The sequence below is a fragment of the Dermacentor variabilis genome, chromosome 4 (genome assembly GCF_050947875.1).
Source record: "Dermacentor variabilis isolate Ectoservices chromosome 4, ASM5094787v1, whole genome shotgun sequence".
In the NCBI taxonomy this organism is placed as follows: domain Eukaryota; kingdom Metazoa; phylum Arthropoda; class Arachnida; order Ixodida; family Ixodidae; genus Dermacentor; species Dermacentor variabilis.
Window position 1 is genome coordinate 45,832,910 of NC_134571.1, and position 110,974 is coordinate 45,943,883.

Consider the following 110,974-nt stretch of genomic DNA (forward strand, 5'->3'; position numbering starts at 1 on the left):
TCAAAGGGTCTCTTCCTTATACCTACAGGCAAGGAATTCTAAAATGATACTGATGAGGACTTAGCTTTAGAATTGCCGTAATTAGTCCTGTTTTTATGTAAGGGAAAGTTCTTTAATTTTGCAAAGCGAGTTGATACATTAGGAAACTGATTAGTGTGTATAAAGGAATTGGAAGCCTTCCATTCACATATTTATATATAAGAATGCCGAGAAAATATCTGTTTGGTTTTTGAACCGGTAATATACCATGTGAGTAGAGTAAGGAAGACGCATTGGACATGAAGCTGATGAAGGTTATTATTCTTATTGCCTGATTCTGGAGGTGCTGAATGATTGATAAGTGAGCAACGTGCGTGTTTTCCCACGATGAGGTGCAATAGACAATGTTGCTCTGAAAGAAAGCGTAATAAAGAGACAAAAACATTTCAAAACGAAAACGAAAGAAAAGACGAAGTTTTAGTAAAATTCGAATGGAATATGCTGCTTTTCGCGTGAGCAGTGAGAAAGGCAAGTTAAACTTTAAATGTTCATATACCTTGATCCCAAGAAGCGTTGCACTAGAGGTAGCATGAATTCGAGTATCACCCACATAGACAAAGGGATTGTTAGGAATAATTCGGCTAGTTGACGAAAATATGGTGAAGCTAGATTTTTTGGCATGTATATTTAATTTATTATTTTTGAACCATTCAACAACACTTATCAAATCTGTATTTAATTTAAACAACATTGAGTCGACATCTTTATCCGTTGTTATTACAGTGGTATCATCCACATTAAGTATACAGGAAGAATGTACAAGACTTAGCGGAAGATCATTGACGTAAATCAGAAAGAAAAGAGGACCCAGGATTGACCCCTGCGGAGCATCTATGTTGATGGTTCGGGGATTAGAATAGGTACCATACACATGTGGTTTTTGCTCACGATCATGCAAATAACTACGAATTAGTTCTAATGAGGGTCCAGATACACCGATTGACTCCAGTTTCTGCAATAAAATGTCATGCATAATCGGATCCAAAGCTTTTGAAAGGTCAATAAATACACCTCCAACGAAATTACCGGTGTCAATGGCAGATTTTATTTTATCTGTTAGCGATATTATACACAGTTCACTTGAGTATTCTGGTCTGAAACCATACTGGTTATTGGAAAGAATACCAAACTTGTCTAGATAAGCTCTTAAACGTCCTGGAAAAAATTTGCTATGACTTTACTTAAAAATAAAAGATTTGCTATAGGACGGTAATTAGAGATTAATCGCTTGTCTCGTTTCCTAAACAGAAGAATAATATTTGCTGCAATTATTTGCTGAATGTTTTTTTACTCACGAGCTGCAAAAAAGCGAGATCTATGGCCTATTGAGACTGGCCGCGAACAAACGTAGTAATTTTTGAATTTAGACAGGATAGATTATTATCAAGAGTCCACCTAAATCAGCTTTAAAACCCCAAGACACATGGTGAGAATTAAAGTCACAAGCGGCTATGGCTTTTCTGGAGGAAGCTAATGCGCTGTTTATAGACCAGGCATCCTGTACTCCTGCTGGGAAATATAGATTAACTAACGTAAAAGGGGAGCAGTCTGGGAGTATTATGTCTAATGCTAAAATTTCGCACTCAGTAGACATAGCTTGATATGATGTAGTGGCGTTGTGACTAAATTTAGTTGAAATCAAGAGAGCAACGCCACCACCTCTGGCAGGTCGATCTGAATGAAATAACAGGTAATTTTTAGGACAAAACCACTAGAAAGCCAGGTTTCTTGCAAGACAATTAGGTCTGAGGAGAATTGAGAAGAAATATACTATAAATATGTAGTAGCAGAAACAATCGAACGGCAGTTCCACTTTAATATATTTAGAGAGCCCATGTTGATGATATAACGGCAGCGGAAACTGTTTCATCCAAAATATTCTCTTTCAGAAAGCCTTTCTTGGAGAGGGTCTCTTTTACATATTTTTTAGCTTTTGACTTCAGGGAAATATTGGGGGAGGAGATCGTATCCGTTTCAGACTGTTAAGTTCCATGTCTACATCCTAGAACTCTTCATAATTATCCGTTAGTGGTTCTGTTTCCGTGTGCTCTAAATGAATAGAAGGTCCTGCACAAGACGAGTCAGCTAACGGATTGCTTTGCTTCTGAGCTAGATTTAGAACATTAGAAACTCAGGATGCATGAACCTGGGTAGAGGCAGCGCTAATGAACTGTGCCAGCCGACTAGACAGCATTTGTGGCAAGGACTCAAAATAGTTGTCGCAAGATGTTCCATAGCCTTTTCCGTAGCTTTCTCTACTGCTTATGCTATGGCCTTGGATACAGAAACATCTACGCCAGCAGTGTGACGAGCTTTTACGCCTGCGTAGCCCTAGGCTCTTCCTTGAACCTCAATCGCAGCTTCCCCACGTGAGCATCGTCTGCGTTCCACCACTTCGAGCATTCTTAATTCTTGTTCCTTCGCAGGACAATTCGAATAGACTGCAGCGTGAGCTTCATTACACGGACAGCATTTATCTTCCTGATATTTACAGTCTGTGTTGTCGTGATTTTCGCCGCAAAGTCGGCATCGAGCAACTGACCTGCAGCCTTTGATGCTGTGCCCGTATATAACGCCAACATTCCAAGCGCTGTTGTGGTCGTGGAGAAAGTGGCTATACTCTATTTATCAGGGACCATGCCTTGATTTCAGATGCATGGACTGTTCCCGCAAATGTAACAATCACCCATTCCGTAGGTGACTTTGTGTTGTAAATAATTCGGCTACATCGGTATACAGAAACAGCTCCCGCGACTGAAAACAATCCTAACACTTCTGAAGGGTTCAGGCTCACGTCTACCCCGCGAACTAAGCCTTTCGAGCAAGCAAGGTGCGCTGGAATGAACGGGCCCGCCGAATTCGCTGAAAACTCAGAACAGTTGAGGAGGTCTGGAACGCACTCCTGGTATGATGAACAGCACAGAATACCACCGCGACCAAATTTATGGACCTCGGTAATCTGAAATTCGGAAGTCCCCTCCCGAAGCTCCACCTGAATGGTTTTCGTGTTCATCAGCTGCATGAATTCTGCAGTAGTAAGCACTAAGGCCACAGGGACATTATTGATGCTACTCCGTAAAAATGTGTCTATCGTCTACCCTCGGGCAGGGATAGAAGCTAGCCAAGGGGAATGCCCTTGACCGGGAGAAGCAAGAGACATCAGGTTAGTCTGCCTGCCTTAAACTCGAGACACACTAAATGAAAAAGTAAAAAAAGAGGATATACAAGTCAAAAGAAGAACGAAAATGCGAAACGAACATTATAATATTGCCGCCCGATACTAGACCGCACCGCCGACGGGCAACTTTGATTGTAAGCAGTTCGACTTCTTTCAAAGGCCACCAACAGAAAAGCACTCTTTCGATTTTTTAGGAATAAAAAGGTCGTTCCGGCACAAATAATCGTCGACTCAGTGGTTCCAACACGAAGGAATCAGCAAAATTACTGGAAAATATTGTTAAAGCCCTAAGATATCGGTTTAAGTCTACTTTGCCTTATATCACGCTACGCCGCCTATTGATGGGGAAGAATTCGAAGGAGTTACAGTTTAGGGGCTTAAAAATGCACTAAGCCTGCTACCTAATTCAATGCCAGGCCTCAATGGCGTTACTACGGCAATAATGAAAGCTTTATTTAAGATATCGCCTCACGCAGTACTTACTATGGTAAACCATCTTATTAAATATTCATGGATTGCTCCGGAATGGAGACTTGCAAAAGAAATCCCATTATTAAAAAAGCAGGGTGCCGGTTACGTTTTATAGGTAACATTAGAACAATATCTCTTACTTCCAACCTAGTAAAACTCATCGAAAGAATCTTACACGACTGCATAAATAACTGGCTGATAGAGAACATGATTTTCAGCCCATGCCAAATTGACTTGAGACGTGGGTGTTCGATTTAGTGTGCCCATGTCTACCTAGAACGTCGTATTCAACTGGCTCGATGTCGGAAAAAATATGCAGCCTTAGTCACTTTGGATATCACTAAACCGTACGTAATCCTAATAAATGCGCTTCAGATCGAATGCAGGTTTGCCAAGTTATCTTGTTGCGTGGGTTTATAATTTTTTAAACAATAAGGATTTTTTCTGCTCTCAACGTGGATTGTCTTCATTAACAAATAAAAAGTCAAGAGGTCTACCACAAGGACCAGCCCTATGATAATTGCTGTTTGATGTTTTTATGAGTGCTGTACATTTGCAACAGCAAGTGCCTGTGTATGTATATACGCCGATGACATATCATTTTTTGCTGCATCGGTAGATTTACGTGCTTTGTGCAAAACTCTAGTCTTTTATGAACCGCCTTGAAATGTGGCTTGGCGGTGTTAGCCTCTCTCTTAATATCAGCAAAAGCGCCGTCCTAGTTTTCTTTCAAAGCGTTCCTGTGCAAATTTCGGTTCTTTATCGACAAGACAGTATTCCACAGGTGAATTCACTTAAGTATTTGGGTGTAATGTACACCGAAAAGCTTAATTGGAGTCCGCATATTGAGCATATTACCTCAAAGGGAGTAGGTACATTAGGAATGCTGCGTAGACTCAGCCGCAGTCGATCAGCATTGCGTCGGGATGTTCTCATTATGATCTATTGCATGTATGTTCGCTCGACAATAGAGTTCGGCTGCGTTTTGTCTTCTGGCGGACTTGCATACAAAATTCGGCCTCTGGTTCTATTAGAAAGAGAGGCATCACGTATATGTCTAGGGCTTCATAAATTTGTCGCTAACGATATCTTACATCAAGAAGCACGCCTGCCTTCTCTTCTCGTGCTATTTCAAATCCTGACAGTACAAGTCTAAAACATATGCATCAACACAGAGAAGATCACAATATGTTTTTGTTAATGAACCGGCCTAATTTTTTAACTATCAGTGGTGTAGCTCACGTTGCCCTCAAGTTGTTTTCGCACAAAAGTTATTGGACCCATTAAATGTTGACCTATGCCGATGTGGTCTTACTAAATTCCTCAGTTTCAGTTGCTAAAATTGAATTTGATGACATTTGATACTAAACATCTTCCCTATGAATATCTGAATATTAATTTGTAAGAGCACCTTGCACACCTGGAAACAAAGTCCGTTATAGCAATTGATGCTTCCGTCTGTGAAGAAAAGGCAGGTGCGGGCATTGTATCACCATATTTAAATTAGTCCTTTGCGATTCGGCTACCTGACTTCACGGCTATCTTTCAGGAGGAATTATTGGCAACTGTCTTAGCTTTATGCAAATTACCATAATCTCTGTCATCAGCCATAATCTTAACCGATTGCCTGTCTGTTTGTTCTTCACTAACCACACTTAAATTGTCAGATTTATTAGAAACTTTCTATTCTCTTCTCCCCAAACACTTAGCCTCGTTCGTTTAGTGTGGATGCCAGGCCACGAAAGTCTAGCCTTAAATGAATATGCAGATGCACTCGCAGTAGCAGCACACGATGGTCCTATAATACCCATTTTATTTACGTCATCTTTAATCACTGCGGCGTGATTCAGACAATATACTACTGCACGCAAGTGCGCGCAATCATCATTGGCAACATCTGATTTCCTGCATCTCTGTTTTCCTTGGAACAGCAGATGGCGCTCCTCTAGAAAAATTAAAGTAACGATTCCAAGACTACGGTACCGAGTCCCTCCACTGAACTTTTACCTCCACAGGTCTGGGGCAGCTTGCGCGAACATTTAATAAAGAAAGTAATAACGAATTTAAGAACGTCTTCTTAACTGTTCCATAGACAACGCCTAGTCCGCACATGAACGCGTTATGAAATTCGTTATTATTGTCGTTATTAAATGTTCGTGCAAGCCACCTCTGTGCCTTGATTCAATGAGAGTGAATGAGAGTGAATGAGAATGAGCTGCTGTGCCGTTGCGCTGAACAGCAGTTCCTCCGACTGTTCAGTCGTTGCTTTTCTTGTTCCCTGTACATTTCTTTAACTGGTGGCGCGCCTAACCTTTAGTGTTGTAGAATTTCTGAGTATGTGGTCTGCATGTTTCAGTAGTTGTGCTCGTCCGTGTGTTGAGGTGCCTAAATAAATTGTGCTTAGAGGGGTTGGCAAGGCACCCGAACAAATGCGCGTCGATTTCTAGCGGGAGCCAAGCACATTGGGCTGGGTTACAGTATATGTTCAAGAAGAGCCCACCTCTTCTTTCTTTTGCACTTCTTTCTGCGGGATGAAATTTCAGTTTACTCCTTGATTTGATCCTATGAGGTCACTAGCATGCGAAAGTAAAAATAATACTAACAAACGTAGGCCTCAGGAGCTAGATCACCTGATATATACAATAAAGCTGGCGGCACAGGGCCTCCAGCGCACTCAAGGGGATCAAAGTTGGAACAGAGGTCCGTGGGTTGGGGTATCAATGAGCTCCCGACCCACGGACTGGTCCGTGCGGTTCCTTTGGCGTTCCCCTTGGCTTTTGTTGTTCTGGAGGCGCCGCCCAAAGTATACTAAATAATGACATGCGGTTCACACTTAGTACTTTCACCACTTTCGCAAATCCTCACTTCCCTTGCGGTCTGGCTGTAGACGCTGGCTTTCACTGGCAGCTCGATTTTGACCGAGACGGCTGGTCTTGTTCTTTCAGACCGTACAGTCTTCTGCATCTTTAGCTATACCACGCGACCATCGACCGCACAATCAGTCAGCGCCTTACATGCAGCAGCGATAATCTGCGTGACCGGCAGCATAGCACGCGGACACTGCACTCTCCAGTGCGAGCGTCGCATGCTACGCTGTTTTATTCAGAACAACGCATTCATTGCCAAAGCACAACTTTCGTGATGTTGCTATCCGTGACTACGCTCATACTGGAGAGTGTTCAGTGCACGTGCGCGTGATACTGAATGCCAGCCTCGCAGATTATCGCCTTCGGTTTATGTGGACGAGGGACGACATGATCTTTGCACGCAAAACGGAATCTTCCCGTGTGCCGGGAACTTTATGGGCCGCTGGCGTGGATAAGACGGGATAAGTAGTTGCTTATGTCATATTTTTTTTTATGCGAAAGCATCAAATGGCCCCTTGAGCGAAAAAGCCGGCGTTTGTAGCAGCGAAAGAGCACCTAAATTTGGCTGCGTTGATACGTTACGTCACGTCACGAACGCTCCTCGACAGAGCAGAGCTACGTTAAAGAAAAAAAAAGAAAAGGAATAAATCGACGGTGAATTCTCATCACCAAAGTTTCTCAACCCCTATTGTGAACTTAGTTTTTGTAAGCTTCCGTTGTTTCTAGTTTCCCCACTTTTCTTTCACCAACCTTCCAATCGCCTCTTACTAACGTGTATTGCGGAAATTTTTATGTTCCCCCTGCACTCGCTGAACCCGAAGGCTTCAAGGAGGCCAGTGATTTGCAAATCGGCCGCGGGGCAGATATCTTCACATTCTAAAACATCAAGCTCCATGGTTTCCCTAGCTTTAACGCAGCAAGCACATGTTTCTTCTTCGTTGTTGTATCTCGCTTTATAAGTGTGTTTTCTAAGGCATCCTGATCTCGCGTCGAAAAGTAAAGAGTTTCCCTTTTAGTTATAATAAATAGTTTCTTTCCTGATTTCGTTTTTTTCCTCTTAAGTAGTTACTCATGGCAGGTTTCTCTTCCATTGCCGCCACCCATGAGATTATCTCAGAGTATCTGATTCTCAACTTGACGTTCTTTGCTACTCTGTTGCTCACCATACAGGCCGCATACTTGCTGGTAAGCTTCCGAGTTCTTTTCCTCCGCTGTGAATCAATGTTATTCCTGTACAAATACCTGAACACTCTCGATTTGAAAATTATAGCCGCGCTAACACATGTAACCACAAAAGAACAAGGACGATCCACCGTTTCTTTTTTTGGGGGGGGGGGACAGCATCTGAATATCTAATTGAAACATCCACCATCGTATGGATGTACTTGTTTCCTTTATTCGACGCTGGGTTAATGGGGCCTGCAATGTCCACTGCAGTCCTTTGAAACAGTTGCTCGATAATAGGCACAGTCCCTAGAGGTACCTTTGATACCATCCCTTTTGGCGTGGTTCTTTGAAATGTGTCACAAGATCGCACAAACCGTCTAATGTCACTTTGCATGCACGGCCAAATTAATTCTTCTGATACTTCTGGCTAGTTGTTTTCCCTACTCCTTGATGATCAGCCATAATAGTTTCGTGCGCCAGATTGAGGACTGCCCTTCGTAAACTCTAAGGCACTACTAACTGTCTCGTTTCTCTTCCATCGTGGGCCCTCACTATTCAATACTAATTCTCCAACCTTCTCGAACTTTTGCATGACCCGGCTCTTCCTACTTTGAATCCATTTTCTAAAATTTCAGAACAATGTCGCAAGGTACTGTACGCTTCTTGCATTTTCCCCATTTCGGTCGCGATTATGTCCATCATCATCATCATCATCATCATCATCATCATCATCATCATCAAAGCATGCGGTGAATAACACTGGAGAGATTGTCTTTCCTTGCTTGACTCCTTTCTTTATAGGTATCTTCCTGCTCTTCTTGTGAATAAGGGTAGCTGTGGAATCTTTGTAGATATTTGTTTTTTGTAGATACTCCTGCCACACAACGATAATCGTCCTCTGCCTTGATGAGTTTCCTTTCTTGAAAACGCCGCGCCCGCTACTTTCCTGTCGGGAATGCTATCATGCTGATAACGTGCATGCCGTTCGTTACTGGAAAGTACCGTACTCGCAGTGTTAAAGAAAGGAAGCGCATCAAGGCAGATGACGGTTATCATTCTGTGGCAGAAGGGGCACTCCAAAGGGTGTAAACTTTTCTTAGAGTGCAAGCCTCTTTTACTCCTTGATTGCGTAGTGCCTCTATGACTGCCGGTATCTCTACTGAATCCATAGCCGTGTCCATAGCTGTATCTGAAGTGTTCTTTACAGAGACATCTTTCCTGTCTTTGTTCCTCGTGCTTTTCTCCACTGCAGATATGGTACACAGCTTCCCTGGTAAGCGTATCCGAACTTTCATTGTATTTGCCAACGACTTCGGTGGATTCATGTTCTGTCCTACTTGCGATTCTTGCAGTGGGGAAACTCCAGAGGGGATCTGGATCTCCCACTCTTCTGATCCCTGGCACATTGCCAACAATGACATCGTAAAGCGGTTCTTTGACACACTGGGCTTCAATCCGTCTGTGATAAGGCGTCAAAAGCAATACTCGCCCCATAGGCATTCGCTGTACCGTTCCATCCGCCAATCGGACTGGCGTTCATGTGCCTGCAATGTCTGTTTCCGGTACCATGGATTGTCTTACAAGAACAATGTTGGACCCAGTGTCTCTGAGTACAGACACTTTTCGTCCATGCAGCATTCCCTCTATCACAGGTCTCGAGGTTTCTGTGTCTTCCGACCTCGGAGGCGTCGTAACAGCGCTTGCATTGTTCCTGGACGCATTTCTATTCAATTGGCTTCGTACTGTCGACATCAATGAGACTTTCGCTTGCAACAATGTAATTGCCATATGATTATATAAAATATAAATAGTTTTGTGTTCATCCCCTCCTCCCCCCCACCCCCACACACACGTTAACAACGTCTGTGGGGGCGATCGTTTATACGCTGTAGCGTCGGGACGCTTACAGTACAGGTTATGTCCATCGCGGAAATCTTCGCCACCCGCGGTCTGTGGTCCGTCGTCGCTGGTTTCCGGCGTCACCGGCGCCCCCGCTGACGTGACGAAGGCACAATCGCCAGGGAGCTGTCACGCTCCAACAGTGTGGGACTCGTGCCAGCTGGCGCTCCTGGTGCGCACCGCCTCAGCTGAGGTCCTACGGGACGCCGTCGCGCGTCTACGTTCGCGAGCGTGAACGCTGACGTGTTTCGGCGGGTGGGTCCGGGCCAACGGTAGTTCCGGAGCCGGTGGTCAGCTGCTGGCCGAGCCTGGTACTGGGGCGGGACCTCGCTGGATCGCCACGGTATTGGGGCAGAACCCAGAGTGGCGTATTTCGGTCGTCTCCTCCCAGAACGCTGCGCCCCGGCCACCACGTCCTTCCATGCGCGCGCCCATCTCCAAGATGGCGTCTCCGCGCGCTTCCTTCACTTCTTCCCTTTTCCAATGTATTCTTGTCTTGTTCTTATTCTTGTTCCCTAGTGAAGTGGCGCAACACACTCTGGGGGATCGGCCATGAATCGGGTGGCGAAGGAACTGTTAGCATATTTTTAATAGTTTAGGGGGAAATGAAATAAGTATCTTGCAAATGGGATTTAAAGTGTCTGCTGTTACAGGTATGAATAATCAATTATCTATATATTTTTGGAATTTTGTGAACATGATAAGTATTTAGAATAATGCTAACATGCAATTCGTTTTGTCTCACGCAGAAAGATGCAGAGGGCTTCACAAACGTTCCTGTGCTATAACGCAGTACATAAGCCCCAAAGAAAACAGTTACAGCAAGAGTCAAATTCAAGTCAATATTTTTGAAGGGTTCCTCTTTATTTACTTGCACTTGTCGCTCCGGAGACCCTAATATATAATAAATAAAGATGGTTCGAGAATTTTGTTTAAATATGGTGTGAGAATTTTTGTGTGTTGTGCACCTCGCAAAAAGTAGGTGAAATAATTTGCTGAGCTTTCTTGTCTTCGGCTATTTTGAGCTGTCATTGTGCCGAGATTTGGCGGGTCATTCTCTGAACACCTGGCAACCACTGCAATGTCCACATTTCTTTAATCTGCAACAACAATTCGGGTTAAGTATACCAGTATTATTATCATTCGGGGCCTCGACACTAAGACATAGTCACAGAAAAGTTTTTCCCGCAGTATTTGATTATTTAACTAAAACAAAACAATTGCCCTGCTAATTATGATATCCTTATTCTAGATATCAAATGCGCATTCATTTCTACTAAATTGGTTTCTCTAAATTCCTTATTAACATTAATTTCTTCTTGATTGTACCTCCTTCTAACATTCACTTGTAAGTTAGTCTGACTGTTCGCTCGCATACTAGATAGCTATTGCATCATCTCCTTTTATTATATTTCTTTTGTTTTGCATTCATCGTTTTCAAATAAGGATTTTCTTTAGCTGCCTCCTGCCACCCGATTCTTGGCCTATCGCCCTTAGTGGGTGCGAGCCATGACAGAGGTTCGTCATCCCCATTATCATCATTTCCGGTTATGTCCGGTCTGTGATACGTCACTTGTGCCCCGGAAGACGAGAAGAAATCTGGTCAGAGCTCGGAGTAGGACAGAGTACCACAACGAGCTTATTAAATTCTTCTACATGTCTAGAAGGGTCTTTCCACCCCCTCACCCCAAGTTGAATAGGGCGCAAGCCGTTTCGCTTAGGCTTCTGCAGACCAGTACGTATCCGTGTCTGTCCGTTCTCCACGAGGCTTACCCGGACGTGTATCGCGACGACGCCTGCCCCTCCTGCGGCCAGACCTCCACTCTAGCGCACATGCTGTGGGAGTGTGGGTCGACATACCCCAAGTTCATCAAGGAGGAGTGGGACTCGCTTTTGCGTAGCCCCGCTCTAGAAAAGCAAATCCTGGCCGTCCAGCGTGCCCGCGACTGGGCCGGTGGGCTAGACCTGCCGGTCCCGACGTGGGACTAGCCGGGTGTGCGACGAGTTCGCGTCCTCGCCGGACCTACAATAAAGTTTATTCACTCACTCACTCACTCACACGGCAAATCTAATGTCATTTACAACGAATGACATTCGCTGATAATGCCATTTGTTTGCTGTCACACGGTAAAACGTAATGACATTCGTCGAAAATGACATTTACAAACGAATGAGTTCGCCAAACTCATTCGCATTCGTTTGGAACTGAATGTGTATCCTCGACACCACGAGTGTACCAGTGTTTCGCAAACAGTACATGCTTCTTTTTTTGTTTTAACAAAAATCACTATTATTCAATCAATTTCATTACCTAATTATTGCTTTAACGACATTGAAGTCCACAACGTGCGTAAATACAGAAAACTACTCTCAGTCCAGTGACCAGAGAGCCGTCTTTAGCTTTCGCTGCAGCAGTCGTGTTGGTTCGCAACGGAGCATCGGCCGCGGCCGCTTAAATTGACTTGGCGTAAAAGCGTGCGCGTGTTTTCCTGTGGCACGCGCCAAGAATGAGGATATTTGAAGCCCGCATGCACATCAGAACGGCGATGACATGCAACTGCCCTTCTCGTACCACTTTAGCAGATGTAGCGGACGCGCCTATCGTTCTGTTCGCCCTGTTGCTTTGGCTTGGCTTGGCTCGACTCGACTTCGTTGGCAATGTCGACAAGTTAGCGATCGAACGCTACGGTTTGAAAGCAATGATCACATATTTTAGTGGTATTTAGCATATTGGAAAATAATTATTGGACAAAAGTGGGTTTGAGGCGTGTCTTTTTTTTACTATCGTCATTGTCATCATCTTCAAATGACATTAGTTTTCGCCGTGTGACAGCGCGCTGTGATAATGCCATTAATCGCAACAAATGTCATTTGTTGGAAATGACATTAGATTTGCCGTGTGACAGGGACATAATAAGATGGTATGTTTGTTGCTCTATGTTTTATTTTTGGGGATCGCCACAAAGTGATGCCGAAGCTGCTTGAAGCTGGGTCTGGAAGGACAGAGGCCGCCGTTATTCGAAGACCAGTTATTCTGGTCTTCAGTTAGAGACCAGTTATTCGAAGAACGTGAGTAATGCACGTTCTCGCGCAGCTAGGAAAACTCATTCCATTGCTAGTCCAGCGTGTGTCGTTGTCCCTTTCTGTCACTACGTTGTGCTGGAGACCACTTGTGCTAAGGTAAACGCATGTTTGGGCTGCAGTGACTTACTCGCTTTGCTACAGCTGTAGCTATGGGTCAGTGGATGCGATATTTTGCTGATGAGCGTCCTGCAGAAAACCAATTTCCCGCCCGCGGCGGCCGCATTCAGAGACGCGCGTTCGCAGTGCTTTTTGGTAGGTGTTATCCGTTTCGTGCGCTGTAGAGTTACGGCATATGCTACCAAACGTAGCCGGGCTGTGCGTCTGACAGAACTTCATCACGTGAGTTCCAAGCAACCGTGCACTGAGGGAATGATGTGCCGTACCTTGCAGTAGAACCAGTTGTCCCTGCACTATTAAAAAAATCCGTAAATTTATCTGCATATATATATATATATATATATATATATATATATATATATATATATATATATATATATATATATATATATATATATATCGTAACCGAACAAACGATGACACCAATGATAACACAGGGGAAATTACTTGTAGTTACTAACTGAATTAAATAAATGATAAATTAGTGGAATTGAAAGTGGATGAAAAAAAATAACTTGCCTCAGGTAGGGAACGATCCCACGTCTTCGCATTACGTGTGCGATGCTCTACCAGTTAAGCTGCCACGGCGCCGTTGCCCCTTCCACTTTCTGGAGTATTCCTGAGCTTGCGTTTAGGGAAGTGTAGTCATGACGCACTGGCGCTCCGCGGAACGAGGCCACGCTGTTCACCGTGTTCAAACCAACGACAGACGACCTTGTACGTCGAATTCTTTTCTTGAATGAAGTTATTCCTACGGGGCCAGTGCGCTACTCTAGTAGCGGCTTTAGTCAACACAGGTTTATAAAAATAAACTATTCATTAAGGGGCGAACTTGCGCCCAGAGCTAAAGAAGATCACTCTGTCGCCTGCGCAGCGAAGGCAGACCAAAAACGTCCTCTGCCGCGAGCCACTGTCCTCTAACACAGTTTGCGGCCTCTCTTGTTGAAACCAATGCCCCTAAATAAATTGATGCTGGTGATGATGATAGCGATCTAAAGAAAGGAAAAGCGCTTGAATACATAAAGCAATGGTAGCGCCATCCTTTGAAGATGGCCGCCGTCCTCCTCCCCTGCGCTTTCCATCGACGCTCGACCCTCCCAATGGCCGAACGCCGTCACGCGCTTCTTTTCTTCCTTGCGTTTGCTTCCGTCGGGATAGCGGAGCCATTACTGTCTATTGAGAGCGGCGTACGCAGACGCAATGAGAGGCTTTACACAGACGCCACGTTTCGCGCCTCCTTTGTGCTTTAGTAGCGTAGTTCCGTGTTCGCGAGACCGTCTTGCTCTGCCGTCAGATGTACCACACGTGAACCTGACCGCAAGCGGCGCTTCCGGATTCCATCTGCGAAGCGACACGCGGCTCAGAGGAAGGTCCGGCTTCAAAGAATCAGCCGGGCTGATTTCAACCCAACGCGATGGTCCCGACTGCAGTGTGAGGTAAGCGAGCGATTCTTCGCTCATCACTAATCTCGTATGCTGCCACTAGTTGTATGCGGATTCGTTAGTTTTTCGCTCTCTTAAGTGCCGCATGTTCGCACAGCGTTTATCTGCAACTTTCGTGGCCGATTTCAATCAAGTCGCCGTCATATGCACGGGCTTTTTGTCGACTGCATCACATTACATGGCGTAGCCTTCGTTTGGCCTCATGGTACGCGAACAGCAACCTTTTTGGGCGTATCGCTGTACGTTACGCAACAGTGACGGTGCGTCGACCGTACCTTGTAAGCGATCTGCGACGCCGAGAAAGACTGCCGACTGCTGATATAGCTTCGCGTTTTATGTTCTCGACGCTTACTTAGCATTGAAGAGAGACGCGCGGGCCCGTATCTTCAAAAGCGATCTGCGAAAGTGGCCGAGGGCGGCGTTGCTGAGATGCTGCCGAAACGCTGCGTTCTCGCCGTTGCGTTAGCGCTGAAACGAGAGAGGCAGCGCGAATGAGCCAACCGAGCCAGCCAAGTGCAACGGCATTCAGACGTCCTCTCTTGATGTTTGGGCAGCCAGCCACAATATACCGTAAAAAAATTCGGATCGAAATACGGCCTCAAAAGCGCGAACGACACGTAGCGACAGCGTTTCATTCGGAGAGCGTCTCCAAGTTAGGCTCCGCGCAGCGAGAGCCAACGTCGGTGCAGGCGGAGCAGAGAGGAGATGGCGCTACCTTTACTTTATTTAGGGGCATAGGTATGTGAAACCGATGCCCCTAGATTAGGTGAAACCACACGCGGTCATTTCCCATTGGTGTGTTTCCCATTGGGAGCTCGTGTGCACGCAGGCTGGCCGGCATGGCGCACTCCGCGCGTCTTGAAGGACGCTGGTGGCGATTCGCTTTTTGTTGCAACGCTTGCGGTGTCCAACGCGATCTGTGTGGTACTGGAGTGCAGGCTACGTGGCACTGACCCGCCTCCCAATGCGCATCGTTCCGATGCGCGAGAAAACAATGCACAGCGTACGTGTTGCAGATGAGATAATTTGCCTCACGGACGTCTTGCTGGGTGCTTCTATTTATCTCTCATAATAAGGTTTCATGCGCACATGTACGCGCTCCGTGGGGTTGCGTTGCCTTGAATGCTTGTGTCCAGCAGACTTGACTTCATATGTAAGGTCACTCCCCCGTATTCAGAAATACATCTTAACTTGAAGCCCACGCTTGACTTGATGTCAGTGACGCCTGGCGTGAATGTGCCTATAGGATGCTAATTGCGTTTACTTCGGCGCGTTGACGACTGGCGTCAATTAAATCAAGTCAAGCATTAGCTTCAAGTTAAGGTGCATTTCCGAATACGGGGGTAAGTCGGTGAGCTACTTCATAGGGACCAAAATATTGACAAAGTTTTTAGGACAGCCCACGACGTCGTGTGGATATCAAAGTGTGGATACAAAGTGTGGATATGGACGACAAAGTGTGGATATGGACGACGTCGTCCATATCCACACTTTGTCGTCCGGTTCATATAGCGTTTCGCGATGTCGTTAGTTCTAGTGCCTTGCGTCTACGTTGTTGGCGACATATTCGGTATCTTGTCAACTGGCGCGCTTCCTCGGTTCTCTGTAGGAACTCATCTAAATCCGGAGGGTAATCATCGTCATCTATCGGCAGCATAGCATCCAGTGTTGTGGTGACTACATGGCGGTATACAAGCTGGAATGGTGTGACTCTGGTTGTCTCTTGTACGGCCGTGTGATAGGCAAAGGCGACGTAGGGTAAAATTTTATCCCACATCTTATGCCCAACATCGACATGCATAGAGATCATGTCCTCGAGAATTCGATTCAGGCGTTCAGTTAGACCATTGCTTTGAGGATGATAGGCGGTAGTTTTCCTATGGTCACTATGAGTCATCCTCATCAAGCATTGCATAAGTTGCGTTGTAAAGGCTGTTCCGCGATCAGTAATGACGACGGTTGGAGCGCCATGCCAGAGGACTATGTTTTATTTACGAAGAACTTCGCAACTTCAGCTGCCGTTCCGTGGTGCAGCTGGGAGCCTGTTTCAGCGTATCTGGTTTAGCAATCTGTAGGCACCATGATCCACTTTTTCTCTAGTGAAGATATAGGGCATGGTCCAAGAAGGTCCTTTCCAACTTGTTAAAATGGTGCTTTGGGCGGATCTGCTGTAGAAGGCCTGCCGGTTTCACAGATGGTGATTTTCGCCTTTGACATTCGCGGCAAGTCTTCACATAATGTTGGACTGAAGCTAACAATTTAGGCCAATAATAATTTAAACTAATTCTGGCATACGTTCGACTCACGCCCAAATGTCCTGAAGTCGGTTCATGGTGACGTGCTTGTAAAATTTCTTGGCGCATAGCTGTAGGCACTACAAGCAAAAACGTTTCGCGGTTTGGAAGTTTCTCTTATATAGAACATTTCCTCTGAGGCAGAACGCTGAGAGGCGTCTGGAAAAAATACGGGGTATTTGGATGTTGAATCCTTCGAGGTGTTTAATAAGTGGTAGTAATTCTTCAGTTGTTTCGACAATATCTAGGTCCGGAAAGTCGTCCTATGCCTGTGTTAGGGCTGCGTCTACTGGTATACGTGACAAGCAGTCGGCATCGGTGTGCTTTCTTCCAGATCTGTATACTGTTGCGTTTCGCCTGCGACACGTGGTTTTGCCGGCGCGACTGCGGCGGGGCGGCAGACATTTTGGCCCGATCGTCGTCGCCGCAACACTCATCGCCAGGTGTCTCCAGGCGCGACTGCGGCGATGCGACCGCCTAGGGATCATCCTCGCATTCCAGTCATTGTGCCCGAAACAGGCGATGCCAAAGCAGGGATCTCATTCCAGTCATTGTGCCCGAAACAGGCGATGCCAAAGCAGGGATCTCGTTCCAGTCATTGTGCCCGAAACAGGCGATGCCAAAGCAGGGACCATCCTCTCATTACAGTCATTGTGTCCGACCGGCAGCGCCACGACAGGGTGCTACGAGATCGTGCTCGACATGGTGCTACGGCATCGCTACGACAGTGTGCGTCACCATTAGCCCATTGTACATTCACGTGCTCGTCTTTTGAGGGGTTCCTTCTTGCCCTCAACTGCGAGAGTATAAAAACAGCTGCCCCCGGACGCCAAAAAAGAGGGCTCCGATTTCTTCTGTTGAGTGAAGTGCTCTCCCGTCTCTCTACTACGGTCAAACCTGACCGCCAACTCTTTGCGATGTTAAAATAAACAAGTTGTTTCGTTGTTACCAGTCGACTCATGCTTTGCCGGGACCTTCGGATGCTTCCAGTTGTACCCCAGGCCGCCAGGCCAACGCTACCCTTGAGGCTTGCGACCCAGGTACAACCACGGGCGTCAGCGCCGAGTTCCCATCCGATCGCGCCAGCGTCGCGATCCGAAACATCTGGTTGGCAGCGGTGAGATCGCCTCCGACGTCAAACAACTGTCTGCCAGCGGAGAGATCGCGACAACGGAGGCCAGCAGCGAAGAGATGCAGTTGACGGTATGCTGAGCAGCTCAACGACGATCCGGGAGCAGTGCAACGAGCCCTGTGTGATGACTGGTTGCCTGCAGCGGAACGACTGCGCGGAATTCCTGCCTGCGAGGTTTGGTGAGTGCGGGACTTTCTTCTTCTGAGCTTTGCCAGGCTTTTTGTTAGTGTTAGAAACAGAGCTGGTAATTGTGGTTGTCGTTGCTGCCGGGTTAGTTGCGGCAAGACAATAATAGGCAGTAGAGAAAGCAGCATTCAGAGCAGCCATGGATTTGAAGTCGTTGCGCAAACCGAAATTGTTGGAGCTTGCAAGAGAGTTGGGTCTGGATGTCTCAGACAAACTAAGAAAACCTGAACTGCTAAAGGCTATTCTTGAGTTAGAGGCTGAGGATGACGAGCTGTCGGAATGCCTTGAGACTATTGAAGAGAGGGAGACTGCAAAAAGACAGGAGCGCGAACTTAAAGAACAAAAAGAGCAACAAGAGCGTGACCGTCAACACGCTTTGGAAATGAAGCGTCTTGAGGTAGAGATGGAACGCGCTCGTAATGGAAGTCAGGCACACGGTGCAGGAGAACGCGTATTGTTCAAAATGACGGACCTGATGCGGCCGTTTAAGCTTGGAGAGGACATTGGTTTGTTCCTGGTTAACTTTGAGCGAACGTGCGAGAAGCAGGGGTTCTCTCGGGAAACGTGGCCACAGCGCTTGCTCACTTTGTTACCCGGCGAGGCGGCCGACGTAGTCGCTCGCTTGGATAGAGAGGAAGCAGAGGATTTCGACAAAGTAAAATCGAGTCTGCTAAAAAAGTACCGGCTGTCTGCGGAGGCGTTCCGTCGGAAGTTTCGGGAAAATGAGAAAGGCAGAAGTGAGTCATATACAGAGTTTGCGTATAGGCTTATGTCGAACATGCAGGAGTGGCTCAAAGAAGAGAAAGCGTTTGGTGACCACGATAAAGTTCTGCAGTGCTTCGGGCTAGAACAGTTTTATAGTCGGTTACCGGAGAACGTGCGATACTGGGTCTTGGATAGGCCAGACGTGAGTACGGTGGCTAGAGCCGCTGAGCTAGCCGAGGAGTTTGTGACGCGTCGAGCTCGCGGAGCTAAGGACGGTCAAAAGGGTGAATTTGGCTCCAAGTCTGAGAGGCCAAGGTTCACGCCCATGAGATTTAAGGGGGACACGCGTAGTGAGGATGCGAGTGAAAGCAATCCGACCAAACGTAAAGAGACGGCAGCCGAAGCCGAACGCAGAAAGCGGTTCGAGATGAGGCGAGCGGGCGTTTGTTATACGTGCCAGAAGCCGGGTCACTTTTCGGCGCAGTGTCCGGAAACAACACCAAAAGTTGTGTTTTTTTCAATAGGCAGCACGGACGAGAACATGAAGCTTCTCGAGCCTTACATGCGAGACCTCCTCGTGAACGGGAAAGAGTGCCGAGTGCTTCGCGATTCCGCAGCTACGATGGATGTAGTTCACCCATCTTACGTAGAACCCCATATGTTCACGGGCGAGTGCGCGTGGATCAAGCAAGCCGTGGAAGCTCATAGCGTGTGTCTGCCAGTAGCAAAGGTGCTTATTGAAGGACCTTTCGGAGCGCTTGAGACAGAGGCGGCAGTGTCATCTATGCTGCCACCCCAGTACCCGTACCTATTTTCAAACAGGTCCGATCACCTCCTGCGCGAGAAGGGGCTTTTGTTTGGTGAAGCTAGTGTTCAGGCCTTAACCAGATCGAAGGTTCAGGAGCTCGCTGCAAAGGCGGTAGTTGCGGGGCCGACGTTATCAAACAACGAAAAAGGGTCAGAGGCGCAGCAAGCTGATATTCCGAGCACGCCCGAACTGAATAAACTTGAGTCTGTAACGTTAAAGGCGCCAGATACTGGAGAGGAAACGCCCGACACGGGAAAGTTAGAAGAGCTATCTACAGATTTGCTTATCGCGCCTACGTCAGACGGACTTGATAGGTTGCTAAAAGTCAGCCGGTCGGCTTTGATAGCCGAGCAAAAAAAGGATGGCAGCCTGGAAAACGTGCGCTGCAATGTCAAAGAAGGTATCGCCAGGAAAAATGCGCGTTTTGTGGAAAGAGGTGGAGTCCTGTACCGGAAGTATCTAGACCGAAGAGGAGTGGAGTTCGATCAGCTGGTCGTGCCTCAATGCTATCGTCAGGATCTGTTGCGCTTGTCACACGGGGGTTCGTGGTCCGGACACCTAGGAGTTAAGAAAACTAAGGACCGTCTCTTGCAAGAGTACTATTGGCCAGGGTGTTTTCGGGACGCAGACCATTTCGTGAGGACATGTGACACTTGTCAGCGGGTGGGCAAACCAGGGGACAAATCAAGGGCGCCGTTGAAATTGGTACCTATCATAACGGAGCCTTTTAGACGGCTCGTTATTGATACAGTGGGACCTCTGCCGGTAACAGCCACGGGGTACAGACACATTTTGACTGTGATCTGCCCAGCGACAAAGTTCCCTGAAGCAGTGCCGCTTAAAGAACTCAGCTCAGTTGAGATAGTTAATGCACTACTGTCCATATTTGCGCGAGTTGGTTTTCCTGCGGAAATCCAATCAGATCAGGGCACAGTGTTTACTAGCGCTTTGACGACAACTTTTCTCGAAAGGTGTGGGGTAAAGCTGCTACACAGCTCAGTGTACCACCCACAGTCGAATTCCGTTGAGAAGCTCCACTCCGTCATGAAGCGCGTGTTGAGAGCGTTGTGTTTTGAACATCGAACTGACTGGGAGCTGTGTCTGCCTGGGGTGATGTTTGCTTTAAGGACCGCGCCGCATGCGGCTACGGGGTTTTCGCCAGCTGAACTGGTGTACGGTCGCTCGCTTCGATCTCCGCTTCGCATGCTTCGAGAATCGTGGGAAGGTAGGGGCGACGACCCAGTCGTGGTGGAGTACGTGCTTAAGCTCCTCGAACGCTTAAGAAGGGCACAGGAGTTGTCAGGTGAAGCAATGGCAAAGGCCCAGCAGAGGGCCAAGGTTTATTATGATCGGACAGCCAGGGCCCGTCGTTTTGAGGTTGGCGATGAGGTCATGATATTGCGCACATCGCTAAACAACAAACTAGACGTGCAGTGGGAGGGCCCAGCACGAATTGTTCAGAAACTGTCGGACGTTAACTACGTGGTAAGTCTGCCAGGAAAGCGGAAAGCACAGCAAGTTTACCACTGTAATCTGCTCAAACCTTATAGACAAAGGGAAGCAGTGGTGTGCATGATGGTAAACGTTCCTGAAGAGCTTCCGGTCGAGCTTCCGGGACTAAGCTCAGTGACGAACAGGGAAGACACCGGTCAAGTCATTAGTGACCTTATCAGTAAAGCACCGCTGTCGCCTGAGCAGAAAACCGAACTACACCAGCTATTACAAGAGTTTCAAGGTCTGTTCTCTGAGAGGCCTGGTAGGACTTCGGTACTTACTCATGATATAGAACTTACCTCCCCAGAGCCAGTACGATCCAAGGCGTATCGGGTGTCACCCCGCCAGAGCGATATTATGGAGGCTGAGGTAAAGAAAATGCTACAGCTCGGTGTTATTGAGGCAGGTGAGAGTGATTATACCTCCCCTTTGATTTTAGTTGAGGTACCGGGCAAGGAACCTCGTCCTTGCGTCGACTACCGCAGGCTTAATTCCATCACTAAGGATCAAATTTATCCGATCCCTAACATCGAGGAGCGCCTTGAGAAAGTTAGTAGCGCTGAGTTTATTTCCACCCTAGATCTTGTCAGGGGTTATTGGCAGGTTCCACTTACAGAAGAGGCTAGTAGGTATGCGGCGTTCATTTCACCAATGGGAACATTCCGTCGTAAAGTGTTGAGTTTTGGTTTGAAGAACGCGCCATACTGTTTTTCAAGTCTCATGGATAAAGTGTTGCGGGGACAGCAAGAATTCGCTTTACCGTATCTAGACGACGTAGCGATATTCTCCGCATCCTGGTCTGAGCATATGACACACTTGCGGGCAGTGCTAACCCGCCTGCGCGAAGCAGGCTTGACAGTCAAGGCTCCTAAGTGCCAGTTAGCACAGGCCGAGGTTGTCTACCTCGGTCACGTGATTGGTCAGGGTCGTCGCCGCCCCTCTGAAATAAAAGTGGCCGCTGTGCGAGACTTTCCGCAACCGCGCACCAAGACCGATGTTCGGTCGTTCTTGGGTGTCGCCGGCTACTATCAGAGGTACATCCCTAGGTACTCTGATATCGCGGCTCCCCTGACGGATGCTCTAAGAAAGACAGAGCCTCAAACAGTCGTCTGGGACGAGACCAAGGAAAGAGCTTTTAGCGCCCTAAAGAGTGCCCTAACAAGCCAGCCTGTGCTACGATCGCCAGACTATACAAAAGGGTTCATTGTTCAGTGCGATGCTAGTGAGCGAGGCATGGGCGTTGTACTGTGCCAACGGGAAAATGGAGAAGTAGAACACCCCGTCCTGTATGCTAGTCGTAAGCTGACCAGTCGTGAGCAGGCGTATAGCGCCACCGAGAAAGAGTGTGCATGTCTCGTGTGGGCCGTTCAGAAATTGTCATGCTATCTAGCCGGCTCGAGGTTTATCATTGAGACGGATCACTGCCCTCTCCAATGGCTGCAGACCATCTCTCCCAAAAATGGCCGCCTCCTGCGCTGGAGCCTCGCTTTACAACAATATTCCTTTGAGGTGCGTTACAAAAAGGGGAGTCTCAACGGTAACGCCGATGGCTTAAGTCGAAGCCCCTAACGTAGGAATCAGCCTCAAAATTGTTTGTTACTGATGTTTTTCTTCCTGAGGCAGGATTTTTTTTTAACATATTGCTTTTGTTTAGTGTTTCAAAGTGATGATATGCTTTCTAGTGCAATTTTTCAATTTGTGGACGCGTTCTGAGTGATGCTAGACTACTGTAAGGAACTAGGCAGTGGTATAAAAAGGGGAAAGAGCCTGGCAGGGCTTAGTGAGGGTTGTGCCGTGCTTGCTGACTGAGCGGTTGAGTTTCAGCGTAGTTCTAACGCTTGCCGGGAACGAGAACAAAAATGTGAACTCTCCCGAAGTCACTTTGCAGTGTCCCGTGCGAACCTGAACGAGAGAACGAGGCCTTCTCTGTGCGCTGCGCTCAAGAAACGTCGAGGGACGCCCGACTTCGGTTATGTGCATCATCGAGCGACATCCCTCCGGACAGCGGATGCAGTCCCCTGTCCATCGGGATCTCCTTCTCCCGGCGGGGCGGTCTGTTGCGTTTCGCCTGCGACACGTGGTTTTGCCGGCGCGACTGCGGCGGGGCGGCAGACATTTTGGCCCGATCGTCGTCGCCGCAACACTCATCGCCAGGTGTCTCCAGGCGCGACTGCGGCGATGCGACCGCCTAGGGATCATCCTCGCATTCCAGTCATTGTGCCCGAAACAGGCGATGCCAAAGCAGGGATCTCATTCCAGTCATTGTGCCCGAAACAGGCGATGCCAAAGCAGGGATCTCGTTCCAGTCATTGTGCCCGAAACAGGCGATGCCAAAGCAGGGACCATCCTCTCATTACAGTCATTGTGTCCGACCGGCAGCGCCACGACAGGGTGCTACGAGATCGTGCTCGACATGGTGCTACGGCATCGCTACGACAGTGTGCGTCACCATTAGCCCATTGTACATTCACGTGCTCGTCTTTTGAGGGGTTCCTTCTTGCCCTCAACTGCGAGAGTATAAAAACAGCTGCCCCCGGACGCCAAAAAAGAGGGCTCCGATTTCTTCTGTTGAGTGAAGTGCTCTCCCGTCTCTCTACTACGGTCAAACCTGACCGCCAACTCTTTGCGATGTTAAAATAAACAAGTTGTTTCGTTGTTACCAGTCGACTCATGCTTTGCCGGGACCTTCGGATGCTTCCAGTTGTACCCCAGGCCGCCAGGCCAACGCTACCCTTGAGGCTTGCGACCCAGGTACAACCACGGGCGTCAGCGCCGAGTTCCCAACAGATCGTACCAGCAGTCAGATCCAAACAATACTCATACTCTTGTAGTCATACTCTTGTAGTAGGAGGCTACACCTTGCTAATCTTCCAGATGGGCCTTTGAGGTTCGCCAGTCAGCAAAGCGAATGGTGATAGCTGACTGCCTTGAATGGCCTGCGATATAAATACGGACGAAATTTACTTATGGCCCAGATCACAGCGAGGCATTCTTTTTCGGTTGCTGAATAGTTGGCCTCTGCTTCCGATAATATTCCGGCTAGCGTAGGCTGTAGCCTTTTCTTCGCCATTTTGCCACTGGACCAGGATGGCACCGAGATCGAAATTGCCGGCGTCCGTGTGTATTTCTGTGTCAGCTGTCTCGTCAAAATGAGCAAGAATTGGAGGCACTTGCAGGCGTTTTCTTAAATCATTAAACGCGCTTTGTTGCTCGCTTTGCCACACGAAGGGTACATCTTCTCTTGTGAGTTTTCTTAGAGGCTCTGCAATTTTTGAAAAATTCTTGTCGAATCGTTAATAGTAAACGCATATACCCAAAAAGCGTCGTACTGACTTTGTCTGTGGGCGTCAAGAACTTTGCGATGGCCGCTGTTTTTTAGGGATCTGAACGAACAGATTGAGCGCTGATCACACGTCCAAGTAATCGAAGTTCTTCAAACACGAACTGACACTTCTCCGGTTTAATTGTTAGGTTCGCCGAACGGATGGCCTCTAACACTAACCGCAGTCGCTCTATGTGTTGCTCGAACGTAGCGGAAAAGATGACCACATCACTCAGATATTCTTAGCAAGATTGCCATTTTAAAGCGGGAAGTACAGTATCCATCATGCGCTGAAACGTTGCCGGTACAGAACAGAGACTAAATGGGAGAGCTTTAAGTATATAGAGTGCATCCGGTGTTACAAATGATGTCTTCTCGCGGTCTCCCTCATCCACTTCAATTTGCCAATATCCGCTTTTCAGATCCAGGTAGGAGAAAAATTTTTCACGCCTTAGCCGATCTAACGTGTCATCGATGCGTGGGAGCGGGTATACATCCCGTTTAGTCCCACTGTTCAATTTACGGTAGTCTACACAGAACCTCACTGTTGTGTCTTTTTCTTAACAAGCACTACGGGAGATGCCCACAAACTGTTGGACGGCTGGATGACATCGTCTTCGAGCATTTCGTGTACTTGGTTCTTGATAATCTCTCATTCCTTCGGCGAGACTCGATACGGATGCTGGCATACCGGCCTGGCTGCCTCGTCTTTTATTATAATCCTGTGCTTTGCAGTAGTCGTTCGCCGCACTTTTGAAGAACTAGAGAAACACTCAGCAAAATCCTGTGTCAGGCTGTGTAACTGTTGCTTTTGAAGCACTGAAAGGTTCGGATTAACGGTAATCACTTCGAGGACGTCGCGGGTCGTTGACACAACCACTGATGCTAGCTCGAGGCCGCCCACTTCTGTCGTTTCAGAAAACTAATTGAAGAACGCGATAGTTCCCTTCGCCATGTGCTGAAACTCGTTCCCAAAATTTGTGAGAAGGATATCTGCGCACCCGTTACGGAGGTGAACGAGTCCTCGTGCCACACACACGCTCCTGTTATACTTCTGTTATACCGTTATACTATCTGCTATACCTTGGTAGTCGTTGAATGTGTCATCTTTGACGAGAACTATTACACTGCTGCGCGGTGGTGCAGTTACATCGTCATCGACGACTCGCAGTGGAGTGATAAATGGTTCTGATTCTTCCCAGGTTATAGCTTGTTCGGTTGAGAATGATATGCTTTACTTCTGTAAGTTGATAACGGCGCCATTAGCCTTCAGAAAATCTATTCCAAGTATAACATCCCTCGAGCATTTCGAAAGTACTACGAAGTCACCAACGTATGTAAATCCTCGTATCTGGACTCTTGCGGTGTACCTGCCGAGAGGCATAATAAGGTGACTAAGTGCTGTGCGTATCTGAGGTCCATTCCACTCCGTCAAAACTTTTTTTAGCTTCTTCGCCAGTTCATAGCTTATCACCGAATAATCCGCCCCTGTATCAATTAACGCATTCATCTCGTACCCTTAAATAAGCAAATGTAAATCTGAAGCTATTTTTTCATTACGGCACTTCTTTACCTGGAGCCAATCGTTGATGTCACCTTGGTATCGCGGTGAAGGATCTTCGCAAGTGTGATTGTTTGCGGCCTCGCCTCCATAGGTCTCTCGCTTCAGTTTTCCGGCTTTGGGCTGGGCGAACGATGCCTGGCTGTGCTTGAAGAGGCACGTTGGCTTGGCGATCGATAACGCATAAGGTATATATGGCGACCGCGGTTTGTGATCGCGAGGTGTGCTGAAATTGTCACGTGTACATAAGTATTCTTCGACGTCGGATGGTCTTTCGCCGTTTCGGGGGCATGACGCATTCAAACGAAATCCTCTGAGACCGGCTTGACGGTAAGGGAAAATCGGTACAGATTCACTTTTCCGGGGCCTTGTTTCAGCCATAGGGGGCGCATTCCGGGCTATCGGCACGTATTTACTTGGCCTCGCGATGGGCGCACTGTGAACTATGGACACACTGTGAACTATCGGTGCACTTTCGCCTGAGCATGTCGGAGTACGATGGCCTTGGTCGTGCTGGTGGTGGCTCACACTGTGGTTCCCGTATAACTTGCCTCACTTCGCTTCTGACGATATCGACAATAGACGGTTCCAGAGGAGCTTCGTGAGACTGCACCTTGCGTAGCTCTTCCCTGACTACAAACCTGACGCGTTCCAGCGGTGTGTGAAGATTATTCTCAGTGCACACAGAAAAGACATTTGCAGACATGCAGCTTAGGTCGCGGTTGTATTGCCGGGCTTTCTGCATGCTGAAGCGTTATTTCAATCGTTGTTGCTTCTGATTGAAACTCGGCAACGGTGCGTGGTGGATTGCGAACCAGACCTGCGAAAAGCCCTTGCTTTAGTCCATTCATGTGATGACGCACCTTTGTCTTCCCTCATGTTGGGGTCAGCGGGCTTGAAAAGGCGGGACTTGTCCTCCATGTACATGGCCACGCTTTCATTCGTGCGCTGATTTCATGCCCGAAGAGCAGTTTCTGCCTTCTCCCTGCGATCGTTGTTACCATACGTAGCCAGCAGCTGCCACCGAAACTCTTGCCAAGGCGACAGGGAAGCCTCGTGGTTCTCGTACAGAGTCGAGCGAAAACGAAATTTTTCGATCGTCCGCGTCGTTGTCAAGGGTAATCTGAATAAGCTCTTTTTTTTTTCTAAGAATGAAATAGAGCTGGTTAAGTAACATTTTATTTCGTCTTATAAAACAATAAAATGAATTTTTTGCAACTAGTGCTCGAGTACTAGTGACAGAATTTAACTGAGGAGTGATATTCCAAGGGAGTCTCTAATCATGGCCTGCATTTACCTCGCTTTCTCAATTATTAAGGCTCTGTTCGCGATGATATTGACGCCTTATAGGATCTAGAGCTTTACTCTATCACTTTAGCTTGACTTAATATTTGCCTTTAGTGTCCCTTTAAAGTCGTCGTCTTCATGTTTTTTTGTGCCGTGCTTCTTGTGTCATTACAAACGACAAGTCCATCACACACACATGCAGTTGCGGTCGAACTGCCCCTTCGCGCCATTTTGCTACAATTCGACTTGCCTGCTCCCGGCTGCGCCATTTGCGCAAACTGCGCAGAAGTGAGGATTTTTTCTTTAGTTTTCACGCCAATGCTGTGTTTTCGGTAGGGTTATATGCAACTACAGTCAACAACCGATTTTTTGGGCGTCCGATAATTCGGGAGCCTTCGCGACACCGCCACGGTTCACCATAGAGTCAATCTATAAGAACGTCTGAAATTTCGGACGCGAAATACCGTCGCCATCTGATTTTCTGGACTTCTCGCCATGGCTGCAGGTCCGAAACGGCATTGGATGGATGGATGGATAGGGCTGAATCTTTTTAATCGGCGCCAAGCCTTGGCTGGTAATATATTCCGTACATAGTGGAGGGTGAAATTTCACTCTTGCATTGATTTAGCCACCAATCAGATAACCTCCGTTTGGTTATTTCTACCTGCTTAAACTCTATTTTCCCTCCACTGTCCCTAAACCCCAATGCTTTGAAAAAATCCGCCCCATTGCTGTGAACTAGGGTGAAGCCTCTTGCAGAAAAGTATCAGGCGTTCAGCCGTTTCCTCTTCCTCTCCATATGCCCCGCATAACGTGTCTATCCTTTGGTACTTGACTCGGTACGACTTAGTCCGCAATATTCCTGTCCTGGCTTCAAACAACAAAGTGCTTCCCCTACAATTATCGTATGTATTTTCCTTGGCAGTTTGTTTCTTGAAGGTTCTGTATGTTCCCAGTGCTGCTTCGTATGCATCCCTGTTTTCTACAGACCCCTCTCTGTTTCTTTAACCGTTTTCTTAACTGATGTTTCTTTGGCTTGTTCCCTGCTGTTGTCCAAATATTTGCGTGACAATTTTCTGGTTCGAGTCCTTCATTTTGTGTCAACATTCCTAATGTACAACTGAAAACATTCCTTGCCCACTGCTTTCCCGCCATTTCTCTCAATCGCTCCTCAAATTCGATCTTGCTGCTAGCTTCCCTGCCCTCGAATGATGCCCACCCCCCCTTCTATGTCATCCTGCACCCCCTGATCTGGTGTATTTCCGTGTGCTCCTAAAGCAAGCCTACCTACCGCTCGTTGCTTAATTTCCAACCTTGCCCGTACCTTTGATCTCATGCACAGGACCACATTGCCTAAAGTCAGAATAAGGACCATCACCCCATTCCAGATCCCTCTCACCACCTCGTACTTATTGTAATAGTGCGCTATTTTTCATTACAGCTGCGTTCCCGCTACCTTTAGTCGTTACATATTTTTCATGTTCGAATAGGTACTCAGCCCCATTGTTTATCCACAGGCCAAGATATTTGTCCTTATTCACTACCTCCAGTGTAACCTCCTGTATCCTATGCTCGCCACCTTGACTATGATTAAAAATCGTGACTGCCGATTTTTCGTTACTAAACTTTAAACCTAACCTATCTCCATCTTTACCGCAGATTTCCAACAATCCCAGCAAATCTTCTTTGTTGTCTGCCATAAGTACAATGTTGTCCACATACATCAGTCTGGGCAATGACTGGTCAATCCATTCTCCTTGCTTGAAAAAAGAAAGGCTGAAGCCAAGTCCACTCTTCTCTAATTTGGTCTCTAGTCCTTGTAGATACAACATGAACAACGAAGATGACAGAGGGCACCCCTGCCTAAGCCCCCGCTTTATTCTCTATAGGCTCAGATACCTTTTCTTTACCATTTTATAAGCACTTTGTTACCTTTATATCTTTTAAAAGATTAGTTACTCCATCTTCCACATCTAATGGGCCCAGTGTGTCCCACGAGTCCTCTTGGATTACACTGTCATAGGCTCTCTTGATATCCAGAAATGCTAGCCATGGGGGCCTGTGTTCCTTTTCTGCTATATCGAATCACTGCGTCAATGAGAACAGATTCTCCTCTAACCTCCTTTGTTTCCGAAAAGAATTTCGTAGTTCCCCCAGCACCTCCTTGCCATCCACCCATGCCTGCAGTCTGTCCTTTACAATCTGCATCACCACCCTGTAAATCACTGACGTTATGGGACGGTAGTCGTTTGTCGGCTTTGTCCCCCGCTTCCTTATATATCATGTACATCCTACTTAGTCTCCACCCACCGGGGGCTTTACCGTCCATTATCATTGTGTTCATTACATCTCTTAATGTTTGCTTGAAATTGGGTCCAACGACTTTATTAGCATAATTGGGATGCCATCAGGTCTTGTCGACGTGCTGCTATACGGACCCTATTGTCTGCCCTTTCCCAATCGCTTTGTTCTAGTAGAGCCACTGCACTAACCGGTCTATCGCCGTCTGATAGAGTACATCCATCATTTTGTTGTTCTCTAAAATTTTCTGTCATCATTGTTCTTATATGTTCTATTGCCTCATCTCCTTCTAACCGAACACCTTGAGCTGTGACTATACACTGCTGCTCTAGGCTAGTCTTATTACTCAACGAGTTGAGAGGGTTACAAATTTGTTAGGTGCTTTTGTATCCGTTTTGTTTACTTCTTACAACCATTGGGTCCCCTTTCTTCTAATCTTCTCACTGATCAAAAGGGGTGCTTCCCTTCTACAGTTTAAGAAGTCCCAGTTTCCGTCTACATCAGCTTCTATATTTCTCAATGGCCTTCTTAACCTCCTCATCCCCCCAGCTCTAGGGTCTCCGTCTTCTTTTCCCTCTCGGCCTGACTCGTACCTTAGCAAGCTCTAGCTGAAATAGCCCTGCTAAATTTGCGTATGTCCATTCTGTTTTAGTATCGTCAGTAATTGCTTCCTTAATTTGTTGGTTACTATTTCCAGCTACATTTCTGAGTAAAAAATCCCATCTGATTGTTCATTTCGCCTCTTTCCTACTTTCATTTCACTTCTAAAAGTCACCTTGATGCGCCTGTGATTACTACCCAGACTTCTGGAGCCATATTCATCTGTGTTAATTACTTCTAGCCTATCGTACATCCTATGTGACATTGAAGTATAATCTATCGTCGACTGCAGGCTCCCTACATCCCATGTTATGTGCCCTTCATATTTCCCAGCACTGTTACCTACAACTAAGTCATGCCTTTCACACATATTCAGCAGCATGTTGCCTGTCGAGTCTGCGTACCCGTCGATATCTGCTATGTGTGCATTCATATGTACTAGTATAAATATCTCGCAGCCTCGTCCTAGCTGATTAATCTCAAATTGCTATGCATTCTACCATCTTTTTGTTTTCCTCTTTGCCATTTGCTCCTGTCCACATGTATACAAACCCAAGGAGTGTGTGCTCCCCTGCCACTTTCCCTTTTAGCCATAAATGTTTGTTGCATTCCTGTTTGACCATTTGCGAATTCATACTTGTATAAACGAACGCCCCAGTTGCACCCCCTTTCTGCTGGTCTATGTTCTATTGCAATGTTCCCATGCATAGCCAGAATTATAGGGTGGTTGCTCTATGTCCCTGTGTCTGTCCAAACCCGTGTACCACCAGCTCCTCCTGCCTTAGCTGCTCATCTATCTCCTCCCACTTCAGCCTATTCCTGCCACCTTGCATGTTAGTTTACCCTATGTCTGAATTACCTTGGCACTGGTGCATACGTCTATTTCTTCTCCTACAGCCTCTACGTTTCCTGAATCTTGGGGCCTCTCCGGCTCCGTCTTTGTATACACTGGTGGCCTCCGGGCTCTGGGTTCTCCCAAAAAAGCCGTTGCTTGGTGGCCCAGTTTACCTCCATTACGCCGTACCCAAGTCGTCGGCTGAGACCCCTGATGACCCGGTTAGGCTCAACCACACTCCATTTCATCCCGCTAGACTGCCCCTGGACATCAGAGATTGTGCAAGTCGTCACATGCACCTTCACAGAGGCCTCTCTGAGTTTACGCAACCCAACCTCTGTCTCGAGTTTCTGGCGCCTTGCCTTATGAGGAAGCTTTAGCTCGGGCCCAACGCCGACGCAGCCTATTCAATTACATGTAAAACGCAGAAACGCTTTTCTGAGATAACTCCTGAATCGCTTTTAATGAAATTTGCTGCATTTGAGAGAGAAAGTTAAATTATATTGACTTCTGAAAGCGGAATTTCGATTTAGGGTCTGAATTTTGAGAAAAGCATCTTCAAATATTGGAAAGTTCGAAAAAGATAGATGGACGAAGCTTATAAATTAATAGCTCTGCATCAAAAAGATATATCGTGGTTCTGTAATAAACGGTATGCATTAGATCATTCAAAGCAGACAAATTCTTTATGTCAGTTAGTATGTTATGTGAATTTGTTACGCTGTGTACAAGGGTTCTGCAAAATCAATATTTCCATATTACTGAATTTTTTATTTATGTGTAACATATCAATTTTGTCTGCTTTAGATGTCATATCAGATGCAATTCACAGAATTGGGATATGTTTCCTTGCTGAGTTAGATAGTTGTTAACCTGACAGTTTCGTTTTCTGAAAATTTTCAATCCTTGCAAACTTTTAATAAACAATTGACAATCTAAATCAAAAATTAAAAAGCAACAGTCACTAGATTTTTTTTAAAAAGCAACAAACCTCGTCAAATATCGTGCAGTGGTTGCCGAGAAAAACGAATTCTTCTTTTACATGCATTTAGATAGGAGCACCCGAGCTAAAGCTTCCTCTTGAGCACATCCTTGAGACCAGCATCGATAACGACAAGGTTTTAGTCCTCCGTGTTGTCCCATACCACCCCCTAAGTTCACCTACTGCGGCCGCATGAACCGAGCTACAGTCTAGCCCTGCTTGGTACTGCACCAGAGTTTTGACCATTGCGTCAACCATGCGTGTACCTCTACTTTCACCCGCTTGTCTGCATTCACTCTTCTAAAGACGCCCTCCTCAACCTTTGCTACGTTGGAGTCTTCCACCACAAGAACCCGTATTCGCTCAACTCGTTCTCCTCCAGTCTCTGATTGCTGTCCTCCGGCTCGCGCTAGCTGGCTTTCCACTCACCGTACTCCACTATCACGTGACAACGGGCTCGCTGCCACTCGCCCCGCCTCATCCGAAGCCTGCTGCGCTACACCACTGTATCGTTATGGAGCCCGCGTGCTGCCGCCAGCTCCCATGTGCGGCTCTACGGACCTTAGGTGTCTCTTCCTACCTGTCCCTTTATTCTCATTACGTGCCTGTGCCTGAGACTCGGCGTTTGTCTTGCCCTCCGCTCCGAACCGGGGTTACGCGCCGACTGCGCAATTAGCGCCACGACCCGCTCTTCTACCTAGGTTCGCTTTTCCAGTTCATCTTTAAGCTCGCCAGTTATTCGCTCTAGCAGGTTGGCCTCAGCCCCTTCCCTCTAAAGCAACTCGCCGACCCGAGTTTCGAACTCAGTCCTCCGCTCTCTCTCCACCTTCAGCTCCCCTTTAGGCTCCTCAACCCTTGTAGCTATGACTTTTGCGAGTGGTTATAGCTCTAGCGAGGAATGCCGGGAGAGCACTGGCTTTCTCGCACCGCTAGTAGAATGTGCAAAAGTCGCACCTACCAGAACAGCTCTGACGGAACAGTTCGGCACAGCTCACTGAACGACAGAGAACTGGCTTCCCCTCTCCAAAAGAACCACCGTTCACTTTTACTGAACAACGACTTACTCGCTATTTAAAAAGAGCGGCTCAAAAGATCAGGCTCGGTCCGGAGTGACGCATCCCTACATTGCAGTATGATCAGGCAATAATGCTCTTTCCACTGCCGACGTTAACTGAGTTTTTGAATGTGACCCACGCAAGTGTATGCAAGTTAGCATTGCTGAACAAAAATGGATCGACATCTCATAGCTACATTTATCTTCACTGCAGCACGCAGCTCAATCTTTAGTATTCTCAGTACGTTGCAGCAGCTGCTCCTTACAACACAGTGTTCTCATGTATTATAGCCTGGACTTGCTTGAAAGAGGACCATATGAATGAAACGTATGGTACAGATTATAATTGTGATTAATGATGCTCCCAGCGAGGCATAGCTAAGCAAATACGCTTTCAAGCTATATGATGTAAACAGTGCTCTCTTCATTATGGGCCAATGTGGAGGACAAGCTATCAGGTTGGACAGAGGTCAGCTCATAGTGTCGTAAATGTCCTTAGGTGACTGCGCATGCCGGTTGAAGCATGTGCCTAATCATACCATATTGAGAAAGGTGTGCGAACTGTAGGTTGCTTGTGGGCAGAAAGGGCATTGTGCTGCTGATAGGCAGGAGTGGGCGCTGTTCACGAAAAACACTGCCATCTGAAGCGGCTACAGTGTTTTAGCACGTCCGCTAATTCGTTTTTTGCAGCTGCTGCAGTACTATTTGAAAGAACTGCTTATGGAAGTTGTCCGCAGTACCAATAATCTGAGGATTTCGAATAGCATGAAGATATCAAGCGTACGGAAGTACAAGTATGATGAACGGGCATTTGTCAAGGTCGAGTGCTCATATTCAGCTTAGAAACTTAAACTTATTCTGTCCATGAAGAGGCACAATCTTGAGCACAAAAACGTCAAGCTTATTGTTATGTTAGTATGGTTTTATATCTTCTGGACACATTTGCAGGTGGACATGATTCAATACTTTCATTGTTACCTCCGTAAATTATGCAATGAGCAGCTCTATAATGATAAAGGTTCTTATTTTATTTTTGGCACTCCCCCTTTTTTGCATCGTGGTCACGCCTGCCCTGCTAAGCTAGTGCGTTACACCAATATTTTGAGTGATTTTGTATTTAATAAGTGTCTTTATTTCTTTGCTTTTTACATTTCCTGTTTTCCTTGGTTCTCATTCCCAGGTGAGCTTGTCATGCCCGACCGTTAGTGCGGCGATGAGCCACTGTGACTCCATTGAGGAATGGACTGAAGTTATCCTTGTTCTAGCTTTCATCAGATTTGTGCTGGATCTGCAATCGAACGTGTTCTTTAGTGGCCGCGTTAACAACGTCCCTCCGGAACTGCAACAAGCCTACCAAACTGATAAAAACATCCTCTTTTCCGCCTTGACATCTGAACTCGTTCTAGCTTCGATGCCTGTTTTTAATTCGGAGGATCACCCTTGGATACACACAGCATTGCTTATGATCTGTTTAGGAAGCTCAGCCTGGTACTCATCCATAGTCGTCAAACTCTACGATTTCGGCGTTCCAGAATGGCCACAGGTACGTATTTTCGCAGCGAGTTTGTGCGTATAATTTTGTGAAGGATTAGTACACATGTGTCACGAATAAATGTTATCATGTGGAGGAAAATGACTGGTCATTCCAATATGCAGCATGATAAAAAAGTCATATTTATTCTTTTTCTAGTTCGCGATTACGTGCTTGCAGCTGGGCAAATTCTCGACGTGGAAGCAGAGGCGGGCGCCACGGACACTTGATATGCCGGAAAATATTGCTCGCCACGGGACTTATAAACTGACATCGTAGCTGCTCCTGCTTCCATTGAAATACTTAACTAAGATACGTTAATACCGTCACGCTTGAATATTTCTAATAAAACTGTCTGTGTGTTGCAGACTGCTAACAGGGGAGCTGTGCACTTTGGCGGTTTAGTGAGAAATAGGAGGTTGTGTGGATATTGATGTTGTAGCAGATATGTGTCAGGCTTACACCAGTGTTATTGAAAAGAAAGAAAAGTTTAATCATGCGCAATACAGAGAGGTCAGCCTGAGGTACATTCCCCTAGCCAGCTACTCTGCGTGGGGGAAGGTGAAGAGGGAAGAAAGAGGCGCATGATGGGTGACGATGATGAGAGGAAGAGAATGTAAGATATGTAGCAAACAATTTGGTCTACTCAAATTTTACAGTCCAGGCCCATACGTTTTAAAAAATAATGCTTAGACGACCTTAAAACTTGATTTAACGTCTGTCCAAGGGCCTAAAATAAGTTCATCTAGCAATGGTAGGCTGTTGAGGCGTGTAAGATCATTGCTAACTTTTGTCACTCTTCCACACACTGGATGTAGTCGCACTGCACATGACCCTAGTCTCACTCACATTACACAACTTACATTCTCGAGACTCAGTGCGTTGGATGAGGTGCATGTATCTGCACGTAAATGCCACCCCTAGTTTTTAGCTGTGCAGGAGACTGGCACAGCTGCGTTTTTGGTGGTAGCCTAAATTTCATGGTAGAGTTCAATCTTTCGAGTCGCCTGTGGCGATTATGCGGATTGTCCCAGTGCTCTTCTGTTGCTTTTCGGATGACACTTGAGAAAGGTAGTTGGCATCCACTCTCAAAAAAATAAAACAATTGCAAACAATGGCTCTGGTTCTTCGAGTTTCTTCTTCGCTTCGGCATCGGCCAGTTCATTGCCGTATACACCACAGTCAGTGGGAATCCATTGAGATCTAAGGTGGAGGTTGCTCTCTTACGCTAGAGTGCATAGCACAGTAGTTTCAAGAGCCAACAATCTGCAAGAGCTTTCTTTCAATACAACTCTAAGTGGCTGCAGAGCCGATTTCGCATCACTGAAGACTATCTATACTTGAGGAGGCTGTTGGGAATTATAGTAAACTGGTTCGCTGATTGCCACTAGTTCCGTGGATGTTGGTGTCGTCTTATTACGTCGACGAAGCTGTTGAATGATGATGCGCTGGCATGACGAAAGCCACACCTGACACATTCGATTAGAACAATCCGTCTGTATACGAATTCACCGAGGAGCCATATTCTTTCTACACATATTCGAGTGCTAGATGTGCGAGGCCCATGGTAGTGACTCGCGATTTTTTGTTTTTCAATTCCGGGAATATAGAGACGTACCTTTTGGACATTACCCAGGGGGCTTTACGTGGAAGGCTAGCAGGGACAGAGTATGATGGTATGGCAGATTCTAGGCATTAACCGGCTCTCAAAATGGTGGAGTTCGGCCGTATGTCGGGAAGTGTCGATGACAGGTGGCGTCATCATTGGCACAGCAGCTACAGGAATACTTGAATAGGTTCGCGAAAGAGTTAGTAGACAGACAGGTAAAGAGGTGATGCGAAATGCATTGGCGTTCCAGTTACTTTCTTAACAAAAAATCATTTTATGCATTGAAGCACAAAAGTAACGGGAATGCCAATGCACTTCTCCACAAAGATCGGGAATGAATGTCTCGAAACTGGTGTCATCCTGAGAATTCGTTCCAAGTGAATGTGCTGTGCAAACTCTACGGTTAGAATTTGTAAATTGCAATATGGACCATAAGGTAATTAGTTAAAAACTTAATTGGTTAATTTTTTAATTCGCCGGTTATGCATTTCATTTTTTTCTGCAAGTAATGTCCGCCTTTTCAACTAGTCTAGTTCATGAACTAGAAGTGTACTATCTGCCTCAGACAACCTTTCTAAAATTTTGAAAGTGTTCTCTAAAACACCCAGTTATAGGTGTATGGGTACATATATATATATACGAGTTTGTTGGTTTCTTATGATATGACTAATAAAAATCTGGCCCTCGGTTTCCTTTCTTCTCATTCATAAAACAATATATATATATATATATATATATATATATATATATATATATATATATATATATATATATATATATATATATATGCTCACATACGGGCTTTTATAAATATGAAAATATTTTATGGAAACGTAATCACATATTGACAAAATTTACCTGCTGTTTTCTATTACAGATGGTCACTCGTTTATTTTACGTGCATCTGTTCCATGACGTGTTCAGCGTCTTCCTTATTATATCTGGCGCCGCAAAAGAAGCCTATGACATACTGGCCGACGACACCCCGTTCTCACGGTGGATGCTCACTGAACGCAAGTGAACTTGGATATTTCTGCTTTCATAGCTTGTTTGCAAACTCTCTTTGAGTCTCATAATGTAAGAATTGAAGAGAAAGAAATATAAGTGTGCCCGTACAGGGATGACGATCGTCGGTGGCAGCAAATAGACGAGTGCTTCTAGCGAGCTGTTTGCTTTAATGAGGTGATGAGAGGGGTCATTCCTGAGCACTCCACCACACTATTGAAACCTTCAGGCACCCCAAGCCGTCGCAGTGATGTGTGCGTCACACGGAGCTGTATTAGTTTATGTTCAGCGCCACAATTCTCTTGCGTGAGACCATATGGCCTTCGCATCGACGTATTTTGGCAGTGGTGAAGGTTCACCAAAAGACGCCATCAACCCCCGAATACACCAAATACAGGCAAAAGGGGCAAAAAAAGCTATTCACATAAAAGAAAAAGATCAGTTGTGCTGATTCCATATCAATTTCTGTGTCATTACTTAGAGATTCTTCTCTCCATTGCATTGATGTAATATAATTTGTCGCATACTTTTGTCATGTAATTCTTCATTTATCATTTATTGTTCTCGTACACGCGTAGAGTTCGTATAAAAAACAGTTAGCCAACAAACACAAAAGTGCCACCTGTGCAAAGAATGCAATGAAATACAGTTTGCAGAACTCGGAGGTCAGTGTATGGGTATCCTATAACCAGTATTGTCCCTGCGTAGTCTTATAAATGTTGCAGTAAGTTCAAACAAAAACAAAAACACTCCAAGCAGCTGCGATCCCATGCATGCTTTATATATGTGACCTATCTTCCTTACATTCCACTCGCTGCATCGTTCCTCCTTTGTGGATGCCACTTAGTGTTCACGTGTTGGTATTCATAGGCTGCCCAAGTTTTCTTTTATTTATAGCACTACTGAATGTTTCCGTGAGTTTGTGTTTTAAGCTACCCATGCTTCTTGCTTTCGTTCTTGTTTTTTTACTTGAGTGAATGTAGGCCCGACAATACGCACAAGCTCTCGAAGCGCATTGGTGTCGCAGGGCAACGAGAGAGAAGATGCTCATCCCAGGCTGATTTGGCAATCGTAGACCGAGGAGCGTTGCTGAAGGGTTCGCTCCATTGTTACCTCACTGATGAATTCAGCTACTGTAGCTGGAGGCCTTCGCATCACCCCAACAAACAGCTGCTCTTTCACTGTACACATCAGCAGGCAGACCTTCTTCGCTTGTGTCATGCCAGGGTCAGCACGCTTGAAAAGCCGCTACATGTCCTCTACGAACATGGCTACGCTTTCATTCGGCTTTTGAACCCTACTCTAATTGGCTCGCACTGCTCGCTTTTTTCTTGCGGGACTGCTGTACGTATTGCATATCTGCCTTTGAAATTCTTGCCAGGTAGTGACGGATGGCTTCGTGGTTAGGGAACCATGTTCGGGTAGAGTCGTCTAGGGCGAAGTACACGTTCCTTAACTTTTTCTGTTCATCCCAATAATTGATGTCGGCCACACGATTGAAGTCATCGAGCCAGTCTTCCACCTCCTCAAAAGGCTCACCGTGGAACGGCCACGGCCAGCGCGGTGTGTGGAGAACCAGCGATGCAGGAGGCTGCCCCGTACCATATGTCTCCTGTGTCTGGCTTGCGGTTGTGTTCGACATCCTCAACAGATCTTGCAAGCCGTATTCCAGAGGCAGTCTTTGAAGCCGTCTGCTTTTGCGTAGGCTGTCCAGTTCCTCGGGGTCAGAGTACATAGACGCGTACCCAGCACCCCCATCAGTTTGTCACAGACAAAACCACAAAAAGAGTTCGGTCGACGCTACAGATCTTTTATGAAGCTGTGTGGCACCTTCGTCGTCGTCTTCTTTTGTCAGCAACCCAGCATGCCTAGCATGTTGCACTGAATTGCACCGAGCGGCTGTCAGTTGTGTCAAAGTTGTGGCAATAAGTACAGGGTGTCTACCAACCAGGAAAACCGAGAAAACCGGGAATTGTCAGGGATTTTGAGTAGGCTGGAGAAATTCGGGGAAAACTCAGGGAATTTGTGCCTCTATCAGGAAGGGTGTCTACTAACCGGGAAAACGGAATTTTCAGGGGTTTTCAATAGTCTGGAAAAACTCAGGGAAAACTCAGGGAATTTGTGCTTCTATCAGGGAAAATTAGCTGTAATTTTCTTTAAAGGGAAAGGAAGTCGCAGTAAAGCTAGCTCAAGTAAAAGCAGTTGCCAGTGTTCAGTCAACGACCGACTTTCCGCACGCCCGATAATTCGGACGGCTTCGCGGCACCACCTCGTACCTCATAGAGCCTATGTATAGTAACGTCTGAAATTTCGGATGCAAGAACCCTTCACCATCCGATTTTCCGGACCTTTTGCCGTCATGGCAGGTCCAAAACAGCATTAGTAAAACCACCACCACCGCCGCCGTTTTGATTACCTCGTCGCTCCTCGAACCGGCGCTCTCGCACGCAGATCCGCTGGCAGCCGTAGCGACCACCGCAGCAACGCTAGGCCTAGCTGCTTCTGCGTTTGCTATTAAGCTTCTGGCCATTCTGTGCCGTGTTTTTCGTTGAAAGAATTCGCCGCTGCCAGCAATCGCACCGACTCCGCCTTTGTGGTACTCGCGATTGCCTTCGAAGCTCGAAAAGCACGACGCGTTGTATAATGCCGGTTGCCGAAAGTCAGCTTTGCCTCACTACAGCATTATTATGTGGTGAAGCGTGCGTAAATTATTGCGGTGAAGCTCAACAAGCGTGGAAAGGCTCGCATGTCACGGGACACAGTATGTATTCCTAAATAAACACGCGTGCACGCGCTGCCTCATGTCACAGGATGAGCACCGATGTGCCTAATAAGTGTACTGGCAGGCCTTCAGAGCTTTTTCTGATGTGCTGCGGCAGTAAAAGGCATGCAGTGGCGTACCAACTATTTCTAGAGAGTGTGTGTGTGGGGGGGGGGGGAGGGGGGGAGTGGCAAACCGCAGACGGTCTGACCTTTTGCTCTCTGTCTGTGTGTGTATATATATGTATATATCGCCAATTACTATTAAAATAAGTGAAATAGCCTGGAAATGCTTCTGTTATAAGTATATTTAACCGACAGAGACCTATTTATCAATCACATGGTGAACCATAGGGGCCCGAAAAATGAGCTGAGTTTGCATTTATCTCTGCAGCTATATAACATTTCAAGATGATACAGGGGCAAAAGGCAATGAGTGCACCCACAGTTGTCTCGGATTGCACCCAGTAGCAGCAGAACAGCGGACATAAAAAGGCACATTTGCTACAAAGAATTTAAATAATTCAGCAAAGAATTGTACTTGCTGTTTAAGTCTACAACATAAATGTAACGCTAGTTTAGGTAATAGTACTGTCGATGTTATAGGCGACGACGTACAATCAACATAAATTACATGCAATATTGGCGCACACACAAAAAAAAATGGAAAAATGGACAATGGACATCCAGCGAAGCTGTCAAAACCACAACCACAACTGCTGAGGCGGGTATGCAATTCTTTAATGCTTTATAACGCCCCCCCCCCCACCCTTCCCACAGACTCAGTTGCCACTAGACTTGATATCTGTTGAATTCACAGTTATTCCAGGGCAATGGGATAAATTCTTTGTTTTCCAAACACATTCATAAAGCTCCGAATAGCTTACATGTGTAATATACTAAAAATATAATTAGTTCGCTATCTTTGAAGTTTGCCTACATATTGGTGATAACGAGTCCTTTGATCAACATCCGAGTCCTTTGATCCTTTGGTGATAACGAGTCCTTTGATTTGATCAACATACATTTACCATCGCACATAAACTTGGCGTATTGTTCCCCTTATGTTCGCACAATTTTATCTCAATTGTTATTGTAATTATGCAAACTTAGTAGTCTGAGTCTTACACCGCTCGTAAAACAGACTAATAAGGCTATGGACCACTTGCATACCTATTCTACTTGAAAATGCGCATTTAACCCACCCATTTCGAGCATTGCCTACACCTTATTCATACGATGCCCCTAATTTCGCCTAGAAATAAACGAGATGCATTGTTTAGCTCACTGAGAACACCGGAGAAACAAACTGCGAAACTCGTAATATCCCCTTCAGTCTCAGCATCATATTTGCGAACGCAACTTATTTTTGCCATTACTGTATAGTGCTTACAAGGAATAGACATTGAACATTAGGCTTTGAGTAAATTGCACATTCTGCTCTCTTAAAGTACACCCATTCCACTTCTCAGTGAAATGTAGCGCTTCAAATGACCGCTTTTACGAAGGTATTGCCCTCTTTGACGTCCCTTCAAAGAGGGTAATGCCTTTGTGAAAGTGAAGGGAGGGGTTTCGGTAGTAATCGCAAAAGATTATTTCTTCGCTTGTTGTAATGCTTGGGCCCAATAATTAATCTTTGCCAGTAATTTGAGCGGGTGATTCAATATATTTATTGAAGAAACGTAGCACGACTCACTGTACAATTAATGAATATTAGTTACTATGTATTTACGATGGGTCACCATAAAATTCAGATGCATTTCCTCGCCTTGACTTCCCTTCTATATGGAGTCTCCAGCACCTTGGGATAAAATTGCTAGAAATAGCTCATCTTGGAAAATATTTGCTTCTGTATGCATCTCGTTTTTATTCGTATATGAGAGTGTCTGACTATGAGTTTTACGCATTGTTTCCAATATATATTTTTTTCGCTGTGTATTTTACTAACTCCTCCCTTCTGTTTTCTTTTTGAATAAAAAAAAACACTACCCCTTACTATTCAAGCTGGATTAAGTAGTATTTTTTAATTTTTAGCATTCTTACTAGAGAGTGACACCATCGGGTGACATTTTGTCAGCCCGTCTCTTGACATAAAACAAAATTCTGCGTCGCTCAGGGAATTTGGCAAAGGCACTCAGGGAAGACCTGGAAAACGCAGGGAATTTGGAAATGTGAACTTAGTAGGCACCCTGGTCAGGGAAAATTAGCTGTAACATTAATGAAAGGGTCGAAAGTCGCGGTAATGCTGCCTCAAGTAACCGACAGGAATCGTAATGACTCGTCTTTGACGCCCTGTCGTCGGCTGGAGGGGTTGGCAGTGTACAGTCAACGACCGACTTTCCGGATTACCGATAATTTGGACGACTTCGCGTCACGAACACCACCCCTAGAGTCAATGTACCAGAACGTCTGAAATTTCGGATGCAAGAACTCTTCGCCGTCTGATTTTCCAGACGTTCTGCCGTGACCACAGGTCCGAAATGGTATTAATCAAAGCCACCGCCGCTGCCATTTTGATTACCTCGCTGCCTCGAACCGCGCTCTCACACGCAGATCCGCTGGCAGCCGTAGCCGCCACTGCGGTAACGCTAGGCCTAACTGCTTCGAAGTTCGCTATGAAGCTTTTTGTCGTTGGGTGCTGTGTTTTCTATTGAAAGAATTCACTGCTGTCAGCAGTGCCACCGACTCCGCCTTTCTGGTCCTCACGGTTGGCTTAGAAGCTTGGAAAGCACGGTGCGTTGCATAATGCCGGTTACCGAAAGTCAGCTTCGCCTCTGCACAGAAATCTTACTTGGTGAAGCATTCCCAAAAGTATTGCAGTGAAGCATAACAAACGATTACCATGGGACACAGTATGTTTTCCTTAATTATACACGCGTGCACCCGGTATTTCCTGTCACAGTACGAGCACCGATATGCCTAATACGTGTACCAACCAGGCCTTCAGAGCGTTTTCGAATGTGTCTGTGGTGGTTTGAGCACAAGGGTAGTAAATGACATGCATTTATTTTTTCCAACTGGCCGATTTTTCGGACGTTTTCGCGGCCCCTAGGGAGTTCGAAAAATCGGACTCGGACTGTGCAAATGACCAAGAATGCTTCAAATGGTCCGCGGGGCGAGCGAGTGGCGAAAGGAGAAGAACAGAAACGACCTACGCATCGAGGAATGAACGGGAAATGAAGCGTGCTGCGGCTGTATTGAAGGACCTTGAGCTCAAAAGGCAAAGTGTTGGCTAATGCCGAGATGCAGGTGGCCCTCATTCAAACCACAATAAACTCTTTAACGCAGTGAAACACAAAACTGACGTGTGAGAGTATGTAGGGCAGTTGATGTTGACTTAGGTGCTGTTGAGAGAGAATCTCAATTGATAGAAATAGCTCATATTCGAAAAGATTTGCTTCTGTATGCATCTTCTTTTTATTCGTACTTGAGAATATCCGACTCGATTTGCAATTGTTTTCGAAAACATTGCTGTCCACTTTACTAACCCCTCCCTTCTATTCTTTTTTTTTTCAATAACACAAGCACTACTCCTTAGTATTCAAATTAGATTAAGTCCATTTTTTACATTTTTTCATGTGCTTGCTAGAGAGTGAGAACATCGGGCGATATGGTTTCAGCCCGTCTTGACATAAAACATAGTTCTGCATCCCTCAGGGAATTTTACAAGGGCACTCAGGGAAAACCTGAAAAACTCAGGGAATTTTGAAATGTCAATTTGCTAGACACCCTGTATGTATATATATACACACACATATACATTAACGAGGACTGCCCTTAAGGCTGGGCTTCCTTAGGCTGCATTTTCGTCAACTGCGCCATTGTAATGAACCAGACAGCCATTACCCAATGTCTGAGCAAAGCGGCTGTTCCGTGCTCTTGCCCTATGCGCACAGTTCTGACGGGATAATCGTCGGCGAGATATGCCACCAGTGTGAAATGTCCAGTGCCGCACGCCGGAAGAGCAGGGACACTATTCCAAACTATGACGTGTATCCAAGCTATGATATGACATGTACACACTGATTACGCATGATTCGACCAAACAAAAGAAAAACAGTTATTTCTGATTCGACGCCTTCCCGCCTTTCCGCCCTCGGCTATTGGTCAAAAGTTTTCGGGCTCCATCCACTTCACCTGCCGATCACGCGACGTCACAAAAGCGCAAGAACTCACAGCGCCCATGTGATGTGTACTCGTTAGAGATGCATTAATATGCCAAACAAAACTGAAGTTTCTTCTGAATAGCCACAGGCTGCCCCGTTCTCAAAGGAATAAAAGATGACTGCCGCCGATCGCTCAGGCACTGGCTACTCGCACCTGCTAGATAGCATGGGTTTATTTTTGTATAATAAAAGTTTTTGCGTGGCCGTTTAACGTTTTCGAGCACTTTCGGCGCATTTACGACCTTCTGCCAACTCTTCTTTGCTGAGGATCCATTTTAGTGTCTTTATTAAGCTTCGGTTGCATGCTGCCACGATTTTCGACTAGCCACCGCAAGCAAAATAAGGGAAAGCGGACCAATTGCTGGCGACGGCGCCACCTTCTTCATCCGTTTATCTATTTTCAGTGCGCTGGCTCAGCCCCATCGACACCCGCTCCGCTTCAGCGTGCTCCTCGCCTCCTGGCAGCCAATTACAAACGAAAAACTACTCAATGTAGGCAATGGGTTTCGTTTTCAAAGCAAAGAAAATTGAGCTCCTCTAAACTAAGAGGCCTTTGATTGGTCTGTTCAGACAACGCCTCGGGTGACCGCATGAAGCTTGCGTCGGCGGTCATGCAAACTTGACGCCAGGGGAATGGAATAAAAGCGTACTGAAATAGTTTTACGTTATAGGGCCCCTGTTCGTGCACTAGGTGGCTCATCAATGACGACTTCAGTCCCCGTACTTTAAACTTTCAGCGTGGCTGAGTGTGTAGACGAAGTGCACTTGGCCCCGGGCACTTGCACAGCGAGCACGAGAAGAGACTAGAAAGAAGTGACAGTAAAACAGGCGTTCTGGCGGATGACCAGCTCTCGTTATACTATACATATATATATATATATATATATATATATATATATATACGTATTTTTAATGCCCAAAGGCACTACAGAAAGGAGTAACAAAGCAAAATAATATGCAGACAGCTATGTAAAGAAATAATGTTGAGTGATAGCGTGGAAACGTACTGTTTTGAATGAAGATGTATCCGCGATCTGAGGGATGGAAGCAGGATATTTGTTCACGGTGCAGAGCCTGCTTGCAGCAGTATTACGTGGCAATGAACAAGTGTGAATGACTTGCAGCTTTCTTTAAAAAATGCTCATAATTCTTTCTTCTTTTCTTTCAGTCCACACCTTCTTCGTGAGCTGTCAGTTGCTCCTCCTAGTGTTTGGATCGCACCGCTGGTACGATCTGTTGGGAACTCGGCGCTGACGCCCGTGGTTGTACCTGGGTCGCAAGCCCCAAGGGTAGCGTTGGCCTGGCGGCCTGGGGTACAACTGGAAGCATCCGAAGGTCCCGGCAAAGCATGAGTCGACTGGTAACAACAAAACAACTTGTTTATTTTAACATCGCAAAGAGTTGGCGGTCAGGTTGACCGAAGTAGAGAGACGGGAGAGCACTTTACTCAACAGAAGAAATCGGAGCCCTCTTTCTTGGCGTCCGGGGGCAGCTGTTTTTATACTCTCGCAGTTGAGGGCAAGAAGGAACCCCTCAAAAGACGAGCACGTGAATGTACAATGGGCTAATGGTGACGCACACTGTCGTAGCGCTGCCGTAGCACCATGTCGAGCACGATCTCGTAGCACCCTGTCGAGCACGATCTCGTAGCACCCTGTTGTAGCGCTGCCGGTCGGGCACAATGACTGTAATGAGAGGATGATCCCTGCTTTGGCATCGCCTGTTTCGGGCACAATGACTGGAATGAGAGGATGATCCCTGCTTTGGCATCGCCTGTTTCGGGCACAATGACTGGAATGAGAGGATGATCCCTGCTTTGGCATCGCCTGTTTCGGGCACAATGACTGGAATGAGAGGGTGATCCTTTGCGGTCGCATCGCCGCAGTCGCGCCTGGAAACACCTGCCGATGAGTGTTGCGGCGACGACGATCGGGCCAAAATGTCTGCCGCCCCGCCGCAGTCGCGCCGGCAAAACCACGTGTCGCAGGCGAAACGCAACACTAGGAACTTACGCCGTATTCCAGGTGGCTAGCTGTGCGCAGAGGTACACAGCTTTGGTGTAGCCATGTAAGTCACTCCTACGGGGCCAGTGCAATTCCTACTCTACTCTATACTCTGTATATATATATATATATATATATATATATATATATATATATATATATATATATTGTTACGCGCGAAGGAGACCGTTTACAACCCTGACGAATGAAGGGGACCGTTTACTTTAGGTCGCGAAGGTGAGCGCAAGAGCGGTCAGCTGGTTTATCAACTGAGCGTCGTTCTCTTCTTTCTTCTTCCACTCGGGACCGCAAGCACGTTCACTGGTCTTCGTTTTCTTCATGCGTAACATTCCTCTCGTCGCAGACGAAGCCCGCCGGGCGAGTCAATCCATGTGTCTTGACGTGAACAATTTCAAGCGGGCGACATGGACCACTTGTGTCTTGGCAGCTCTTCTACCACTCGCCGTGAGGCGAGCTATGTTATACGTGACTTCGGTGAGTCTGCTAATAATCACAAACGGTCCATCGTAGGTGGCCAAAAGCTTTTGGCATAACCCGCGTTTCCGTACTGGAGTCCACAGCCAGACTAAATCACCAGGGCGATAGGTTACCGGACGGTGGCGAATGTCGTAGCGTACGTTTGATCTGTCCTGCGATGCCAAAGTGCGCAAACGAGCAATACGACGAGCTTCTTCGGCGAGGCAGAGAGTCTCGGCGACAGTGGAATTTTCGTGACTGCAGAAGGGGAAAACAGTGTCGATTGTGTACCGGGGTGGCCGTGCGTACAGCAGGAAGAAAGGGCTATAGCCGGTGGTCTCGTGCTTGGCGGTGTTGAATGCGTACGTGATAAAAGGCAGTACGTCATCCCAGTTCTTGTGGTCGGATGAAACGTACAGAGATAGCATGTTTACAATTGTTCGGTTGGTACGCTCCGTAAGCCCATTCGTCTGTGGATGGTATGGTGTCGAGTGACGCAAGTGGGAATCACACAAACGAAGCAGCTCCTCTACGACGTCCGCTGTGAATTGTCGTCCACGGTCGCTGATGATCACGCGGGGCGGACCATGTCGCAGGATCACATATTGCAGCAGGAATGTTGAAACGTCAGTGGCAGTTGCGGAGGGCACGGCCGCCGTCTCGCAGTAGCGTGTGAGGTAGTCGACGCAAACAACTATCCAGCGGTTTCCCTTGGCTGATTTGGGAAATGGGCCTACGAAGTCAATGCCCACTTGTTGGAAAGGCGTGCTTGGAGGCGGGATCGGCTGCAGAAGACCTGCCGGAGCAGTAGATGGCCGTTTGTGGCGCTGACACTGCATGCAGCTGGCCACATACGTCTCAACAGATTGTCGCATTCCAGGCCAATAAAAGCGTTCCTGAATCCGGTAAAGCGTCCTCGCCGAACCCAGATGGCCAGACGTAGGGTCGTCGTGCATAGCACGCAGAATCGCTGTGCGAAGGCTCTCCGGCACCACTAGGAGAAAACGTGCGCCAGTGCTGGAAAAGTTCTTCTTATAGAGGAGTCCATCACGTACACAGAAATGGTTTGCTGTCGTCGAGGCGGTCGTAGCGGTGAAGAGTGGTGTTAATTTATCGTCTTTTCGCTGTTCGGTTTTGAAGCAGTCGAAGTCTGGAAAACGCGGCGACACAGAAGCCACGAGGTGATCAAAGTCGTCGGCGTCACAGTCCGTAGTACTAAGTGGCATACGCGAGAGACAGTCCGCATCAGCGTGTCGTCGACCACTCTTATAAGAGACGGTGAAGCTGTATTCTTGCAGTCGGAGCGCCCAGCGCGCAAGGCGGCCACAAGGGTCACGAAGATTCACAAGCCAACACAACGAGTGGTGGTCGGTGACCACTGTAAAGGGGCGTCCATACAGGTAAGAACGAAACCGCTGAACCGCAAATATTACCGCGAGGCATTCTTGTTCCGTCACAGTGTAATTCTGCTCGGGCCTACTTAATGAGCGGCTTGCATATGCGATCACGTGTTCGCGGTCACCGCAGCGTTGAACTAGGACGGCACCAATACCTATGCCACTGGCATCCGTATGGAGTTCTGTCGGAGCTGAAGGACTGAAGTGTTGAAGAACCGGTCGTGACGTCAGCAGGAACTTCAACTGACGAAAAGAAGAGTCGCACTCCGGAGTCCACTCAAAGGGGGTGTCCTTTCGTAGCAGGCAAGTCAGCGGATACGCAACGTCGGCGAATTTAGGAATAAATCGGCGGAAATAGGAACAAAGCCCCAGAAAACTACGGAGCTCCTTGACACAGCGCGGTGCACTGAACGCTTCAACGGCTGCTGTTTTCTGGGGATCAGGGCGGATGCCATCCTTGTCGACGAGGTGCCCAAGCACAAGGGTTTGGCGGTCTCCGAAGTGGCATTTCTTAGAGTTTAAAACTAGACCAGCGTTTCTGATGCAGTTCAGGACAATATCCAGACGCGAGTTGTGTCCGCTGAAGGTGCGGCCAAAGATGACGACGTCGTCGAGATAGCACATGCAGATGTTCCACTTCAAGCCACGCAATACAGTGTCCATAAATCTCTCGAAAGTTGCCGGAGCGTTGCACAATCCAAATGGCGTCACATTAAATTCGAAGAGCCCGTCAGGGGTTACAAAGGCAGTCTTCTCCTTGTCGTCAGGATGCATCGGAATCTGCCAATAGCCGGATCGTAAATCTACTGAGGAAAAGTAAGAGGCGGAATGAAGGCAGTCTATTGCGTCATCAATACGTGGGAGTGGGTACACGTCCTTTTTTGTTACAGCATTCAAACGGCGATAGTCGACGCAAAATCTCCAAGATCCATCTTTTTTTTTAACAAGAATCACTGGAGCTGCCCACGGACTTGCTGACTCTTGTACGACTCCCTTTTTCATCATTTCGTGCACTTGTTCGTTGATAATCTGGCGCTCTGATGGTGAAACACGATATGGCTTTTGTCTAATCGGATTTGCCGAACCCGTGTTGATGGTATGGCGCGTTCGAGACGCAGGGATTGCAGGTATATTGTCCTTCTGCGCAAAGTCGAATACCGAAACGTGCTTCGAAAGCACACCCACTAACGTTCGGCGTTCACTCGTGCTGAGCGATTTATTGATCATCGACAAAAGGGCCGTTTCCGAACTGTGGCCGTCAGGTTCTTCCGGCACATCTGTAAGTTGAGCCACTGATAAGGACGCGTGTTCCCTGGCGAAGGCTAATTTCATGCCGTCAGATAGTATAACGGGCTCCTTAGAACAGTTTACGGTCCATAAGCCAGTGCGTCCGCCTTTGATCGACACCACACAATGTGGAACCAAAACATTCTTCTTCATACAGTTAAAGTGCATCGGTTCTACGGTAGCTTCGAAGCAGTCGGAATCGGCGCCGCAACAGACAACGGGAACGCAAACGGTAGATGATGCAGGTATGACCGTATCACCACAAACACACAGCGTAGTTTCGCGATCTACAGGGTTCTCCAGGAGTCCTGATGGAATCCTACCACTTAAGAATACTTTTCCGGTGCGGCAGTCGACAGTAGCACCACACTCCCGCAAGAAGTCCATGCCGAGAATAACATCATGGGTCGACCGAGGAATAATTACAAACTCTGTCGTAATAACATGGCCTCCCAAAAATACGTCAGCACTACACACACCAATAGGTCGCAACGGCTCACCACTCACTCCACAGAACTTTGAATCTTCGTCCCATTTAAACAAAACCTTTCGCCCTAACACGTGTTTAAACGAGACACTCATGACCGAAATTGTTGCGCCTGTGTCCACCAGAGCCATCACAGGAACATTATCTACAAGCACGCGCACTTTGTTTTTGAGCATCAACACAGGAGGTATTTCTGTCAGTAGCACGTCTCCAGCGACCTCACCTCCATCGGCCGCGCTAGCTAGTTTTCCGGTGACGAAGGGGACGCGGTGCGACGCAGCGGTGAGGGAGAACGGGGAGCACGACGTTGCGGTGGGGGTGTCAAACTTCTGTCAGATGCTGGGGAGCGATTCCGGGAGCTGCTCGGCCAATACTCGTCGCCAGACGATACGTGTGCTGGCCACGGGGCACCGTGTGGCCGTTCGGAGGGCCGAAAAAACTCTGACGGCTGGCCATACCACGTGGTTATACGCTGGTTGCAAAACCGCGATATATGACCCGGGACACCACAGGAATAACACACCGGGAGAGGTCTAAACCTTGGTCGTTCGTCGATGAAGCGGATATTATCATTTTACCGCGTGTAGTGGGTTGGTTCGTGGCGAGTGTCACGACGATACATCGGGCGTCGAGAAGGCGTGCGCTGAGTGCGTTGGTCATAGCGCGGAGTCGGCGGGCGTGATGTCATCCTCGACTGTGGGGCTGCGCTGTACTCCACGGCCGCTGCGGTAACCATCGGTTGCCAAGGGGCCGAATGTGGCGCCGTCATAGCCTCACGTGACGTGTACACGCCATGGTGGTCACCAGTGGAATGCAACAACCCTTCGCGGCGGGAAAGTTCCTCGCGGACAATCTGTCGGATGGTCGAAGGAAGGTCGAGGCAAGGACTCGTGTCCACACTGGCAACCGTCGTAACGTTTGCCAACCGACCAAACTTTGGCGCAATCCGACGCATCTTTAGCGTTTCAAAAGTTCTGCAGTGCCGTATGACATCGGACACAGAACTGAGGCTCTCCTTTCCAATTAGAAAATTGTACACATCCTCAGCCACTCCTTTCAGCAAATGCCCAACTCTATCTTCTTCCGACATGCGAGCATTGACCACCTTGCACAGCTTTAACACTTCTTCGATGTAGGTTGTGCATGTCTCACCTGGTAGCTGCGCCCGTTGCGACAGTGTCTGCTCCGCACGCTTTTTTTTGGCGACTGAGTCCCCAAAACACGCCTTTAACTCGTCAACAAAATGTTCCCACGTCGTAAGCGCGTCCTCGTGGTTCTCATACCACACGAGGGCGGTATCGGTCAGGGAGAACACCACGTTGGTGAGCTGAGCGGTTGCATCCCACCCGTTGGATTTGCTCACTCGTTTGTAGTGGACGAGCCACTCGTCGGCATCTTCCCCCGCTTTGCCTCCGAAGGTGGGTGGAACTCGGTAGTATGGCAGCGGACTGCTAGGCGCTGCCCGCGGAGTGGCTCCTTCTTCTGGCATGTCGAAGATGGTCACGGCTGATGGCGGGAGGCCGGCAAGTCGACGGCTTCGACGAAGCTGCGGCAGTGATGGTTCCGTTGTTGTGAGCGATACCCCGCACCTCCACCACTTTGTTACGCGCGAAGGAGACCGTTTACAACCCTGACGAATGAAGGGGACCGTTTACTTTAGGTCGCGAAGGTGAGCGCAAGAGCGGTCAGCTGGTTTATCAACTGAGCGTCGTTCTCTTCTTTCTTCTTCCACTCGGGACCGCAAGCACGTTCACTGGTCTTCGTTTTCTTCATGCGTAACAATATATATATATATATATATATATATATATATATATATATATATATATATATATATATATATATATATATATATAGTTTCGTGAAAATGGCTTTGGTCCGCAACACCTATTACTATACAAAGTAGTGGTTGTGAGGTCAAATGCCGGTACGGTGCAATGACGTGTTCGGGCGACGCACGCTTGACAACGCACGATTGCATGTCATTTGGTCATTTTTCTCAAAGCTCTTGGATCGTCAGCTGAAGTATGTCGCAGCTGACAAAGAAGCTGAAGTTTTTGTCCCTAGAAGAGAAGGCTCGAGTTATCGCCCAGGCTGAAGCTGGAAAGAAAGATCAGTCATTGCGGAAGAATTTGGAATTCTGACGAACTCTTTCAACACTATTGAAGGCCAAGGATGCTATAGCCAAAGTACTAGCTTCAGGGACGTCAGCAAAGACAAGAAAGGGACTCAGCCGGTGCACGAGGCCTTGGACAAGGCAGTTTACACCTGGTTCGTGGAGATGCGGGCCAAAAAAATCGCTGCTAGCGGTGATATTGTGCGGCAGAAAGCGCTAGATTATGCCTGCATGCTAGCAATTGGTTAAGGCCAGCGTAGGTTGGCTGAAAAGATTCAAGTCGCGTCACAGAATCATCGACAGGGTTTTTTACGGTGAAGCAGCTTCGGCGGAAATGGATGGTGCCACTATGTGTTTTCAGCCAGCCACGCAGGCATGCTAAAAACTACGCACCGTCGGATTTTATAATTCGGTTGAGATTGTGCTCTTGTACGAGATACTGCCCGCCAGGACCCTGGATTTTAATGGGCTGTGCTGCCATGGATGCAGGCACAGTAAGAAGAGAATAACTATGCTCCTGTGCGCTAACATGAACGATTCCGACAAGCAGCCACTTTTGACCATCGGAAAAAATGTCAAACCACCATGATTGAAAGGAAATCGGAGCCTTAGTGTGGAGTACATGGCTAACACTCAGGCGTGGATGACCCAGGCTACTTTTGGAGAGTGGGTTGAAGGATTCGACCGGGACATGAACAGGCAAGGCCGAAAGGCTTGCCTACTTCTAGACAATTGTTCCGCCTACATCATGGAGTACATTGAGCAGGAAAACATGCAGTGTTTTTTCCACCAAACTACGCCTCTATCATTCAACCCATCGACCAACGGGTCATGCAGAGCGTCAAGCGGGCCTACCATGAGCGCTTTATTCAAAGGCTGCTTCTGAATATGCAGTTGGGCCATGAAACAGAAGTGGACCTCCGTGTGGCGCTCCAAATGATTGCCGCTTTGTGGTGTGCTACGAGAAGTGCCATAATCTGCAACTGCATCCGCCATGCTGGGTTCACTGTGCAGGCTGCCGAGACTTCGGATTCTGAGAATGAACGTAGCGATAAAGACAGCTCGCCATCCGATGAAGTCGCAGCCGCGTGGGCAACCGTGCAGGAAAGTGTAGATATGCCTGCCGATGTACATCCCAACGAGTACATCCAAGCCGACTCGTGCCTGGTGGTGGGCGAAGAACTGACAGACCAAGAAATCCTGAAGAGCGTCCGCGAAAACGTTGTTTCGTCAGACGAAGATCAAACAGCCGCGCAAACATGAGCCTGGACCACCGACTGCATCGCAGGTCATGGACGCATTCATTGCCATTAGGCGTTGCATTGGGTCCCAGGACGACAACGTGTGAATGGCGCTGCTGGCGGCATGCGAGAGTAGCGTTGTGCCATCGCTTGGCAAGAAGTGCAAACAAGGTAAGCTCACCGAATTTTAGATTTAAAGCTTGCTTTTTGCGTCAGCGTGTCATGCGTGGCCTATGTATTTGATGATATTGCCACGTTTAATTGATAGACGATTTCTTAAAGAGGCCGTCAAAGTATGAGTCGTCGAAGGGGCAGCGCAACACTGACCAAAGACCAAGCCGCGAGCTCGTGAGCTAGCCTGTCCTCTTCTTCTGGAAGCAAGTGGCCCAAGCGCGTGGAACTACCCTTCCTCCCAGAAGAGCATCGACTCGATGCTAAACAAATCATCGACGGGCAGAAAGACTTGTCCCAGGGCAAATGTAATGCTCCGAACTCCATGACTATTACGATGTGCGATATGGTTTGAACCGCACGATGCGCACAATCTCGGGCCGCGGTTGTTGGCGGCGTGCTGGCTCGGTTCCATCCGGAAGAACTTCATAGTTGAGGCCACTCACTTGCCGAAGCACTTTGTAAGGGCCGAAGTACCGACTAAGACGTTTTTCCAAAAGGCCTTTACGGCAGACGGGGGTCCAAAGTAGCACTTGGTCACCCGGTTGGTATACTCAACTTGCCGGCAGCAGAAGTTGTGTCGCACGTCAATACACTGCTGTTTCCTGATGTTCATGCGAGCCACTTGGCATGCTTCCTCGGCACACTGCACAAAACTCGGTGTCTGAACATCGTCTGCTTCACAACCGTGAACAAGAGAGAACGGCGTGAAGTGTGCGGTCTCTTGCGTAGCGTATTGTACTCGAAGGTGATGTACGGTAGTACCTCTTCCCACGTCTTATGTGGCACGTCTATGTACATCGACAGCATGTCGGTCATTGTTTTGTTAAGCCTTTCCGTCAAGCCATTTGCTTGCAGTGGCTGCTGCTACTTCCTCGGTCTCTCGTCGCGCAGAACGTGTCTCATGTTGCGTTGGCACCGCAGGCTGTTTCTGTTTGCTGGCTCGCGCAGCACGTAGCGCTATGGTGCATTACACACAGAGCAAAACTCGAAGGACCGTTCAGTGGCCTTCAATTGGACATTCACAACTTTTTTCGCATTCACAACCCATAAGAAGTGCCTAGGTGTCCGCGGACTTTTGTAAGCGAAACTATGGATTTACCACCACACATACTCGGCATCCCTCCCTCCCCCTCGTGTTTCAACTCAAATCCAAAATATTTTTCAGTCCTTATCTGAATGCGCAGTCAGCAAGCAATCAAGGCGACAATATCTGCGCACTTTTTGCCGCTCTCGTTTTTCATTTTGACATTGTTATGATAACGGAAACTTGGCGCAATGACGATTATGAAGTACTTCATCTACCTGACTATACTCATGCTTATTTTTCAACCGCTAAGGTCAGAGGAGAGGTGGTGTCCTAATACGACAGAAAAACGAGATCAACTGTGATATTATCCAACAATTTTCAGATATTTTTGATCATTTGGAATTTTTCTCTTTACAATGCAATGCTCTTATTTTCCATGTGGCACACCCACCACCCAGCGGCAGGAATTTCACATTTCTTTCTGTTCTTGGTCTATAAACTGGATTAACGAGGAAAAGTATACTCATGCCCTGGCTGTTCCATAAATATTAAATTTCAAAAAAAAAAATTCTACTGCTATCACAGTGAATTGAACACCAACTGGAATCAAGCGGTTTTAGAGACGTCTTTAATAAACCTACTCGTAGTTAAAACAGTACATGTACATTGCTGGACGTTTCTATAACGAACACTAATGGAAGTGCGTTGATGTTTGGTGCCACAGGATCGTGCATTAGCGTTAATATTCCCGTTTACTCGTTAATAGAGCAGCTTCTTCGAAAGTCTAAGCGAGTGAGAAACCATTGCTCGGTAACTTGCGAAAGCATAATTGGGACCACACTCGAAGAATTCAACAATGCACTGACACGAGCCAACGGAACTGGCATGATGTCATTGCAACATCTGATGCAGAAGAGGCGTGCATGAATTTCCTTAACATTTCTTAAAGCATAAATGAGAAATCGTTTCCATATATGAGAAGAACACAACAAACTGTAGTAATAAGAATCCTTCTTGCACACTGAATGCATACAGACGGCTTTCCACGAGGCAATATATGGCATCCTTACTGTTCATTACTTGCATAACTTATTTACTGATTTCTGAGCGCCAACAATTGGAGAACTGGCAGGAACGGCTAACAATGTGCTTGAGAAACGGTTTATTCTTCTTTTCTTTTTTTTTTTAGAGGCCAATGTGATCCTCAAAAGTTAACCAAACAAAAACTAAGGTCATTATATTCAGGTCATGAAACAAAGCACTGAAAACAATGCCATCTTTAATACTGGGTTCTAGTGAGCTTGATATTGCCTTATCAATTAAAAGTCTCGGTGTTAGTGTGTGAATAGATGTGCCATGGAATCTACACGTAAGTCATCTTGTCAGCTAACTTTCCAGGGCCGTTGGAATGTTAAATCAGTTACGTTATTTATAGCCGCCGGAACATTATATTAATAATTTACAATTCGTTGTTTCTTTCTCACGTTATATATAATCATTTATCGTAGGGTACCACGACGTATTGAAACATAATTCGGCCACAGAGGTTGCAAAGAAGGTCGTTCGTGTTTTCGCAAATACTACATTGGACACTCACACAGGGCATCTGTTTACATTAATAAAGCTAACACCCACCACAGAAATATTCTCCTCATCATTGGTCCGCCGCTATAGAAAGAATGATGCGTTTTTTTATACACAAGCCAGTGCAACCCGTCTAACGCGTCATGATAGACCTTATCAAACCCGCACAGATGCTACTTGGTACATACCGTGTTTCCAGACAAATTATGAATGCAAAACGCTTCATTTCAAGATTGCGCTTCTAATTTTACAAAATCGCCCTCACTTACATCAACGTCAAGAAATCGACCAACGACCGTCGCTTTCCGACTTGCTTCGTTGCTAGGCTTTATTATCTTTGTTTAATGAATTATTTATTCAAGATTACGTGAATGCTTGCACGCTTCATTTATCAATAAAGTATTTAAGGAACTTAACTAGGTATAAAAGTATTACATGTGTCTTTGTATTCACCTGCAGCACCGTTGCGTTATAACGGTGGCGCAATCTCCGTCAAGTAGCTTTTTGACTGTGGCCCCCAAATGACGTATGCATACGCGATGCTCAAATAAAGGTTTCATTTGATACAAAAAAAAAGGAAAAGAAAGAAACTGTTGCCACATCTATTCTGTTAACGGGAATAATTCCTTGCCTCGTTGTGGCAGCTGTGCGGTCCACGAACATAATTAAACATCACGTGAGACTACACGTAGCATAATGTCGAAAACAAACACAATCTTTTACATCGCACTTAGTTGTATAGCAAAAAAAAAAAAAGCATCAGGCTCTTATTCGCAATTGTCTCATTACATTTCTTTAGCTGCACTTCACAAGTACAGAGTAAATTTTATGAATTTGATCGATGTAATTCTAGTCGTAATCGGTTACTTGCTTTCTTCTTTTTTGCTTTTTCCTATAACGTGTACAAGATTGTTTCCGTCTCACGTAGGTACGCGAACGGAATTGTGACGGACAGGAGAAAAAAGAAGGAAAGAAGGAAAAGGGCGAGACGTGGCGTTACAGAAGACGCGTCGTCTGCCGCTAGGGGTAGCTCGTCGGGACATTCTATATAGACAAGAACGCTAGGCTTAAGACACTGCAGTGCGGCCTGGCGGATAGGAAGGCACATTCCAAGATGGACGTCCGGCTAGCCTGCGACATTGGCTGGAAAATGCATGAAGTCGTGGAGCGGCGCACTTTATAAGGAGGCACAGGACGCATTCGCGAGAGCGAGAAGAAGAGAGAGAGAGAGAGAAATCACTCGCGAAGACCACGGAGACAGACTGGTGTGGAGGCGTGCACCGTTTCCGCCCCCTCAGCCACTGCTCGGCCGCCTCCTTTGCCGCGCTTGAATAAATGAACACTTCTTCGTTGCGATATAAGAAGAGGAAAACGAAAAAGAAAACGATGGCGAAGAATCTTTTTTTTCTTGCTCACTTTCTTCTTGATACATATTTTTCACAACAGCAAAAAAAAAAATAGGAAGCGCTTTCTCTTAAAAATAGGACCGTTTGTTTGAGCGCAGGTTCGCTAAAGTGGTGTTTTACAAGGCCATGTAAGAAGGGTAAAAACTAAATGAGGAAAGTGGGAAAGGAGCGCATAACTTGACAACCATGAAGTCTAGTAGCCATAATAGATGTATAACCATAAGAAAGGGGCCTCGTAATCACGTGATTGAACATGCACACAGCACTAATGTGGCATCTAAAAAGCAATGTTCCTCTGCCACGGAAGCTACTCTGATACAGTTTTCGAATAACATATTCGACTCTATATAAGATTTGGCCATTGATTGCGATTGAGAGCTAGAACAGCGCAACTATCAAATTTCGGATCGCAGGTGCACTTTTTGGCAGTGGGCGGCGATATGCAGTGGGCGGCGGTGGCAACAGCAACGGTTTCTTTTCCCGATTTATTTTCGCAGGAGAGCAGATAGTTGGGCTTGTTGGTTGAAATGCATACCGAAAAAGTTTCCGCGGAGACATGAGGACAATGCCGAGAAAAGACATGGACGAGCTCTAAGATTGTTTCCGTCCAAGATTTCGCTCGTCCGTGTCTTTTCTCGGCGTTGTCCTCGTGTCTCCGCGAAAACGTTTTCATCATTTTCACAGTTTTAATGCGTTCGTATTTTCAGACCACTTCGTGCACTTTCCGGGGGGGCTATCTATCTATATATCTATGCACGTTTGTATCTAACCGCTTTCCCGCCTACTGGGTCACAGGGTGGTCAGTGGTGGAATGGGTAGCGCATCGGGCTGCTTGCTGTACGGAAGTTCGAAACCAACCAGCGGACCAACTTGGTCACTGAGTATGTGGCAATGCGTACACACGTGCCGCTCTTCAACAACCCTCTTTCACGCCGACCTGGGTCACTTAAAGTGTAGGATTGGGTAGGTATACCTACCCAGCGGTATACCGCTGGGTAGGTATACCGCTGGGTAGACAGCGGTATACCGCTGTCTAAAAAAAAAAGCACTCTTTCACGCCGACTTGGACTTCTAGGTATGTGCCACTCTGTCTGTGCTAGTCTCCCATTAGTCTCTTTGATGCCAACTTGGTTTATTGTGTGTGTGCCAGTAGGTGTGTGCCGCTCTTTAATGAGCGTATTGACATCAACTTGGATAACCACACCAGACGACAAACTTTCTGCGGCAGCACAGCCAAAGCTACGGGCACGTGCGGGGAGCTTCTGCTCTTGCGTAGCAAGTGTAGCGCCAACGTTTTGCTGGCGGTATAGGTTTCAGTTTAACCGCCGCGTTTAGCATATGTGCAGTTTGTTACTGATGTGGTTTCATGCGAGCTTGCTCGGCGTATCATTACTATCCCTGAAATAGTGTCAAGTTAAACCGGTTGTGTATATCGCTTTCCAAAAACGAACACGAGCGTTGATAGAATTTATGAATGCCACACTGAAGAAGCAAATAGCTGAGTCATTTTCCAAGACAAATTACCTCGATGGTCGCTTCTCATTTTACGCTATAGGCCGAGCAACATAGGCTTCATCTTCAAACTCGCGAAATGGACTGCAATAATATTATAAGGCAAGCAATCCAATAGTTGGTAATATTCTGGGGGAGTGAAGCAAGCGCTTTTATTGAAGTAAGCGTCTTGTGAAAAACTACGTACCAGCCAGGAAATCGGCAATGAGAAATCCAACGCAAAGAAAACGTCCATTTTTCACAAACTCTATGGGTTGCAGCGTAGCTGTTCGCGGTTGTTCACTTTAGGAGATACAACTTTGGCGAGACTTCACGCGGCGGGCAGGAAACGCGTTAGCGGCTACGGGCCGCAGCATTCCTCGCGCAGGCTAAGCACGCTATTTTCGCACAATGAAAGGAACGTTGTCGCCTCTATAACAAGCGTCGACTTGTCCGTTGCTACGGGTGTAAATTTGTGAACGTAGACTGTATGAACGTACTTGAACGCCGTCATCGCGAAGTGCCAGCAACGCTTTCGCCAATAGACGCTGACGCCTCCGCTGTTACACTTCCTCACGCGAAGTCTTCGAAATTAATTATATCCGCTGCAATCAAGAAACTAGAATACCGTCCCTGCATGCTCTGGAATTATTGAAATTCATGTTTGTTTTTTCGCATTGTGTCTAATTACGCAGTTTTTCTTACACACCTGGCGAACCCGCTGTACAGGGTCATCGGGGTACAGGGTACAGGGTACAAGGTGCAGGGTACAGGTAGCCATCACCTGCGCACTGCATGGACAAGGGACGCACTTGCGCTAGTGGTGTTAGCTAAACACCACACAGCTCCTTCCTTCGTTATCGTATGCAGCCAACCAAACACTTGTGTTAGCAAGTCGCTAGCGCACTCTCACGGGAAGTGCTTTCTAAGCGGGGCGTTAGTGGGCCTAACTGAAGTCTGGGATCCATGTAGCACTCAGGCCTTTAGTGCCAACGCTTTAGCCAGCTGCGCCATGAATACGCTACATATGTAAATACTCAAATGAACTTGTTGTCAACTTCGGTTACTGAGTATGTGTGACTGAGTGTACGACAAGCGAGGGAACTTCTCAGCTTTCGCAGACAATTACGCGCCACGCATCTCGTCTCGCAGGCTATGCGCAGACTTCGCGCCAGTGCCACTAGATGGCGCAACGCGTCTAGAAAGAAACGCGAGAGATGAGTTTCCCCCGCCCCCCTCCAAATCTATTTTCTATGTTCAAAGGCGACTATAATTAAAAATTTAAATATTGCGACACAGGTCCAGCCGATCAACATCGTATTCTATGGTGTTGCAGGAATAACCCTCCCCCAAGAAATCGCCTGTTGCAAGCTCTCTCACGAAAGGCCTGGGACTCCGTAGTAAAATCTACTAACCCTAAAACCCAAGCCAGGCTGACGGACTGCCACCCAAGCCCCCTACGCCTGATATCGGCTCCCACCTCCCCTTCCCTTGTCTTCAATAAATATTATTTCCTTCTCCTCCAGAAAGGAGCCCGGTTTCCGCATGGTGCGTTTTTCAACATCCATACGCACCTGCGCACCATGTATTTCAGAGGCAACGCGCAGGCTTTGCGGCGACGGCGCTAGATGGCGCGAAATGTTCTGTTTCGACGGTGGCAATACGTTGCGTCATTATATTGATTCATTGCTAACGCATTAGCGTCAACAGCCATCATGAGACTGGTTCCGCTGCAATTCCTTTATTCGCCGAAATGACACATTATGCAACAGGCCCAATTCTGTGCACGTCATTGTAAAGATTACACTCGCGGCTAATGCGGGATCATGCTCTTGACTACTATTTCTCACAGCTTTCCTTTTTCAACTAATCCGGGCTTTCTTGCAGCTATCGAGTGTTCTTACTCGCGAAGGCCAAATGTACTGCTCAAGCGAACCCATATTTCTCGATCTCGACACACCTTCTTAGTCCCGAGAAGCGTGCTCTGCCTGCTCAGCAGCATTGTATTGCAAAGAAGCACTGCTGCTGCTGCTGCCGCCGCTAAAAAACATACACATGATCGCTCGCGTCCACATCCACGCTTTATATACTTGACTTCTTTTACTTATTTGTGTGTACATTTCACTCTGGTAAAATTTTAAGTATTCAAGTAAAATAATGCACAAAAAGCAGACAGTACATGAGCGCCACGAACCGTTATGAAGGAATTTTACGTATACACATTTCATTTTAAATTCAAAGTTGGATTAGAATTCTGATCTGTCATTTGGAACGCAAACTCTAAGAGTTCATTGAGCAGACTGTATTGCTCTTGTTTAAGAGCTAATGCGAAGGTTAACCATACGTGGCCCTTCATCTTAAGATGAAGCTGTAGCTCCGGCCAGCACGCGCTGCATCTCGATCGTAAACGTGTGCCATTAGTGTTTTAAGGTGCTGTAGGGCGATACTGCAAATGAACGACGCTTTAGGGTCACATAAAAGAAATCTCCACTGTAAATTGTATATTTCTTTAAACAACAGCATTCCTCTTCTGCTGCATTCATCGTGATTTCAAATTTTAAGCTCTGTATCACGATTAACTCGCATAAAAAAAGGAGAACGTGGAAACACTGAATACCGACGCAACTTTCTAAACACTAGCCAAGATTGCACCAGAAGAAGCTATTTTGAAATACTCGCTGTAGATGACCATTTAATCTCTCACATGGCCCCTCCAATCCGCAGATTCATCGCGCTTAAATTCGTTCATTTATTAACGTTCGGAAAACGATGCAGTCATATTTTGGCCAATATTTGACTACTTTTGTGCGATGCACCCGTCAATCGTTTGTCGCCATTCCGAAGAGCACTGCCACAAGGCTTCAGCGAAAATCTGCTTGGCGGCGCCAGGCGTACTGGAATGGGTGTATCTGCACAGATACATAACCGTACGCGTTCGAGTGCAGAGGCGTAAGTAATCAAAATTGCACGGGAAGCCTTAAGTACGGCTTCCAACAAAGCGTCTATGTTGTTTTCGGAGGTTAAATACGATCGATCAGTCAAATAATTAAGTAGACAGTCAGCAAAATTTATTATTCAAATGTTTTGTTTTAGTTTTGCTTGCCCAGTGAAGGGGAGTACGCCAACGCTAAATAAAGGCGCCATCGTCTCTCTTCGGTACAAATAAAAAGACTCTCTTTTTTTGTTTCGTTGAGCATTCTTCAAAGGAAATTAGTAATAAAGACTAAATCAGCTTATACTAATAAAGTATCTTTTGAAAGCTTAAATTTCTTCAATATTGTGGTGATAGGCAGATTACTGAAAAAAAAAGTTAAAGTCCGTTTAAAAAAATTCGCACTGAAACCCTAGCTGGTATACGTCACGGATTTCAAAGTGCTTTCTTCCTTTTTTCCTATATTTGGTTTGTAGCCTAGAGGATGTTCTTGGGGGGGGGTGGGGGGGGGGGACTTGCTAAGTTCAGTCTCATGCTATTTTGTATTACAATTAAAATACTGCGACCCTGTGTGGCACCGAAAGACAGAACGACAACTGCAGTAGTTAAAGAATTGGTAATTCAGTGCTGTTTATCGTAAAGCACTTAGTTTAACCTTTGCCGACCTTTGCAAGTAATTTCACTAATAATTGCTCGCAGCCGTCGCGAAGGCAAATATAATTTATCATTATTTTAAATACGCCATTCACATACTAAGTGACGAGAGAGAGAGAGCACGCGCTGTGGGAGCGCCACGAGCAAAAGAGCGCGCTCAGCGCGACTAAGCGCCGCGTATGGGAGAGAGCAGCAAAGGCAGCGCGAGCTCCACGAGCAGCAGGGGAAAGAGCACGCGCAATGCCGTATCGAGACAGCACGCAGTGGCGCGGCGACGCGACCGCAAAACGATACTTTTGGACATTGAGGACGCTTCTCGAGGCAAGGGGGCAGTAGCGCCGCCTAGCCGAGGTTGTGGGGTCGGCGACCAGCAGATTTCTTCTGCCGACACAAAGGTACCAACACAAATGGCGCGTGCTCTCGAGCAATCGATTTGCGGTGTGTGTTTCATCGCCGAACTCCATTTATAATAACTAGCCCTTTGAGACCCACGTTCAATCGCACGACAGCTTCGTGGCGACCTAACCTAACCTAACCTAACCTAAATGATGCTTTGGTCGGTATCGCGGTCCTCTGTAGGGTGCCTCGATAGTGTCACTTCTAAAGCGGCGCTGATATCGAAGCACCCTGTAGGTATATCTCCGCCGCCTCGGCCAACGGTAGCGGTGTGCGTTCTTCGCCGAAGTCCGCTACTCAGATCTTGGATGAGACAGACCGTTTCGGCTTGCCGGCCCACCACAGCTTCGCTTTGACCGACTCCAACAGTGCGTGGTATTAACGTGGTCTTACACAGAATGGTCGGAAGAGTAGATATGACCTCCATGCATTAAACGAGCGGACAAGAAAGCGCAGGTGCGGAGCCGCTTGTCATCGTCACGCTGCCGTCATGCCTGCGTCGTCGTCATTCTGTCGTGATTCCGTTGTCGTCATGCCGCCTTAGTCGCGCCGTCATCGCGCCGCCATCGTCAACGTTGTCACGCGGTCATGCCGCCTAAATGACGACGTTAATTTGTGCCGCCGTCATGAAGCACCGTTATCGGCGTCAGCAGCATATACTTCGGAAGTATTGCTAGTGTGTGTATTTGACTTATTCGGTCTGCATATCGGTCTGTTCGCTGGTACTTCGACAACCATGTAGGGTAGTAAACTTGCCCAAGAAGAAGTCCTTTTGAAACAGGACTAAGTCTTGTTAACCTGCCTGCCTTTCCTTCTTCCCTTTTCTCTCCCTTGACAACCATCTATGATGGTTTCGGCAACAATTTTTAGTGTTCTCGAAGTCCGTCTCACGGCAAAGCACCTCTTAGCGTTGCAAATCATTCAGGGCGTTTGCATACAATGACTACCGAGCCCACGCTACCGCTACCGAGCCCACAGAGCATACGCTCTGTGGGCTCGGTAGCTGCGCGACAGTGCAGTCTACTAATCCGCTGCTTTTCAGGATGCAGGTGTTTGCTCTCGCCGTCCGCCTGCTTCTAACCGTTCCACCGTCTGCCTCCCGTGGATCTGTGCCTTCCGTGAACCTGCCCTACCACAATCAACACATCTTGGATCAACCCGCAACGTCATCAGTGCTCCATCTGCCATCACTGCCATCAGTCTACCGCATCTCGGATCATCAGTGGACAACCCCATCGCCAGGAACTAAAGAACGCATTCTATCATGTGGTTATAAACTTAAAGGCACGAACTACAGCATTGGCGAAGACTTTTCCGCTTCCGTCCGTAACACTCGCAAAAATCTTGTAGCCTATGCCAGATCGGTATCCGATAAGTTCTCCCTGCACTTCAAAACTTTACACATTGGTCCGAAACGCTACACATTCGATGAAGCCTCACAAACAGTAAAAGAAGTGAAATAGCAATCATCTCACCGTCAATCGACAGGCCATTCTAAGCATGTTCAACAACAAGCACTTTCATTGTCAGCTATTTTTTTCTAACGTGCGCAGCTTCATTTCAAAACGCGACATTATTTCAAATATCGTCTCATCTTCCGCCAGCAACCTACTAATCTTGACGGAAACGTGGCTAAACAGCGACATCTGTGATAGTGAAGTCCTTGCCGACTTGCCTAATTTCCGTGTCTTCCGCAAGGATCGCCCAGATAGGAGGGGAGGGGGGGTACTGATTGCAACCAGACATGAACTAGCATCTACAAACATTAATATTTCAAAAGACATAGAAATGTTGTTATGTCACGCTTCACCTCAGTCCGTTTTGATTGGCGTTTGCTACAGGCCTCCCAGCAGTCCGGATTTCCCCACAAAACTGAATAATGCAATAAATGAAATTAAAACGAAGCATCCAAACACCTGTAGTCATTTATTTGGAGACTTCAATTTCCGGAGTATTGATTGGCATAATCTAACTACCACAGGTAACAGAGATGCTAACGAATTTATTGATGTTTGCCTTAATTTTAATCTTGTTCAAATTATATCGGAGCCAACCCGTGTAACTGAGGACTGCGCTAACATTCTCGACCTAATAACGGATAATCCGGAATACGTTCATTCCATCACGCATCTACCAGGCGTCAGCGATAACCAAGTCATACAAGCCGACTTCACGATTAAACCATTTTCACGGACAACTAGCAAACGTACCATCCGGCTTTATGATAAAGGAAACTATACTGTCATAAATAATGAACTTCGCACATTCTTACCCCGTTTCCAGTCTGACTTTAATCAAAACTATCCACGATAACTGGTACTTGTTTAAGACAAAAATTGAAGGTTTGGTTGACAGGTTTATTCCGAGCATAAATATAAGAACTAACCCCCTAAACCCTTGGTTCACAAACACACTCAAACGCCTTGAAAACAAAAGGAAGCGTATTTTTCGTTCAGCCAAGTTGCGGCCTAGTCGGAACGCTTGGGACAAGTAGTATTCAGCTGAAAAAATTTACCTACAAAATGTGCGAGAAGCCAAGCACTCTTTCTTTCATTATGGCCTGCCAAACATGTTGTCTACGAACCCCCGTAGGTTCTGGCAAGTCATTAATCCCCAGAATACACGCACAATTTCCCTCACCGATGCATCAGGTGAAACTATCTGTGAATCCGAATGCGCCAAGCTTTTAACGCAGCTTTTTCATCCGCGTTTACTAATGAAACCGATCCGGTTGTTTCTCCAAACCCCGCAATTATTCAGGAGACAATGCCTTCACTTGTATTTTCTTCAGAAGGGATTTCGTCCCTAATAGAAAACTTAAAGCTTTCATACTCTGCTGGCATTGACAACATCAACGCTAAGACACTGCTGAACACCAAAGATACATGTTCATCTCTGTTGTGCATATTATTCACTCAATCACTCCTCACAGGCCAACTGCCCAAAGAATGGAAACGAGGGAAGGTCGTTCCAGTCCACAAATCAGGTAACAAGAACTCGCCTCTAAATTACCGTCCCATTTCTCTAACTAGTATTCCCTGCAAAATCATGGAACACGTCATCTATACTCACATCATGGCATTTCTCGACTCGAATAACTTTTTCAATCCTAAATAATTATGGGGTTTTACGTGCCAGAACCACTTTCTGATTATGAGGCACGCCGTAGTGGAGGACTCCAGAAATTTAGACCACCTGGGGTTCTTTAACGTGCACCTAAATCTAAGTACACGGGTGTTTTCGCATTTCGCCCCCATCGAAAACTTTTTCAATCCTGCCCAGCACGGGTTTCGCCGTGGTTACTTGTGGTTACGTGGGGAAAGCTTGCCGCTTTCTTACACGATCTGCACTCTAACCTTGATTGTAATCTTCAGTCTGACGTAATATTTTTAGATTTTGCTAAAGCCTGTGATAAAGTGCCCCATAAACGCCTTCTTATAAAGCTTTCCCGCTTAAATTTTGACCCTAATATATTGAAGTGGATTGAAGAATTCTTGACTAATCGTTCACAATTCGTCATCATTAATAATAGGAATTCTAATTCAGTCTCTGTAACATCAGGCGTCCCACAGGGATCCGTGCTCGGCCCGCTACTTTTCCTAATATACATAAATGATTTACCATTAAACGTAACATCTAGCATACGTATGTTCGCGGATGACTGTGTGATATATCGTGCTATTACTTCCACCGCTGACCAATCTTCTCTTCAAAGTGATCTTAATGCAGTCCAGGACTGCTGTAACGAGTGGCTAATGGAACTTAACCCGCGTAAGTGTAAATATTTGTCCATTCACCGTCGCCGTAATTCTCTCCTGTTTCCTTACGTAATATCTGAAGTTCCGGTAGAACTAGTTCATTCGTACAAGTATTTAGGAGTAACACTTTCGAGCGATCTTTCCTGGAATCCTCATGTTACTAACCTAATATCATCCGCGAACAGGACGTTAGGATTTCTAAAATGCCATCTACATCATGCTCCTCTACATGTAAAATTGTTAGCCTACAAATCATTTGTCAGGTCAAAACTATAATTTGCATCGCCTATTCGGAATCCTCATCAGGCATACCTAATTAATGATCTTGAATCTGTACAAAATCGCGCCGCTCGTTTCATCCACTCGTCATATTCCTTTGACATCAGCGTTTCCTCCTTAAAAACTGCATCCGCATTATCCCCCTTATCGCTCCGTCGTCGCATTGCCAGCCTATCTTTATTTCACAAATTCTTCCATAGCCCTATGCGCATCGCACCTTATATCCTTCCTCCTACACGCATATCTCACCGCACCAGCCATCAGCTACAGGTAGCCCGTCCACGCTCACGCACTGTCACGTTTTCAAATTCTTTTCTTCTTCGCACAGCTGCAGACTGGAACGGCCTTCCTAACGACGTTTCTGTCATTATGTGCCCATCCAAGTTCATCGAAAATGTAAAAAAACTTGCTGTTATTGTGACTATGTATTTTTATTCTTGCCACCCCTTATGTAACGCTCCATTTATTGGAGCCTTTAAGGTAATAAAATGAAATGAAAAATGAAATCAACAGAAGCGTGTCAAGTCAGCTTGGTTAGCTGCAATCGACCTGTCGAGCTTATGCTAACTTCATTGGGCTGAGCCAGCTCGGCTGCATGGGGTAGGTTGACCTAAAGCTCCTCCATCCACGCGCCACCACGCGAAAGCGCGTATGGAGGGGATTTGGGTTACCGAGCCCGACCCATTGGCAGCGCGCATGTAAGCACGGACGGGTCGGACCGGCCAGAGCTGAGAATTACGTGGGACCACGGAGCTCTGTCAGCGTTTAGAATAGGTGAAAGCAGCGCTACGAGACGGCCGAAACAAGAAGGAGCGTGTCGGTGTGCTGCTGCTTGTTATACGGTGGTGTTTTCTTGTTTTGTCCCGTTTGATAGCACGGCTTTCATCTAATCTTATCATACACGAAGAGCTTTGTGAAATCGCCCCTCGGTTCCAAGCAGACAGCTGCTGCAGCTTTCGCAACGCGAAGCGTGTTCGCTGAGATAAAGTGAACGTGAAGCACATCAGCCTCATTAAACTGAAAGGAGACGAAGAAGCTCGAAGAGTGAGTTTTCCCCCTTAGCGCTTCTGATACACTCGCATTTCCAAGTCGTTTATTCGTTACCTGAACTTTCTCGTTCAAATGTAATGATTTTTAGTTGTGGTGTTTGGGTGGTCCTGTTTTTCTCTTCCTAATAAGAAACAACTCGTGAAAAGGACGAGCGGGCAAAAGTGAGTGCACGCCTCTCGCGCCAAACACACGCACGCCCACACACAGACACACATATATATTCCGTACGCGGCAGAAGTCGCCATTCTAGATGTCTTGTTCGTCGTTTGCTCACCGACACTTCGCAAAACGGAAAAATATTGCAAAGTTAGGGAGGGGTTGGGGGAAGAGACGAGAATGACGAAGAGGGGGGCCGAGTATCCGCCCCGGCGAAGCCCAGGCGGGCGAGAACTTCATTTCTTAAAAAGTGTCCGCGACGCGGCGGCTCCCATCCCGCGAGAGTACCGCGGCGCGCGTCGGCCGCTCGGAGGACGAAAACAAAGAGCCTCCTTTAAAATGCACGGCGCCGGTGCAGCCGTGCCAGCGCCGCGAAGCGCTTCGTGGAACTACGGCAAAGAGCAACGAGAGCTCGAAGTGGGAGCTCGAAGCAGTACAGTATCAGCAGCAGCAGTGGAAGCGCCGGCGACGTCGGAACAGCGCTCGCTGGCTGGCTGTGGTTAGAGCTGCAGCCGCTGTGACGCTCTTGCGCGTCGTAACAACGCCGAGGGAGCTTCCGCGGGACTGGCGTATTAATCCTGGCGTGCCGCGCTCTCTCACTCTCTCTCTCTGTCCTCTCAACCGTCGCACGCGAAGGGACAAGGGCGCGACGCGTGCTCTATATGTTACACCTATTTGTTGCTGCGTATATGCTAAGAAAATGACGGCCGTATAGTAGAGTTCTGCGCACGCCTCCATGCGGTGCAATAGGGCGGGTTTTTGTTCCCTGTCTTGGGTGGAGGAGCACGGATGCATTCCGAACGAAGGTTGGAGCAGCGGGGGTTGGTGGGAGGTTTTGCCCTGTGAGACCATTTTTCTAATTGCTGCCCCGAGCGCTGGATCGGGATGTGTAAAACACAGTATATATAGGTTTGCAGGAGTGGTTGCCGCCTAGAGGAAATGATGTGTGCGTGTCGCATAGACTCCGAAGTTTATTTTTAAGTTAGTCTGACGAATTGCAGACTTCGAAGTAGTTTCTTACAGTGCATGGAGGTAATTCTACGCGTTGCGTCGAAATCTTGCCTGCATCTGTCTGAGACTACAATACTCTAAACAACAAGGGAGAAATATATTTCCCGGTTGTACAGTGAGCGAAAAGAAAGCCGGAAATAATTTGAACCAGCCCGTACAAAGGAATGCCGGGCTGTCTGATACACGTAAGATGACAATGGTAATTCAATTTCAATTGGAAATTTCGAATGGACAGCGACGAATGGTCATCTAGCTCCCTTGAGCTAATCAGGTAATTTTTATACAGCATAATGGTCTAGGAATTTTGCCTATCTCGTCTTTATCTCTTTTTTTCAATAAAGCCTCTGCCTCTATATATTGCACAGTTACCTGCCTGTAACACATGTGGCTTTATCATTATCTTTTCTGCTATTTTCCACCAATGCCCTAAACGTCTCTTGTTTGTTTCATTAATGCTTCCATCCGCTTTGAATCCCAGCGCTTCTACAAGGTGGACCTAGCTCCTAGGTTACGGGCCTTGCTGAGTGAATATCTTGGCATTCTACTACGATGTGCCGAGTCATCTTCGGACTTTTGATGCAGCAGAAACATGCTCCAACTTGTTGCGAATATTTTTCTCCTGCGTGTTTTTTTTTTTTCTTTTTTGGTTCTCAGGCGCTCAGGCCTTAAACATCAATGCGCTGCCCTTTCTGTTGCCGTGCAGATTTTCCCTCCTGATTTCTTTCCTGCCGCATTTGTATATCTCCATGTTCTTTCTTTTCCCCGTTCTTTCCATTCGACTTACCCTATCCGTTTCTCCCACTTTCTTTGTGATGACTCTTGGTTGTCTAGTTATCCTTTCAGTTACAGCGTACTTAGTTGCCAACTTTCTTGACCTCTTCCCCCATTAAGTGTCCGCACTTTTGGGGTGCAGATATTTATGCACTTTAGCCGCCAATTTATTTTCATCCATGTTCCCGAGTTTTTCTTTAAAACTAATTTTGCTAGGTGCTTCTCTGAGTACAAAAAGGACCAACCCCTGTAGCGCTGCTTTGCCTAACTTGTGGTTTTAACGTGGGCCTCCGCTGCCAGTCGGCTCACACAACTTTCGTTAATTTCCAATTCAGATAAGATTTCTTGAGTTTAGATGTTAGCGCTGGCACTATTACTCCTTTACTATTACTTCGCACCACCTCATATTCATTGCTGCCCCAAATGGCTCTATGTTTCATTATTGCTGCATTTCGACTTCCTTTCATACTCAGATTATCTTGGTGGATGTTTTATTAGGTATTTCCTTCGCTTATGTTTACACCCAGGTACTTATCTTGCTTGACTCTGGTATGACTTTTGTTGAATTGAAGTGAATTTTGTTGAATTACTCGTCTCTTCATTAAAGATCATAATTCATGATTTCTCTGTGTCAAAATTGCGGCCTAGATATGTAGCTTCACCGACACATGTATCCCTAATTACACATATATCCACACACGTATCCACATGTATCCACATATCCACATATCCACATGTATATATTCCACATGTATCCACACATGTATCCCTATAATCCCTATATTGTCCACCAGTAACGCCATGTCGTCCGCATGCATCAGCCCAGGGACCCTCTGTTGCATCATTTTCCATTACAGACGTAACATAAAAAAATCGCAGATTCGCCCGAAAGGCGAAGCATCGATTGCGATAGAAAATTAGTGGATAGCTGGGCGAAGTAAGCATAGTAGTTTTCGCATCTCTATGAACTTGTGAACATTCGATTACTAAATAAATTAACAATGATATAATATGTAAGCTTGAATGGGCGAGGACGCAGGAAAAAACAGACACACCGAGACAGCGCTGTCTTTGTGTGCCTCCTTCTTTCTACGTCCTTGTTCAGTCGCGCTAACACATTCTATCAAAAGTTCAAACCAACTAGCCGACCAACCTGTTTTAACTAAATTGACAAGTATGGTGTTACGCGCGCACACGCAAACATGAACACATGGCGCTCGATGAGCGAAGAAACTCGCTGTCAAAATACTGGAGTGTGGAATCGCGGCAGCAGCAAGGGGCGAATTGACTTTCATGAATATCTCACTTCAACACGAACGAAACACCGAAAGCACAGCGCATAGGGGGCTACCGGCACTACGCGCACTCTGTAAACATCGCAGATCGCTTTGAAGATGAGGTCCGCGCGGACGTGCGCTTTATACACGTCGCAGGTCGCTTTCAAGACGAACGAGCGCCGGCGACGCGTCACTACGGCGTCCGCCAAAGCCGTCTGCTACGGCGTCCACCAATCACGTGTCCAACGCCGTAGTAGACGCCGCGGTGGTCTCCAGTGTGCAGGGAGCGGTGGGCGCGTAGGCCATCGAGGCAACCTTGCAGTTGCCGCAGGAGAATGCCCCTCCTCTTTTGCCTGACCCCCTTGCCTTGTGCGCAACAGGAAAGGGCACGCTTACGGCCCGCGTTCGTCACTCGCGCACGCGAGATTGAACCGCGTTCGCCGGCTCAGCCTCGCACGCTTTCACTCGCACATACAGCACACGGCGCGCGACGACGATTTTATCACCTTCGGATTTTATACAGAGCATCACGGCGACGCCGACTGCGACGACGATAGCAGAAATGCGCCTGGAGTGTTTATATAATTGCTATCATAACACAATATCCGCCTCCATTCCACGCTGTGATATTGGATGCACAGTAAAGCTTGCGCGGGCATTAGACAAGTAGCACCACCTCAACTAACGTTAGATGACAGCATCACCACCACGAGTGACGTAAGTCACGCGCGCGCGCACGTGTGCGGAAGTGCAGCATTAATTCTCATTCTTCTAGGCCGTCCGCCCAGCGCAAGTGCCTTATTGAAGTAAATTAATGTTTAACAGTAAACTGAGTCAGAAAATGCGTAAAGTACGACTTACACACAAGCTGCAGACATGGTAGCTTCGGATTGTCATGCAAATATACGAGAAAACAATAATCTGTTAGGCACAAACTGGAAGACAAAGCCCTTTTCCAGTTGCCTTTTGAAGTCTGTGTGAATGGCCGCGGCGGCTAGGTGGCGGTACCATTAGCGCAGCATACATCCTCATTCATGTAGGCCCTGCACTTAGCGCAAGTGCGTTATTGAATTAATTGAATTTCTCTAAAGTAAAATGCGTCAGAACATTCGTAAATTATGACTTACACACAACATGCAAACATGATAGCATCGTACTATAACTTGAACTTACGGCAAAACATAATTCGTTTACACGGAACACACAACATGCAAACATGATAGCATCGTACTATAACTTGAACTTACGGCAAAACATAATTCGTTTACACGGGAACTCAAACACCAACCCCCTTTTACAGCTGCGGTCTCTTGGTTGAGCACGCCACGAGAAATCCCGACCAACTAGTGGCTAACAGCTTGGCTGTAAAACCTGATAATTACCTGCTTCCCAGTCGTCTTTCTGTGGCTTTAACATAAAGCGTGAACTACGTACAATGGAGACAGAGGGCATCCTTTTTAAGCTTTCGGTGAATTTACACTAGCTGTTTAAATTTCAGGTAAGCACTTATGTGTTGGGAATGGGAAAACGTATTGTCCAATATAACGTCGGTGAGCGTTCCTTCGAGTTATGAACTCCTCGCGGGCAAGCGAGCGCGTTTTGATTTGACCTTACCGGAGGCGCAGTTAAAACGCACACGAGATCTTGCGCGGACAAGGAACGTGCGGATAACACAGGCTTCCGAGAGCGAAAGCTAGGGTGACGGGGCGTCACGGTGATGCCCTCTCCCGTCACGCAGCAGTTGGCGCGTTACTGAAGCAGCACGTGTTCAGTTTCGCCCGTTGTGATTTGCCGATGCGCACTCGTGACGTGACGTCTCAGCCAATGGGAACTCCGCCGAGGCGCGGTTGCGACGTGACGTCGCAGCCAATGGGAATTTACCTGCCGTTTCGCTACTACAGTATATACGCCGACTTTTTCGCTCCATGGGCCATTTGACGCTTTCGCATCAACATTCCATAGCAGTTCCCTGCATACCTTATCCGTAAATGCTATCCATAAAGGTCTATTTCGGGCTATTGAAACCTTTATGCACTGAGTTAGTACAAATATATTATCCTCTAAGCGTCTGCCTGATCCGAACCCACCGCGTATTTCCGCCAATATATCATTTCTCTCCTCCCACTTCGACAGCTCTAATCTTATGGCTTGCATTGCCATTCTAGATATCCACGGCATAACTGCAACTGGTCTGTACGAACTCGTATTATCCTAATCACCTTTGCCTTTACAGAAACGTTCATCCTGTTTTCACGCCTCCTAACGGCAATTTTTGTAGTTTTACTCACTTGCTCTATCGCACTAGTCAGCTGCTCTTTGGCACAGCAAGAAGAGACATACAAAAGTAGGACATGCACAAACACAAAAGGTTTTGTGTGTGTGTGTGTGTGTGTGTGTGTGTGTGTGTGTGTGTGTGTGTGCCCTCCTTTCCTGCGGCTCATTTGACGCCCAAGAAGAACAATGCTTAGCAAGTTGTGGGGGGGCACTTGCGAAATCCACAGCGTTGTACAGCGCCTGCTCAGCTTCCAAGCCTTGCGAAGCATTATTAGGAGAGGCCAATGAGAAACTTGAGCGCAGCGCGATGCGTGTTTTCATTGCGGGATATACTGAGGCAAAAAATTACCGCACCGACTGGCAGTGGGCCATTGCCGTCAGCGCCTTCGCCCAGGGAGGGGCAGTATGGGAACGCTGGATCGATGAACGGCATCGGAGCCAGCTGTGGTAGAAGACGACGACGAACGCGCGAGCAGTGGCACGAACGCGTTCGCGCGGTTACGCCGAGGGACGCCAACGTTCAACCGAGGAGTGAGCGCGTAAGAGCTGCGCTCTGATAAAACACGAGCAGATATATTCTGCCTTCACATTTCGGGAGCAGACGTTTCAGTTTAACGGTATTGGGCATAATCAGCGCGTTGAGTGAATATGGGTGTTTATATCCTAATATTCATATTTTGGCCACTTGCAGCAGTGTGGTCGGTATCGCAAAGGTGCATTTAACCTTCGTTAGGGACACTGGTGTCAATTAGATACTTCAATTAAATTGTACGTTGCGTGTTGCGGTGTGTTTTGTGTATGCTATGGGTCTGTGACGTACACTGCACATACCATGTCTTTTTTCATCATGCGTACCTGGAGTGGCGTACTAAGCACGCCACCATGCAAACCTGCACAACATTCAATCGAGAACTCTCACTGGGAAATAACTGGGAAAGGCGCTGTAAGATAGTAATGTTCCTCTTCGCAATTTTCTTCAACTGACCTTTCTTTCTTTTGCGAATGCAGATTTACGATGTAGAACGTTAGCTGAAACCTACGCGGAAAAACATTTTCTAAGACAGTCAGAATAAACGGTATACATATAACCATAAATTTGTACACAAATATCATCAGTAGAAGAACTGAGGGCAAGAACATCATGCTGATTACATATGACTGTAGCAACCCAAGCTATAGCTTAACGTGTTTTTGCATAGCTAAGACACAATTAATATACGTGTGCGACTACGCTGGCGGCGTGGTCTCGGCGGTATTCAAAAAGCGTACATAACAGGTCCCTAGCAAAACACTTGAAGTCTCGCGAATGAGAACAAAAAATGAGAGAACTATGCCGTTTTTAAAACACGTATTTGCCGACCAATAGTCGAACACAGCTGATCTGCAGGTGAATGTCAATTCAAAGCTTTTAGGCAAAACACATTTTCATCTTCTAGACGTAGTTTTAGTATGTACAAACATACTTTCATATTCATATTATAACGCGTTACTTGAATAGAAGAACTGTGTTTTCCGGGAAAGTTATGTAATAGACGGTAAATTAGCGAAAAAGAACTCCTCTGCAAGATGATGTTGATGGCATTACGTTCCAGTGAGCACACTGGATGATTGAGTTAAGCGGAATTCGTCCGCAAGAAGCAAGGCTACTATACGCTTACCATACCAATTAAAATGCATTGTGCATTGCGTGTTGGAGGGATGACATTGCATTTTGCGTTGGACGGTGGCTGGCAGTTTTTCCTTTCACGAAGCTACTTCCACCTTGCGAATTTGCACATAACAATTTTGCTTATTCGAGACATTATTTGGCGACAGTGTCTCTCTCGGAATTCGCGGTGTCTTGTCCGACTACCTCAAGCTTAATTTAGGAATTATGATGCTCCCAATAACTTACTACATAAAGAGTGCCTGAACACGACGTTAAGGCAAAAAGAAAACAAATCAAGCAAACATAAAGTTGATACTTCCTGCGTAGTAGCCACTGCACCAGGGAGAAATATACCAAAGTAGTGTTCAAAAAAGAAAGCCAATCTGCAAATGTAAATTACGACTTCAATTGACGAACTTCGTGCGAATAAACAAAAAAAAAATATTCGCCTGAATGAAACTCCAGCTCACTGAAAAATGTACACAACAACCTTTCATCAAGAACGAAAAGAGTGTGTGGAACATTCTAATGAAACTCGAGAAAGCACTTACATATACAATTTCCTTACAATTTGAGCAAACTGAAGCACATCTCACTGATCGGCACAATCGAGCATAATAATAATAATAATAATAATAATAATAATAATAATAATAATAATAATAATAATAATAATAATAATAATAATAATAATAATAATAAAAAGGTCCTCTGTTCTTGCATTATAGATTTCACCAAGGTGCTACTTGCGAATTGTGATTGCCTAATTAGAAGCATTTAAGCGCGTTCTCCGATCTAGCTGTATTTCTGAGCAGCAAAAGCCGTTAGGATTATAGCCGGACAACCTCACTTGTCGGTTCGGAAGAGTCGTCTGAGTAACCGACGTCGCGCAAACGTTTGTAGAACCAAAACCAGTTTCTCATACTTAGTTCAACTAAAAAGCTCTGTGCATTGTGTTCAATGTACTTGAATCTGATGTGATTTTACGCGATTTCATTCAGCGGATATCTTCGTTCAAGTGAAGTTTGATCAATTAATGTTTTAGTGGATGGCGATTGGTGGTTTAAAAAGAAACAATACAAATAAAAATAAAGATGTGCTTGTTAAAAATGAGCTGGCTCTGTCATAACAACGGCTATTAATGTTGTTGGTGAGTCTCCATGAGAGCAATTATTGAGCACTTCGTTAAGTGCTCCTGTTAGCCACTTATAAAGCACTATAATTGACAATGCATTGCTCCGCTTCAAGACAGTTATGTGTCACTAAAAACCGCGATTCACAAGCTCTGCATTTGCTTGCGTGCGTGGTGCGTGCACATGCATGCGAACATGTTCGTTTGCTCTTTTTCTTGTTTGTTTATAGATAGATAGATAGATAGATAGATAGATAGATAGATAGATAGATAGATAGATAGATAGATAGATAGATAGATAGATAGATAGATAGATAGATAGATAGATAGATAGATAGATAGATAGATAGATAGATAGATAGATAGAAAAGAGTGAGTGAGTGAAAGAAACAAGCTCATCCGCAGTTAACTTATTCTCAGGTGAAGCCTAGTCATCGTAACTATAGTGAGCATTCGTTACACGGAAGAGAACAACTGAAAAGAAATAACATTCAATGGGAGCGGTGCCTACTGTTTGTGGGCGACTTATGAGATACAAGAAACAGTGCTCACATATTCATGAAAAGATCCTGGATGGAGTATAAAGAATAATGTAACGGAAGTAGCAGATATCACTGTGTACCCAATTACCCCAACCCATTACTGTTTAACCTCTTTGCCTTACCTTCTCTTTCTCTCTCACTGACAGCAAGTTTAACTTTAAAACGTTGCAACGTGTAACAAAGTTTCTTTTTTTTTTCACCAGCCTAGAAAACCGGTAGCGGCGACTCCGGAAATGCAGCACAGCCGCTGCACAAACACCACTTCGCTGTGACTACACAAACTCGCCAAACGGACAACTTTCAGATTATAAAAAAAGAGGAAGAAAATAGAAGGAGAGGGGAGAGAGAGAGAGAGAGAGAGAGAGAGAGAGAGAGAGAGAGAGAGAGAGAGAGAGAGAGAGAGAGAGAGAGGAGAGAGAGAGAGAGAGAGAGAGAGAGAGAGAGAGAGAGAAATTGCGCTATGACTCGAACACGACTCATATCTCCGGCCACCTTTTCTTTTTCTTCTTTTTTTTTTTCACCAGCGCTGCTTTATTGTCTTGCGGCCCGATCGTAGCAGTGAGCGAGGCCACCAGGAGGATCGTGAGGGGAAAGGGGGGTCCCCGAAAAACCCTTAAAAACGGGGCGCGTGGCCGGGCCTCGCGGTTTCTCGTTAATTACGGGACGCCGTGTGGGTGGCTCTCGCCACGGTTCTCGCCTTGCGCGAGACTTCCTCCTCATTCTCCTAGCCCTAATTTGGCTCGGTAATTTAGACCGCTTTGACGACTCGCGTGCGCCGCAGTTTGCGTTGCGCGTTTCTTTTTTCCCCAACGCGTCGGTGAAGAAGGAAAGTCAGCCGGTACTGTACAGGGCCCCACGCGGCACACAGAGTGCTGCTCATCGTGTTCAGCTTGGAAGGGCACATGCACGCGTCCATGCGTGGCGGCTTAATATCGTGGGCTCCTCTTGATTTTGCCGCACTGTCGCTTTTTATGCAAATAATGGCGTAAAAGTTGGAGGCAGGAGATTAAATGGCGGAAAGGGGAGAGGAATTGGAGAAAAGGGTATAAGTCGAGAGCAACAATACATTTTGCGCCGGAAAATGTATATGTTTTCTTCGTTTATGGGTTAATGTTCTCGCTGCTCAGTTTCTTGAAATATTAATGACCGGTTTTCACATGTATTTTGTACCATTTTGTATGTACTGTCCTTCATAGAATTTTCTTGCGCGAAAATCAAAGAAAAAGAAGAGGAAGGTAACGATGCGTCTTTTTTTATTTTAGTTTGCGTAAACGTGCCTTATCTCTTTTTTACTTTGCTTTTGCCCGTGTTTAGAGCCGGCTCCTCTGGGCTTACTGGAATTCTGTAATTTCGCCTTATCACATGAAAGCGAAGCGTGATTTATATCAACAATCGAGTTACACGGCTGGTAAACGCCGACGCAACAGTTTTGTTAGTTATGTACATTAGACCTGGAAGGGTTGATCTCATCTTGAAAAAGAGCCTCATATATTTTATAGTTTCTATTTATCTTAAGCACGAAAGTGGCATAACGACGGGAAGGCGGGGTTTTGCTTGAACCCATGAGAGAACAAAGATCCTCCTACTTCAAACACCATAATTTTGACCCGACGGAAGTAGCTCCCAACATTCTTAAAGGGCTGTTGAAAACACGCTGCTGCTGCTTTGTTTTTTTTTTACGAAAAAAAAAGCGATATCACGCTTTCCACGAACTGTAGCGCTGATGTCTCTAATAGGAGCAATTTGTACGAGCATATGACTCATTAACAGAAACACTGCGCAGAATGCTGTTCAACTTTCTGTACAGCATTCCTATACAGCATTCTCTCTTGATGTTCGATAGAGCGGCTGCGTCGTTCGCACCAGCAATGGCGGGACCAACACCTCCTTCGGACGAATCTTGCGCACGTGGAGAAGTATGTAGCAGTGTACTACGTATCGCCTAGAGGAAGGTTGAACTCTGCGGCGCGTAGGTGGTTCGTAAACGCCCGCTGTGGTGACGTAGTGGCTTCGGAGTTTCCCTGCTAAGCCCGAGGGTGCGGGATCAAATCCAAGCTGCGGCGCCTACATTTTTACGAAGGCGAAATACACAAAAAAGAAAAGAAGAAGCCCGTGTACCGTGCATTGGGCGCGCGTTAAAGAACCCTAGGTGGCCAAAATGGAACCGGAGTTCTCCTCTACGGCGTGCCTCATAATCATATCGTGGTTATGGCACGTAAAACTGCATAATTATTATTAATATTTTTTTGGTTCATGAACAGGTTCAGTGTTGTAAACCATTTCGCGAACAGTTAAATTTTTTCCTAGTTGGAACGAAATGGAAGCGCGTTGAACCGAAACTTTAACCAAACCGACAGCTCTTCTTTTTTTTTCTGTTCGACACCCCAGGATATCAGTTCTTTAGGCCGCTGAAAGGTGTTAATGTGAAAAAAAGAAAGAAGCGAGCAATTTTTTTTCTTTATCACGGCGCTCTTGTGTTAACAAAAGTCAGACATCGATAGGGGAGGAAGATTTCCTTTTTAAAGAATAGTAAAGAAAGAAGGTGGTTTGAGTAAACGCTTGTTAGCGCAACCTTCCCACAGAGTTAAACGCTGTTTGACTGTATCCCAATGCTCTGTCGATAGAGTAACCGGGAGAAGCAAGTTGGGGGGAAAGTCACGGCGCAGCGTCGCTCCCGCAAGCATCCCGGGTGCACGCAGATGGCGGTCGCCGGAAGATCAAGAGGCGTGACGCGGGCGGCTTCACCGAGCGTTCACGAGCGATCCGGGACGACGCGTCCCTCGAAATGGCTCTGGTTCTCACGGAAGTTATCGGCCGGGCACTTTGTTTCACCACGCTGACCCTTGCCTCGCGCGGCGAGCGCCATGCCCCGAACTGGCCTTTCTCCCTACTCGAGGGGAACTTACGAACCAGCTCTCCCACACAACTCGAGCTATCGCCATCCCTCCCCATCCCTGCTACCCGCCACGAGCCCGCTCCGTCGGTGGCGGAATCCCCTAGGGGACCGCAGCGCGAGCCTCCATCGCAAATTGTTTGGTGGCGCGCCGAAAGCCTGCTTGCCTCCGGTGCGCACGCGACACGCGTCCTTCCTGTTCGAGCACGATCCTTCCTCTGGGCGAGCAAAGGCTCATTACACTCGCGTCCGAGTGTAACCTTGAGCACGTGTCACCGTCGTTGTTTCTGTCCCTCCCCCGGATGTCCTCTCCATCTTCTCCTTTCCTCCCTCCTCTCCCCTTACCCAACTGTCCTGCATTCATTCCCCGCCCCCCTTCGCTCCCTAACGTTAATAATGGACGAGCTAGGCTAACACAAGGCAAGTGGCTTTCGTAAAACTCCAATAAAAGACTGTCTGCCTGCCTGCTGCGGGGACATGCGCGGGGGGAACGCAAAACGCGTGCCGGTGCCCGAGCAGCGAACCGGGCGGCAGCGCCGGTAAAAGCGAAAGTCGCGCGTGTCTCGGGCGTTCACACGCCACGTGGGGCATTCCAAAACATTTCGTCACGCGCTCCCAGGAGGCGAATAATTTCGGTGTCGCCTGGTTTTTCGGGCCGCAGCGAGCGTCGGCGACGTGCTGGCCGGTCGTCGTCCCTAACGTGACTCAATGGAGTGGACGTGTGTTGAAGGAGAACGTCTGTGAACGGTGAAAATCGAGTGGCTCGTCGAAGTATTAAAGCCGCGTAACCCTTAGAATTCATTTTATACTTATAATATTTGGGTTTTTACGTGCCAAAACCACTTTCTGATTATGAGGCACGCCGTAGTGGAGGACTCCGGAAATTTTGACCACCTGGGGTTCTTTAACGTGCACCTAAATCTAAGCACACGGGTATTTTCGCATTTCGCCCCCACCGAAATGCGGCCGCCGTGGCCGGGATTCGATCCCGCGACCTCGTGTTCAGCAGCCCAACACCATAGCCACTGAGCAACCACGGCGGGTTTCATTTTATACTTATGGTTATAGTTGGATAACTTTCGGAATTTTCTCATGCCCGAATGGCAGAAGTGGGCGTTAATAATGCGACGATGCTGTTCTTTCGAGGCCGAAACTTCAAGGAAACTTGAAAAAATATTATCCCAGGAATTCTCAACCAGTGATGGAAAGGAAGATGACATAACGTTAATCGGTAAGAACACGGCAGTATTTATTAAAGAGAAAACATGTGTAGTTGGCATTCTAGTTTAAGGAAATCAGTTTAAACGAAAAAAAAGTAGAGGTGGGGCAGCTTTCAGAATGCGTAGAACAGGTAAATGGCGGCCTACTGAGCAACGGAATGTGTCCCAAGTGAAGGAAGTTGATAACAACACAGGATTAAGTGAATAGGTGAAGAGACGATATTAAAAAAATTTCCAGGCGAAGTATAGGGTTAGGCTCCCCGGACTCGCTATTTAGCGTTTTGCCATTTTGTTATAGACTTTTGACATTGTTTTGCGCTTTCATTATCCCTCTTGTTTTTGTTGTTCTTCCTACCCGTCATATTGGGATAGCCGGCTCTATTTGTCGACAAACTTCTCGTATTTCACATTTAGTAACGAACAAGAAGCATGTTAGGCTGATGTGATGCAATTGGAACTCTAAACTTCTGAGAAATGTTAAAGCTTGTTATTGGTGGTGGTGGTATTGATTATTATTATTATTATTATTATTATTATTATTATTATTATTATTATTATTATTATTATTATTATTATTATTATTATTATTATTATTATTATTATTATTATTATTATCAATGCCTAAGGGTCGAACAGAAGCAATGTACCACTACCGACTACACTGCGAAGGCTAGTACGAGCGACGCCATGCCATCTGTGTTTCGTAGAGTCGCACTTCCGCTCCATGAAACAACTTGTCCTCCCAACCGGGTCGCTGCATCCTGAGCTCCGCGGGGGCCCATCCCCGCGCACCCGTGGGTTGCAGGTGCTCGAGCGCTCGGCCGCGGAGTGGAGCCGCAGTCGGCAGTCACGTGCTTCTGTGACGTTGACAAATGGTGCGGTGGAGGGCGCGCCGGTCGGGTGGCATCACCGACGCGGGCACGGCGACCGACCGCGATGTCCCCTGAGACAATTCCGTACGCCTTGCTTCGGTTTCTGGGGCGGAACACGGGGTGTGCGGCAGGTCCGGCGTGAATGTTCGAGAGAAACACTCGCGACCGTGGTTCCCACGTCGCAACACGAACGGCGACATCTGTGAGGACATTTTCGACGTGCCCTGCAAGTTTTGTATTTCCTCAGCCCTCCCAGAAGATGCCGAGATAAGCAGGCAGCACTGTCGTTAGGTCGCTGTGTCTCCCAAGCATAAATATTATAGCATTAAACTTACTAATTTGAAAGTGTGATCGAAGCATCGTGCGTGAAATCGGTCCGTAGAAACATGCGACATAGTTTTCTGCATCAAAGAGAATGACTGTCGTCGGTGACTAGAAGAGAACAATTGGGAGTGTGGCGAGATAACTGCAAGATCATGAGCCCATTTTCATTTCCACTGCAGGACGAAGGAATCTCTCAGCCATCTCCAATTACACTTGTCTTACGCTAGATGATTACAACTAGCGCCTGAAAATTTCCTAGTTTCATCACTCGACCTAATTTTCAGCCGTCTTTGACTGCGGTTTCCTTCCCTGGGAACCAATTCTGTAACTCTCATGGTCCACTGGCCATCTACCCTGCGCATTACATGGCCTGCCCAGCCCCATTTTTTTATCTTAATGTCAAATAGAATATCAGCGATCCCTGTTTGCTCTCTGATGCACATCGCTCTCTTTTTGTCTCAAAACGGTACGTCTAACGTTTTTCCTTCCATCACTCTTTGAGCGCTCCTTAACTTCTTCTAGAGCTTCTTTGTTAAGCTCCAAGATTCTGCCGCATACGTTAGCACCAGTGGAATACAATGATTGTAAACTTTACTTATCAACGACAGTAGTAAGCTCCCAGTCAGTATCTGATAGTGGTCACCGTAGACCCTCCAACACATTTTTATTCTTCCGTAAGTTTCCTTCTCATGGTCTGGGTCTTCTGTGAGTAATTTCCCTAAATAAACGTGCCCCCGTACAGACTCTAGAGGCCCACTGGTGATCATGAATTCTTGTTGCCTTACCAGTCTATTCAACATTAGCTTTGTCTTCTGTATATTAATCTTCAACCCCACTCTTGCACGTTCTCGGTTAAGGTTCTCAATAATTTGTTGCAATTCAACTCTAGTGTTGTTGAGCATTACAATGTAATCTACAAAACTGAAGGTTGCTGATATATTCGCCGTTGATTCTCACTCCCAAGCCTGCCCTTGAATACTCCTTCTAAGCATGCAGTGGATGGCATTGGAGAGATTGTGTTTCCTTGGCCGACCCCTTCCTTGATAGGCATTTTTTTTTACTTTTCTTGTGGAGAACCGACGTAGCTGTGGAATCTTTGTATGCATTTCCCAAGATATTCACGTATGCCTCTTGTATTGCTCGATCGCGCAATGCCTCTGTAACTGCTGGTATGTGTTCGTGGTGGTGGTGAGTTGTAACAACAGGTGGGTTTAGCCTGGCGATCAAGGCCGGCAATTGCTCCGCCCGAGCGGCTCTTATAGAATCACTGGGGTGTTTCACCACATGTCCATCAGACCAATCTCTCTTAAGAATGCGATAAGCAGACGTGAAGTTTCTTTGTAGGATAGATCTGATCCTTCGGAGAACACAAGGTGTTGTAGACATGTAGGCGGAATGTCCTTTTGTATCTCCGCTAAATAAAATGCCTTTTCATTTCTATGGAAGCCATATAGAAAGTGTTACAGCCCACCCCGCGGCTGGGCCGAGCCAGGAAGTACACGCACACAGTGGCCAGGGCACAAAGTCATCGTTTATTGTCCGGCTTGGGCTTTTATCAGAACGAAAGGTAAGCGAGGGGGGAGAGGGGGAGAAGGACGAAGGAGGCGCGCGCATGCGTAGACTGATGGCACCTGTGCAGTGGTGACCAGCAGTTTGTGGCAGAAAGGTTGATTGTACTCCGCAGATTTCTCACTTACAAAGTTGATATCATGGATTCCTGCATACTATTTGTACACAATCATTTTTGTTGAATGGATAATAAACTGAAACCGGTGTGATCCATTGTACAATATATCCCTTCCTGAAGACAGCCTTTTCTCTTGCTTGAATAAAATCAAGTGTTCACCTGATTCTACTGGAAATTATCTTTGTGAATATTTCATGCAATACTGAAAGCAAGCTAACGGACCTGCACTTCTTCAATTATTTAACATCTCCCTCCTTATGATTTAGTATAATCTTGGTATTCTTGCAGCACTCTGGTACGCTTGAAGTCGTGAGACATAACAAGCATAATATCTTTCAAGCATAATATCTCCTCCATCTTTGATTAAATAGACTGTTTTCCATTTTATCCTGCCACTTTCCCCCGGGTCATGTCGTCTAAGGCCCTTCTAACTTCATAGCAAGTTATACAAGGAGCCTCTTTAACATGTTCATCAATTCTTTCAGTGTAGGTACCCTGGCTTCTCTGGGTATTATTGTACAGGTCAGTATAAAATTATTTCGCAACCTTTACTATATCCTCGAAATTGCGAATATTGCCCTGCTTATCTTTCAGTGCATACATCTTGGCTTCTCCTATGCCAAGTTTTCTTCTCATTGATTTTCATGCTGCCTCCATTTATTCTTGTTTCCTCAGTCTTTCTTAGATTATAATTTCGAATATCCTTTATTTTCTTCTTGTGGGTCAGTTTTGACAATTCCGTGAATTCTGTCTGATTTCTTGAGTTGGACTGTTTCATTCTTTGTCGTTTCTTTATTAGGTCCTTCATTGCTTGAGAGAACTTAACTACTAGTTACGGTTTCATTCATTACCTCCATGTCATCTACATCTCGCTGTTCTAAGGCTGCATATTTGTTTGCAAGTACTAGCCTGAATTGGTCCGCTTTTATTCTTACTGCGTCTAGGTTGGTCTCTTTCTTCTTGACCAATTTTACTCTTTCTCTCTTCAAATTCAAGGGAATCCTAGATCTCAGTACGCTATGACCACTGCACTTTACCCTTCCTAACACTTCGATATCCTACATTATGCTGGGATCAGCAGAAATTATGAAATCTATTTCATTTCTTATTTCTGCATTAGGGCTTTTGCATGTCCACTTCCTGCTACTGCGCTTTCTGAAAAAGGTATTCATTATTCAGAGAGTATTCCTTTCCATGAATTTTACCAATATGTCTCCTTCAGTGTTTCTAGAATCGACACCGTAGTTGCTAGTTGCTTGTTCTCCAGCCTGCTTTTCCCCCACTTTTGTATTGAAGTCGCTCATGACTACAGTATACTAAGTTTGCAACTTTCTCTTTGCTAATTCAACACCTTCATAAGGCTGCTCTATTTATTCATCATCATAGCTGGAAGTTGGAGAGTAGGCTTTTGCTATCTTTAATCTAAGACAACTACCATGGATTAATTAGATGACCAAAAAAATTGAGCAGATCCCACGCACTGTGGAAGTCTATGTTATGCGAAGAAGTTAGGTACCTGTCTATCCAGCGTTGTTTGAGGTTCTGCGAAACGATACCAGGGGGACCAAACTATTCCTGCAAATTGAGTTGTTGTGTATGTGTCGGTCGCCAGCGTACGTATGTGTAACGACTGCAGCGCGACGACAACCATCTCGTAGAGGATCGTATGGCGGTAATGAAGTGATTTCTATGCCGGCCATTCGACGCTAGCCTACGAAACGGCGATTGTTGGGTTCTACTTAGGCAGCGGACGAGCGTAAGCGAGAGAACCACGAATGGCGACGTCATCAGCGACTATGTGTTGTTGACTATGGGCTATTTCATATGGTGTATGTTAAAGCCTAAATTTCTGCCGCCCCCTGCTACGCTTCCCTACCCTTAATAATAATAATAATATTTGGGGTTTTACGTGCCAAAACCACTTTCTGATTATGAGGCACGCCGTAGTGGAGGACTCCCTTTTTTGACCACCTGGGGTTCTTTAACGTGCACCTAAATCTAAGCACACGGGTGTTTTCGCATTTCGCCCCCATCGAAATGCGGCCGCCGTGGCCGGGATTTGATCCCGCGACCTCGTGCTCAGCAGCCCAACACCATAGCCACTGAGCAACCACGGCGGGTTTCCCTACCCTTGGAAGCAGCAGGGTGCGGCAGAAAGTTAGGTGGGCGGATGATATTAAGAAGTTTGCAGGGACGACATGGCCACAATTTGTACATGACTGGGGTAGTTGGAGAAGTATGGGAGAGGCCTTTGGCCTGCAGTGGGCTTAACCAGGATGATGATGATGATGATGACGACGACGATGATGATGATAAAACGACGATGGCATTTTTGCATTTTGGCGAAAAAGATGTTACAACTTGATTAACTTGTGCGATCATGAAGTGTGTACAACGTTGCACAGTTTCTACGTAGTGTAAGGTGGTAGGGAGGTGGCCGGTCCCGGAAATAGTGCAGTGTAACACATACGGCGCCACAAAGCGCGTGCTGCCGCAAGGACGGAAGACCAGAGAGTCGCACGTGGCGCATGTGCCGAGTATTTCAAAGAGCTGACTGCCTTTGGAACGTGGTAAAAAAAAAAAAGTGATCGCGGCCAAGCGGCTAAAGCACCGGGCTGCTGGTCTCCACGGCAGGCGTTCGGTTCTGTCATCGGTCGCACATTATTTTGTCTCTTATCAAAGCGAGGGGAGACAGTAACCTACCTACCTGCGTACCGCAAAGGGCCAAGAATGAGGCAATTAGCACCTTAGGTTAATAAATAATTGATTGAGTTCACAATTTGAGAGCTCGAAGTTGGCTGGAAGAAAGATCGTGGGGTTTGATTACATATTAACCGAGATCATCTTCGGTTCTTTAACACGGACTGAAATCTCTACTACCGCATTGTGGCGCGTCATTGCTCGAGAGAAGTGCAGTTGTCCAGCGGGGCTCTGTATATATATATATATAATGAAAGGGGGTTTATTGCAGCTCGTACGAGGGATCGCAAGTCGCTCTTGATCGCGAGTCCTAGCCGTTCGCATCAGCAGCCCGAGCTCGGGTCTCGCGCCGCAGCGGTGGCAGTTCGCACAGCGCCACATGCATGTTACCCACTACAATTGCCCCCACGGCGAAGAGGAGCCATCCTGGCGACCTAAGGTGATGACACGATAAGGGGGTCGTGGTACGGCTTCAGGCGACTGACGTGAACCGTCTCGCGGCCACGGCGGCGTTTGTCCGAAGATGGCGTCACCGGTTCGACCACATAATTCACCGGCGATGTACACGCGACGATCCGGTACGGACCCTGATATTTCGGAGCAAGCTTTGGGCTAAGGCCAGGGGATTGGAAGGGCAGCTGAAGCCAGACGTGAGAGTCCACGGCGAAGGACTGTGTGGGCTGCCCGTTGTCGCGTCGAGCTTTGTGGATACCTTGGGTATCCGACGTAAACGAGCGAGCCAGTTGGCGGCACTCTTCAGCATGGCGAGCAACTTCGGAAAGAGGGGTGAATTCAGAGGCATCCGGATGATATGGTAGCACGGTGTCGAGGGTAGTGGATGGCTCACGTCCATAAAGAAGGAAAAATGGGGAGAAGCCTGTGGTAGCCTGAACGGCGGTGTTATACGCGTACGTCACAAAAGGGAGGACATCGTCCCAATTGGAATGATCAGACGCAACATACATGGTGAGCATGTCACCCAGAGTGCGGTTGAACCGTTCCGTGAGACCGTTAGTCTGTGGGTGATACGCTGTAGAGGTGCGGTGAATAGTGCGGCAAGCGGCGAGTAGCTCATTAATAACTTCGGATAAGAAGACACGGCCTCGGTCGCTGAGCAGTTCTCGCGGTGCGCCATGCCGTAAGATGAAATGCCGTAACATGAATGCGGCGACGTCGCGAGCAGCAGCCGAAGCAAGTGCAGCAGTTTCGGCATATCTTGTGAGGTGGTCTACTGCAACAATTATCCAACGATTTCCTTTAGCAGTGGATGGAAGAGGCCCATAGAGGTCAATGCCAATCCGATCAAAAGGACGTGCAGGACACGGCAAAGGTTGCAGAGGGCCAGTCGTATGAGGAGATGTCTTGCGTCGCTGACAGGCTACACATGACCGAATGTATTTGCGGACATAAGAATACATGCCGCGCCAGTAGTAGCGCTGACGGAGCCGCTCGTAGGTTTTCAGGACGCCAGCATGAGCTTGTTGGGGGTCGGCGTGGAAATACGTGCATATGTCGGAGCGCAAATGGCGAGGGATGACAAGCAGCCATTTGCGACCATCCGGCTGATAGTTTCGGCGGTACAAGATGGCGTCCCGTAGCACGAAATGGGTGGCTTGGCGACGAAGGGCTCGAGGGCATGTAGCCGTCGAAGAACTGTGAAGAATGTCAATGAGAGACACAATCCACGGATCTTTCCTCTGTTCAGACGGCATGTCAGTAACAGCAAGTGTAGCAACCGGGCACTCTACGGGGGAGGGTGGCGTTTCGTCGGATCGCAAGGGCGATCGGGAGAGTGCATCGGCATCAGAATGTTGGCGCCCGGATCGATAGATGACGCGAATGTCAAATTCTTGGAGCCGAAGAGCCCAACGTCCCAGACGGCCTGACGGGTCCTTCAGTGACGCAAGCCAGCAGAGCGCGTGGTGGTCTGTCACAACATCGAACGGATGGCCATACAAGTAAGGGCGAAATTTGTGTAACGCCCAAACTATAGCCAAACATTCTTTTTCTGTGACAGAATAATTGGTTTCTGCCTTCGTGAGGGCCCGACTCGCATATGCAACCACATATTCCGGAAAGCCAGGCTTGCGTTGCGCAAGGACGGCTCCAAGACCAACGCCACTGGCGTCCGTATGAACTTCGGTCGGTGCAGTCGGGTCATAGTGACGTAGAACAGGTGGTGAGGTAAGCAGACGACGCAAAGTGGTGAAGGCTTGGTCACATGCCGGAGTCCAATCGCGAAGGTCACCTGGGCCAGCCAGGAGCTTCGTCAGAGGAGCGATGATGCAGGCAAAATTGCGTACAAAGCGTCGAAAATACGAGCAAAGGCCGATAAAACTTCGGAGCTCTTTCAGTGTAGTCGGCCGCGGAAATTCTGCGACAGCACGAAGTTTGTCAGGGTCGGGAAGGACGCCGTCTTTGGAAACGACATGGCCAAGTATGGTCAGCTGGCGGGCGCCGAAGCGGCACTTTTTCAAGTTAAGTTGAAGGCCGGCGGTGGCAAGACAAGTAAGGACGTCGCGTAGACGAGAGAGGTGAGAGGTGAAATCAGGGGAGAAAACTACCACGTCGTCTAAATAACACAGGCACGTCTTCCATTTGAGGCCTCGCAGAATATTGTCCATCATTCTTTCGAATGTCGCTGGCGCATTGCAGAGGCCGAATGGCATTACCGTAAACTCATACAGGCCATCAGGCGTAATGAAAGCTGTTTTCGAGCGGTCGGATTCATCCACTGGCACTTGCCAATAGCCCGATCGCAAGTCCAAAGAAGAAAAGAATTCAGCACCATGTAGACAATCCAGGGCGTCATCTATGCGCGGTAGAGGATAGACATCCTTTCGTGTAATCTTGTTGAGGCGACGATAGTCCACACAGAAACGAATCGAGCCATCTTTTTTCTTAACGAGTACTACGGGCGATGACCAAGGGCTGCAGGATGGCTTGATAACACCACGGTCAAGCATGTCTTCAACTTGCTCGGTGATGACACGACGCTCGGTGGATGACACGCGGTGCGGACGCTGGCGTAATGGTGCGTGGTGTCCCGTATCAATGTGGTGAGAGACGGTACTTGTGCGGCCTAACGATGCTTGGTTCCAGTCAAAAGACGCGTGAAACTCATTTAAAAGAGTAATTAGCCGCTCACGTTGTGTCGGCTCGAGGTCATCGGCAATGGAGCGACAAAAAACATCCGGTGGGACTCGGTTAGATGGCACATGGGGCGTCAGTGCTGTTACGTTGGCAGTATCGACGTCGTCGGCCATGGGGAAGTGCACAATAGCGTCAGCGTCCACAGACTCGATGGTGCCAATAGTCTCGCCACAGTGCAAAGCCAAAGTGCACGAATTTGGGTTAGAAATCAGTATTTCTGCAGCACCATGGTGAACCGTGAGGAGGGCGAAAGGCAACAATATAGGCTGGCGGCGAATGAAGACGGCAGCGGGTGTAAACATGACCGTCGCTTCGGCAAGCGATGCGCATGAAAGAGGGACAAATACAGCACTGTGAGGAGGAAGGTCAGTATCTGAAGCTACACAGATCCTGCTAAGATCGTGAACTTGAAAGTCGCGAGATGGCAAATCGCACAGAACGGAGAACTGAACCTCAGCACGTGCACAGTCGATGACGGCATGATGGCGCGACAGAAAATCCCAACCGAGAATGACATCGTGGGAGCAACAAGTTAACACAAAGAAATCAATGGAATACAAAATGTCTCGAATCAGCACTCTGGCAGTGCACATAGCGACTGGCTGTACTTGTTGCGCACTGGCTGTTCTAAGCAATGGAACCGAAGGCTTCATGGTCACTTTCCGCAGTGCACGACAAAGCTTCTCACTAATCACGGACACAGCAGCACCTGTATCGACGAGCGCAAGGGATTTGATGCCATCAACGCACACTTCAATGACGTTAGCGGGGGAAAAACGAGGACTTTGATGTTCCGACGATGACGCAGTTCGTGCCTCAGGAACTGCGGAAATCAGTTTTCCGCCTCAGTAGTACTGGCACTGGGTCTACGACGCATGGGTGAGAGTGAGCGCCGACGAGGGGAAGGCGAGCGACGAGTGCCGTAGAGCTGTGACTGCGGTGCCGGTATGTCATCAGCAGCGTAGACTTCCGGTGGTGGTCGTGAAGGCATACGGAAAGGTCGGAAGTCGGAGCTGGGTCGTCGCGGGGTGCCCACGAAGGCCGGCAAGCGCCGGCGGCAGAAGCGCACTACATGACCCGGGGTACCGCAGGCATAGCATATTGGGCGGTTGTCAGCAGTGCGCCAAGGATTTGGACCCTGCTGCTGTGCACTGAAAAAGGGATCCGCCGGCTGGCGAGGCGAAGGCGGAGGAGAGAACACCGGCGGGCGAGGCGCTGAAGGCGGAGGAGAGAACCCCTGTAGACGAGGCGCCCGTGCAACGGCTTCAGCATACGTCAGAGGCGCGGCCACGGGAGCCGGCTGACACGGAGGTGGAAGAGCTTCGGTCACTTGCTCTTGAATTATCTGTCGGAGCGCTGGAGCCAAACATTGAGAAGGCTTCTCCGTGGTCGGCAAAATCGAGAGCTGTCGTGCGACCTCCTCGCGCACAAATTCTTTTATTTGCGTCAGCAAAGTTGTGTGGTTGTCGCCAATAATTAATGCTGCTAACGAATCTTCCGTAGGCGGTGGGCGCCGAGCTAAGATGCGTTGTTTCCGTAGCTCGTCAAAACTTTGGCACAAATTGATAACTTCGGGTCTCGCGCCGCAGCGGTGGCAGTTCGCACAGCGCCACATGCATGTTACCCACTACAATATATATATATATATATATATATATATATAATATTGTCACGTAGTAGTGGCGGTGGAAGCAGCTAAACTGTGAGTGCCGAAACTGGCGTTTTATTGGGTCAACCTGTGCCCTCAAAAACAGGAACAACGACACCGGCGAACGCCGTCGGCGATCGTCGAAAATCTGATCTTCCAGTCAAGCGCGTCGGCTTTTATACACGAGTCATCGAAGGTTCCAGAGTGATAGCTGGTGCCCGCGTGTGTTCCAGAAAGTTCTACATAATTCGCGTCGCACATGCAGTCAGATTACGCAAGCTTCGGTGACATCAGGCAGCAGATAGAACCATCGATAACATTCGAGAAACTTCCGATACATACGGGCGCGTCCCGCGCTGAGCGATAACATTTGTTAGATTGTGAAAAGTGGTCACCCGAATAAGATAAACTAGTACACGTGTCAATATATATAAAAGAAAAAGAAAAAAGCGGAGGAAAAAGTGTATCAGTGGACTTTGCTGCTGCAAAGAAATTACGATGAAATATATAAATTTCGTAGTTTTAGACTTTCCTCGTTGTAACATTGTGGTTGAGACGGCTACACTTGTGGAAGGTGGCGTAGTATATCAGTCGCAGACAGAGTCGATTCCGTCGATATGTTAAACAAAAGTCATTTAATAAAACTGACTCGGGCTGTAAAGGCCTTGCTAGCTGTTGAGAGAGAGAGAGAGAGAGAGAGAGAGAGAGAGAGAACAACTTTATTGTTTGCCCGGGATGGGGTCAAGGGAAGAGGTAGAGGTGGGAGATGCTCTTCTGTCTTCTTCGCCCTTTAGGCTGCCGCCTAAAGGGCGAAGAAGACAGAAGAGCATCTCTGTCTTCTTCAGAAGACGCCGAAGAAGACAGAAGACGCCGCCGGGGCCCAAGGAGCCCTTGGGCCCCGGCGGCGTCTTCAGCCGCTTGCACTTCAGGGTCGGAGCTGAGCAGCGCAGTCTGCTCAGCTCCGCAAACACTGCTCCCCAGACCTGATTTCTAAAGAAGAGTGACCTTTCTGTTGGACGTGACTACGTTTGAAGGGGCACGACGAAACCATGTGCTGAAGGTCTGCCCTGCCTTTGAAGATTTTGCATTTGGTTGCATACAGTCCTGGGTAACAGCGAATGTAGGCTACAAGGTTAAGGAAGGTGTTGGTCTGGAGCAAACGCCATACCACCGATTACCACATAGTTAAAGTTGTGTGTGCTGCAGGATACTTGGCCCTCACATGTTTATAAGGATCAAGGATGTCGTGATAGGACACTAGCCTGTCCCGCCCCGACCGAGAGTATCCTTTCTTCCCCCGTGATCACTTACGGTGCCTCTTATTTTCTTGAGCCGCACGACGCTTTCGATCAAAACAAGTTGATGCGTAACTATAGTCCCGCGTTTTCATCCTTACAGCTAGAATGGCGATCGGCTGCTGGAAAATTCACGTCGAATACGTTTGCCCTGTCTTGCGTCCGTTGAGCCCAATTTCACATTCCAGCAAGCTGCAAACATCTGTGTCTAACCGTTTCTAAACCTTGCTGTTAGTTAATTAAGTTGGACGACACTTTCTTATACGGCGATGGAAGCACCTCCCAAGATTATGTATTCTAAGTTGCTGCCCACAGTTCCCAAGTTGTTATTGCAACTGCAGCGATGCACCGGTTCGAGCCTGCATGTGTATCCGCAACAGTGTAAAAAGAGAGAAAAGGAAGAAAAACACTGGCATTTTTTTACATGCTGCCAATAAAGCAAAAAGAAGCAAGAGGGTAAGAATGGCTGCTATTTCTTCACATCACCGACGCATCGCCTTCCGCAAGCGCGCGAGCGCATCACACAACCCCGGCAGAAGGGTCTTTCTCGTTTACATCTTTCTCAATAATGGGGAGAGCGGAGGAGAGCTTTGCGAGCCTATTTGTCTATCCGGCCTTCGACAACTTCTTCGCCATCCAGCCGACTCCAACCCGACCCCTTTCTACCCGTTTCCCCGCTACTCTTACTCGCTACTGACGTCGAACATTGTTTTTTTGCCCTGTCATTTTCCATTAGCTTTATTTTTTACGTTTTACCCAGTCGAGAATTTTCATCCCATTCTCCATCGAAAAGAATGCGGCCCTTTGTGTACACACACTCTTTAATTCGATTATCTTGCGACCCAGCAGGGTTTTCCGCGCCCTTCTTTTAGCACGCACCCTTGCCTTTATCCACGTATCTCAATTTATCAATTTTTGTATTTCTGTTTTCCTTTTTTAGTATCCTATGCTTTGCTTCAAGCAGTGGCCCTTGTCTGCCCTTGTGTGTTCTCAATGTCTTTATAAAACTAAAGATTTACGTCGGGCTGAGGAAAAACGAAGAGAAAGAAACATAAAACGAAACAGAAGGGGAGAAGGGAACAAAAAAAAAAAAGCAGTGGCCCGGAAAGAAGGCTTTTTGGCAAGGTCCTGGTCCCGTAGGGAAAGTATCCCGAGCGCGTTTACGCTTTGGATTCTTTTTTTTTTTTTTTTATCTCCTGAGATATACGGCTATGTCGAAAGCCTGCCAGGAAAATCCTGCGCTGCACCCGAGGCCTTCAGGCCAGCATCTGCACAGCTTTCCGAACCAAACTATACTTGGGCGAGGCACCGAGATGGAGCCCAGTTCAGAGGAGCGAACTCGAGAAGGTCTTTGAAAAGTGCTGAAACGAGCTCCTCCCTCCCCCCTTTGACTTTCCTGTCTGACTCCGTGCTGTTGTGTCCTAAAAAAAATAATGCTCAAGTGCTTACGCTGCTGTTGTTTTTTGTGTCACGGCAGGAAGTTACACTCATTGGCATGTTCAAAAGGCACGCAAGAATACTTTGTTTTCTGTTAATATTCGTTTCTCAACTAGAGCAGAGGTACGATGTATAGCTGAGGATGATTATAAAACTTTTATTTGTATCTGGAGTTGGAGATTATAGCACGCCAGAATACGTAGCGTAATAAACTCACTGTCGGAGGTCTATTCAGAGTTTAGCCCGCCTTTGAAGCGGTTTAAAAATGCGTAAGTTCACATTATTGTGTAATATTAAAACCTCATATTCGTCTTCAATATGTGCAGCTCGTATGACTTTAGTGAAAACGTACGACGCGACGCGCATGCGCAAGGGATGATCTCGGCCAGGGTTTGGCGATATTTTGGGGTTACTATGATGCCTAATACTTGCTCACTCAGTTTTACATTAGTTCTTTTGACATTTATTGACTAAGCCGTTCTCTGTGGCATGTCTGAAACGTGTATATCCGCGCCGTCACCGTAGATCTGCGCTGTGGTTACACCTCTACTAACGAAGAGCAGCTAAATCGCCTAGTAGATGGAACAATGGTTAGATTGTAAGTTAAAGCAATAACCGCGGCGTTAACATGGCGAACTCGAAAAAGGATAACAGGACGAATGCTACACTCACGCCTGGCTTATTTCTGGTAGGACGACACCCCTAAACCCGTCTGTCTCAGACTCCGAGCTGACGCTTGCCAAGTTGTTCAACGAAAAAAAATTAACAAGCACCGGTGCGAGATACATAAGACCTACGCTATTTGGTCCTCAGATGTCTGACGGCCGAATACCCACGGGTATTAAAATCCTACAATGCACCGTGTATCTTTAATCTTTGTTTTTCATTGAACAATTTGGCTGAGGTTAACTGGGACACCCAGCACATGACACAGATATGTGGCGCATATCATGACACAATTACGACACAATATTCTCGACACTCATACAATAAATAAATAATTCGGCACTTTGAATTGTGCCTAGAGAGTATAATACCAATATGTTTGCTTGTGCTTTAATAGCGCAAAAACAGTCTGAAGCATTTATGCACCAGTCGATCATCATCACCATTGTCATTTTCTTTTTTTTTTATGTTCACTGAAGAACGAAGGCCTCTCCCTGCGATCTGCAATTACCCCATTCTTGCGGTATGTGTTTCCAACTTGCGCCTGCAAATTTCCTAATTTCATCACCTCACCTAATTTTCTGTCGTCCTCGACTGCGCTTCACTTCCCTTGGCACCCATAAGGTATAATAAATACAGGTAAATCCAGGGAAGAGATGACGGTGGTAAATCCTAGAAACGAGGGTTATCCTAGAAATGGACACTAGAAGTGAGCACATCAAACTACCCCGTAATATAACAGAAAAGTTGTTCCAGAATTTGTGCCACATAACGTTACCATTTATCTTTCGCAGTGACTGCAAGAATAGCTGACATAAACCCTGCTTTTTACATTTCGTTTCATTTGTTCCAGTTCGACACCATATTGCTCGTATGTAACCGATATTATCATAATATGCAAGACAATTCACGATTGTAGCTGCACTCCGGTTGCCAACCTGGCCGAGCGCACATTTTTTTTCTAACGTAACGTCCACGCATGAAATCACCGGTCGGGTAAACAGCGCACGAAACGACACACACACGAAAAAAAATGAATCGAAATGAGATTCTTCTCACGGTCTGAGTGGCACCGAGTACTCTTAATGTGGCATTCAAACACTTGTGCCTTCACTTGAACTGCGTCGGAGATCCTCTCTATGTGATGAGCTGGAGCGGTGCATGGCGTCGGGTGTACTCTTTAGGCGATGCGCGGGCCGACGTTACAAGAGCAGGGATCAAAGCACGGAGAGAGCTCTCGAGTGCGCGACTGCGAAGAGGAGCGAGAAGGGTTAGCTGCCGGATGTCTGCATAGAGTTCGTAACCATCTGTCACGTGCAAACTGCGGGAGCAGGTGCTAGTCATAAATACGGTCGCAAGGATTAGAAGATTTGCATTCATGCTTCCGAAGCATGGAACGACATAAACTTCACGAAAAGACAAACTCGCAAAGATCAGTATTGCCCTCGCCCATTGTGACTTCCCTTTGCCTAGTTATGGACACCTGCCCTGGGATAAAACTAAGTTATATAATGATGAAAGAAAGAGAGAAACGTTTATTAAAAATAAACAAATGACAGACACTGTATTTCTCCTTCCGGTGAGGTGCCTTGATTAGGTCTATTCTTAAAAGGCATATCAGTAAGCTGTCATAGGCGGCTTTTCGGTGCACAGGGGTCCCTCTTAAAAGGGTCCCCCCTTTTTTTGCATTTACATGTTAAATCACCTGACAACATCGAAGGCCATCATAACGAACGTTTTTATTATGATTCCCAACATGCACCTTGAGCTGTGGGAACTTCTCAAAAAGCTTCGTTGTCCTGCCTCCATGATACTAAGGTGGTTCGAGCATTCTTGCGGAATACTGGCCACAGTGAGACTCCACAGGTTACCTTGAGTTTGCATGCTGGTGCGTTTAGCTTGTTTGCATGTCCTGTGTACTTTTATTTATTTTTTTCATTCTCTTTCATACTTCATCATATTACACCAGAAGTAGCACACCAATACTGTAGCTAGGCTAACTTGCCTAGTCATTACTAAACGTTCTCTCTTTGTCTCTGTTCACGCAGATATAAACACTGTGGATCAAGCACAGAAAATTAGAAAATAGGGTCGAATGTTGCGTTTCTGGTATTTGTGCCTCGCCATTCCTCAGCTGTCCAATCTTTAACGGTTTGAGCGGCTGCAGCTCAGATAGAGAGAGAGAGAGAGAGAAACAACTTTATTGAAATCATGATTGTGCTCGGTTACTGCGGGTGGAGCACTTCTTCCAGGGCTCCACAGGCTACTGCGGCTCGCCGGGCCTGGTCGAGGGTTGCCAATTGGCTTCTCAAGTCCCGTTCAGAGAGTCGCGCCTCCCACGACCAATTGCTGTGTGTTTGGTTACACCCCAGCCTCAACCGGCGACAGACGAGGGACTGGCGTCGATTACAAACAAACACCTACCCACACTTACACAGACTCACAAAATTTTTCCCGACAAACACGCTGACAGATGTCCGTGGTTCGACTCCACCCCTACACTTAAACACACAACTTACCAGTGCACGCAACGTCCGGCAGATGCTGTTTCGTCGCTGCAGCTCACCATTCTGGTTCGTGGAACCGTGGGAACCGATGTAATTTTTTTCCATTTCCATTTAATTCTAATTTCATGCACTACGATTGTCATGATCGACCGGGAAATCAATGCGACGAAGATGATGCAAATAACTCGAGCCACTTCCTCCTCGTCTCAAAACAACCACTGCGTTTAAGCGCACCAGGTCTTTATTGGTGCATGATGTCGGGGAACAGCTTCAATTGTGCATTATTGAAAGCACTACATTCTTTTTTTTTGTGGCTGGTAACATTTTTAATGAGTTCGCTTGAAGAGACCGAAAAATATCTCGTTCGTAATTTCCTTTTTTTTAAATTTAGCATGAAAAAGGAAAACGTGGCAAGCTATGGCGCAAGCTTTGATGCGCAAACTCTTTTCTTTTTTGCTTTATATCCGGGTGTGCGGGGGTGGAAGAAAAGGAGAGGGAAGGGGCATCACAACTACGAGTCATGTCCTGTGAAGCGATATTCCGAACGCGTTCTCTGGAAACGTGGTTTGTTTCTTTATGCCATTACTTTCGCTCGGATGTTTTCATTATGCGCCTCTAGAGCACCACTGACTCGCTTGCTCAAGCATCGCCTGAGTGGCAAGAAAGTTATAAGCGCAAAGACAACAGAATATTTTTTTTTTATCCACAGCTGCGCGTCTGAGTTGAATGCGAAAGTGTGTGTGCCTGGCGAGGAGTTCAACGTGACACGTTTTCAAACTCCGTTCCTCTGAATGGGGAGCACGTCAGGGCGCGCTAAACAACCTTCACGGTTTCATTCTTTGAGGAACGGACGAGGCGGTACTAAATGTAATAACGCACTTGTCACTGCCTATTACTGACAGTGTTGACCACACACGGCATGAAACACTCAGACATGAACGGCCTATGCGAGGAATCGGGCAGAGTAAATATCATACAGAAATGTACAAGGTCAGATAAAAAAAATTGCGCGTGAGCTTTGAAATTGAACTGGAGGGAAAATCGAGCATTTTGGCCGATCTGGTTGCGGCAGATTTATTCACGCGTTGAGTGTATAGTGCGATAAATTTGATGAATGAATCTAGTAACGCTCAGTTCTTTGGTGGCGCTGCAACACTTTAATTGTCGACCAACGTAAGAGGTCCTGTGTTAAATAATGGGAAAAGGGCCGAAATTATTTCAGTCAACAGTAAATTCGTTGCAGCAGGAGCGCATCCGCGGACACGGGGGCAGCACCTGTAAAGCGTGCACTGCCTGTAAGGTACGGTTGCCACGTGGCGCAGCAATGCGCCATGTCGCTTTTGGCACGCGAGAGGGTCTCTTGAGGTCTCAGCGCTTTTGTTCACCGGCTAGAAAACAAGTGAACAGTGGTTTTATCACGTTAACCAGCAGAAATACTCAAGAAGTGCAATGTAATAGATTCCAGAACACAGGTAACGCGAAACAATATTCAAATTTCCAACCATTTTTATGGATGATACTTTTCACCCCTTACGTTACAAACGATGGACTTTCCCGAGTACAAAGCTCTATTCCAACTTTTTTTCTCTTAGTTGTTTATTTGAGGAAGCCTTGCGATAGGTTAACTTTCTTTTTACTCAGGTTCAACAACTTTCTTTGTTAACCTAACGCATCCTGTTAATTGTGCTTTCCTATGTACATGCGTGTATGTCTTAAATTTATTTTTTATCTTTCTATGGGCCTGAGGTGTTCTGAGAAATTGAAGTAAATCTATATACGATGCAATGCAGAATCAGAATCAGTTTTATTTTGATGAAAATATATGTTTACAGAACATTTATACACAGGAGTAGGTCTTGAAGTCACAAGGCACAAACAAACAACGGGCATATGAGAACGTTCGCGCCAAGACCGTGTTACTGATTAGCCGATAACCCAAGCGATGGCTTTTCATTATACTATAATTTGCCTCCTACCCCCCTCCTCCCCATTTCATTCCTCACTATCTCACCTAAAGTAGCGCGCCTGTCCTGTTTCTAGGCTGTCCTTTCCTGATATCAATAATCTTTCTCTATCTCCATTATACCTTAACTTTGCAGACTCGTAGTTTTCCTTCGTGTGCCTTTGATTTCGATAGCTATTATATGGACACTGCAGGTGCATTTCCGCCTTCGGCGTTGCCGTCGCCGCGAGGTTCCGTATAAATCCAAGGGCGATAAAATCGTCCTTGGAAAAGCGAAAGCGTGCGAAGGTGAGCCGGCGAACGCGGCTTAACCTCGCGTGTGCGAGAGAGGAAGGCGGGCCTAAAGTGTACCCTCTCCTGTCGCGCGTGAAACACGATAGTGATGCCAGAAAGAGGTAGGGGGGCGGGGGGGGGGGGGGGGGTCTGCTGCTGCTTACGGCGCGGCCGTGCGGGCGCCGTATCTTGAAAGCGATCTGCGAAGTGGCCAAAGAGCGCACCCGCGCGGGCCTCATCTTCAAAGCGATCTGCGGTGTTTGCAGAGTGCGCGTAGTGCCGGTAGCTTCGTACGCGCTGGGCTCTCGACGTTTCGTTCGCGTCGAAGAGAGGTTCACGAAGGTCAATTTGCTCTCGGCGGCAGCATTTTGACAGCTCCAGCATTTTCACAGCGAGTTCAGGCACTCATCGAGCGAGATGTGTTCATGTTTACGTGTGCGTGCGCGACACCGTGATTGCTAATTTATTTAAAACACGTCGGCGGGCTAGTTGGTTTGAATCCGTGATATAATGTGTAAGCACGACTAAAAAAGGACGTAGAAAGAAACAGACACACAGAGACAGCGTTGTCTGTGTGTGTCTGTTTCCTTCTACGTCCTCGTTCAGTCGCGCTTACACATCATATCATTGGTAATTTAGTTAGCAAGCAAGTGTTTACAAGTTTATACGGCCGATAAAGCTACTATATTCACTTCATATAGCTATCTACCAATTTGCTATCGCAATCGATGCTTTGCCTTTCGGGCGAAACTGCGACTCTTTCTTAAGGCACCAAAAAGACAATTTCCGCAAACTCGGTAACAATTGAACTTTATTAAAATTTACTGCCGGTATACGGCATTTAGTAATGGCCAACTATAATTGGCGGCTCAACGTGACAGTGCTATAATTTGTGACAAATTGAGCGCTTGCCATAAGCGTGAAAAGTTGTCACTTTGCGTCTACTACAGGAAACGGAGTTTTCGGGGTCGTCGTCAGTTCTGGATGGCGCTCAGGCTCGACCATTAATCAACCCAGGGAGGCGGCGAATATTCCAAATTACCCTTTAATAACATTGCACTGGACGTTCTAAACAACGTCGTCATCACTCGTAAAAGGGAGTTGTCCTTTTCTTTCTATGCTGTCCCTCGTGGACATTAACTGCTACGCTTTTGTCGCGCGCCTTCTGCAACGCCTATATACCGCCGATATCGAGCTTGTTGGCGCCTTGTTTCTTTATACTTCGCACTTGGGTGAGCACTTGTGATGGTATACTGATTCTACATGGACATCAAAAATAATTTAGGTTATTGATATTTCCTCTTTTGCAATAGCAAAACAACAGCCTTGCTTGAAGAGGAGGTTCGATAAGACAGTGAAAAAACAAAAGCGAAATAAAAGTGGCGAAACCGCCGTGAAGTTCCCGCATCAGCTCGCAGAGACGTCAAGGGTATTAATAGCGCCTAATAACGTCTAGTTCGACATTAATCGGCAAAGGCGGGGGGGGGGGGGCTAGGGGGGGTATAGAAGACACAGTCGAACGACGCGACCGGGTGTTATTGAAACGGGCTAGCCAAGGTGTTCGCGGTCCCGGAAGAGGTATGTTGACAAGCGTAACCGAGCCGGGTGCCGTTGTTCGTTCTGACCGTGAACAGTCATACGTGACACTTGTCGTTTTATTGAGATAGCAATTATATGAACACCCCAGGCGATTTTCTGCCGTCGCCGTGATGTTCCGTATAAAGTACAAGGACGATAAAATCGTCGCCGCCGCTCAACCTCGCGTGCGCGAGGGAGGACGGCGGGACGGAAGCAGTGCGCCTCTTCTGTCGAGCGAGAGGCACGGAAGTGAGGCGAGGGATCGGGGGAGGAGTGCTCCGGCCACGGCCGCGCCGTATCTTGAAAGCGATCTGCGCCATGGCCAAAGCGCACTGCCACGCGGGCTTCATCTTCAAAACCATCTGCGATGTTTGCAGGATGCGCGTAGTGCTGAAACCTTCGTATGCGCTGCGCTTTTGACGTTTTGTTCGTGTTGAAGCGAGAGATCCACGAAGGTCAATTCGCTCGCTGCTGCTGCCATGACTTCTCACTTCAGCGTTTGGCGGTCAAAAGAAATTGTACGTGCCAAAACCGTAATCTGATTATGAGGCACGACGTAGCAGGGGACTCCGGAAACTTGGACCAGCTGGGGTTCTTTTACGTCCATCTAAGTAAAACGGTGTTTTACGCATTTCGCCGCCATCGAAACGCGGCCGCCGTGGCCGGGATTCAATCCCGCGACCTCCTGCTTAGCAGCTAAACACCACAACCTCTAAGCAACCACGGCGGGTGAGTTTCCGCCATCATAAAGCGAGATGTATTCATGTTAAACTGTGCGCGCGTGACACCGTGCTTATTAATCTAGTAAGTAAGAGAATGTTTACAAGTTTGTAGGGCCGATAAAACTTCGTACAGCTATCTACTAATTTTCTGAGACTTCTTTTTATCGACCATAATTAGTGAGCGCAGGTATCAGAGCAGACATTTATTATTATGGCTTGGAATTTTAAGCTTCCTTTTAACATGGGAAACTATATAAGGGTAAAGAAAAATGTGGACCAGTTGCTCTGAGATAAAGGTATTTCCAGCCCAATTTTTTTTATTTGTGTGTATACTAGCTGTATCTACAGTGAGGCAACTATATAGGTGTGCGTCCATAACTGGTAAGCGCTCAGGGGCAAAATGCTCCATCTGCACGTTGCGCGTACGAATGCCGAGCGATCTACTGACAATGTCCAGAGGGTCCCGACGAGTAAGGCTGCGAAAAAAGAACCAAGCCATGCGGCCGAATGGCGACTCGCGCGATCCGAAAACGATCCCCAGTGCCGACGTCAGCCGTCGGCTACGCGGAGCTGTCACTGCAAACAGAGCACGCGGGAAGCGAGGATCCAGGCGGGAATGGGAGCTCCTCTCTCTTACTTGACTTCGTTTTCCTGCTTTATTTTCTTTCTTCTGGCTTCAAGCTTTTTTGCGTGGTGTCACACTATTGACTCTCTCCCGGCGCGTTCTATTTTTTGTTTTTTTTTTCGTGTTAGTCCGATTTTTCTTTCAGCGTGGCCTCTCCCCACACTTTTGATATCGAAAGAGAATAATCGCAAAGATTGCTCCCAAACGTGGACTTCATGACTGGCTAAGAAAAACCAGAAGCAGCGAGAAGCAGCGTCCTTCCTTCCGTTGCTACATATCCTATTCTAGTAGGTGTTTCATCTTGTGCGTGCATGCTACTGCCGTCCCATCGTTGTTCCAGCCTGTCCAACAGTCCAGCGGGTACGGACGAGGCGACCAATCGCTCTAATGCGAGTAGCCCGCTATCCGACCGCCTCACCCTCTCCCCTCTGACCTCCTTTCTCTTCGTTCTACACTTCTCCTTCCGCATAGTCAATTCACAGCAATTCCCCCGTCGACGCCCGCCTGCCATCTCAATTCCTACTCTCTCGTATACTCCTCTCGCCTCGCGAGAGATCGGCGTTCCTCCAAACTTGGGCACGAGCATTTTTCATCCCTGATATATATCACCCCACTCGCAGTTTTCCTCCTGGCGCTCTCGTTCCTCCACTTTCTCTCGGCCCGACTTCCGTCCTTGCTGACCTTCTTCTTCTTCTTTCCTTTCTAGCTTCCTTGCGTGTCTTCCCGTTCAGTTGCGCCTGCGTTTGTGCGCGCTTCGAGTCCAGCTGTACACTTGCTGGGGAGCCCTTGGTTGTTTTCTAGAAAGGAAGTGAGAGAGAGAAATAGATAGAAAGGAGGACAGGCGGGTCCGTAATTACTGCGTCGCGTACCGCCGTTTACACGAAGTGGCACTCCATTTGGACGCGAAGAAAGCGGGGCGGCCCCCAGCGGCAGCAGCGCGCGTCCCGCCTTCTGGCGACATCCCCCCCCCCTCCTCCCCCCGCGACTGGTAACTAATGATCCGCTTCCAGCTTCTCCGCTCCTCGGGTCGGCGGACCAGCGGCCGCGCTGAGGCTAATGCTGCTGCCACTGCTGTTCTGCCACCGCCTACGCCTCGCCGCTGTTCCCTTTTCCTCCTTTCTCAAAAGCAGGACTCGGATATTCATTCCGACCAGCCGCGCCGGCACCGACGAAGCGGTGGCGGCGGCGGCGGCAGCAGTGGCACATGGCGAACCACGCTGCTGTTGTGACGCCTAGCCACGCTCCGTAAGTGCAACAGTGAAATCATTGCTGCCGTTGGAAGAAAAAGCTGAGCTACTTCGCACACTGTTATTTGTTTCACACACACCTCCTGGGCCTGTAGAGGCTCGACTACCGCCTGCAAAGCAGGCGAAGAAGAACGTGGGGCCACGTGCAGGTAGCGCGACGATAAAACAGGCTCGCGCGCTCGACTTTTGGCCGGTTCCCCAGAGCGGGTTGCGGCATTTAACTAGGGAACCAAGAAAAGAACAAGACCTGAGAAGTCGCGGTGTCGGCCGCTCCCAGGATCCCGCGGGACCATTGCTGGTTGGTCTTAATAAACCGTACCGACTGCGGCTACATCTTCTCGCCACTTCCCACAGCCCTATCTTGTCGTTACGCATTATTCGTCATCTATGTCGAGTGCGTCTCATTTCATTAACACTTCGCGCTCGCTTTTTCCCTGTAAGGATCTCTATATTGCTATATCGTAATTTCAGTGTGCAGTCAATCATTCTAACAGACAAGTTTTTAACAATTCCTTTACTTCAACGCTCAATAGCCTACCTGCGCCTCGTTGGGCATCTGCTCTCGCTAGCAGCGTTCTTGGTTCGGCCTTTTACTTGAGTGCCCAGTGGAAGACATTCAAGTATACTGTTCATTTTGAACAGGCCTGTGGTATGGGGCGAAACATCTGTTGATGTTCCCTGTAGAAATATTCTCCGGTGAAAATTTGCTTTTGTTGAGCATTGTAAACCCCATCTTGAAAGATAGAGACAGAAAAAATTAGAAAGTCAGGGAAGTTAACCCGAAGCAATAATGCGGTTTGCTACCCAACACTGGGAAAATGAGGGAGGGGAACTGTAACGATAAGAAGAAACTAGACATAAAAAGAGAGGGAGCGCAGACACACGATCAACGCCACTCACTGCCACTGCAGACTATCACAGCCCGGTATCACTTGTAGCACAGTGAACACCAACTCAAGCTACAGCCGCTTGTGCAGCTTAGAAATAAACACACGAATAGTAGTAATGGGCGTAAAAAGGTGCTCGCTTTCTCCTTACACAACAGGGAGAAAAAAGACAATGTCGAAACCTAAACAAGAGCAAGAACGCTGCGTAATTCGGCTCCCTAAAGTTAGCTTCAGGGCAATAGTTTTTGTTTTGCGGTGGACCATAACAAAAGTGCAACGTGGCCACGATGCAGTACGTGTATTATGAGCTAAAATAATTGCGCGAAAACCATCGGCGATGACTGTGAATATAGGCGAATATACGAAAGAAACGAATGTTTTCCTTGCCGCGTTCGATTACACACCATCTACCATCGACCACAGCCTTTTGTGCGAATAAGCTTAGCTCTACGCAGTTTCTTTCGGGGCACAAAGCTTTTATTTAATTCAAAGAGAAGTCATGTACGATGACTGTTCAAAACGCGGTTTCCTTCTTTTTACTGGCTGCCTTTTACTTTGGAAAATATTACTCTTCGTACACTCCTCATAAAAGCTCAAAGGACTCGATAAATGCCTTGAATGAGGATGCTAGGGAAAGACGGTTACCCAATTCTTCGGCTAGGTGCACGAAAACAAAGTGTATGTGAAACGGACGAGTGGCAGATACACGGCATTAGGGTGCGCTAAGCGGGAAAAGCGATACTACGCTGGAATAGTGACTGGCTTTCCTGAGGGCAGCATATATATATAAACAAGGACGAGCAGTTTTCTGGCGGAATGTGAGCAAGGAAAGACACAACCGTGCTTTTAAAGCTGATGTCGGTTCCGAACAGATTTGAGATAAATTATTGCGTTCTTCAGCGACTGGGATAAATAGCACATGCACATTCTTGTTTACGTTGGAGTAAGGATTTATATGCAAGTATAGCTCGACTTCGGGAGTTGCTAACGACAAGTTGCGACATGGTTGATCTACAAGGCTATTGCATAAATTAGTTAGCTGATTACCGTGGTTGGTCCAAGATAAATCGTGAGCGATATGCACTTCTATGTATTGAACTGTCTCGGACAATGTTGAAGTACATTTTTGCAAGTAATGGAAGAAGACTAGCAGTAATAGTAGAAATAATAGAAGAATTGCGGCGATGATCAAAAATCACATGCGAACGCTTACTGAAGTCGAGGGATATAGATCTCTCCTAAGCTAAGCCTTCATTCAGAGGCGATATTCCTTAGTAATTGAGCCATGTAATGAAGTTGTTAATATTCGGTATATGATGCAATAGTCCTCAAAAGATCTAATCATCTTCATTATTATTATTATTATTATTATTATTATTATTATTATTATTATTATTATTATTATTATTATTATTATTATTATTATTATTATTATTATTATTATTATTATTATTATTATTATTATTATTATTATTATTATTATTATTATTATTATTATTATTATTTTTTATGTCCACTGCAGGAGAAAGGCCTCTCCCTGCGATCTCTAATTACCCCTGTCTTGCGCTAGCTGATTTCAACTTGAGCCTGCAAATTTCCTAATTTCATTATATATTGGAGGATAAGTTAAGAAGTAGGTCATTATTGTATATGAGAAAGAATAGAGGCCCTACGACAGCACCTTGAGGCACACCGGACAGAAAAGGCTAAGGAGATTGAGGTAATGAAAACAAGTGAAAGAAGATCAGTCAAAAATTCTCGGGTCTCGTTTATGACTTCCGGGTGATTACTAAAGTGTTAGAGCTCATACTCAGGAGAAGAACGTGTGACACCTTTGCCAAAAGCCTTTTTCAAAGTTCAAAGAAGAGACGTCAATGGAGACATTTACGTCGTCGTGAGAATGCAAATGTTATGGAAACAGAGCAAGTTGAGTGTCGCACGAATAATCATTGTGAAATCCGTTCTGATCTGGATGAAAGAAATTGGGAGGAAGCTTTTGCTCAGGGCCAATTCCAATTTTCCTCTTGAAATGCACGTAAAACGCAGAAATGTGTTTTGCAAAAGCAAATTCTTTAGATAATCGCGTGAATGATTTGAATGAAATTTATGGCAGTTCAAAGAGACAGTTAAATTCTAGCAACTCTAGAAAACAGATGTTGATTTAGGTCCTACACATTTTTGCAAAAATTGCTAAAAATTGGTAAGCTTAAAAAATAGAAGCATGGAGTTGACCAGTAGGTAGGCCAACAACAACTGCGACTTTCTTTTTCTTAGATGGAAATTAATTTACCAAGTTTTCACTCGTACAGGACTGATCTAGTTGCGAGGGATCGCTGAAAGATGCGCGCTAAAAAATAAAAAGAAGAAGTAGACTGCTGATGTGCTTAGTGCTTTTCAGTATTTTGGAGTTGTAGTTCATACCATCACTACCACAATAAGAGGAAGTTTTGCAATGAATAGATAACTTAAGGGACGGCAACTGCTCCGAATATGATGTTTTGCACGGGTGTAAGGGAAGATCATCCTTAATGATCACTTACTACAGTGTCTCTACTTCTTATATAGCAACTCCTGTAATTTTTTAATAATGTTTCTTGAGCTTACTTACTTCGCGAGAACGGCATAGTCCCACAGCAGTTACCTGACTGTTGTACTGTCAGCGAAGCGTTCAAGGAACGTCGAATTACTGCATGCATGGACAACGCCATCCTATAAGACAATTGCCTGCTGTAAACCCTCTATGGGAAATCGTACGTGTGGCCGGTTAGACAGGCAGGTTATGAGCGTGTTCTTCCACCACTTGTAAGGAGCCACTTCATTCTACCGGGCTCCTGTTATATGACGACGAAGAATACGTGACGCGAGCTGCTGGTGGTACGCACAGATGAGCAGGATGAAAGTCACATATTGCCGTCACAATCTTCTTTTTTATGATCTTCACCACTAACTCAAACTATCACTTCGACCACTGAGTCATCCTTCTGAATAATTTCCTTTTCTACTATTCGACCATGCCAGTAAAGCCTTTTTTTTTCCTATTTCACTACTCCTTCTCACACGCTTACAATACTTCAGTTTGTATAACAACGTGACAAATGTCTTTAAATACCGCCGACCCCCCACCACAAAAAAGGCAGAAAATGCACACCATATCTTATCCGAAATTGCATCAATCGGGCGGCCCATAAAACTTTCTTCTTTTGACGTCAGTGGTGACATTAAAGCAGGTATACTCGCCGGAAACGAGAGAATTAGTGGCGACGTCTCGACACAACGTGTGTTCAACTGCAGGTATTCAATCTCTCTTTCATCCAATGTCTGTCCCTGTCTAAAGACAAAACAAAAAGAAGGCATTACAATGATTACGTTGCCGCTGAATATGTTCCCGCCTGAAGAGAACTGGAGCCCCCATTGCTCGTGGCAACACGAATAGTGCGGACGTCGTTCAAAAACAGCTTCGCAAGGTGTTGGCACCAGTGCTGCTGCTCCCGGGGTGACGGCACGGTTAGCACGCACGGGGCGTCAGGTAGCGATCGTCCGTCCAAGGTCCATAGGTTCGTGAGTGCGCAAGCAAATGTTCAAAGCGAAGTCGTGGAAAAGACTGTATACATATTCTCAGCCACACCATTATCTCGCCGCATGGAACCATGTACAGCCCACAGCACAAGTTACGGTATGAATTTCGTTGAGACCAGTACAGCTGGGATTCGAAGCTGCTCTTCAACGTTGGTCGAAATACACCGCTTATGTTCGTGTAGCGAGCGCGTGTGCATGTGTTTGTGTGTGTGTGTGTGTTTAAGCGCACGCGCTTAAACACACACACACACAAACACACACGCACACACACGCACACACACGCACACACACACACACACACACACACACACACACACACACACACACACACACACACACACACACACACACACACACACACACACACACACACACACACACACACACACACACACACACACACACACACACACACACACACACATACACACACACCAATATATATTGAATGAATAGATTTTAATTGGTGACGGCGCCATGAGTTGCTAGCTAGCGACCATAAAGCGGGTCTCGAAGTGATAAGCAAGTCATAAACTGCTCTTTGAACATCTACGTATGGCGTCAAGGTTCTGTTATTTTTTTTTCAATGTAACCATAACGTCTAGCATAGCAATTTATCTTCACTTCCTAACTTAACAATTATTCCTGTCGTAACAGCGTGAACAAACAAATAAAGACGGAACCATTATATATTTGTACGTAAATAAATGATGAGCGCATTACTTAAACTTATGCAATCCTCGCAGGAAAACGAAGCGTTTTTTTTTCGCGCTACGTCGACTTGATACCCCGCGCACTTTATTACGGCTGCAGCATCAGCCTCCATTACACTTCAACAAGTATGAAGCGCAGATTCTACTGAAAAAGAGAAAAAAAAATAAAAGAAAAGGAAGAGAAATGTAAAAGAAAAGGAAACATAGATTTGGAATTCTGAAATCACATAATAGATGTTTATAGTTCTAAAAGAAATAGATGAGAAATTTTCCGCATAATAACGGGACCGCTTGAAGCAGAGGAAGTAACAATAACGTGGTGTCCAGACTGCAGGGAGGATGACGGTTGGGAACTGCGTGGAAGCATGTACTTATGCTCCAGTGCCTCGAGTTTTTTTTACGCCATAAAGCAGCCTTACTAAATAGAAACGACAGCGCAATTTGTGGGATTCCTTTCAAGTGTCTCGCCGACTGGTGCTCGCCGCGGTTCAATTTTTTTTTTATTGCTTTCCTATTTTTTCGTCTTCCTCTTTTAGATTGCATAAAGACAATTTCATGCGGTTATGCGCATAGAAGACGCCCTCTCGCAATAAGTGCTCAAAGTGCGCGTAACAATAGAAATTGTTTTTTTTTTATTTTGGAAAATGACAGTTATAAGCGGTTTTCCTTTGCGTTATATATATATATTTTGTTCATACCACTCCCCTCTCCCCCCCCCCCCCTTTGTCTTTTGCTTATCTCGTTTGCATGGGCTCTTCTTTCTTGCCTTTTTTTTTCACTATGACTAGGTTTCTTTTGCGACATTATTAACAATACGTCTTAGTGACTTACCTAGGCCAATCGGGCACCGTTCTCTGCAAGAGATTTCGTTCTCGGAAAAAGCAATCGCTTGTTTGATGCCTAGGCAGATCAACTCATGTTACCGTGTATAACATTATAAGGCTTCATTCACGTGCGAATGGATGCCTTATTATACAAATAGACTCTGCGCCTAATTGCAAGCTTGGAGCAACACGCCTAGCTTATGGTAGCTCAAAAAATTTTCTTGTGCAGAGTGGCTCAGCTGTGCGGGCATAGCAACGCAGTCAAATTTATGTATACGAGTGAAAAAGATGCAAGAAAGTAAACTTAGAGCGTACGGAATCGAAAATTCGCCATAAAAATGAGGTGTCAAAGGCAAACGCTATAAACTTGTAAAACAGTGCATCATTTTCCTATCAACGCAGTCGGAACGGCTGCGCAGTGATAAAGCAACTGGATTTTTGAGAGCATAAAATGTTCCCTATTGTTTTGAATTACGAGAGCGCGAACAAAAGATAGCGATGTCAAACAACAGCTGCATTATCCGGCGGATAAGAGGCAGATAAGGAAAAGGGAGAGACAACACGCTATATACCTCGATGAGAACAAGGAGTCTGAGGTTGAGATTGCGAGGTCTAAGAAAAAACGCACAAAGTGATCTTGGCGTGCTTATAGGCAGCGAACTGAAACAACAAAAATCGATATCCTTTCCTGTACTACACCCACGGACAGACGCACGCGTTGCGAGCTCTCACAAACACCTCCTCGCGATACTACATATCCTCTCCACTTCTTTTCACGCCTGAACTCGAGAAGGAAAAAAATGAGAGAGACAACCAGAAGAGACATCAGCGGCAAAATCCGTGGTAGAGAAGACAAGATAACCAAAAACACGGAAACGGAAAATAAAGAAAGAAAGAGATGTACAGAGAGAGAGAGAGAAAGTGAAAAAAGAAAGAACGGTGGATTGCGCGGACGTCGAAAAGTGCACGGGCCACACAAAACACCACCAGATCCGGGCGGAAGGTTTATCTCGCGTTATGAAGACTGCTACTTGTTCACAGCCAGAAGCAATTTCATCTTTCTCCTCGTGGAGTTGATCTCTCAGCCGCTTCCTCATCCCGCGGGGACGCACCGGCAACCTGGCACAGGGAACGAAGAAGAAGAAGAAGAAACAAAAAGAAGACGAGATATTAAGGAAGACGAAGAAAACGAGCGTGATACAGACGCTCCGGAAAAAAAGGAAAGAGAATTCAGGGAAAGGGTGAGAGAGGAGAAACAAAGCGAAGGGAGAAAGAGAGAGAGAAAAAAAAAGAGCAGGCAAAAGGCTGCGTAAGTAGTGGCCTTCGCATCGTGATTGGGCAAATTACGGGGGCCCCGCCATTAACATACGCGCGGGTCGATTCGAGTCCGCGATTGGACGGGCGACCGTCGCCGCCCCTCCCCGCGCTGTGACTCCTCTCTCTTTGGCGACCATCGGTTGCCATGGCGACCCAAACTCTTTCCTTGCCTCGGATTCTCCTCATCTTCCGTCCTCCTCCTCTGCTCCGCCATTCTTTACTTCTTGGCTTTTTTTTTTATACCTCTGTTGTCTACACGTTCTTTTCTCTTACTTTTCCTTTTTTTTTTTCGTTTTCAACCGCCGGGCTGCCGCCTCGCTTGCTCTCGACGACTCCGCAGCAGCAGCAGCAGCGGTGGTCGTTCGTAGCGAACGCGATACG

At 46.8% G+C, this 110,974-nt stretch overlaps 1 protein-coding gene and 1 pseudogene across 2 annotated transcripts; one reads left to right on the forward strand and one right to left on the reverse strand.

The window, feature by feature from the left end:
• Positions 1-13,975: 13,975 nt before the first annotated feature.
• Positions 13,976-65,223, forward strand: LOC142579050 (uncharacterized). 2 transcript variants are annotated; one of them, XM_075688873.1, is made up of 6 exons: positions 13,976-14,258; positions 34,006-34,368; positions 36,843-36,978; positions 45,065-45,099; positions 45,897-45,963; positions 63,618-65,223. In XM_075688873.1, exons 2-5 carry the CDS (start codon positions 34,039-34,041, stop codon positions 45,957-45,959), a joined length of 564 nt encoding a protein of 187 aa, XP_075544988.1. In that variant the 5' UTR covers positions 13,976-14,258; positions 34,006-34,038; the 3' UTR covers positions 45,960-45,963; positions 63,618-65,223. The 2 variants fall into 2 exon arrangements, with proteins under 2 accessions (XP_075544988.1, XP_075544989.1); XM_075688874.1 differs by lacking the exon at positions 63,618-65,223 and adding an exon at positions 59,923-60,128.
• Positions 27,604-28,777, reverse strand: LOC142578187 (uncharacterized; annotated as a pseudogene).
• Positions 65,224-110,974: the final 45,751 nt, after the last annotated feature.

Bases quoted from the DNA above. Each gene is read 5' to 3' on its own strand.
- LOC142579050 (XM_075688873.1), top strand. From the start codon at position 34,039: ATGAGCCACTGTGACTCCATTGAGGAATGGACTGAAGTTATCCTTGTT. The intron at 34,369-36,842 runs GTACGTATTTTC...TTTCTATTACAG, and splicing joins GCGTTCCAGAATGGCCACAG to ATGGTCACTCGTTTATTTTA. The intron at 45,100-45,896 runs CTAGTGTTTGGA...CGAAACGCAACA, and splicing joins TGAGCTGTCAGTTGCTCCTC to CTAGGAACTTACGCCGTATT.